This window comes from Lagopus muta, chromosome 1 (assembly GCF_023343835.1).
Source record: "Lagopus muta isolate bLagMut1 chromosome 1, bLagMut1 primary, whole genome shotgun sequence".
NCBI lineage: Eukaryota > Metazoa > Chordata > Aves > Galliformes > Phasianidae > Lagopus > Lagopus muta.
Window position 1 is genome coordinate 30,149,640 of NC_064433.1, and position 144,179 is coordinate 30,293,818.

The following is a 144,179-nucleotide window of genomic DNA, read 5'->3' on the forward strand; positions in this document are numbered from 1 at the left end:
AGAGGTTGGCATTTCATTCTATGCAGCCCTTGAGCCTTCTCTTCCAACTTCCACAACTTTCTCCAAGTAACTCTGCTAATACACACTGATTCATATTTCATTTTTTTTTACATGCATGGGCCTCGGTTTTATGAAGTATCTAACAAAGTTGAGTTCTTCAGTGACTGCGTGATATACTCTCAGACCCAAAGGTTTCACTCCTGACCCAATTTTGAACAGGCAAGCTTACGGATGAGTGCAGAGAAAGCTTTGTAAAATGTTTCCTCTGGATCCCATTAGGTTCCACTTCACCTTATTAGTTTTGAGACAGCTTTTGATCAGCTTACAATATGATACAGTCATGAGTATGACTTGTATGATACGGCCAGCTGCAGAATAAGTGAAGTAAGTAAATAAATAAATAAAAAGCACAGAGATTAATTCAGTGCTTTTCCAGTACTCCTTTTAATCATTCTGGAGGCTGTTAATGCAGGAGGTAACTGTGCTTATTTAAGGTAAAATCATGCAATCACTAAGGTTGGAAAGCATCACTAAGATCATCCAGTCCAACCCCAACCCACTACCACCATGCCCACTATCCACGACACTCAGTGCCATGTCTGCGCAGTTCTGGAACACCTCCAGCAACACTGACTCCACCACTTCCCTGGGCAGCCCATTGCAGTGCATTATCAATCTTTCTGAGAAGAAATTTTGTTAATACCAAACCTGAACCTCAGTTGGGGCAACTTAAGACTATTCCTTCTCTACTTAACACTGGTTTTGGTGGTGCTCCGCTGCCAGATAACCTCATCTGGGTTCCTTTTTCCCATCAAAGGTTGGACCTGAGGATATTTTCGACCTGGGCTATTCTCTGATTCTCTGACGCCCAAACACCGACAGCCGAGCAAGGCGGTGCCTTCCCGTGCCCGGGATGTCGCACGCTGACAGGTGTCAGCCAGGCACTGACTGCGGGAGCGCAGCGGTGACACACAACGCCTTCCCGCAGCGGAGCGGCTCCGGGCGCCGGGCACGGAAAGGCCGATCCCGCCCAGCGCCTCCGGGAAGGTGCCGAGCCGCCCCCGCCGCCCCGCCCCGCCCCGCAGCCGGGGCCGCGCCGCCGCCTGGATCCGCGCGGGGCGCCCGGGGCAGGAGGGGAGCGCTCGGGGCGGCGGAGGGAGAGGGAACGGCGCGATGCAGGCGGAAAACCCCGACGTGCTGCTGGACCTGGAAGAGGAGGAGGAGGAGGAGGGGGACGAAGAGGTGGACGAAGAGGATGGGGAGAGCGGTGAGTACGGGGCTCTCCCCGGGGCGCGATAAGGGAAAAGTTACGGGGCGGGGGTGGGAGCCTCGGGGAGCGTTCCTCGTGCCGCTGCCGCTACGGCCATCCCCCGTGGCGAGGAGGGGGGGCGGGAAGTCCGTGCCGCTCCGTCTCTACGCACGGCATCGGCACGCGGCGGCCGGCAGGGCGCTGACGGTGAACCTGTCGGCTTCTCTCCCGCGGGGGGAGGGCGCGGCAGCGGAGCTTTCTGGATGCAGAAGCGCTGCCCGCGCACGGTGCCCCTCTCCTTCTGGCAGCGGGAGGAATGCCGCTCTCGCTGCCGCCCCCGGAGCTCGGCATCCCCCGAGCCCGCTGTGGAAGCGGCTCCTGAGCAGCGCGGCTCCGCTGCAGCGTCAGCGACGGGGTGAAAAAGGGGATAATGACGGGGGCCAAGTGGCAAAGCGAGGAAAGACGGTCATTTCGCTGAGGGATGCAGGCAATAAAATGACCGCAGAGTTTTACACTCAAAGGCCGGGTGTTAGTCTGGCCCTGACAGCAGCAGCCCGGCACAATTACTTCTGTAATTGCTATGGGAATGAATTTTATTAGAGCAGTTGCAGCAAACAGCCCCCAAAGGGCAGGATCTCAGCAGTTCAGACCGGCGGGGTCTGTTTGTTTCGTGCTGACTGACCTCACTTCAGAAGCTGTTCTCAGCCGCAGTACCCGATGTATTCTGGAGTGTTTTCTTTCTGCTGGTTGAAATAGGTCCAGCAGACAAGGAATGCGGGCAAATGTCAGATGAGCACACAGATGATAGATTTGTATATAGGCATTTTATCACATAAGAAGGGTTCCTTCATGCTGGTCTTCAAACTGCTGTGGTTACTTTTTTTCTGACAAGTGCCCAATTTTGATGATGTTTGACTACTGAACTGAGTTTCTGCATTTGTACTCTACTGATGCCAACTCTCTGATGCTTGTGCTGCCTTCACGTACTGATCCTCAGCAATGGCCAATTTGCCAATTCAGTCAGCTCGGGCCAACAGTGCACAGAGCTGGAGCCTCACCCAGGGTCTCTGGAAATCAGAGCACGTCTGTTCAGCACTGTTTGCCTCTGCTCCAGATGCTGTGGGAGGAGTATCTGTTGCTATATAATAACAGTCCAAAGGCAGATGAAGTTTTCCATGTGAAGTGCAGCAGAGGGATTGTTTGACTCCATTCCTCTAGAAAGGGTGGATCAGCACCACAGCGCATGAATCAACGCGTGCCTTTTCCTTTCCATTCTTCACCCCAGAGAACAACAAAATTGTTTCCTACTCATGACTCAAGTGTGGGGTTAGTTCAGCTCCCAAAGCCAGCAAGTGTGAGCTGCTCACTCTGCTTGCAGGATGTGGCAGTTTGGAGCAATGCAATGTGTGGTAAAATTAAATAAAAATGGAGTGGGACGATTTCATCAGTTGCTATGCAAAGAAATTCCAGTGCACAGCTCAGTTGTTATTATTCCTTGCAAAATGTGTGGGTAACAGTCCCGAGGTTTTTACGTTAGAGGAGGGCTGGTTTATAAGTCTGAGAAGCTCGGTGATCACCCCTTGCTCTCCAGTTTTATGGTACTGTCTGCATCTTTACCAAGGAAGCCAGCCTTGTCTTAGTAAGGAGGCAGGACTTCTGAGTCTTTTCCAGTTCATTCTTCATCAGCCCGAAGCATGCATAGCTCATCAGGTGAGCATTACCAAATCCTGACACACCAGAGAGCACTCCGGCTGGTGCTGGCAGGCGGCTGGTTTGGGTTCTTTGTGCTGATGACAAGCAGAGCACTCCTGCCAGAGCAGATGTGGGCAGGAGCCCAGAGGAAGACCAGACCTCAAGAGCCTGAATTCACTGCAGAGCACTGTAACCATGCTGTCTGCACATATAGTGTTGGAACCCATTGTTCAGGTGGCTTTTATTTAGGGAAGGAAATCTCTTCCCAAAAGTGGGCTTTTTTGACAAGCTGAAAAGCTTTTTTTTTTTTTTTTCCCCAGTGCTTAAACTTTTTGTTTTGGAGGCAGACTGTTTTCAAGGGGAGTGTTACGTCAGTGACATCCATCTGCTTCTGAGATCTCCTCTTACTAGGCAGGAATGGTGGGAAGCACATGAAGCTGTGGTTGCCACAGAACTGAAGCTCCCCAAGCCCATTATTTTCTGCCTAGAAACTGCCAGTTTCATAAGCTGTAAAGTTTTTTCTTTCCCTGGTGCCAAAACTCATATAATGTCTAGATTAGTTTCTTTGTGTTCGAGGATTTATAGAATATCTGAGAGTGCTTTCCAGAAAAGCCATCTTTTGAGGACAATACCAAGGGTATTCACTCCATCCGACCATTCTGTGCCAAATACTTCCCTCTCTACTGGGTTACGTGAGCTCTTCCTTATTCTTTTTTTTTGTCTTGTTTTTGCTCACAAATAACTTCTAGCAGTTCCTTGAACCTTGTGTGTATGTCTTTTCCTGCATTTTGAAGCTGCTGCAATACTCAAGACCCGTTTTATAGCTGGCCAAGAAATGGCAGTTTTTGTCAAGCTTTTCCTTGTCACTCAGCCTAGATACCATGCTGATGAGAATTCCAGTTCTTTATGAAAAATATTTCATGCCAATGTTCAGCACAAATTTTTACCAACTACAATTGAAACGTACAGATTTGGCTGATCCAAGGAGCGCTATTTGTGGAATTACATCTTCCAATCATATGTGAGGAGGCATTCTTCTGCAGCCTGTTTCCTTCCAGATTTGTGCAACTGCTGTACAATAGAAATCCCATTCTAATGGGTGATGTTTAACACAAACAGTAAAGAGCAGACACAGCTACTTTTTACTCCATTGCTTCTGCTCACTGTTCTGTTCTCAGCTTTGTTCCTCACGGTATACTGAATTTTCCTTTGGGTTGTAAAGGGCTCTTAAAGGTCATTTAGTCCAACACCCCTGAAATGAACAGGAGCATCTACAGGTAGATCAGGTTGCTCAGAGCTTGGTCCAGCCTGATTCTGAATGCTTCCAGAGATGGGGCATCTACCACATCTTTGGATGACCTGTTCCAGTGTTTTATTACTATCACTGTAAAAAACTGCTTCCTTATATCCAATCTAAAATGCCCCTCTTTTAGTTTGAAATTATTTCCTCTCCTCCTATCATAACAGATCCTACTAAAAGTCTGTCCCCTTCTTTCTTATAGCCCCTCTTTATGTACTGAAAGGCTGCTATCAGGTATCCCCAGAGCCTTCTCTTCTTCCCCGGGCTGAACAGCCCCAGCTCTATCATCCTGTCCTCGTGGGAGAGCTGTTTCATCCTTTGAATCATTTTCTGTGGCCCTTCTATGGACCATGTTTCTCCTGTACTGAGAACTCCACATCTGGATGCAGTTTTCCAGGTGAGATCTCACCAGTGCAGAAAAGAGGGGCAGGATCACTTCTCTCACTATGCTGGCCACGCTATTTTTAATGCAGCCCAGGATACAGTTGGCTTTCTGGGCTGAGGGCACATTGCTGCTCATGTCCAGCTTGTCATCCACCTGTACCCCCAAGTCCTTTTTGGTAGGGTTGTGCTTTATCCTAACATCCCCCAGCTTGTATTGATAGTGGGTGTTACCATGACCGAGGTGCAAGACCTTGCATGTAATGAACGTCATGAGTTTCTCCTGGGCCCACTGCTCAAATCTGTCTAGCTTTCCCTGGATGGCATCCCATCCCTTGGGCTTTTCAACAGCACCGCACAGCTTGGTGTCATCCGCAAAATTTCTGAGGGTCACTCGATCCCATCATTGATGTAACTGATGAAGAAATTAAATAGCAGTGATTCCAGTACTGACCCCTTATGGACACCACTTGTTACTGATCATTTGGACATTGAGCCATAGACCACCACTCTCTGGGAATGACCCCACAGCCAGTTCCTCATCCATTGAACAATCCACTAATCAAATCCATATTGCCTGCTTAGACCCTCTAAATATTCCTACTCAGTAGTTTCATTAATTTGACTTGCTTCTCATGTCCATCTTGCAAATATTATTGATACTCCAAGATGAACATACTCCATACTGATCAATTACTTCAGTATTTCCCTTCCTTTTCTGAAAAGTGGTCAATTATATACTGAACTGTCCTAAAGGCATCAGAAAGTCTGAACAGTTGGATTTGTTGACGACGGCTTCATCGTGCAATTTATTGATTGTAATCCTCACACAGTGGGAAATTAAAAAATTTGTGTACTCAGGAGTATGTGCAATGATCAGATCTGATAACAACATGCAAAGGTTTTTAAGCAGATTTCTTTTAAAAAGAAACGGGCAGTATTCTCCTTTTCATTCTACTTACTGCTTTAAGTAGGGCTGCCCCTCCTTACCCTTTCACACTTGCCTTTCTGTCTCACTCCAATTTATAGGAGGGAGAGGAGGTTCTTTGAATATCTGTATACCCAGTGTGAGATTAAGAAACAATGGTTCAAATGTTGGTCCAACCAGTTTATTACAGAGATGGGGAAGGGGAGGACGGACACGATTATGAATTAGGGTAATGGGGAAGGGAAGGAGGGTGATAGAAAAGATAGGAAAGAAGAAGCAAGGAGCCTTTATAGGAAGCAAGAGAGAGTCACCACCAAGGATCCAATGAGGTTCGTAGTTAAGTCATTGATCTTCGGTAGTGGTGGGTCGTCAGGCAGAGTTGTTCTGACGGCAACGACGACCGTGACCATGGCGATGATGGCCCCTTTTCAATGGTTCCAAGGCTCAAACCCAAAGTGGTTGAGTCAGCTCTTCTTGGAGTGGCAGCTTCTGGCTTTGGGATCTCAGTGGAAACTCCTTTGTTCTTATCTTCCTGGCCTTGCCAGCAGATAAGAGGGAGCAGGGAGGCACCAACTTGTATCTTGCCTTCACAGGATACAATGGCATCATCCCCCAGCCTCCCATAACAAACTGGAGTTGTTCGATCACAGGCTAGATCTTCCACCAGTAAACTGTCCTGAGCACTATCTTCCGAAGGCAAACAGCTAAAATTGTCCACACAGTGATGTTGATTGCTACACGACAACACTCATCACTCATCTTCTAGACAAGCCAGTCTTATCACAAGAAATACCTCAGGAAGCAAGCTTTGAGCCAAAAAAAGACAAAGAAGGATTCTCACACTCTCTCTCACATTCTCTTCTCTGTTTTGTTACCAAACTAAGAGTTACTGGGGCATCTTTCAGTCTTCCACTCTCCTGAAGAAGGCTGTGGAAAAGGTATGTCTGATGAGCTGAGAATCTGGGATTTCTGTTCCCTGGTTCTGTGCTCTGCTTACGACACTACTTTGGTAGAAACGTAAAGATGAGCAATTCTGTGTGCACAAGTTTGATTTCACTTTTCCTTTCTTGTACATGTGCATCCAGCAGGTGAAGAACATGAGTAAGCATCCCCATGGGGTGTAGGCTTATAAACATTTGACCTCAGTTGCTGTGACTTAAGGTACTGAGGCAGCAAGAGGATCTTCATTGTGAACTGGGGCACGGTTCTACCATGAAGGAGAAACTGATCTGTAATACTGGCTACAATGTAAACTGCTTTCCATGCCTCCCTTTCCTCTCCCATCTATCTGGTACCCGGTGATTTACACGCATTTCATCCTCTCTTCATGCTTCAATTTTCTGCCTTCCACTCACCCCATTTTGCTGAATCCTGACTGTGTGGAAGGAACAGATGGGTCACCAAGATTTTGAGCTGTGCACTGTGGGTACCGCTCGCTTTTTAATTCTGATGTAATGATTTTTCTACAAAACTACTGAAAAAACACAGCAAGAGTATAAATATTTAACTACAATATAATTACTGTTTTGTAGCTATTTATAATTTATAAACTCTGGAGGAGATTAGAATATTTTGAGAAAAAGACAGGAAATTTGGAGTCTGATAAGATTAACAGATCACACAGATACTCTCTTCTTTAAGTTTTGCTACCATAACGGAATTCCCAGTTGTTCATTAGAAACTTCCTGTATGGTGACAGTAGTTTTGTGATATCCCATTTTTCATATCTGAGTAGAATACATGAGTGCAGCTTACAGATAAGTCTGCAGTCAGGAAGTAGGACAAACTTGCTGTCTGCCATTGAGCCAGCTTGGGCCATTTGCACAACTTGGATAGTAACAGTTATGCTTTCCTGCTTATTAAGTCATTAACTTTGCCAGATATGCATCACAGGTGATATTTTTTTTTATGTAACTTTTTTTTTATGTGTAACTTTTATTTACACAGCTGTTCATGAGCTTTTTAAAAGTAAAACCAACCTGAGCGTATTTATGCTAAACACATCAGATTTTTAACTTTAATTTTTTTCAAGCATTATCGTTTATGCAAAAAAAAAAAAAAATTAAACTTATTACAGCTTATTAAACTGATAAAATACAGTGTTTGTGCTGATAATACATAGGGCTTGTGTTACATGGTACAGGATTGTGCCTAGCAGTTCTGTAGTGCTACTGTTATTGGAAGCAATGCAATCCAATACTCATGAGGAATGTCCATGTGTCACAAGATTTGCAACTTGTGCAGTATATCAGATTCCAAGAAGAGATCTTGAGTTTCAGGAGACCAGAGACATGAAGGGGTGATCTGTCTGTGGTGTAACAGACGTCATGTCAGTCTATGGGTCGCACAGATAGGTGTTTTGAATGTGATTAAATATGGAATATGAAGTTGATCTGCTACCATATGCATGGAAATTTCAACACGATTTTTATCATGTAGATCATTTCATCTTAGTACTTTTTGGTACCTGTCACTTCCTGGGAAATGATGACTTGCATGCTGTGGGATTAAGGTCTGCTTTGCCACGAGGTGTGTGGTGAACCCCAGGAGGAACTAATGCTAGAAGTGATGTTTTCTGCCATGGTGGTAGGGAAAAAAAAAAACCACAAGGGTGATTTTGTCTGAGAAAAATTACCTGCTGTAAATTAAATAGTCTTGTAATGCTCTCCAGTTCACCCTCTACAGAGATATTTTCCTTTTTTTTTTTTCATTTTGTTTGTTTTCAGTTTGATATGATATGTTCTTGTCTAAACTAAAAATAAAAAATCAAATAAAAAAGCAGTAGCCTTGAGTTTAACTGTGAACGATCACGAAAAACAGTTGCTTTTTTATTTTATTATTATTTTTTTTTACAATAGGTGCCAGGTAGTGTGACAGAATATCCTCTGCTTGTCATGAGAATAGCTTTGAAAAAGGTGTTGCAGGCATGAAACATGTAGAGCCCCTGTAGGTGTGCATGTAACAAGTGTTCAACAGAGTGTAAATATCAACGTGGAGAGGCAGAAAAGAATGGGGCCATAGGTTTGGACTATCTGTAGTTTTTATATTCAGAAAACAAGGGTAGGAATGGAAATATGATGCAAGTGCTGAGCTCTGTATCCTACTGAATAGAAAAAAAACGTCTTTCTACTGCTGATCCGCCATATGGTTCTAGTGCATGCCTCTGGCATAGTCCTCCCTAGAAATTTTAAGTGTCACTCTACAGAATTTATGTTATTTAATTGTGATTTGATTTATATTTTTAATTTAAAAAAAAAAAAACACACACACTGCAATTCATGGGTCTGATATCACTCATGACTTTTTATTGGATTTCTGATTCAAATTCAGGCTTTGCTGTGAATGTGGGTAGAGCAGTTTTGCCATTGGATGGAGTATGTTTCCATCCACTGAACAAGCTAAGATCAAAGCCCACAAGCGCATGGTTAACATTTTGTGTTAGAATTTGGGGTTGGTTAGTCTGGAAGTTGAAATTAAAACCTTAGGATGTAACTTTATAAACATGTCAAGCCAGCATACACTGGGTTGGCTACCAAAAGAAGTTTCCTTCCCAGGCACCTCAAAGTAACAGCTTCAGTGTTTGTGACCTTTTGGCCTTCTTCCTTGGGGTACATTATTGGCAGCACAGAGGAAACAGGAGACTGCAGAGAGCTATACAGCACCCTTTAACTTCCTATTGCTCACCTATGCTGTCTACGAGATTTCTCACCTACAGTGACTGTTGGTTTATCAGGGATGAACTGCTGAGTGGCAAAGGGCAGGAAAAGGAGAAGACTTCCTTCTTCCACTAGCATCAAGCAGCCTAGTACATATTCTTCCATTGCATAGTGCAATCCAATGGGGGTTTAGTCCCTTTTACTTATTAATAGAATCATAAAGGTTGGAAAGACAACTAAGATCATCTAGTCCAACCATCAGCCCATCCCCACTGTGCCCACTAACCATGTCCTTCAGAGCAGTATCTCTGTGTTTCTTGAACACCTCCAGTGACAGTGATTCTACCACTTCCCTGGGCAGCATGACCACAATTTTTGAGAGGAAATTTTTCCTAATATCCAATCTTCATAACGTGTTTTGTCAGAGCAGCTTCCTCTTCACAAGCCTTCCAGTTCTAAGCCGTATCAAAATAGATGGAACATTTCCTATGCAGTGATTGACCTGTTGAAGATCATAATATTACTTAATACAAAATAGCCAGTTAGTCTTGTTAGCTTTGTCAGTGAAAATAGCCATACTAATAAATTGTATGCTGTGTTTGTAAAATGATAAGATTCAGACCAGTACAGGCGCTGCTCACAGAAACAATCAGGAAGACCATAGGATTTTGGAAAGATACACATTTAAACATCTTTAATTAATACAAAATTCAGACTGGAAAATTAACAAAGACATATTAAAACACAGAGCGTCTGGACTTTAAGCAGTGCAGTTACAAGTCTGCTGGAGCATAAACATCTTTCTTTAATTGATTTCATGCCTCATGTGGTAGAAATTGCAGCTTAGTTGCAAATTGTTGGATAGAAGCTAAATAAGACTCAACCCTTCAATTCAGTATTTACATTAAATAACTTCCAGCTAAGCCACTAATCATCAGTATTCTTTAGACGTAGCCAAAAATCAACATTTTGTGGTAGCTTCTACCAATTTTGCTTTTCTTTTAAAGTTATTATTCCTTCCAGATTTTTCTTGTTGGATTCCCCTCCCTGATCCCCTTAATCTGGTCAGTCAGGTCCTTCAGCATTTTTTCAATGTGGTTTCTCATAGGTCATTACATATTTGCATAGGAGAGTGTTCCCTGTAGTCAAAATGAACTGCTATGCCAGTGCTCTTCTGCAACAAACAGCCACCACCTCTGTTCTGTCCAGGTGCAGAGCTGCTGCTGCAGCAGTTACATGACTGAGAAGTGCAGTGTCCTGTGGGCTCGTAGCTTGCGTGAATCTTTAGCAGAAGTGGAGAAACTGCCCTGCCCACAGAGAAGCTGGGGTGTATTGTGTCAATGGACTCCACTAAGCACCAAATACCAGGATTTGTATCAGTGGTAAGAATACTGGAGCACAGCCAGGTTCTTGGCTGAAAGAGTTTGATAAAATAAGGAGTATCAAAGAGATAGAAAAATAGTAGCTCTGACTAAGGAGGTGGAAGTAAAGACACAGCATTCACTGAGACCTGGGTACAGACTGACCAAAAAAAAGGAGAGGAGAGGAGAGGAGAGGAGAGGAGAGGAGAGGAGAGGAGAGGAGAGGAGAGGAGAGGAGAGGAAAAACAGTGTATTAATAAGAGTAAAACTACCAATGCAAGTGTTCACATATGTATATGATAAGCAATGGCATAAAGATTGTTCCAGGTCAGTTCATCAGAAAAGAAGCTACAGCATGGGGCTAAGGTTACATAACTGTGAATTATAACAATTCATCTGCGGCATTTTCATGCATTTTTTTAATATATACTAAAATTAATAATGTGTCTGTAGGTAATTTATCCATCAGTGAAAATACTATGTTTATACAATTAATTATTTGAAAAAAAAAAAAAAAGAAGAAGAAGAAAAACCACTGCTGCAGGTTTAGCACTGCAGTTAGAGATAATAACATTTAACAAAATAAGGATGAGATGATGATCCAGAGGGCTCTATTGTTTCCAGAGAGTTGTGTTAATTTGCATGTAATATTACTAAATTTATTTGATCTCTCTATCTGTATGTTTTTTTCTTAAACTGTCTAATGGAGTTTTTGTAGGCATTAATGAACAAAGGTCAGGTCAAACAACACACACTTTACCCTTGTGAGCTGCCCCTTTGATGAGAGTGAGAATAGCATCATTTCTGTAAATGCTGTTCTTAGTGGAGAATGCAGAACTAGTCCCTAATGAAGGAGATATCCTTATTAAATATTTCATCATTTCAGCATATACTGATCCATTCTAGGGAAAATAATTAAATTCATCCAGTTATCTGTTATAAAAGACAAGTAGGAATTTACACAAAGGACAAGTTTAAGAACTGATGTCCACATTTAAGACTAAGAGCAAAGCAAAGATTGGATTACTTAAACATGCAGTGTATTTAAAAATAAAAGCAACATCAGTATGATTGGAAGAAGGAGTAAAGAAGTTTTAATATATAAGCTTCAATGGCAGCATGGTCCAGCTAAATGAAGCTCTGTTAGACCATTCCCTCACAGAAGTAGAAAGTTTTGGATAGAAGATGGTTATTAAGCATGCAGCAGCTGGTTAGAAATAAAATCAGAACTCAACTGCTGAAACTACAAAGTATTTCCTGATTAGGAACCCAAAGTATGCAATTTCTTTCTAAGCTCCATTTCCACCACTGGGAATGCTTACATGAGTCTATGCACCTACACATGCAAAGCTCAAAAATTCACATAGGTTCAGACTTTAAACTTACTATTTTCACAGGCAAAGTCACTAGAAGTATCTTTTGGGGACCCCCATAGTGTGTAACAGCTGACTGTAAGAAAAATTTTTAAACTAACGTTCTGAGAAACTCATTATAGAAATTCAATTATATCTCTTTTGAGGCATGTAAATTTGAGAGCGAGAGGTGTGATTTTATAAACACTCCTCAAACTTCAGATTTCACATTAAGCAACTCATTGGTCCACAGGCACTGAACTCTAACCAAACAGCCATTTGCAATTACAATTTGGTTAATCATCTCTGTTCCTCCTGAGGAGGTCCCACAGCTGCCTGGAGGCTTAGCATTCCTGATGAGCACCACGGGATCATCTCTTCTGCTAAAAACAGCTGCATTTGTAGCTTGAAGCTTCTCCTGTAAAACATGCTGAAGGCGGACATACGCTGCTTTTCCATGTAATTGTGCTGTTGCTTTGATAGTAAGCTTGAGATTGATCTCGGCAAGCCTGTTGTATGGCAAAAGAGGCTTGTCTTTTTTATGTTTCCTGCCTAAGGACAGCTGGTTTGGCCGCTCTGGGATAAAAGAATAAGAAAGGATTCACGTTATTTTAGGCAATGAAGAAAAGGCCTTCAGCTGAAGAAGGCATGCTGGCAGAAACGCTGGTGCATTTGTGGAATAATGTACTTCAGCTCTGGAGCAGATGAAAAACAGTTTATCTTATGTTGTCCAGAGAGTTAAATATATGGTTACTGCTGAAGTATCAAATCACAGTCCTTCAGCAAATCGGCATTCAGAAATATGCAGGTTTCTTAGGCCAGGTCCCGGGCACGCATGTGGTCTAGAGAGGGAAGGTAGCATGCTCACATTAAAATGGTGAATGGATTTCACTTCTTGTTTTTATCCTTTGTACTTCTTAAAACTGATATATTTTATGTTTGCCTATTCAATCCTATCAGGAGCAACTGAAGGAATTGATGGATCTGGGACTGTTTAGACTGGGGAAAAGGAGGCTGAGGGGAAACCTTATTGCTCACTTCCAATGCCTGAAAGGTGCTTACAGCAAGAGCAGGGTTGGTCTCTTCTCACTGGTGACAGGTGACAGAATGAGGGGAAATGGCCTTAAGTTGCGCCAGGGTAAGTTTAGGTTGGATATCAGGAAACACTTCTTTACAGAAAGGGTTGTTAAGCACTGGAATAGGCTCCCCAGGGAGGTGGTTGAGTCACCATCCCTGGATGTGTTTAAAAAACATTTGGATGTGGTGCTCAGGGACATGATTTAGCAGAGGGTTATTACAGTTAGGGTAGTATGGTTTGGTTGTGGTTGGACTTGATGATCGTTAAGGTCTTTTCCTACTTGAGCAATTCTATGATTCTGTGATTCTATGATTGTTTTGGTTTGAGTACCAATATTTTTGTTTAACATAGCTGAGTTAAATTAGATCTCACTACAGCCAATCTGAAATTTCTCAGGGAAAGAAAACACATGTGACCACTGATATGGTGTTCTATGGTGTTTGGAGCCAAGCAATGCTACTGACAGCTGCTACATTGCCAAAATTTAACTTGCTTGGTCCATGGAAGGAATCCTGATTTTTACAGGGTTACCTGCAGTTCGCTTACAAAGCAGCAAGAAGTTCTGGAGCAGTGGGCTGCTGCTATGCCTGCATGTCCGCCTGTGTAGCCGGTTACACAGCATGAGAAAAACACTTTTGAATTTAATGGCACTGTCAACATCCATAAAGTTATTTAAGTATGTAAATGCTGCAGTCTCAGCCCCCACTGCTGTTCAGAGTGGTGGGGGTTTGGTTTTGTTTTCAGTTTTTCCACAGCTATTCATGATGGAAGGATAAATATTTGTCTAAACAATGGTACTCCATGTTTTAGTTGTGGTTGGTGGATCTGGGGGGACTCATTTCCTCTGAATGGAGGAGAATTTAATTAAATGTTTTAGAGATAGATGTTTATCCTTCAAGAAGGACAGAATGTGTCCATCAGAGGTGTTTCCATATCTGTCACTGGGCGTCACAGAACAAACCCAGTGACCCTTCTGCTCAATTAGATTTTCTTGAGCAACTTCCTGCATACAGAAATAACTCCAGATAAATCCTTTTTCCTTTCAGGAAGTCTCACAGTTCCCTTTCATCCCCTTCACTATTTTTTTCACCTTTATCTGATGGCAGCTTAGCATCAGTGATTCTCTTGGCCTTTGGAGTGCCAAGCTTGACTCCACAAGAGCAGCTCCAGCAAAAGAGAAATGTCACTCAGCCATAGGTCAGAAGTGACAGGAGATGCTCCCAGCATCCAGCCTGCGAAGTGCCAGCCTGCACCAAACAGGCAGGAGGGCTAATTTGTTGGATCCTAATTTGCTGTCAGTTTCTAGAGATCTCCTTCTTGATATCAGACTGCAATTCATTAAATTCCTCTAACAGGGAAGTTTATTCTCCTTCAGCCAGAATTTGAAGTTGACACAAGAGATAGGAGATGCAATACTCTGGCTTGTGTTGTAGGGGTCAGGCTGAATGACTTCCTGCTGCCTCGCTGCCTGCTTGTCTATGAGCTGCATTCATGCACTTCAAAAAGTTCATTTATATTTCTCTCCACACAAAAAGTACAATCTTCTGTAAAACCACTGTGGTTTCTTCTTAAAACAAAACTCAGTGTAGGCACTATAGAGGGTTTATGACCAACCTCTTCACAGACCACCACACTCACTTGAAGCCTGCTGGTACACTGCAGTACATAGCCAACCTAAGTGTAAATGAAAGGTAGCTCTGTAGGAGGATGCTTTGTTTTTGCTTTTTTTTTTTTTCATCCTCTAACCTCCACAGTTCTAAATAAGTGGATTAGAGTCTCTGTAGAAATGCATTTGTTAAGAAAGGCATGGCTGGATCTCTCAGCACTGGTTGTAGGTTCATGAAAGTCTCTAATGCCATATGAAAAGAGCAAGTCTATGGTTCCCAGACCACACGTTTTGTAGACACTGAAGTAAAATGCCTTTCCATGCATTGCAAAGCAAAGGTTTCATCCCTTCCTTGCCCCTCATTTTTTTTTAAGATTTTGTGAAATTACACAGTGGTAAAGGTGAGCTAGTAGGAAAATGAAAGAATTTCTCTTTGGCTTTATACTCCTTGTTAGTTTTACTTCTTGGCTTTATTACAGCTGAATGGCATGTAGGATTCAAAGGCACTTGTTTTTCATCATTGTCATTAGTGCAAAATGCGACTTCTTTTTGCTTCCTCCTGAGATAAGTTATCAAAATACATACTTTCCATGTTTTTATGCTACCTGCCAATCTAAAGGAAATTTGTGCTTTTAAATTCATCTGCTTTCTTTCCTGATGAGTACTAAAATTGAATTTAATCACTTTATGATGGCTGGTCTTCTGGGAAGGTGCAACAATTGTTAGAAAAAGTATACAAAAGGCATTTTACATCACATAATATCACGTGCTTACTTTGTTTGGTCTAAAGCTGCCTCCACAGTTCCAGCTCTGAAAGACCTTTTCATGATGGCCCATGCTGAAATCTGATATATAACACTACCCAGGAAATGATCATACTATATGTATTTATTATACCTGTAAAATCTCTACAGATCCCTGAAGGGAAGTTGTAGTGAGGTGGGAGTCAGCCTCTTCTCCCATGTAACTAGAGATAGGACTAGAGGGAATGACCTCAAGTTGCACCAGGAGAGATTCAGGTTGGACATTAGGAAATATTACTTCTCCAGGAGAAAAGTTGGAACGGGCTGCTCAGGGAGGTAGTGGAGTCACTGTGCCTGGAGGTGTTCAAGAAATATTTAGATGTTGTACTGAGAGACATTGTTTAGTGGGAAATACTGGTGACAGGTGAATGGTTGGAGTGGATGACTTTAGAGGTCTGTTCCAACCTTGGTGATTCTATGATTCTTAAAAGGTGTATATACTCCATACATGAATAACATCATTGCACATCAAGCCCTCAAAAAGTGCTTGCCAAGCATTGGGAAGCACTGCTGATCTTTTTCCTTGAGGATCTATGGCATCTGCTTCAGAGGGTGTAGCAGTAGGTAATATATGTGAGAACATTGCTGTGCCACCTGGGGAGGAATTAAAAGTTACTTGCCCTCACTCTCCCCATTGCCAACAAGCGTAAGAAGCAGTTGCAGGTTTAACAGGTACAGAGGGAAATACACGAGTTTAAAAAGCCACAAGATCATTTAAGATAAAAAGATACTGCTTCTCTCTGATCATGTCCTCTGGGAGTTTGACTACCTCAGCATCCATATTTTACACTTTGGCACACAGCATGGCTGTTTTGATGCAGAGACCCTCTGGCCAGTCTTGAGGACAGGAGACTGGGCTAGATGGACCTTTATGTCGATCAGTAAGTACCTTCTTGTGTTCCTTTGTACTCTTGATATCTTTTGGTTGCACATACTTATTGTTTCTTAAAAAGCACTGGCCTTGAGCAAAGCTGGTGGACAGCCTTATAGCCAAAATGCAGTACAAGAATATGAATAGTCTCAGGCTAAGACCTGCAGCTGAACAACCACCGGCAAGTGGAATACATAAGAAGGGAATCTTTTTATGTAGAGAACACTGATCAGGTTCACAAACAGTCCCAATGAGGGCTAATGATGTTACGAGCCTTTTAAGGTTATGCCACCATCAGGTATCCTTCCTGTTAATGCCCCCTTTCTCAGAAAGTAATTTATAAACCTCTATGTCTTGGAAGCTGCAGCTGTTCAGCACAGAGCTGTCAGCACTCACCTGGCTGTAGCTGGTGGGCATCATGCACAGAATTGTCAGCAGAATCCAAATTTTGTACTGATAGTGATTGCAATAAGCTTAAACACACACTGTTTTGTTTTTCCATTATGGCACTGAATTCACATTAATTACATTATTCTGAACTGACTTTTAAAACTCAATAAATTTGATATATGAGTCGCTAAGGAAAAGTGTCCATAGTTGTTATGATTACTCTTCTAACAGTACACTTTGAAATTACTCATCAGCAGTTGCAGAGTGCTCCTACACGAGGACCACTAATCAAATTGACTGATTAGGTGAAATTCTAGTCACTCAGCAGTTTCCTCATGCCAATTTGCAATAATAATTTTTCCATCACTTCTGCTCAAGGAATCTCTCAACTGCTTCAGATATAATTTCATTTCTAAACTGACTGTATAATTAAATAATACAGTATAGCCAGCAGTAATCTTTCCTCAAATTTAAATGTAAATGTTACCAGTTACCAACAGGAGCCATGGAATAATTGGCTGTGGCTAATTATGTATTATGTCTAAAAAATGTTAACATTATGGTTGCAAACTCAAGCACTTACAAGTTGGGCAACGTCAGAATGAACGTTGCCCAGGCAACTTCCATTTTCCATCCATTTGCTTGCATGCATGTTACACTTTTTAATTGCACAATCATGCTGTTCTTTTTTTCCTCTTAAGTCCACTGCCTCATTCAGTAAAGCAGTAATAAGCAAAGATTTCTTTTTATCTTCCTCATTAGGAGCATGCCTCTGAGCCTTATTTAATTCACATTATTCCGGCCTTACATAGCATACATTTTTATTCATCTCTTCCTCTGTGTTTCTATGACGCTCTGTCTGTGTCTGAGCACTATTTTGAAAAGGGGTGTGTGTGAGTGTCAGGTTGCCTAACTTCCCATTTAGGCAGGGCTGGAGTTTAGCAATCCAGACTCCTGTGATAAGAATGCAGGCAACTTAAGTGATAAGAATTGAGGAATGCTATGCATTGTTTAACTGGATTTATGAAGGAGGTACTGGACTGGAATGCTTGTACCATCAGCAGGCCTCTCTAAAACACATCTGTGGAGGTCCAAAGAAAAGAATTCATTCTCAAGCAGGCATTTCTGTACAACCTAATAGCATCATCATTCTGTGTCTATGGCTGCTGAGCATACAAAGTTGTTTGATGGCTGTGTATGCTTTTTCAGACGAAGCTGTTAATCATTTGTTAAATCACTGATTTTTATGAAGCAGCATTTCTCAGGGTTACTATTCCAAGTATTCCTGCTCCATACCTCCAGTGTACTTAGGCACAAATGCTCAGCTCTGCTGTAAAGGTGCTTGGTAAAGGTGCTGGGGCGTTGTAGCAGCCTGGCCAGTTAGCTTGAACATTTTGCTGGGTAAAGCTAGACAAACTTTGGCTCCAGTAGCTTGCTCAGCATGCTGAAGCCAGGGCATAGAATGCACTCAGATTCTTTGTCAATCTGATAATCTTTCTGCCTTCCTACAGTCTGTAAACCCCTTTCAACTTTTGCAAAAATTATCTGATGATTTCAACAGACTAGTCTTCCTCCTTGACCAAACCTGGACTCATCCTCATTGCAGCCCCATCTTGCATACTAAAGAGAGGTATGGTCTTAAAGAAAAAAGAATAATTCAGAATTTAGAGCAAAACAAAAAAAAAAGAAAAAAAATCCTTTGCTTTAAAATTTAAATTTAAAATCCACCTACTGTGATAGATCAAGTGGTAGAATGTACCTTTTACTTAGTAAGAAACAGACATGAAATGGGAAGCCTGGTTTTTCCCAAATCCTGTTTTAGGCACTTACATCCATTTTTTAATACCAAAGCCAATATTCATTTCAGCAGGTATATAGTTTAGTGCACACTTTGTTTTCTAATTTGTGTTAAATGACTTTTTCCTTATCTGTCAGATAATTACTGTTTACTCACAATATTCATTAAGATATGTTTTGTTGACAAGGCGAGTTAATAAACCATGGGGAAAAGCAACACTGAAACATGTTTATTCATTGTCCTAAATATGCTGTGTACATAAAAAGAAGGTGCATCTGCAAAACATGTTACATTTGCATCTGCAAAACACATTGCATTTGAAGTAGCTTATTAAGCAAGAGAAATATTAACAGTGGCTAATTAAATCAAAAGATTAATTAATGAAATTGATTGATTGATTCTGCTCTCCGAGAGCCACGCGTTGTGTTTTGTATGTGATTAATGTAATAAGGCATAAAGCCTGCCATTGCATGTGGGCACTCTTGAATCTCTCACCAGGAATTTATCTGTAGCTTTAAATGCCAGCACCTACTGCAGATCTCTCCTAATACACTTTGCACTGTTTGAATTAGCAGATCTCACTGTCCACCAACTGGACTCCATTCACTTTTTCAGCCTTTAAGAGGTTTTTCCAAGTAAAGAAAAAATTCTCTCAGAACTTACAAATGCAACTGAAAACCAGAGATGTCTGTAAGGTGGTGCTGGTGCATTCGGTGACCCGGTGATCCCTTGTGTGCTGTGTTCCTAATGGAGCTGAGGTTGTCGTTTTTCTTAACCCTGGAGACTGGAAGAGTTTGCAGTTTTGACAGCTAGAGTCACAGCGTTCACACTGTTGTTAAGAAAATAAGGAAATAAAGTTTGTGTGTATGGGTGTCTTGGTATGGAACATGACATAGCAGGAATCCAGCATGAAATGAGCTTAGTTGACAGTCAACATGACAATAGCTTCCTACCCAATTCCCTATCTCATTAAAGCAGCTGCTAACTGGAAGAAAAAAAAATAAGAAGAATAATTTATTGCATCATTTTAACATACTTAAGTTAACAGAAGAAAGAAGTGGAGAAGAAAAGATGATCCAAGCCCATGTTCCAACCTGGGAGTAATTCCTGAAAAGATTATCACTCTGCAGCCATCTGACCATTACTTTATACTGTGACAGTGTTGGCTTGCTGTGTGACATCTACATCCAGTACACAGAGAACGTATAGCAAATGTTTAAAATTACAGCAGGCGAGATGTGTTAGCGCATTCTAAAAGCACAAAGAATTTCTTCATCTATACAGATAGATGAAAGCCAAAATAATTCTTACCGACAGACATTTCAGCTGAGAGTGAATGAATGGAAATTGCTCAGCCTCAGACAAAAGCATTTAGAATATTCTTACGAGCAACACTTGGGCACTGATTTACAGTCAGCTGCTGTCTGCTGTGCAGGCGACAGAGGAACGCGCAGCCCGCCGGGCTCTGCTGTGTGCTGCAGCACTGAGGACCAGGCGCCAGCGTTTGCATCTCAGTGGATTCCTCTGGACTCAAAGAATCGTAACTAAAGAGACTTCAGCCCAAGTGTCTGCTTTCTAAACTGAAGCTGGGGCCCATCCAGGTCTCGTGGAAATAATTAGGATTTTTTGTCACAGGTTTCGGGCAAGCGTTCCACTTTTGGTGGAATCCTTTTGTTCCTTTGAGCTCTGAACACACATGAGCTGCTTTAAAATTTGGTTACTGAGCCCCTAAATTTTCCAACTAGGTGCCTCCTAGATGTTTAGGCACTGCTATCAGCAAAATCATTTCCCCAGAGTCCAATTTCTGATTCTGTAAGTGCTTCCTAATTACACAGATTTTTGGTGAGATACCTCAGCTGTGTGCTAGCAGTTTCAGGAAGCAGGCTGTTCCATTTGCAATTCTCTTCCTATTAGCAAGTGAACATGCTCTCTGTTTAGGACTACTCGTGGAAGAGTATTTATTTTTGAAAGTTATACCACATGTTCCTAATGCTTTGTTTGCACAGCTGTAAGGGAAGATAACTTAATGGGAAGAATAGTCTCTCAAACAAGAAAGAGTTGTCTTCCAAGACAGCCATTTCACTTCCTTTGTAGCACAGCAGCGTGGGTGTGGGTTCATATTGGACATGCTTGTATGTCAGAAATTAAAATCAATGTTTTTCTTACTATGCAGCATAGAATAGATTTCACTTTGACAGTACCTGCAGATCTGCTCTGTGTGACTGCACAAAAATGTAATTTAGTGACAGCTTGAAAAGCCATTTTGGTGTTACTAATTGTCATGAGTTTTCCGTAGGCAACCATAGGAGGAGAGCAAGAATTTCACACTGAAGGCAGCTGTGTAGATCTCTTATCGTCTCTAAACAATAGATTATTAAGTACAGTTTGTAATAAAGATAATTCAGTTTTACTTTAAAAGCATACCTTTTTCTAAAGTGAAGAACATGAGTTCAGTAGCATGTTTTCTTCAAATAAGGCCTACAGATATGAAGTAAAACTGATTTCAGCGTATTCCAGTGAAATAACTGAAGTTTAAAGAATAGGTACTAATGACTGTAAGCCAAGAGTGGAATGAAGTGAAACCATTTATAATCTGTGATGACAGCTCTGCCCTTGTGCATGAGGAGGAAAGGCCGTGTCCCAGAGAACAGCCCATCTGCAGCAGTCACTTTAACCCAGGCACAGCTCTGACCATCAACAAGATCCTGGCAGTAAGGTCTCCTCCTGGCAAGGAGTATCATGCAAAGATCAGGTCTACATTTTGGTAACCTAAGAAATAATTTTGTTTATTATTTATGCTTACCCAGTTAAGCTGTGTGATGAAGGAAACGAGATTAGCTCTGGAGGACTTGATGATTGGGAGATTTTTTGTTTAAAATTGTCTAGGTGATTAAACTATATACGTAGGCTGCCATTAAGGATCAACACCATCAAAAATAGTTAATGTTTAAAACTGACTTCTAAACAAGTAGCTCAAAGCAGCTATTTGCCTTGATTAATTCTGCTTTAGAACTCGAGATCTCATTGTCCCTTTCTTTCTTTGATTCAAGGAAGAGGCATATTTCTGCTTTTTTCAACTCCTACAGTTTTTTAGATCTGAAAAAACTCCTATTCATTGAACTGAACATACAAAATAATATACAACATAAAGTACTTTGCACTAGGAAGAGAGATTATGGCTCTCAAAAAAGTCTAACAGTTGAACAGTTTCCTTCCAGAATAATTCCATTCATACAATGGTTTTACTTCTCATAAAGTTTCAGCAAGTATTGTATATGGCTTCAATATTTTACACTTAACTGCAAAAACAGTTTATGCAGGTTGTGATCAGTTCTGAGAGGCTTTTTTTTTAATAACTATTAGATTAATTTATGTGGGGAGAGAGATAAAATCTGATATAAAGAGGAGGGAAGGCAGGTTTTTGTCTTGTCTAAACAACACAAATCAGACCTTGTTTTGTCCATAGCCTAGGAGCTCATAGTCATGTCACAGAATGATACCTTCACTATCTGAGTAAATGTTAACATTTGGAAAAGCAAAATCTTTCTTCAGAGGGGAAAATCCTTGGTAGTGGTGTTAATTCTCCTCTTTCTGATCTTCCAGGGCATTTAAAACAGCATGGCATAAATTTGTCTCCCCCTTTCTTCCCTTTCTCCCCTCAAAATCTAGGGCAGAACGTTCTACTTCAATATCACCATTTTATAATGTCAGGACCAAGAGACAGCTGGATGTTCTCCTTAAGAAAGCTGACAACTACATCAGGTCCCCTGAAGGGTGGTGGCTTGACTTAAGTCCCCATTTGGGAGTCAGGTACTTTTCTGGTTCTTTAGACTCAACCACCTGCTTGCCTCTCATTATTTCCACAATTCTGTTACAGACAGTGGCTGCCATTTCCTTGCATGGTATTGTCTTGGATACATCAGTACCCATTTTTTTTAGATAATTCTCTCCAAAACATTAGTTTTATTCAAGGCAGAAATAGTTTCTTCTTCCTAGAGAAATAAGGTGAAAGTAATTTGGCTTGATTAGAGAGAGGGACTTTTCATGTAATGTATGTAATGTATGAATGTAGTTTTCATTCACTTCAGAGCTCAGTTCATATCCAGTCATACTTCATCTTCATACCCTTCATACTTTCCCATAGCTTCTGAGACAGAATCTGTGAGGTGGGGTTTCCTGCTGGCTGCCTCTCAGATTCCTACCTGTGATAGGACCGCAAAAGCACTTTTCTGCTAACACAACTACAGGGTGCTGAGATGAAGCATCACCACAGTGTGCCTCAGCTCCTGAGGAGCTGCACTGCGCAGCTCTAGCAATCTGACATCGCTCCCTGGCTTTGCAGGTGTGGTTGCTTATGAGGCACCATATTCAGTGCCAAGGCTAAGATCTTGTATTTTGCAACATTGCACAGGTTTGTTAAAGGAAGTGAAGCAACAAGTGCTATGACTTTGGTGCTGTAAAATCACTCTGGCTTCTTTTAACAGCCCTCTCCTATTAGTTTGGCTTATATAGGTGATTTGCAAGCCTAAAAGCTGTTGTTGCCCCTTTCCCACCTTGGATTATTTTCATTAAAGAAGTAATCTATGATAGCCAATTTTAATTTTATTTTTTTTTTTGACAGTTTGGCAGCTTTAGGCATGTTTGTTAATGTCTTTGCTTACAAAGCTAAGCCCAGCAGTCTTATCAAACACCAGCTTATCCAATATCATTGCAGTTTTCTTGTCATTGTTGTGCTTCGGGATTTTTTGTTTTTGTTTTTCTGACAGTATCTTTCTTTTCCCTCTGGATATTGCTTTTTCCCCATTTTCATGCCTCTTAATTTATAATTCTGTAAAACTTTCATCCTCATTGCCTGCACCTTGGGTTGCTCCTATTACTTGACTATTCAGACTCTAAGGAAAGGTTTAATTCTTCTTTAGTTCAAAGAGAGAGCAGCTTCCATGCCTATCAGTATGGCATAGACTCTTACCTCTGCCAGAGCAATGGGTAGAAATTGCTAGTAGTAATGCTTGTAAAAGCTTTTGAAATTAAATCATTAAACAGGAAGGTCACTGAACTTCCTGAACAATTCACAGTCAAAAAAAATCAATTAACTAATTAATGAGACTTTTTACTTTGCCTCTCAAAGAATTTTAGGATCTTTATTCAATCCAGTCACAAATGTTAGCCAACTGTGGTTTACTTGACTACGTGAAAGTATTTCATAAGCAACTGCACTTGATGTGCTTTGACCCAAACATTAACAGAGGTGACAGTGCTTCTGAAGAAGGAAAAGATCAGCAGAAATACTATTTTAATATAAAACCTCAGAGTTGTCTTTGTTGACCATGACTATGAAAACACCATGGGGTCTGGAAAGGACCTAAAAAGCTGATCCAGGCCATCCTCCTAAGATGCATGCCAGATTCAACTCGGCTTAGATTGTTCCAGCATATTTAATTAATCTGTGATGAAGAATCTCTGATGTTGTAGACCTCACATGACCTCAGCAGCCTCCCCAGGCAGTCTGTTCTTCTGTTCTCACAGCTAGAAAGTCCCAGACTTTCTTGGTGGTTCCCCATCCCCCCCCCCATGTCGTCTTCAAACTGGTTTATAAGAGGAAAGGTAGAAGAAATAAATGAAGTTATTTGGGAGGTAGAACAGAAGCACTTTGTATGGACGCAGCTCTTTCTGGCAAAGCTGAGGTTCTGCAGGTACCACTTCAGTCTGAGAGACTGGAATCATCTCTTCCAGCCAAAAGCACAAGTGTCTAAATTGACATCGCTGACACAACAGAACACCATCAGAACATATCTGACATAAGCACACAGTCATGTAGTGTCAAGGTGCTGCATTCTTTGATCCACACAGACATTAACCTGCGTTTAATCTGGGAAAAGTTCTGGGTTAATGTCCCAGAGGAAGTGAGAGTGGCAGGTTCCTTTTGCTGGACTCCCTTTACTGTACCAATGGCCTAGGAATTTACTGGATGATGTTTCAAGTAAATGTGTGTTCATATGGTAAATATTGGTAAAATGATGAAGCGTGCATGATATTACTGGCCACAGATAATGAGGCAGAAGTAAATTGTATTCATGTATAAATTTCTCAAAAGGATATTCCTGGCCAGGCCCAGATCCATCAGGATTTTGGAAGTCTGGAGTTATTCTTCCTACTGTGAATGCTATATTTCCTTCTTCTTTTCACCTCTGGCTGAAGGGATTCTTAGACAGTGCTTTTGAAGGATGTGTGGTTATACACCATATAGATGTCAGAAATAGGGCTTTTCAATGCACAGTTCTTGTCACTGTAGTTCAGTGGCTGCCATAAATCTTCATATCTGGATATACCAGTGTCCGCATCTGTTTGCCTTGTGTAATAACACTGGGTTTCAGAACACATGCCTGCATCTCAGAACAGCATGCTCATCTTGCTCTTTCACCATGCCCATTATATATGAGAAGAAGCATCCCCTCTTCTGTGGGTTCTGAAGCACTTTGTATCTGCATATCTTCACATCAGAAAGCCAATACCAAAGGAAAATAGGGTGATGCCCTTTACACCAACATCAAGGGTACATATTTGTCTTTCTCACATTAGAAAGAGTTGAACTCATTAAGTCATGGTAATGTGCATTTACAGCAATTTTACAGCTGAAATACACCCATGTTTTCTGAGTTCTCATGTTGCAGCCTCAGCATGTCCACTAGTCCACATTTTCCTGTTCGCTTTTTAGAAGCTGACAAACATTTATAAAGATGTTAACGCTTTTAAGAGCTCCCAGTCTTTGAATATTCACCTGGACCTGCCTTGAGGTTATGATTCAGAGGTTTCTGAAGCTATATTGATGGAAAAAAAAGTCATGGGTCTCTACCTTAGGGTATACATTAGTGCCACAACAGAGATCTGGAAACTGACAGTGCAACATCTGGAACAATATTTCTACCAAACCGTAGGAAACTGTGTTTAAACCACATTTAGCCACTTAAAAACCATAAGAGTTCTGTTGACTTGTAGAGCTCAATAATGACAACAATCTCTCAGTGCTCTATTTTTAAGTGTTTTGACATATCTTCAGGTGGTTTAAGTAAGCATGAATGAAAAAAAGCTTTCTAAAAGTTCTAGAGAATTTGGATACATGTCAATGAAGTTTTTAAAAAAAATTCAGACAGATCAGTTTTGTTGGTCCTAGCATTGTATCCAATGAGCATTCAATCCTTCTAAAGATAGTGTAGATTTGATTTTTTTTAGAGTATTTTTTATTTATGTTTTAGAGTTTTGGACTGTTCTTGATAAGTGGAGGTTTTACTTTCCAGGTATTACTATCATCATGGTACCATTTACATATATGATATCAATGTAAGGCAGTCTTCGCTAAAATGCTTCATTATATTAAGGCAGAAAGCAGCCTTCTCTACCAGTGCTTTCTTTTATCTTCAGCTTCAGGATGTTAGCTGAGTTCTTCCTAAGACACCCCCAAAATACTCAAACTAAAACAAAAATATTGTAGACCTCCTTGTAATTTATTTCTGAGAGCTTTTTCAGGATGAATTTGTGGGTTATTCACTGGATTATCCAGTGGTCAGCTTCCCCAGTGTGCTTGATAACGGTATCACAAAGTAGCATACTTCACAGGATCATTTCTAAATTTTGCTGTATTTTCAAGACAAGATAGTTTGCACATGTTTTTTTCTTCTAACAGTTGTTACTGGGGAAACAGGTGAGAACTCATCAGGACATCAGTACACAGCGAACCCACAGGTGTGATATTAGTTTATGTGAAAATCATTCCTGTTATGTAGTGATGCTGTAACATTCACTCTCTGTATCATATTCATTTCAGGATTTCAGAAAAATAGTCTGGTGCTGTTAATTGAGATTGCCTAAGTACAACAATCACCTAAGTACAACGATCATGAGCTGTGGTTATTTCTTCAGGTGGAGCCAGTTCTGATTCCTTTAGTCATGTAAAGATACTCCTAACTATAGCAAGACCATAGACAAAAGCTTTCTGAAGAACTAAATAACATATGTGTAACACATATGTATAACCAATGAGTATAAAGAGTTGTAATTATGAAATAAACCAAAGAGTTTGGCTAACCAGGTTATAATAACAAAAAGAGAATAGACAGAATACTTACCTGCGCCCTGGGCTCACTGCAAAACTCCAGAGGAGGGAGCTTCAGAAGAGACCCTTTCCCACTCATAGCCAGCTCTTAAATGACTCTAGGAGAGGTGCAGCCAGGCTCCACCCCTTCCAGAAGCACAGGTGAATTGCCTTCACCTGTGCTCCCATGGTTGACTCATTGCTCGCCTCAGGTGATCAATCAGAGGTTCAGGCTGTGATTCAGCATTTCCCATGTTAATAAAGTAGGCTTTGCATCACTGTTGCTTGGTTGGTAGGATCTCCAAGCGTTAACATGTCATCCTAGTGAAATCCGTTTTGTTCTCTTGCCACCTGTTGGTTACTACTGAAGTGTGAGAGACAAACATTCTTCTGAGAAACAACCAAGTGCATGGCTCATCCAGAAACCATTAATTTAAAAAAAAATGAAGAGGAAAAAAATAATAATACACAAAATGCTAAAGTATTTTATCTTTTTGTTTGTTTGTTTTATTTTCAGTCTTGGAATTGAACCAAGTGATTATTCCCACTTATGGAACCGTGCCAGATCAGCAAAACCTTCATGCTCCAGAATGGGTGGGTACTTCTTTACTTTAACTATGGCTACCAATAGTTTTTTCTTGTGTAGATCTTCAACAACGGATTCCAACAGAATGGCAGCCACTGCATTTGCAGCACAGCCACTTCCTTTGTCTGACTATGCTATATCTCTGCTTCCCTAAAGATACCTGAAGTCTTTGGCTCAGGTGTAAGGATGCAAGTTGACACAGTCACTGAACACAACTAAAAGTGACAAGTCACTAGATCAGTTACAAATATATATTCACTATAAACCGATAGACACACATGCACTTCATTTCTGTATGTGGTTTTGTGTCTGCGTGTACAGGATTTTTGTGTGCTTGTACAAGGATAAATACATGAATACACCCTACATATAAACATACATACTCTATAAATTCAGACACGCCCAGGTATTAGTTGGCCAATGTGAGTTCAGGGCTTTTCTCAGAGAAAGCTGGGAAGCAGCAGAGACTGAGGTGTCAAAAAAGGAAAAAGAACTGGAGGTCTCTATTCCCTGTATCCAGGGAATTTCCCCAACAAACCTAATGTTTTTTACAGCTATCAGGCTTTTGGCCCTAGCTGAAGATTTCCTGCATCAGATCCCATTTATCTTTAAGGTCTGGCCAGCTGACCCTAACAAGCCCTGCCACTGGTGTGCCATGGCACATGCTTTGCCAACCTGATGCCCATGTGGCATGCTGATGAGTCCAATTTCATTTTTTACCCTAGTGCGATACTAGTACAGTTTGCAGTTGCACAGGGGTATCGATATAAGCCTGGACTCAAAAAGCTATAAAATCATATAGCTATTATAAAGCTATTGGAGTTACTCCAAACAAAACAAACAAAGTCTGCTCTGCGTTTCATTACTGTAACGGCAGAAGTCATTGTCATTGGATTTAAGTGTCCATAGGTTGTTGTATCTATTCAGGCTACCTTTACAAGTGGATCAGTGTTAAAGAAGGACGAAGATTAAAAAAACAGGTTAAACATTGCCAAGAATTGCTTTCTGGACTAATTAATTTTGAGCACCTAAGTCATGGTTTTCACATATGGGAATACATTCAAGAAATTGCTGCAATGGTGGCATAAAGTAATGACATCTAGAGCTGGTTCTCAATCAGCCCTGTCCAAGATATTGACATGTCAACTATTGCCTATTTACAAGTAACTGAAACAATCTGTGCCTTTCTCTCATCATCATCAACTAAATAGTGTTCAAGGAATGACAGCCTGCTACTGCTGCTACCAGCTATCCGAGTAGCTTGCAGAGGAAGACTGTCATATGGGTGTGGAGAAACAGGTCCTGCTGATGTCTCTGTATATGAGGAAATATTTTGTTTTCTTCATATATCTAAAACAGCATACAATACAAGGGTCATGGTGGTTTTTCTCCTGTATCTGATGTAGGAAACAAATACCAAATCCACTAGGAATGAAGTATCCTTCTGTGAGCTAACCCTGCCTCTGAGCACTCTTACAGGGTCTTCTTCATTTGATGCTGCTCCAGGCTCTGTTAATCTTTCTCTGAAGGAGAAAATGGAATCAAGACTTTCCATTTCCTAACTGAGGGCCCTGACTAGGATGTTATAAAAATCCATCTGAGGATTTCTTTGTGGTTCAGTGATTATTTTTTTTTATGTCTTTATATGAAATGAGCTAGCATCAGAACAATGCCATGTACCTTGTGGTTAGAAAATTCTTCATGAGCAGTCGAAGTAGAATTTATTTTTATTTCTACTAAAAATCAACTGCCCAAATCAATTTTATTTTTAGTTCCTCATGTGGACCAGCACTTGTCGTTTCTGTTCAGTTTTAGCAGAATCTTTTTCACACTGCTCATTCCATGTTAGAACCTCCAGGGTAGTTTCAGTGACCAAAACAGTTGGATAAAATTCAGTTCCACCAAGCCCGCCCATGAGGTAGATGTGTGCTGCTTCATACAGGTGTAGCTAGAAAGGGAAACTAAATAGGAAACCTAGCCTTGAACTAGTGTATAGAAGGAAGTGCTCTACCGATTGTCTAAACTTGCATTATGCTTTCTAGCTGGGTTTACTTTGTGAAATTGATCCAGCAAGGTTGTATACGTGGCAGAAAATTGCAGGAAAAGTATTGGAGGTCTTATGTAGAGAAACTGAATGTGGTCCCAGGTAATTGGATTTTACCCTGATTGTACTATAGAGCTTTTGTGCAAGAGATTGTGTACATCCAGCTTTTTGTCTATTTGCAGAGTGTCAAAGAGGAGTGCCTGTGGTTTGTTTGCATTAGCACAGCGTGGTCATATACAGGCCTGAGGGTATTGCTCTCCAAAGAGAGAGCCTTTGCCAAGCACTCTAGAAAACCCAGTGCCTTACACTGGAATTCCAGATTCGGGAGCCAGGCAGCAGTTTTGACTAAGATTCCTCAGTGATCCATGCAATCACTGTTAAATTGGGATTATACTGTTGCTTTCTCTCCAGAGAGATCTTGTGAAAATTGATTTCTTAACACTTGCATGAGTAGAATAATGAGATTATAGAAGGAGAATACCACGGAAGTAGAAGGAAATCTCCATTTTAGGTTTTCAGACTACTTAGATGAAGTATAACAAAAAAGGCATTGAATAAAGAAGACAGCAAAGAGTGTAATAGAATGTGGCTTTGCAGCCAAACCATGTGTCATACACAGTATATAAGGAAGACAGAGTTTCACAGACAGCCTTCATCTAAACTCTTCCCAGCTCTCAGTTGCTTTGCTTTGCAGCCTTAGCTGCTCCAAAGATGGATAGCTTAAATTTGGATTTGATAGTAAACACAGTTCTGAGATTCTGCATGTGCAGAGGGAGTTCTTTGCCATTAACTGCTTTCCAGCTGTGTTAATGCTATTCCTCACACATGATTTCTGCAGCAGAAAGGCTTCAGCGAATTCTGATCAAGTGCTGGATGTTCCTGCATCCAGAAAAGGAGAGGTGCTGAAAAATGTGTTTTCAGGGGACTACTGTCTTTGCCTTCATTAGAAGTGAGGGCACATGGTATGTCTGTAGGAGGAGCTGGGGTTCTTCCTGCAGCCAGCAACTGTATGTGGGCTCAGGCAGAAAGTCCAGTGGGTGTCTCATCAGAAGTTAGCTCTGGAGGTGAGGCTTCCCAGTTTCTTTGCATGTTAAGGTACTGAGAATAACATCTTCTGATTCAGAACTTGCTAACAATCTCATTGTTACTAAAAACAGAACTGAAACAGTCCTTTGTTGTTATTAGCAAATATGAGTCATGAGAGAGAATGCTGAATGCACAGCAGTTATTGCCCTATGGAGGCACATACCAACATTACTTTCTCCTGGCGTGCAAATGAACTTACAACCTGCAGAAGGAAATGCTTACATTGGTCTTGGTGTCAGAGCAGAGGTCTCTAGTGGTCACTCAGAATAGAAATTAATTAAACATCATATTATGTAGCTGTGATAATAATTAAGACTTCACATTTCTGTAACATTTTCACCAGAGGAGCTCAAAGCACTGTACAAATAATGGTGTTTCACGACATCCAGGTCATATTACGCATTTCCTTTTTAAATATTTGATTGGAAGAGAAGTATCCTTAGGTCTGCGGAGAGAGAAAGGCAGCACCATGACATTTCCACCAAGGCCAAACCCACTACTACCATGCAGGTTGTGGTACCCTGCCAGGTGGGTTGTGTGCTGGAGGGCTCTCGGTTGGGGCTGGATTACACTGGTCATGCTCTGCTCACCTGTCCCAGCACTGGTTTACCTCCTGCTGTTCTGCAAGAACCTGTTTGGAGATTCTCTGAAAACTATGTGATATTGCAGACAAGTGGTTTAACCCTCCAGTAATGATTAGTTTGCCACTACTGACAATCATACCAAAAGCTCCTGTGGGCTAAATAAAGGACTTCTTTTATCCTTCCAATTAGTTACGCCTTTCCTGCAGAAACTCTTTTTTTTAAAAAAAAAAAAAGAAACAATTTACAATACTGTGCTTGTTCAGGATGTAGTAAGTAATAAAAAATATCTGCAGTTCCCATTCCTCGTATTTTTTCAGTATCTAAAGGGGAGCTAGAGGAAAGAAGGGGATGGACTTTTTAACAGGGTCTGTGATGACAGAACAAGGGGAAATGGCTTCAAGCTTAAAGAGAGTAGATATAGGTTGGATATAAGGAAAAAGTCTTCTACAGGTGAGGCACTGGAACAGGTTGCTTAGTTATGTGGTTGAAGCCCAGTCCCTGGAGAGTTTGAGGGCAAGGCTGGATCAGGCTCTGGGCAACCTGATCTAGCTGTGCATGTCCCTGTTCATTGCAGGGGAGTTGGACTAGATGGCCTTCAGAGGCCCCTTCCAGCTCTAAGGATTCTATGATTTTTCTTCACTCCTGTCACTGTTGCTGCTGAGGAGAGTTCAGGTCTCCTTTATCGCCTGCTGCAGCATCACACGTAGCTATGGCTACAGGATCAGGCTCAGGAGTCAGGCACAGCAGCTCCCTTGGGCACAGCCATCCTGGTTACATGTGAGGAATCCTGAGAATCTCAGGGGCTTAGGGCCAGTTTCACCACTGGGGTTTGGTCACTCAGTCTGGGGCACCAAGCTGCTGGGAGCCAGGGGCAAAGAGCTCTGTGCTGGGTACACGTGTGGAAGGGCTGGCTGGGCTGGGCCTGGGCCTTCATGGCTCTTGCACATCTGTCAGCACGGTGCCTCACAGCCCTGAGTCCCACTGTGCTGCCTGGGAGCACCAAGGCACCACGGCTGTGAAACAGCACTTTTGATGTATGCAGTGTCTGCACTATACATATTTCTGAGCTTTTTGTTGCTGCAGACCACCACCAAACTTATCCCTTGGAGCCATTATCCACTGATCCATATTCTGATGTGACCTGAAGCACAGAGATGCACTTCTTTCACTTTGCTGGCCTCACTGCCTCTTGGCTGGCTCCCACAGAGGTGCCCAAAGTGTTTCAGATTCCTCCTGCTAATAAAGCAGAGAGTGGCTCCCCATCTCTCTGGTGGCAATGATTGTACAGCACTCTGCGAAGTACTAAATATAATCACTACTTTACAGCTAAAGGTTTTTTTTGTGTATTTATTAATGTTGTTAATCAGTATTAACTTGCTATCCGCTTGAGTATCATTATAATGTTAAGGTGCACAGCCAGTTGTCTCCCTTAGTACTTAAAATGATTAGACTGAGGCTAAGAAAATTAGAAAGTGCTGTAAATAGACCCCATGTTTGCTTCTTCCAGAACAGAAGTATCAATGGACCTGTTCATTATTTTCAGTGATAATGTGCTGCTGATACTTAAGCAAAATTATGGATTGGAATTTCAGTCTCCATTAACTTGTGTGTGTGTGTGTGCACAAAGTTGTTTGCATTTGCCTGATAATAACATTTGCAATATTGTCAAATAATATTACATATTAAAAAAAAAAATAACCCACTGTCTCCAAGGAATTATTAACTTCAGTGTATACACATCTTTTTGGTTTCCAGCCCTGTTTCTCCCCCAGCAATCACGTTGAATAATATATGATTTTTCATTACAAACTATCCAGTAGGGATTATAAGACATACCACATGTCTGAGTTAATATAACTGTCAGAACTTTAACCATTGCATTCCCTTTCGTGTTTTACTTCTTACTTTTTATTGCACAACATCAAATGTTATGTTACAATTGACTTGTGTGGGTCTTAATCTTATCTCTTAATCATTCAGGCTTAACGAGTCAATTCTTTATTACTTTGTTGTTATATAAAACATTTATTGATAGATCAATAGGACAATGGAAATTACGTCAAAGAAGTTAGCTTCATGGGTATGAACTCTTGTCTGTCCAGGTTCGTGCAATCCAGTGTTGATTAATCTTTCATCTATATTCAATAATATATACCTATAGTTTGATATGTGTAGAAAAGTATGTTTGTAGTAACGTGCATAAACTTATGTCCACAAAAACATGTATGTAAGCAAATTCATGGGTCAGGATACTGATTACTGGCAATTCTCTGCAGCTGGTTATTGCCATTCTAGTTAAGCCAGTTATTGCTGAGTTACACACTGGCTGTAAATGCGTGACTGTGACTAGGTTTAAAGGTAAAATACTCAGTGAAGTTACACAATCACAAATTAGGAAAAACTTGATCCTACACTTGCTGTTTGCTATTTTGTTCTTTTCTATCCTGTGCACAGGTCATATAGGAAGAATAACTTAAAAATGTAACAAAAGACTTGAAATCTCTTAATACTTCTATGCTTTGAAGTGCTTAAATTTTACAGCTACTCTTTCTCTTTAGACAAAAGTTACAAGGCTGCTGTTTCTAAAATTTAATCGGACCTCTTCCTCTTTTGAATATCCTTCTGGTTTAGATACTGGTAACACTTCCCCTTGTTATTCACTGTCATGAGTCTGGGCTCTGTATTTCCAGCATTGCAACACAGGGCAATTTCAGCCAGGAACAGAGCCTGCTGGGTTCCCAGCAGAGCACAGGGGCTGCAGGGGATGTGCTGGGGTCCAGCGGGCCTTGGCCCTTAATGCCTTTTTACCTTGTGATTTTTTTACTTCAGTTCATACCACATTCAGACACAGTGGTGCCTGGGCTCCATGTGCACCCAGTGCAGCACATAGGTTTCTCTCAGGCTCATCACTGTCCAGCCCCATTTGCAGCCCTGAAGCTAGTGAGAAGCATCAGCACTGCAGCCAAGCAAGTTAGCAGCTCAGTGTGTAACAAGGGCATCAGGACACCATGCTTTTCCTGACTGCGTCTCTCCTGAGCACAGCATGTGGTGCTCATGCTCAGAATACAAAAAGTGGCAGATAACTCCAGATGGGAGACATACAGAAGTGTCCACCTGGGAACTACATGTCTTAAGCTCTCACTGCAGAGAGATCTAGAGTGTGAAGATCATGAAGTCCAGCCATCCACCTATCACCAACACTGCCCAATAAGTCATGTTCAAAACTACTACATCTACCCTTACCTTAAACACCTCCAGGGACTGTGAACACCACCATTTCTCCATGTGGCCTGTTCCAATGCCTAACCACTCTTTCTTCTTGGTTGTATTTTAAATGAGACTCAAAATGGTAGCAGCAGGCTAAATGTTACACCTTTGCAGGTCCTTAGTTGGAAGAAGTCTCACAAGAATCAAGCCTATTTGCTCAATGGGACTACTCCAACTCCAGTTCTCATGAATATAAATCTGCACCTGTGACTGGCTTTGGGCAGCAGAAATGCTCAGTGCTGTTGTGGTCCATCGATGCCATCTGAAAGTTTAAACCATTTCTCCTCAACCATTACAGTGTGCATCTGTCTGTTGATTTGGTGGCTGTGTATGGATGTTTCCTGAGTGCCAGGCTAGGCTGTGAAACCAGTACGTGACATATCTGTATGTAGTCACAAACCTCTTAGCAGATGTAGGATTCAAAGTGAACTGTTCTAACCAAAATCTGCTCAAACTGATGGAGCAAATAAGTTAACAGAACGTCTTTGTATATACAACAAAAAGTACGGAATCTAAACTCTGCTCAGTTCATTTAAAATACATAGTTTTTGTCTAAATTATGGAGAGATGCATTTTGGTCAACTGTTTTGGCTGAGCCGATAAACAGTAACAAACTAGTCTGCAGAGAGAGGTCTAGAATAAAACTCATAGGAAAATGTTATTTGTTAAAACTGCTGTGTTGTTGCTAAAATGCCATCTGCCCCTTGGAACTGGGGTGCTCCTGACGGACTATTGCCATTCTTGTTGATTTTACCAGCATCAAAAAGAAAACAATTCCAGCTGCAGGTGGGGAGTCTCTGAGATCACAACCACATTTCACTGGTTTTTATCTATTTACCAAGCATCCCAGAGTTCCCAAAACTGTATTCTGGGTGGCTGATATGCCTGGCACCCCTCATGCAGTTTGGTCTTCATTGACAGGGAGATTTCAGAGAGATTAAATGTGGGAATCTTTTCAGTGAACCCAAAGGCACAGTATGTTCTTGAAATTATTTTGGGGCATTTTGCTGGTCTGAACCTACCCAAGGCCACCCTGCATGTCCAGCCCTCTGGAAGGGCTTCTCAGCAGTTCTGCATGGAAGTCTTGCTGGCTTTTGAGCTTTTGCCATCTCTTATGCAATGCTGAGACCTCTTTCAGACATTTGATATCCACTAACATTAGTGGCTCTACCCATATTAATATTATGTATGTATCTGGCCAAGTATCTTGGAGTTTGCTACTCACTGCATAACATGACAATACTGATAACATTACAATTATATATTAACTGAGAGGAGGGGTTGTAATGTGTGATAGTGCCCACAGAGTACTCAGACTAGAAGACCATTACTACAAAAACATTCTTGAACATTCAGGTTACGCCGTCATCAATGTGTCTGTATTGTTACACACACAAAATAACACATGAAGATGTTATTAGTGGATATGACAATCTTTTCTACTTTTCTCTGGGGACTAGATAATGGCTTATGGATATATTAATCCTTTTGATTTGTGCATATATTTTAACATGATGGATGTGTGGTATTCAACAGTGTGTTCTGCTTGCTGAGATTTTGTTAATAAAAAGGGAAAAATAAATTCACATAGGATATGTCCATTTTGAGAGCACATCTGCAGCCTGACCATGTTCTTTATTCTCTGGGCAATTATTGTTTTGAATGTTAGCATGCATTAAGTGACTGGTTTTTGTTGTTGTTTTTTTAATTGCAGAGATGTGTAAACTTCCAGCAGGTACAGGGACAGATGGGAACACACTAATTCTGAGACTCCCATCAGGAGACAACATATCTTATAGACAGAATATTGTATCATGACAGCATGCAAACTACTTGACAGATGCGTTATTTAGATGTAGTGCTACAGCCCAGTGCTCCTCCCATTGCCAAAAGCTAATATACCATTTTAAAGAAGAAAATTAGGTTAAAGTTGTGCTGTCTTTATATCATGAAGAGATCCGTCAAACTCATCAGGATGATTCTTTTTTTATCCAATTTACTCAGTGCTCATTGTGATTCACTTTGGACTTCTTACTATATGTGTCTAATACACAATAATGAATAATGAATTTCTCTTTTCACTGAAATACTGTGTAGCAGGAAGTAAGTAAGGAAGGGATTAGTAAAATTCTTCAAATTACCCTAACCTATCTGCCTTACAGGCTGATTTTGATAATAAGCCTGATTCCTTGTTCTTCAGCGATGGGCAGCGAAGAATTGACTTTGTTTTGGTATATGAAGATGAAACAAAAATGACTCATAAGAGGAGTAATCATAAAAAACAAAAGGTAAGTTATTTTTTTTATAAATCTGAACATCTTTTGGGTGCTAGAGCAGTGAACATAAAGGACAGTGCCCATAACAATTGCATTGCCCTGTTGTGGGAGTACTCCTGTGAGACAAGCTCATAAACCAAGCACTGTGTCCATCAGCATGTGCTGGGGGACCTCAGAGCATGCTCCTTGGAGGGAACCCTTCAGGAGGTTTGAGCAGAAAAATACTGGAATCAGGATCCCAGTTAGAGATAGACACCAAGATCTTCAGACTAGGGCAGTTTTCTTTTTCTATATCTATGGTGCTTGAATTAGGCCTCCAGTGGACTTTGGTATTAAAATCAGGATAAGCAAGGAAGAACCAGCTGACTGAGTGCTCCAAATGACAGTTAAATACATAGCTGCTGACATTTTGTCCAGTGAAGTACCTGAGTTGTTTATGGGGAATACCTGTCACTTTGCCATCTGAGTTTCTCCAAGTACCACTTTTTCCCATGATGCTTCAGCAGTTTGACCCTCTTTAAAGACCCTTCAAAAAATCTTACTCAAGCAGATAATTGCTAGATGCTTCCTAGCAAATGTTAACTTAATATTTTTAATGTTATTTTTTAATTATTTTCACAAGTCTGTCAGAGAATTTTATTCATTATCGCATCTGAGGCCATAAAAATGGCTTCAGATGCAACAAGAGCTTTTTAAACTGCAAACTGCCTGAGAAATATGCACCCACTGAATGGTAGTTCCCTTGGAATTTGCACTCTCCCACCCACCACTGTCTTTGATTTAGCAGTTCTCCATGTTCCTTCTGGTAGAGGCAGGCAGGGACAGAAACACCAATGGGACAGGGACAGAAACTTGTTGATATTCCTTACATGGTGTTGTCACTGGCACTGTCAGGGCAGCTGTAAGAAATGTTGTTAGTAGAGCTCAAGAGAGTCCTGCAGTGGGTGGATGTTGAATTACACATGTTCACAAGATAAGCGGTAAAAATGAATTGAAAGAGCAACAAAATTAGCAACAAAGTCTGCCCCCTTGGAAACAACTATTTTTATCAATTAGCATTTTAAATTTGTTTGTAATTACCCAGATGTATGCAAAAACATGAGTGTATTTTCCAAATAGTGAACAGTGGAAAAATATTTTTAGTGCTGCATGAATGTTAGAACAGTAGACAGATGTAAGCTGTGAAAAATTAGACCTGAAGATTATGAGCAAATGCACTAGGTTCATGCAGAAAGAGGTTGCTTTCAAAGGTCTAGGGCATGTTCTGTGGTGGGCTGCCACAGTGGTTAGGAGCTGGAGCACTTGTCTTGTGAGAAGAGGCTGAAGGAGCTGTGCTTGGAGAAGAGAGGATTTCAGGAGGATCTAACAGCAGCACACTGGTATCTGCAGAGCTATCCAGGAAAACAGAGTCAATTCTGTACAGTGGTGATAGGAGAGATAGGAGAAGGACAAAAGGCATCAGCATAGACTGAAGCAAGAGAGGTACACAGTGATTAAAGATGAGCTATGAAGATGGTGGAACAGGCTGTGCAGTCCCCTTCCTTTGAGCTTTTCAAGACCTGACCACACGCTCCTAAGCAATGTGGTCTGAGCTTAGAATCGGCCCTGCTTAGAGCAGGAGGTTGGGCTGGTGACTTCCTGAGGTCACTTCCAGCCTGAATTTCTGTGTGATCCTCTGATCCTAAGGTACAGCCAGCACATAACCAGGGCAGCTCTCTATTTTCATCATGTCCTTCAGTATCATGACTCTTCATTTTTATTTACGTTTTGGTGAAACCAAAGACTATTTTCAGTTACCTAACAAGTCTGCCATTGTGAGTCTGTGAGATTGCAAGGGATGGTGAAGATTGTCAGAAGATGAACGCAGAGTTGATAGCAATTGTTGCAGCTGGGATAGACATAAACAGTGAGAACCTGAAGCCAGAGGGCTACTGAGGAAGGCATGGGCAGGAATTTTGATACTGGAAAAACATATTGTGTTGAAAGCAATAAAAAGCATAGAAAATTGGGATGAAGACGTGGCAATCATAGAGGATTTCCTAGAAAAATAGATACAAGTATGATGACACCAAGCTGGAGAACTAATGAAGGAATCCAAAGCTATAATGGAACAGATAAAATGTTACACAAACTCAGGTACATGAGGACACTTAAAGGAAAGAGGAAGTAAAGAAAGGATTTTGTTTGTTAACCCTATAAAGATGGAAATGAATCACCTAGTCATGACTAAATGCTTGTAATACAGATCGGAAGTACTGACTCCCTCTCACCCTCCAGCACTTCACACATAGGTGTAATTAGTTTAGAAAGCATTTCAATTATCCATTGTTGAAGAAAACTTAAATAGGTAGAGATTTCCTAAATTCTCAGCATGGTCAGCTCCAAGCATGCAACTACCTTGAAAATACAGAGGTGCTTACTTTCTCTTGAAACCTGTTGCTGTGCAAGTGGAGGAAGCTGTATCCCCATGAGAGAATAAACATTCTGTCCTATGGCAGTTCTGAGGAAGTTGTGGAGATGATATTGCTCAAGATATATACAGGTTTCATCCATGTAGGCATAAAAGCAATTTGATAGCTTGTGTCCGCTGACAATATCATTTGCTTGCTTGTTTTTTGGGGTGAGTGTTATTGTGCTTCCCTCCTGCTCATGTGCCCTAAAGGAGGCAAAACTGAACTACTGAAATCATGTCCTCATAGAAGCTTCTAACATAATTTACAGATTCAAAGGTTAGCAGATAAGATTCATATGTGCAACTCAGTTTGAACTCCAAATCCTTTTAAATTATTTTACAATTACTTCTGCAAGTACAACAAAAGCAAACTATCAGGAATAGATTCCAGAAACTCTGCCTAGCAAGCAACTGAGATTCCAGCCCAAAGCATGTTTTTTAAACCTCACAATTTTATGTACTGTATTTGTCAAGATAGGTTGCCATCAGAAGAGAAATTAAATATCAACATCTCTTCCAGAATGCTCCTAAATATCACTTTTATCTGTCAGGATCCCGAAGTAACTAATTGTGAAAGTTAAAAGGTCAATGCCAGACAGACAAACTCAAAATAAATTGGTGTGGAATGTCATTCTAGTCCATCTGCTTTCCCCTAGCAGAAATAAACTGAAAAGCTGTCAGTGACTTAAGTAGGAATGTAGACAATGTGGGCAAGGCTGGATAAGTTTGTCTTCTTAGGCAAACAACGAGCAGTTCCCACATCTAGATTTGTTTGGATTAGATAGCCAGAAACAAAAAGCATGAATAACTTTCAGCAAACCAATTGCACTTCTCCCTGTTGTCTGGAGAGTGTCACACCCGTGGAGACAGAACAGTGTTTGGGGTTACACAAAGAGCAGTAGCTGGGTGCTGTTTTGTGCTGTAGTTTGACACAGTGAAAGATGGCAGACTGTATACACCTGTGGTGTGCCCAGCCAGCCTACCCAGGAAGTTTGATAGCAAAGGTGAAAAAGACCTTTGAACACTGATACTGTTATGGGAAACTTTGCTCAAAAAAAAAAATTCAAGAAAAACATGAGGTGTCATTGTTCTATCACTGCAGTGGAAGGAAGTGCTCCCTACAATTCACAAAACAGAAAACCCTGTTAGTGGTCTATTACCAATTTCCAGACTCTCTCTTGTTAGTCTCCTCAGCTTGGCAAGACAGTGGTCAGACACTGAAAGCACCATGGTGAGAAAGCAGCTCCCAAGAGCTAACCCTTATACGTGCCTGTAATTGCTGATAAGCATTTACACTATGCTTTCCCTTTCTTAAAATTATGTCTGATTATATATCCCGTATTGTCTCAGACTGTTGTCTTGCCATTCAGTCATGAAAATCCATGTCAGTTTTACATTGGCAGCATTACCATAGTTATGTTCTTGTTACAACTTAATCTTGCAAGTAGCTGAGCAAAATACCAAATAGCAAAATGAGGTTGGAATAGTCTCCACAATCCAGCCAAATAAGACATTATATCTTTACACTGCGTTCCCCAGTCAGTGCAAAACCACTGTAGAGTCCTTTGGGTAAAAGTCTAGTTTCTCCATAGATAATCACACACATAATTCAATCATTTATATAAAATAGCAAAGCCCCTAATTAGCAGAAGTTCCCAGGGGCTTTACTTCCCGCTGCTTGCATTAATGCATTATTAGAAATCTTAATATTGTCAACATTTCTCTAAGATTTTGAGGGCAAAATTAATTTGAGGAACTCCTCACCATAATCAATTATTAAAGCAATCTGAATGGTAAGATAAATAATAATTGAAAAAAAAAAAAGCATTAGATTTATACAAATGTAAATCACTCAGCATCTGTCTTTGTTTAAGAAGACGTGAAACAGGTATATGGCCCTATGCCTTCTTTATTAGCAAAAACGAAGCAGAACTCAAGTTGAAATGTTTTCATGATTCAGTATTATTCACCTTAAAAAGAACAATGTGAATAAGGAGGATACAAAGAGGTAGAATTAAATGAATAATTTTCAGCATGGTGGAAGAGTTAATAATAGAATGACAAATAACTCCTGTGTGGTACATATTTCAGTGATCAGGCAAAAGGACTGAGAGGAAATAATTATGTAGTTAGCTCAGAAGCCAAGATGACATGAACCTTTAGCTTTGAGGAAGAATGCAGAACACTATTACCCATGAAATGTTGACAAATGCAAAGAAAGATTGCTGTGAGGAAAAGCCTCATTCACATTTAATTGAGCACTCAGTTCAAGAAAAAGACTTAGATTTCATGGGAAGCATACATGGTAAGGTACAGTTACATTGACACTATTTTATATATTTACATATGTGTAATAAACTATATGCAGTGTATATATACAATCTTACATACATAGGAAAAAAGCATAAAGATCATTATAACGTCATTAGTAAAGAAGTGAATTTAACTGGACATGAAGAAATACTTCTGTGAAAAGTGCAGATTGAAAGATTTGGATCTCGCTGTTCCTAATCCATACAGGAAAGAACAAAATGCAGAAAAATCTAAAACACGAAGAAAATATCTTTTTATAAAATATAGTATTAGTAGTGTTAGCCATTATGACCATTGCTACAGGTAGATGCTGCAGTTGAGAACTAACAAGATATAAATTATTAATTTCAAGAATTGCTAGAATTTTGGAATGTTTTTTCTCCTTCAAAGATTTTCAACAGTCTTTAAACATTAAACAATAGAATGAAATTTATATGGAGATACAACTGACCCATTCCTGTGGAACTCCTGAAGACTTTTGCCCTTTTGCTGAAGTGTCTCAGATTTGTGCCCTGGATTAGATGGGTCTTCATCCTGGTCTTGAAGACCAGTTTCCACATACCTATCAAAGTTTCAAAGACTGTCTAATTGCTTACTTATTGACTGTGGCCCTTTGCAACAAGACTGAATTTAAGCACAGATCTTAAGGCCACTATTGTGGTTGTAGAGAACCAGGCTATAGAAGCCATTGGACCATTGTGTCTTAAAGAAAATCAAAGCTGCTGTACTGGGAGCATAGAATCCCTTAAGCACAGAGCATATAAGCAACTAAAAAAAAATTGTCCAATGGCATGAAGATATTTATGGAGCAAAAGAATAATATATAGAAGCTACAGTGAGGACTGCACTGCATACCTAGCGTTGCCCAATTCAGGAATAAAGCAATGAGTGCCATTTTGTAAATGTATCACCTTCTGCTGAAGCCCTCACAGAGGCCTCGCACCTCTCACAGCTGTCTGCAGCTTACCCACCCTGTTACCCACACTGGTACTTTGATATGCAGTGTGTAGGCCAAGGAGAGCTGGCCACGCTCAACTCTGTAAACAAGTAGTTTGCTAAGGAACTGTCTGGTTGGTGTAGATAGTCTTCAAAGTGGAATGCTATACATGAATTTTCAGATTTTTTTCTAAATCTTATTAAGTTCTATACTTTTTATCCTGGTGGTAGAGAAGCTGTATTGTTTGGGGTTTTTTTGAGGGAGGGGAGTTGTGTTTGTGAATAATCAAATTCATTTCAGATTTGAAATATCAGCCAGATATATTTCAGATTGTTTGTAACTGCCAGCCAAGTGCAGCTTCTGTGAGCTGAAATTAAAAGGATCTACATATTTCAACCTTACTGAGGGAAACTTGTCATATCCTTCTGGGGACATTGAATGCTCATAAGAAAGCACCACTGATTCCGCAAGTGTTACAGCTATCAGTTTCTTCCTTTAGAGCTGCTTATCTATGGACTACAATGTAGAGGGATCCTACAGTTTGAACCACTCTGTGAGCACATATGATTACTGTGGAAGAAGAGTAAGAAGAGATATAATGAGAAGGAAAGTGGTTATTGATTTTCATGGAAAATCCTTGAGAGAAAAAATATTGTTTAGAAGGCAGATTAATGGGAGAAGGGAGACTGCCCTCAGTAGGTCACTTAATGCCTAAAGGCAGAGGAGGTCACAAGTTTCAGTGGTAATTGCTGTTAACAGTCAAAATTTGGGGCAAGTTTTTACCTCTGTAATGTTCTATAGACTAAGAGAGTGAATTCCAATTGCATTGGAGTGCAGTATTGCTCATCAGACAAAAAAACCCTGATCTAGATTAATAGGGAAAGCTGTACCTCTGTACCTACGACCACAGTAGATGCCAAGTGGGTTGTGGAGATAGTGACCCAACAAGTCTTCATTTTGGGATGCAATTCTGTTATCTTGTGCATACACTTTTGGAACAGATGCTTTACAACTTCAATGCCTTTTAACAGAGGAAGAGACAAGTATATGAATCAAACCTGATAAACAACGGCTTGCAACTTGAAGCAACACGATCGGTGAGTGCTCTTTCTTTTGTGTGCATTCTGTGCCTGAGAACACAAGCTGCCCCTATGTGGATAAGGAACTGAATATATAAACTGACCTTTACATTTTTCTCCTCTTCTTGGCTTCCAGGTTTTGGATGAAAAAACTGTTTTTGTGAAAGTGCATGCACCTTGGGAAGTGCTATGCACATATGCTGAGGTCATGCACATCAAATTGCCTCTGCAGCCCAACGACCTGAAAACTCGGGAGTCAGCTTTCAACTGGTTTACTAGACTCTTCAGCGTGGATGAAAATATTATCAAACCTGAGCAAGAGTTTTTCACTGCTCCTTTTAAAAGGGAACATTTATCCAACTTTTATATTCAAGACAAAGACGCATTTTTCAACCCAGCAACAAGAAGCCGAATCGTAAGTCCGTGGAGTATTTATAGCCTTTAGTCTTAAAAGGCAAAAAACATTTTAATCAAAACAGTGTTATCGCCCTCAAGAAAGCATCCTGAAAAACTGGAAAATATTTGGGATGCAACAGTTCTGTGTCATTTATGAAAGAAACTGGGGAATCTCAAAGGACAACATGCAGAAATCTGTCTCATTTCTGTTACAGTAGAATTTAAGAGAGGGGTTGAATGGTTCCTATGCCCTGTGTGATTAAATGGCTGCATTGCTTACCCTTTCATAATCTGTATGTTGAAACACGTACAGCCACTTATGATTACTTTCAGGTTGCAAGAGACACAAAATATTTTGTAAATTTCAGGTTCATTTTATCCTATCCCGTGTGAAATATGCGACCAAACAGAATGTAAAGAAGTTTGGCATTAACAAGTTACTGGACACTGGAATCTACAAAGCAGCATTTCCCCTTCATGACGTAAGTCCAGAACTTGCAGTAACAGTGTATTTAGAAATAAAAGTCTGCAGATCAAGAGTGTGTAGATCAAGATAGTAGAAGATACAAGCCTTACTCACTGGTGTTTTTATCCACATGGTAGAATATGACAGAGTCCAGCTTAAGAGGATTATCTCCAAAAGGCTGTTTGTTAAAAATGTAGCTCCATGACTGAAACATGATATATTTTATGTAGGGTATGTTAATCTTGTATTCTCTGGGAGATACAGGTCAGTAAAGTGCCTGGCTAACAGAGGAACCTGGGAACATGAGAGTGATGGTTCCCACCTAACGCACTCTATCATCATTTCTAAATAAGTTTTCACGTTTTTGTACTACTTCATTTTCCAGTATAAAAATCCATACCAAATGTCAACATTTTAATCAAGATGTAGAACACAAATCTTATCTGTGAGCAAAGACAAATATATGATTGTATCTACACCCACACACCTCCTCCCCCATCAGAACCACTCTTCTGTGCCTGAGGTGTATTCTGCTGAGAAGAAAATGAGAAAATGGGAGGTCAGGAGTGGTAACTACGTGAGATGTTTGTACTCTGCTGAAAATATTCATGAGGTCTCTGAGGATTTAAAGAAAATTTTTAAGTCATAATCAAGACAAATCACGTTTCTTGGAAGTAACTCAAAGCTTTACAGGATAGAATTAATATCATTCGTGAGTATCTATTTTTAAGGTTGTCTTTTAAATCTTTAAAAAGATTTAAAACCTGCCTTGCAGTCTAATTCTGTCATGGCATGGGGAATTTGGGCTCAGTATGCCTAATAATTAATGACTGTCTTTTTATACAATCAAAATTATATATCAGAGCTACTCTGAAAATCAGAAGTCGCCTATTGATTTCTACAAAAGTGATTTTTCTTGCTGTATTACAGATATAGAACAGAAAATTCCATCAAATAAAACAGGTTTTACTGAAATAGGTTTTCAAATAACTTGGTAAAAAACATAAGGATTACCTCCTAGTCAACTGTCTTTTAAATATAAATACAAAACAGAGACTAAACTTCCTGGATTCATCCCTTGAACTTTCTGATCTTCATTCCAGAACAATATTGCTTTAGAATAAAGCATGTTACCATGTGAAAGCTACTTAAAATCCATATTAAAGCAGTCCTGTTCTAAAATTGTAATAGATCCTTTTTTGATTTGTTTTACGAAGTGCCAGTACAGTGACACGGGCTGAGAATTTAAGTTCATGGGGAGGGTCTGTTGCTTTCAGTTCACATGTGTAAAGTGCTTGCTTTAGTATTCAGAGTCTTTCTGACAACTTTCCAGCATGAATCCTGATGCAATCTCAGAGCTACTTCCCAGGTGTTTCCCTGGATTGCAGTGCAAAAAGGCTATTCCAGTGTCTGGGATCATGCCGCAAGGTCTGTGGATATGAGAGTTGACCCATGCATTAATGGTTACATTAATTATCTTCTTCCCACACTTTCTTTTTTGCAGTCTAGTTTTGGGCACCTGTCAACTGATCCTGACTGCCCAAGTGAACGTTATCTTCTCTACAGAGAATGGGCTCACCCTAAAAACATTTTGAAACTGCAACCCCTGGATTTCATCAGGTTGGTGGATGTGAATGAGCAGCATGGAGCTGTGTCAGGGGAGGATCAGGCTGGGTGTAGGAGAAGATTCTTCATCAGAAGGGTGATCAGGCACTGGAACAGGCTCCCTGGAACGGCGGTCACGGCCCTAAGCTGCCAGACTTCAAGAAGCACTTGGACAGCGGTCTCAGACATGGGGTTTGGATTTTGGGTCCTGTCAGAAGCTGGGAGTTGAACTCGAGGATCCTTATTGGTCCTTTCCAACTCAGAACATTTATTCAGTGATTCTGTATTGCGACTATGGCTGGACTAATGCTGAAGTAACTAGGAATTTATGTAAATAGGAATTTATAAAACATGTCTGGGTTTTGAGATGTCAAGACGCAGGCAGGTACATAAACCTCTATCAGCTTATGCATGGGGGCACACTGATGAATCAATTCATGACAAACATCCACTTAAAATTTTTCTTTGTTAGGTATAATCTGTCTTTTTTCATTTTCTTTCCCTTCAAGTTCTCATATGCAAGCATAAAAGAGGTGACAGAAATACATAGAAATACCTAACCATAATACTTCTGCAATCCCAGAGTTTAAACTAGAGGAATCTGACAATGAAAGCTGTCATATTTGAAACAGAAATTTGAATTTACTTGCATTTAATTAAATAAAAAAATACATTTCTCTCCGCAGGAAATACTACGGAGAGAAAATTGGAATCTATTTTGCATGGCTGGGCTTTTATACTAATATGCTGATCGTGGCTGCAGTTGTAGGAGTTGGCTGCTTTCTGTATGGATTCTTCATGAAGGATAACTGCACATGGAGGTATCTAATCGGGTCTATTTTAATATTACATGCATTTTTAATCAGTCCTCTACTGAACACAGTTTGCAAGACATAGCATTGTAGGAGGCAAAATGAAGGAGCACGATTTATGAATTTGAAAGAAACAGTAGAAAATATAAGATAGATAAGTAATAGATGTTCCTGTGCCATTAGAGCACTAGACATGTGAGTCTGTTACCGCCGTATTTTCTTCATACATTGCACTAAGTCACCACACGTTGCGTAGAAATAAAAAGAACAGTAATCAGGAGTCAGTATAAATTTCTGTAACATCATTTTCAGAGTGTTAATCTTTAAAGGATGTATCAAAAGGCCCTGATAAAAGCCTGAACTTGCTTTCTTCTATTTTGAGAGAAGAAAACAGGAAAAGCAAGAGCACATGGGGCTTCAGCTGCCCAGGATACACTGGGAAGAGAAGCATAGCGATGACACATATTATCTCATCAGAACATGGTGAGATTGAACCATGACACAAGGACCAAGGAAAGAACACCTGGGTGCCAAATCACTTACAAGACATCACACTGTACAGCTCCAGTCAGGAAGGGAGTTTATCCTTATAAATCATGCTGAAAGTCTCTTCCAGAACTCCACTCCAGTGGCCACTTTATACTCATTTAGTCATATTATCATTTAGTTAAATTATAATAAGCCTCTACCGTGTCAGACTAAAGAAGCCAGACTCTTGCCACCCCTTAGAACACCAGTCTCCAATCTGAGCCTCTTTGGAAGAACACAGGGACCAGTTAGCCATTTCGGTTCTGCTCCTTGCTCTGGCAGGCAGCGTTCCTACTCCTCCCCTTGGCCTTGCCATGATAGCCTTCCTGAGTGTGCAAGTGTGTATTTGTGTATTTCCTACTGATGGACCTGAGCTCTTTGAAGAGATTTTATTTTTACTGTCACTAGTTTTGAGAAATGCTGCTACACATAAAGGATGGAAAAAGTATTTTCTGTCTAGGTCATCCAGTTTAGATATGAGGGCTAAAAAATGGCAATGGGAATGTTTTGAGGGAGGGGGGGAGATTCTCAAAAGAAGGCCACTGGTGAATTATTTCTCATATCCCTGACATAATTGCACTGTCTTTGTGCACAGAAGGACTAAAGAATTTAGTGTTGGTGAGTGACTGACTAGTTTTGTTTTTAGCCGAGAAGTATGTGATCCCAACATAGGAGGTAATATCATAATGTGCCCTCAGTGTGATAAAGTATGTACCTACTGGAACCTCACCATCACTTGTGAATCATCCAAGGTAATTACATTTACAGCTTGTAGACATGCTATTAACCCTTAGTTGCACTTTCCCTAGTACTGCATATAAAACAATGTTGTTCTCCATTAATGTCCTGCATAATTACTGGAGCTGTGCAAATAATTGTGCCTTTTGATACAGCAACTGAGCTATGAGAAGTTAACAATTTAAAAATGTTCCATTCTGATCTAAAATGAAAACAAAAAGACTTTTTAGTTTTACATAGCCCCCAATGTCTGAAAGATTTTTTGATTGAAAATGGAACATTGTGGTTTCATTTTGGGATAGTCCTTTCCTTTTTTGGTAAACAAAGCAAAACAAAACAAACATTCAATTACTAAAGACTTGATTGAGTAACTCTGAGTCAATTTTGCCTAGGAAAAGTTTAGAGCATATTTTGGCATTTCTAAATACTCTCCCCTGTCTCCCCAAAGAAATTAGCTGAACCTGTGCCTTGAATTTGACAAGAGCTGTCAGGAAGTTATGGGTACATGAGGAGGCCAATATCAGCCATGACAGGTGCTGTGAATAGTGTCCTGTTAAGCATGGCATGGCATGGCCACACTCCTGCACTCAGTGCACATCCAGAAGAATCTATCTTTCTTTCTCCATTAACTTTTGCCACTAGGCTAGGGTTAGACTTTTGTCATTCCCTTCCATAGATTCAGCCACTCCAAAGTTACAGGTTTTTAGCTATTCATTAAAAGTGTTTTGCCCTACTTTAATGGATATTTTTGCTTCAGTGCACTTAACATAACAGGCAAAAGAAAGAAGACAGGAAAAAGAATATTATGAAAAGAAAAGGCAAATACCACAGAGGTATCTCATCAGAATGCATGTTACTAACTACCTTGATTTGTTGTCATCTTACTTATGAGAAGCAGAGATGTTCATTGCCTTTTTGTGACTGTATTAAAAATAAGCACTGCTTTTCCTCTTCCAGTGCAACAGATGGAAGGAAGTTTAACAGCACACCACACTATTATCCTCTTGCTGCATATTTCATTTACACTTTTAATGCCAAGCTTTGCAGTTAATTTCCTTAGTTTACCAGAGGATGTTGTACATTGACAGAAGTTGAGAAAACTCTAGCAGTGAAGATTGTTTATTAAACTACGCAAAAGCTAGAAATCAGCCTGTCCAGTGAGCAGCTTCAGTTCTGTTTCAGTGCAGAAGAAATTACTGTTTGATTGTGTTTCAAGGCCTTTTTTCTGTTCCTTTTTTTCCAGAAACTCTGTATATTTGATAGCTTTGGAACACTGGTGTTTGCAGTGTTTATGGGAATTTGGGGTAAGTCAATTTCTATGGCTGTGGTTTGTCATGTGATTTTGGCCAAGCATACAGCATTGGCCAAAAAAGTGGATAAATTTACAACTGCTTCATTTTCTAGCACTCGGCAATTCACCACTAGGTAGTTCAGTAAAAGATACATAAATTCATGATAGATCTTTTTAGCAGCATAGAATCATAGAGTAGTTTGGATTGGAAAGGACCTTAAAGATCATCTAGTTCCAATCCTCTTGCCATGGGCAAGGACATGTTCCACTAGATCAGGTTGTCCAAAGCCCCATCCAACCTGGCAGATACTACAGTTGACAGATGTCTGTTCCTCCGTTTTTCCCCTTACTGCACTGTTAAGGATAGATGGGCAGGTAGGTAGAAAGAGCTTATTGTGTAAGAGAACGAAAAGTTGTAGAACTTAAATGTTGGTCTTCTGTACCTGTGTTTGTTTTAACTTGGAGAAAAGTCTGAAAGAAGTGAGGAGAGCTGCCTTGTGTTCTTCCAGCAGGAGCCACATGCTTAATTCCATCCAGCAAAAGACCTGTTTTTTCCCCAAAATCCTTGCAGCTGCCTGTGCCTATTAACAACCATGTGACTGTGGAAAGCAATTGAAAAATAGCCATTTATTGTATTTCCCAGTCTTTTTTTCCTCCTGTCTTCATTTAAGAAAGAGTTTTTTGTAAAAATGTAGTAGTTACAAGCAGTAGAGATATTTTTTATCAGAGAAAATATATCTGAAACCAGGATTATTTCTTGTGGGTGAAACCACTTAGCTGCAATGGATTAGGCATGGTTTATTTTCACAGAAACGGTTTTATTTGTTCATATTAGCAACTCTCTTAACTGCCTTTTATTGCACTGCCTTATCCAGAAATTGTCAAAATAATTTACAGTTGAGGTATAAAGGGTACTGCAGAGAAAATAACTCATTTGACACTTACAGTTCATATGTAGGCTGACAAGAATGCATAAATTGTTTTCTTTGTAAAACACACTGTATACTTATTTTCCTAATAAGACTAAAGTGCTTTAGAATAACTACTTCTTTAAAGAATTGTAAAATGAACAGTCATTTCAAAAAGAGTATTTCCTTCAAAACACTTGCTAAATTCAAAATGCCAGCAGGAAATAAAAATAAAAATAAAAGAATTAGAAGTTTGATACTAATGTAATCTTCCACCATTTGAATAGCTAATTTAGTAATTTGCTTTTTAATTAAAAATTCTGCTTCCTGTTTTGAGGAAGGTTCCAGGAGTAATAATTACAAAGTTAAGCTGCGTGGTTGTAATGATGGCCACAAGATCTATTAGTCTTCTCATTGTAAGTCCACTACAGAAAGAGGTGAATTGTATTACAGCAATTTGGACAAAATTGTACTGAATCCAAATGACCCAGGGTCCTGGTACAATTCCAGCTGTAATTTCTGTCTTGCCCTGGTACTTTGGTAGACCTCCTGATCCAAAATAATCAAAAGACTATTCGATTTTTAGATACCTTATCATATCATCATCATCAATATACTTTTTAATAGATCTTTTATTTTTTTTAACTATTCCATTCAAAGATCTCAAAGCACCATAAAACATCCGGGAAGTTGGCCTCAAGAATTAACCCCCTGCACATTAGTGCTCTGGATGAGGGCTTTTGCCAGGTCTCCCCTAGTGGCATGAGCAGGTTGGCAAAGCTCCTGAGAAAGGAGCAGCTTCCACTTCTCTTGCTGCCATCGCTGGAGACTCTCTCTGAGCAAGATCAGCAAACACATTCTCCAAAATGCTGGTATAAAATAAAGAGGGGGGCGAAGGAGGGGGAGAAGGTAAAATATTGCAGCAACTCCTTCCCAGTTCAGAAAGAGCAACTCGGCTGCTGGATTACTAGTAGAAGTTTTCTTTGTCCTGGGGCTGTGAAAGCTGCCCTGTGCTATGAGCCCTGCTTTTGCTGTTCGTATAGAGGGCAGCACAGACATGGGCCCTGCACTCCTGGCCTCCCCAGAGCAGCTGGATTTGCAGCTGGAGCTAATCAGGCTTGCCTACAGTTTCCCTTATTTGGGCTGGGGCCACAGCAAGCAGTTAGAGGCTTGTGCAAGGCTGATCTCTTTGCTCTGCAGGCAGAGGCAGATGTGATTCCCTGGCCCACTGCTTGGAGTGGCCTTAGTGCTTGTGAGCACGAGGTAGCAGAGAAACCCCTCTGAAAGAGGCCCTTGAGCAATCAGAGAGGAGGATTTCTAGGGGTTTTGCCTGCATGCAGATGCCAAGGTCATCTCGCAGCCCAGCCCATGTAGTTTATTCATTTATAAATGCTTCAGCATGAAGTTTATTGACCACACCTGAATTTGGAAATAACCTTTAATGCTTGGACTTACAACTGCATGCCGTCAGTGCTTCATCATTCAGGATGAGGTGCCAAACTAATTAAAAAAAAAAAAAAACAACTTTTGGGGGGTTAATTACTCCCAGACAATGGGAGTTACAAGAGAAGCACAGTGAAGGCACACACTCACTCCTCCTGGAGGCAGTGCTGCACAGCCACTCATTGAATCTGAGGACACATGGCCACCAACGATACAGCATCCCCTGCACTCACACCCATGTCCTGAGCTCCTGCAGCCTTCCCAGCTGAGTCTGTCATTGCCTGTGCTGTCAGACATACCTGCATCACACCTCAGGTCAAGATCATGAGCTTGGTTGGACTGGTGTCTTTCAAACACCATGTAGGCATCTATGTGCTGGCTTCCCTTAATGTTCTCAGCTGCAGGAGTAGTCCAGGGAAACTGCTGACTCGGCCCAGAGGGTCTCAAAGCTCCTTGCCATGCAAAAAGATCTGCAGCCGCTTCAGATTTGTGCCAGCAGAGGAGGAAAGGAAGCTGTGGTTAAGCAGTTTTGCCTGAGCTAGCATCATCAGTTCACATAGTCTGCAAACTGATCATTTGTCCACACAAAAACTGCAGATTGAACGAACACAAGCTTTTCCCTGTGGCAATTTTTGCTTACTGAGGTTTTCTTTGTGATAAATCCTGTACTCTCCAACATTTTGTCTTCATCTATCTATACAACTTGCTGTCTTATGTATCAAATGGTAAACTTTTTCAAAAGCAGTCCATAGTATGAAATCCAAAGTGATTATATTCCAGCCTTGGGCAGAAAACAGATAAATGTATGTGTATTCTTTAGGATGAGCTTATGACACCACTTACCCCAGGTTTCTCTTACTAAAGTACCTAAATGTCCAAAGCTGTAATTCCATAAAGAAGTATATCAGTTATCTTCTTCCTCATGGGCACTTGATACCATCATACTAGCTATTAAGGGTTTTGCTCCATGCCTGTGGAAAGTTGTATGGAAATATGAGCCATGTGGTACGTATGAGCCCAGCAGTTCAATGTCCAACTGTTGCTTCTTCTGTTTGTCTTCTGGACAGTTACATTGTTTTTGGAGTTTTGGAAGAGAAGGCAGGCTGAGCTGGAGTATGAATGGGACACAGTGGAGTACTTAGAGCAAGAAGAACAAATTCGCCCAGAATATGAAGCTCAGTGCACTCATGTAGTAGTGAATGAAATCACACAGGTAAGGACTATTTTGGTAACTGGTCAGAGCTACTGCAATAGACATGTTATGGGAGCACTGTGAAAATGATGAATCTGGAATGGAGCAGAATAAATTGGCAGTGCTTCAAGGAGAGCTGATAAGCTGGCCTGAATAGTGAGTTTATAAATTCCAGATGTGTAGGAGGGAAGTTCTACTAACCATAGGCATCTCTTAGTTGCATGTTGGAGGAGCTATGAAACTCCTGTGTCATTAATGAACAGAAATAGACATTGTACCTAGCTTAGGAGAGAAACTAAGTCTGCCTTATTAAATCCCCCAATAAACAATCCTGTGCTGCTGCCAGAGGCCAAGATCACAGAGCATTTGCTATCTTTGCCTAAAAATATGTCAGGAAAAAAAGAAAAAAAAAAGAAAAGGTGAAACAGAGGGAAGGATGTTGCATTATGTATAATGGCAAGGCATTTTTTCTATCCTGTTTGAAATGTATAAATAGGTATTGTTGCCAAGTGAATGTAGATGCAGTTACGATTAATAACAGCAAACTCATAGGGACAAGGATAATCCTCATTTTAATGAAATAGGATTCATATTTATGAGGATCTTAGTTTAGATTTCTACTCATTATATATTTTGAGTAGCTTCTGCTTTTGCAGATCACTTTAGCTCATCTTCAGCTTTTATTATTCTCTGCCAATATATTGCTCTAGCATTTATCGGATTATTTGCATTGCTTTCACATTGCATCCACATTATACTAGAGCTTATTAGAGGACACTTGAAATGATTCCAAATTAACTGGTTTGAAAGGCAGTGATCTTGGATACTATGATCAGCCAAGAACGATGGGTCCATTCAGAAAGACTATGCACCCTATTGTAGCTAAAGACAATAAGAGCTGAGGACATGCAGCCTCTGTGGAAGTCATTTTTGTCTTAGAATAGGCAGTAAAAAGAGGCAACTGTAATCAGGTAAGTCTTCTGAAATCATGAATAAATGTGAGTTTCCAGGATAAAAAAGCAAGACATTTGGTGTCCTGTCACAAAGGGCTAACTGATGTGTACAAAAATGTATGAAGAAAAGATTGGATGTATCTTTGATCTGTTTCTGAATCTTTTGCAGCAAGAAGAACATGTGCCATACACTGCCTGTGGGAAGTGCGTGCGTATAACTTTATGTACAAGTGCAGTCCTCTTCTGGGTAAAGTTCTCCTTTTATTCTTTCACCTCATCAATTTACTTCTTCACTAAGTGTCTAAAGATAGATTTTCCTAACCTGATCAAAAGATATCAAGAGAAGAAGTTCAGTTAAATTTCCATCCGATGCGTAAAACAAGGCCATGAAGTATGGATCCACATGGACAAGGTCACTGTAGCCAGCAGATAACTCATTAGCATGCAGTCAGGAGACAATACGCATTGAAGCATCCCACAGCTGTAGCTTTGTGAATGTCATTCACTGTTTTTTCCCTCATTATTTAAAGATAAATGTCCTTGCTTTTGTGAAGAGAGCAGGGAAGAGAGTTGTGGGGCTTTTTTTATGTGTTGTCCTCCCTGCCAATGTCTGCCCTACTCATTCCAGCTGTTTGGTTCAATATAATATCTCACAGCTCTGGACTTCTTTCAGGTTTTTTGTTTCACTTAGAAGAGCAAAGCTGAGCACTCTTTGATCTTCTAGAGCTGCCGCTTTAATTAAAACTTAACCTTGAAAGAAATCCAGCCACCCATGAAACTGTATCACATGGTAAGCATGCCTAGAGAGGTTGCCTTGAAAAGCTCGGTGTTTCAGCCTGCTGTATGTTCTCCTCACATGTAGCATGAGCAGCAGCTCCAAAAGAACTCAAGAACTCATCCTAGATAATAGGAGACAAGACAACACTGAGACAGAACAGTGGCTGGCAGTCCAGGAGCACCTCTTAACAGCCGAAACACAACAAAAAGAAGACTGGCTTGCTGCTGGATTTAAGTAGGCATCAGGTTGAAGGATTCAGGTTGAAATCAAAGAGATTTGATCTAGTTTTGCCATTGTGTTACTGTACTCTCAAATTCTGTGCTAGGAGTGTGGAGGGAGAAGAATTTATGACATTTTGCCGAGATAGTAAACAAAAAATGCACAGCTCTGAGGATCTGAGTCTGAATAATAGCTAGAGAACTAGCAAGAAAGCAGAAAGAGAAGAGATGGAAAGTAATGTGAGGTGCCTGGAGCATGAGTACAGCTCCTGCAGATCACATGAGATGGCTTAAAATGTGTCTGTAATACCATCATGTGAAAGAGAAGTGACAGCCCTCTCCAGGGTCAGCATGGACCTGCTAAGCATATTTGCCACCCCGCTAGTTACCCAGTGTCCTCCTGGAACCATCACAAGCCTTCAGGCGTGAGATTTGATTACACATCTCATTATGTTATCTCACATGGCAACAAGGCTTGTTATTAGTCATAAAACAGACCATCTCTTTTTGTTCCTGCAGATTCACTGTGCTACATGAAAAATGCTTCTTTAATGGACTCTAGATTTATTGCCTTCTATCCCATCTGCGCGTCCTCTTGTACTCATGGGATGGAATAAAAGGCACACAACCAGTTTCTTTTTGCCTATTGTAAAATGAATTTCAAACTTTCTTCCCAAAACCAGTAGTTCAACTGGATTTAATTAATATATTATATATTAATATATTTCCTCCATTCTCCTGGCAGATTCTTTTGATTATTGCTTCAGTTATTGGAATCATTGTCTACAGACTCTCTGTTTTCCTGGTGTTTTCTGCCACATTGCCACGGCACATTAATGGCACACAAGCAATCCGCAAGTACCTGACTCCACAGACAGCCACCTCAGTAACAGCTTCAATCATCAGCTTTATCATCATTATGGTTCTGAACATCGTTTATGAAAAAGTAGCGATCCTCATTACCGACTTTGGTATGTCTTCACTGTGCCTCAGATTGAAACTTTGGCTACAACAACAAGCAAAAATAGCATTTGTATTTATAATCAGAACTCCAGTAAATGAATATCTATACCATGCTTTTCAGAATTTTCCCACCGAATCATATGATACCATCTAGAATTTTTCAAATACAGATTTTCTGACTATGAGAGGAATGTGATATTCAGCTCTTTGCCTGGAAACTCCTTGTGTAGCCAGCATCAAAGATGAATTGTTTACAATTTTGTGCTTGTAAAATAGGCAAAGCAAAGAAAATTACTATAATAACCAAGCTTTATGAAAACAGATCAGTAATGCATAACACATTCAATTACATTAGCTTTTGTTTATGGGGAGAATAGCTATTTTCTTGTAAATAAATGAAATAGGGTCACTGTTCCAAAGCTAGATGCCATTCCCTTGTTATTAAATAGATAAACAGTCACAAATATTATTATTCTTTATATCCAGACCATCAGCTATAAAGTAGCTATTTACTTTAGATGTGTGAAGTAGTGTTGTGTTTTAATATAGTTTCATTTAATACTGTTTCATAAGTTGAAAGCATTACATTTGCATCTTTCCTGAGTGTGCTAGATTTGGGAGATTTTTTTTCCAAGTTATTAGATTTTTTGCTTGCTCTTTATTGTCAGAAGACAAATTCTTTCCTTTTTACTACCCATACAGATTTAGAATTAGCATAGCAGCTACCATATACATAGGGATTATGTACAATCTAATTTATAATGCTCTCAGTCACATTAAGGAGCACAAGTAATATGCATAGTTTTCCAGCTGAGGCTCCAAAGCAGCTTTTAGGTACTTGCTGGTTGGCCTTTTCCTTACTTTTTTTTCTATAATTGCAGAGCTTCCAAGGACACAAACCGAATACGAAAACAGTTTGACCACAAAGATGTTCTTGTTCCAGTTTGTCAACTACTATTCTTCATGCTTCTACATAGCTTTCTTTAAGGGTAAATTTGTAGGTTACCCTGGAAATCCAGTGTATTGGCTAGGAAAGTATCGCAATGAAGAGGTAAGAATATATCATAGTACTTGCTTTTAAAATGCAAGAGCCGTTAGTCCAGGTATTCTGCTGCATTTGGGATTGTACAACATGCTGGTATATAGTTGGGGTTCCGAATGTGACTGCCTCCCAAGCTGCTTGCCTCCTCGTTAATCCATTGCGCAAACGAATATGACACAAGACTAGCTGAGCTTAGAAATGTTTTTTATGTACCCAGAAAAGCTCATTTTCCCATGGTCCAATACTCAGGAAGGGGAGTAGACGTAGGAACATTCTGCTCTGCTTTGCACTGGTGCGTCCTCAACTTAAGCACTGTATGCAGTTTGCATTACCACAGTATAAGGACCAAACTGTTATAGAGAGTCCAGAGGAGGACTGCGAAGATGGTGAAGGTTCTAGAATGCAAGGGGTATGAGGAACAACTCACGTCCCTGGGTTTGCTCAGCCCAGAGCAGAGGAGCTGAGGTGAGGCCTGATGGCGGCTGCAGCTCCTCAGAGGGGCAGCGCTGAGCTCTGCTCTGTGTGACAGCGACAGCGCCCAAGGGAACGGCGTGGGGCTGTGCCAGGGGAGGGCAGCTGGGGTTGGGGAAAGGGTCTGCATCAGAGGGTGGTGGGCATGGAACGGGCTGCCTAGGGCGGTGGGAATGACACTGAGCTGCTGGAGTTCAAGGAGTGTTTGGACAGTGGTCTCATAGATAGGGTTTGAATTTTGGGCAGTCCTGTGTGGAGACAGGAGTTGGACTCAAGGATCCTTCTGGGTCCCTTCCAACTAAGGATATTCAGTGGTTCTATGAACATGAGTAGATGCCTTCCTCTTCTGCTGGGTGATCCTCACCTGATGACAGTATAGTCATCAGGTGCATGATTGCAGACTGCAAGACTTCACCTGGTGTTTTGTGCTTTCAGTAGTGTCCTGTAAACCTATCATATGTGACTATATTTGACCTGGAGTTGACTTTTGCATAAATTAGTATAAATGTTTGCCTAAATAGTCTTCTGTAGCTTAAAGAGGTGCTGTTATAATAAATCAGAAATTCATTCTTTTAAATGCTTCATTCCTGCTTGAAAGTTTTCTCAACTTCAAAAATCTTTCATGTCTCTCCCAACCTGTAGTGTGATCCAGGTGGATGTCTCCTTGAACTCACAACTCAGCTTGCCATCATAGTAGGAGGTAAAGCAATATGGAATAACATTCAAGAAGTGCTTCTTCCGTAAGTTCAGACTACTAAGTAACTTGCCCTTTTGCATTTGAAAGATGCTATTTTGCTTGAATCGTTCAGGAGTTTGGTCACTAAATTTGATTGGAGCAAATTGCATTCTAAAAGAACATGGCTAGTCTTTTGGAGCTTTTGGGGACTTTTTAGATAGTTTGGTTAGTTTTGCTTTGGTAGTTTTGAGCTTCTGTCTCTGTCATTTTAAACTGATTGATAACTGCGTACACTACTTGGAATAGGAAACTCCGACTTTGCTTATGCCCTCCTGAATGCCATAAACATCAGTCCACAACATATTCCATTTGGCTGTGGTTCTTCCAAGCCCACAAATTGTGCAGCAAAGCAGTTTCAAAGCATGTCACAAATACTGTGTAGCTAGTGTGCTCTGCTGGGTTACTGGTTCTCCAGACCCAAATGCTGCCAGTTGCAGGATGGGACTGTAGACCCATCCCTCTTTTCAGCATCTTTTAGCTGGTTAAAGTGTCCCTAGAGTGAGCATGCCTGCAGATGTCAGTTACAGCCATAAACAATTGATTCCTACCATTTGTATATCGGTAACACATTCACCTAACCAGAATTTTGAATTCACTTTCATAGATGACAAGTAACTTTTAGGTCCTGAAATGCTGAGTATCATTTCTGGATGTGATTTTTAATTGACCTCTCATTCTTCATTTCTGCAAGTAAAAGAGAAGTGTTTTATTTTCTTTCTCTGTTGATTGACATTCCTCCACCTTCCTTTTCTGAATATAGGCCTTTGACCACTGAAAATGTCTGCAACTGATTCATCAGTTTACTTAAATTTGTGTGCAACTCTTTTAGACACAAATTACAGCTGCACCTCAATCCTTGTAGCAGCTAATCCAGGCACAAGAAAGTGATCAGGAGTAGTTGGCATGGATTCACTCAGGGGAAAGTCTTTCTTGACCAACTACTCTATGATGGAATAACTGGCTTGGTAGATGAGGGGAGAGCTATGCTGTCTGCCTTGGTTTCAGTAAGGTCATTGACAGTGCTCCCCAGATGACCTCTACAAACTGTTGATGGGCTGGATGAGTAGACAGTAAGGTGGATCAGCTGTGTTCAGAGAGTAGTTCAGCTGAAGCACAAAGTGTAGTTAGAGGCCAGTAATTAGCAGTGTACCTTAAGGATCAATACTAGATCCAATCCTATTTAACATCTTCATTAATGATCTGGATGAAGAGGGAGAGTGCACCCTCAGAAAATCTGCAGAAAATTGGGAGAAATGGCAGATATACCAGAGGGTTGTGCTGCCATCCAGAGAGATTTTCTCAGGCTGGAGAAATAGTCTGACAGGAGCCTCGTAAAGTTCAGTGAGGGAAAATGCAAAGCCTTTCATATGGGGAGGAACAACCATAGGCACCAGGACGTTTTAGGAGATCATCTTTTCAGAAAAGGACCAGGAAGTACTGGTGGATAGCAAGTAGAATATGAGCAAGGAGCGTGCCCTTGCAGCTAAGAAGGCTAATGGTATTCTTCACTGCATTAAATGAACTATTGCCAGCAGGTCAAGAGAGATGATCCTTCCACTCTAACACGTATGCTGCGTCAACAGTGCTGAGTTCCCTAGTGCAAAACTGCTGGAGAGGGCCTAACAAAAGGCTACCAAAATTATTAAAAGACTGAAGCATCTCTCCTGTGAGGAGAGACTAAAAGGTCTAGATTCATTAAAGATCAGGAGAGATTTTACCAATGTCCATAATTACCTGAAGGATTGCAGAGGTTTTGGAGTCACACTCTCGTCAGTGATGCCCAGTGCCAGGACAAGGGGTTCCCTCTAAACACCAGGAAGCACTTCTGTGCTGTGCAGATGATAGAACATTTGGCACAGACTTTATAGAGTGGTTGTAGAGTTCCTTCTTAGAGATCTTCAGAAACTGCCTGGACACGGTCTCAGGTAACCTATTCTGATTCTGCCCAGAGATCCCTGCCAACCTTAACCATTCTGTGATTCTGTGATCAGAAGGGATTAATCTGTCTGTCCAGAGGCCTACTTTTGTCTTAATTTTCTGTTATCTTGAAATGTCATTGACCTGTACAGTATAAGTGTAAAGCACTGCAATTCTGATTGATTTCCTTTTTACAATCCTGTTTGTTGTTCTAAATAACTGCATTCAGGATAAGATAAAATTATACTCATGTTTGAAGGAAGTTTTCAGTAGTTTGGGGATAACTAAAGCCCAATGTGTTATAACAGCAAGAGACTGTTTGTTTTGGGTACGTTTTGTTTGTTTACTTGCATTTACTGAACTTTGTAGGCTATTTTACCAATTGTAGTGGTCTTTTTCTCTCTGACTGACAGTTGGGTTAAGAATCTAATTGGAAGATACTGTGCAGATGCTAGATCAGAAAAGATTGTTCCACGCTGGGAACAGGACTATCATCTGCAGCCCATTGGAAAACTTGGATTGTTTTATGAGTATCTTGAGATGGGTAAGTAGCCATTTAGTTCCAATTTCTTGTCTGTGCTGGATACTGTGTGGGTGTGCTCTAAGGAAAATTTTCATACAAGTAATATTTAGTATGTTTAGAAACAGGAGGTATATTAAACTTTTAAAAATCCAGTACAAGTTTTGATGAGCCGTTATAGCTTTGTGAGCTCTTATTAAGCAGCTTACTTCAGTTAAGACCTCACTTAAGACCTCACTTCAGTTTCTAGCTAAAAAACAGAGTGAGCAGTTGTGGGTGTGCTGCTGCTTCATTATCCTATGGTCCAAGAAGCATACCCAGAAGTCACTGGGTCTGCAGTCACTTATATGTTGCTTGTTTCCTGGTCACTGACAGAATCCTGGCTTGTTTGCCACCATCTGTTCTGCAACAGAATTGCAGCATACTTGTCGCAGCACCCAGGCACCCATTACATCATTGTTAGCTCAGGCTTTGCAACACAGCACTGAGACAGATAGTCATTAGATTTCCAAGTCTACGTGGAGAAGAATGAGAAATAAGAGAATGTTTAAATTCCGTAACAGTTCCTTGTGATGTGTTGTGAGTTTTAACATTGTCCCGTCCCCTCCACCTAGAAGGTATTTCCAGTAGTGTTATGCTTATATATTCTCACACACATAAGATTCTCTGGGAACTCTGCTACTCTTCCTTGCCCCTCATTCTCTCAATTTGAGTATACAAAATCTATGCTTATCCCCATTTAAAGAACGCATCAAGGCATGTGACCTCTCCCTTTGCCAGTTATACAGTTTGGCTTTGTCACCCTGTTTGTGGCATCATTCCCCTTGGCTCCTCTTCTGGCTCTTATCAACAACATGTTGGAAATCAGGCTGGATGCGTGGAAGCTGACAACCCAGTTCAGGCGCATGGTTCCGCAGAAGGCACAAGACATCGGTGCGTGGCAGCCCATCATGCAAGGCATAGCCATTCTGGCTGTGGTGACCAATGTAAGTAGTGTGCCAGCCACTACGAAAGGTAAAATGCCTTCACTGCAAGCGTTGCATCTAAATGTGGAATGCTGTGTGTATCAGTGTTTGTCATGCCAGAGTGGCTACATGAGGCACACAGATGATCCAAATTAATTACAAGTTTCAGTCCCTTGTGACATTAGCCCCTGTGAAGCAGGCTTTGAGTTATTTTTCAGATGGTTTGGAAATATGGCTACAGTCTAAAATATTAAGTCTAAGTAAAAGAAATTGTAGTTGGACAGTTACTACTGCTTTCATTAAAAGTTATACATATAAAGACATATCTTTTCTGAGATAGTAGCACACAATAAAGAGATATTTTTGAGAGTCTATAATTAAATGTATTAATTTTGAGAAAAAAAAATATGTTAGAGTTCAGCTAAGGCTTAATTGATTGTTGTTTCCAACTTACAATTCTTCTGGTCATACCTGAGTTTAGCTTTGAGCAGTTTTGCAGTTAAAGCAGTAATTCAGCTTCTTTCTGTATTTAAAAATACAGTACATGCTCAACATTATAGTACTTATCTCTTGAGATAAGAATGAATTCCTAAGAATATGCAAATGAATCCATTTTTCACTTGCAGTTAAAACCAATTCTGAAAATGATTTATTTAACATATTTAGAAAACTTTATCCTTTCCTCATGAATATACTCTTTAACAATGAAATTTATATGTTTCAAATTTCTGTATTGCTATGTCACCAAAATCTTGTACAGGCTGCACAGTGGGAAGAAAAATATTCCAAGTAATCCATTGGACTTTATCATTCTGAGTTGTTTGATTTATTCTTAAGCAGTAACTCATATGTATTCTGTTTCTAAGTTTCTACTGTTGCCTTTTCTCAAAGGAGCAGTGACCACAGCTTCCCTGTGCAGTAGCAGTAGCTGTCTGTAGGGATTCATTCTGACATTATCTGAGATGGCCACTTCCTCCAGGACCTCCTTGCAGTGCCTTGTTGCACTCATTGGGAGTTTCTGGAGAAACCTGTAAAGTCTGAAGTTCACCTCAGCCTAAGCTGTCATAGGAGTCTCTGCCCATTTTGAGGATGGTGGAATTTGGGTAAGAGGAGAGAGATGGAAATGAGCACTCTAATATATATACTACTGGGGACTTATTTCAATGAACAGAGCAATTCACATTTAAACCAGGACATTAACTTACTTTCCTGTGTCTCAGGCACCTTTTACGGTCAGTAGGTGTTCAACCACCTGTGTGGGGTCTCCGCCCCTGGGATTGTACTGTTCAGAAATCATGAGACAGATACGTGTACCTCCCCTCTCCACACCCAGACAAGTTCCCCTGCATATTGCTCTCTTTTTTCCTCCACTTTTAAATGTCTTTGTTTTGCCCTGAAAGGAAGTGGATATTTTCAAGGAGTGGGAAAGATGAGCTCCCATGGCCTGACAGCCTATTGGGCTGCCACCTTCTCAGTAGTTTGTTTTCACGGTTACTGAAGTTGGGAGTTGTGACCATGCAGAAATACAAGTGTAGGATGGATTTTAATGATTAGGAATATTTTATATGACAACTTCAGCTACAAAAGAATCTAGGAGATAAATAGATAGACAACAAACTGGAGCATATGCTCCAGTGGTTTCACACAGATCTACTGAGGCACATCAAACATAAATGCAGCTGTTCCATAGCTGTGTGAAACATCCAAGGCCTACCAGCAAATGTGATGTTAAAATTTAAAATAAAAATGATGTGACTTTGGTAAAACATGTTCAAATTATTAGAAATGTTGAGTGACACCTGGGATACTGCTGGGATCTTTTGGTTTTACTGTTTGTGTAAAAAAATTGTTAATGACAGCTTTCCCAGCAAATTAGGGAGATTGTACAAACACCCAGATGTAGCATAGCTAGAGTAACATAGAGGCAAGATTACTGCTGCATTAATGTCCTCTTTTGAACTGTGCTGCTACAAAACCTGTAAAATATAAGACAAAGCTTCTGGTGTCCTAAAAGGAAGAAATAGGTAGATAGATTGATATATAATATGTATTAATTATGTATATTATATATATTATATTATAAATTATATACTTTTACATAAATTAAAAAATAATATATATATTATGTTATTGGGTAATCTGACAGTCCTTCCTCATAATCCACCTAGGACTTGTAATACAACTAACTGTGAAATAGAAGACTGAATATATATCTTAAGATTATTATAAGCATTGTTACAAGTACCTCAATCGAAGACCTTATGGTATTCAGTGCAGAGTTAAAGATGGTGACCTTATGGTGACTCAGATGTGCAGGCTTCTGTTAGGAGTGTGTACACGACCCTGCTTTAGCTCCTGCAGAAAAGTGACCCAACGGTAGTTTTAGGTGTCTGTCACTACCCATTCACAGCCCATCTGAGGCTACTGCAAGCTTTGTAGTGTTTCCATTCCAAATTCCTGATGTGCTCCATCCCTGAAGTGATATCTCTGAAAACTCAAGAGTCCTCAATGTGCACAAGTGCATTTACAGCTTGGTTTTGCTCCCTGTCCTCCTTGCCAAGCACTCAATCCCAGTGCTTATGTGACTGCTAACAGCAGGCATGTTTCTTTTCATAACCCTGTTTGGAGATCTTGTGTGTCAGATGCAGTTAATCTTAGTATGATTGTAGTGCCTTGGCCACTGACACCAGGCAGGCTGATAGCAAGGGGCACAACAGTAGAGGCCGTGCTCAGGAGTCTCTATTGCAGGTGTTGCAAGGTGTTCAGAGATCCATATTTCTTTCTAGTGAAGTGTGGTCTCTAAAGCCATGTAATAGAGATACTGAAAACAGTTTTCTTCCATTATCTTCAAGTTTGTTTCTCGTTTCACATCCAGGATCTGGATCTAGTGTAGGCCATTAATCTTGTCTTTGTCATCCCTTTGCCATCACTATTTTTCATTAGAACATAGAGACTGTTTCTTTTCTACGTGACTCCTACAGCTGATTTGATTTGGGTAGAGTATCTTCCTCTCCTTCCCACACTGGCTTTGTAACACCTACGAGTATCTTATCAGCAACTTTTGCCAAAATATGTCCATTTTGAGATTTGCCACTCAGGCACTGGACTTGCTACAGCATGATATCAAAGCATCTGTTGTGATTTAAAGACTGATTTTAGTTAGTTACAGTATAAATGGAAAACTGTGCATGGTATAGCTTGGGAAGTAGAGAGTGTGCTATTTGTTTGTAGTTCCCCAGTACAATACTCTAAAATGCAGCCCATAATTCAAAAGGAAGAAAAGCTTTTCCTTTGAGAGGATGCTGTAGGATTAGCTTTCGTTTTTCTGTCCTTGTAGCCCTCTGGAGCACATCTGGAGATCATTCAGGGAGGGGGAGGAGTGTGAGACGGGGCTCGGATTTATGATGATGAGAGACCTGAGGCCTTGCAAAAAAAGTCATAAAGAGCAAACGTTAAGTTGTATAAATACTGTATTCTAGCATCTTGCTGAATGATACATAGAAGCAGCACCAAACCAAATTGGTACAAAGGGAAAAGGATGTTTTTTGCCTTACTGTTCAGTTGCTTTTAGTTCTTTTATGGTCTGACTTGATGCAAACCTTATGGGCTAATAAGCAGTAAGAAATTATATTTAACTAAAACTTTCTGTGCTTATACTTCAGTTAAAAACAGTGTAATTTAAGTGTGAGGTCTTCTTACTGAAACTGCAGGGCACAGTAATACATATTTCTTGTCAGCCAAAAACACCTACACTGCATGTAAATATAAACAACACATAATTTTCACTTCATTCCTCACTGGCACGTATTGCTTAAAAACAGTTTTTAAAAGTTCATGCCACCTACATTTTATTTAAGCCAGAATACAGTGCAAAAAAAAATCTTTTCAAAGTGTTGATCCTTGAAACTTTTAAACTCTTTTAGTGATAGGATGCCTCTCTTTTCTTTCTCATCAGCCAAATTAACGTTCTCTCATTTGAACTAAATTGCAACAACATTCTGGAGAACGAGAGAAAGATTTTGAACCACAGCCTCAAACTTAAGTCCTGTTTCTGCAACTTTGTCTTATGGTGTAGCAGATCAGGGATGGGTCCAGCTGGGAACTTTCCCCACACAGGTTGTTACCATTCATGTCATCGGGTATTTTTGTCCACTGCCACAGGACTGAAGAGTTCTCCTCCAGCCATGGCATGCAAATAACCCCTAGTTCCTGGGCCCTGGGCACATGCCTGCCGTATTGAGTTGGCTGGGCAGCCTCGTGCTGGGCATGAAGCCGCAGTGGAAAGTCTTCCTCACAGGGAAGCCTTTTGAATTTGCAGTAGCAGAGGAGGATACTGGATTAAACATAGTAAACCTGTCCTCCGGAATAGGATGTTTTGGGAAGTTCATGCATTTAGGAAAGACTTCCTACGACAAACCCACAGATCCAATTTCCTGCTCAGTTTGTGACTAGCAGACTGAGTAGGACAGAGTGGAACAGGGCCTCTCCTGGGAGCTTGATAAAAACAAGTGGTCACGTCATATGTAAAGCAGCACTGTGCAGCTGCTACTAAAAAAGTGATCTTGGCATCAAGAGCAGTTTCCACATGTACTGACACTGAAACTCATGAGGCAACAACTGCCAGGACAAATTTGGACTGGCTGTCACCTCAGAAAGAGTGGGATGTTTCTAGGGTCAGAGCTGGATCAGCTATTTCTTTATTTAATTCTTTGTATGCAAACTTCAGGCTTCCTGGTGAAATTTAATTTTCTGTTGCTGAAGGACTCTGCTGTGGTTTCCATAAGTTTCACCAGGCAGATTTTCTTCAAGCATCTCATGTGTACCTCTGATAGCAAGTGTGTTTGCTGGAGGTTATCCTAGCATGGTGCGAGGTGAGTTTGGTTGCTGACCTCCCCACCATGTTGAGGAGGATAAAAGTGTATCGCAGCACAACTTTTTTGAGGCATCCAGCAGAGCCAGTATAATTTAAAAACTAGATGGACTGCACATTCCAGAAGGAGATTGTTTGTGCCTGTGAGTGCCTCACTCACAGAGGGAACCACTGACTGGAAAAGCACATACTTTCTGTTTTTAGCTTGTACTGTAAATTTTGAGATACTAAATATATGGCAAGGCTGTGCGTAGTAAGGCTTATTTCTTAAATGCTACCCTGCTTTTTTGTCCCCTCTTTCTAAAATGCAGGCCATGATAATTGCTTTTACATCTGACATGATTCCTCGTCTGGTTTATTACTGGTCCTTTTCAGTCCCTCCTTATGGGAGCCACAGCAGTTACACCATGAAGGGGTATATAAACAATACACTCTCTGTCTTCAATATATCAGACTTCAAGAATGCAAGCAAGCCATTTTCCCCCTGGTTTGGGAACCACACGACATGCAGGCAAGTGTCAAATAACCATCCTTTCCCAGTGACAAGGGTTAATATCACTGCTTTAATATCTAAATAATCCAGATCCATTAAAAATACGCAGTAAGAAATGTTAGAACATTGTGCAAGCAGCGTAGTTTGAATGGCAGAACTGAGTGAACTATCCACCTATAAGTAACACTTACTTCATTTTGTTTTCCTCATATGCTTTAAAAGTGACTTAAGAAGGTTTATCACTGCTGCAGTTGCATTCAGCAGTCTGTTCAGGCTGTGCTAAGCCAGGACACGGCTTGCTCCATCCTCTGGCCACAGAGCCGTACTGCACATTGCTGACACTGGCTGCTGACTCTCTGCATTGCCTTCAGGTACCGTGACTTCCGCTACCCTCCTGGGCACCAGCATCAGTATGAGCATAACATATACTACTGGCACGTCATCGCAGCCAAGCTGGCTTTCATCATTGTCATGGAGGTAAGCCTGTAGGGGTTTTCAGCATAAGTGATTTAGACTCCTCTTTCCTCCCTGCAGAAAATCCTTGGAAGACATTCTGTTCAGGCACAGCTGTCAGAGCTTTTAGTACGCACTGGTGCTGGCATGGGCTCAGGAGAGGTAAATTAAGTGTAGCACTGCTAGAAAAAGTCTCTGAAGTGATGGCATCCATTGAGGATTGCCCTAGTATTTGCAGTTTCTCTTCTCAAAAACTGTCAAGCGATTTCTAGTATCAGAAAAAGAAGGGACAGTAGCACCAAACATTTTTATATGTTTTTAGAGGTTTGTGCCCTGCTTAATGAATACATGCAATGCGGCACATGTGCACTGAGTGACCTGTGTAAAGTCAGTCACTGCAAGAGGTGAGTCTGTAGATGAGACTCTGGTTAAAAAGCAATTGCTCTCTCCCATGCAGCAACAGTGTGGGGTTAGGAAAGATGGGAGCCAGTCCAAGATCAAAGGAAAGGAATACCAAATATTCTTTCATTATAAAATGTACTTAGTGCCTGATCCAGGGACTACTGAAGTCACCAGAAATGTGCAGCTTGCTAGAGCACAGTTCCATAGCAGAGGAATGTCTGCAGCCCTGGAGGCATTTGGACAAACCTGAAACAATTTAGAAAGATCTGTAACCAATATTTCCACAGTCTGGGGGGAAAGGAAGCACTGAGCACCAGGGTTCCCCAGAGCAATCAGAAAATTCATTAGTAGCATCGGGATTAGAAAATCAGAAAGTTTTGTTTATCAGACAATTGTTCTATTCATCTCTGCTTTTTAGGATACTGTTCCAGCGTAGTAGATACTGGTACAAAACCACAGCCTTAAGAAATAGGGTGACATTTCAATATTTCTCAGAATAATAATAACATCCTGTTCAACCCAACTGACATTTCTTTTCATTTGCACCTTCCCCAGCATGTCATATACTTTGTGAAGTTTATTATTTCCTACATAATCCCGGATGTGTCACAAGAGACCAAGAGCAAGGTCAAACGAGAGAAGTACCTGACACAGAAAATCTTGCACGAGAACGACCTCAAAGTTGTGAAAAAAACCATAGGGAAAATCGCTGACAAAATTATTGAAGGAGTAGACAGCACTTTCCGGCCTAAAACTGAATAAGGATTTATTTTTTATGTGGAGGAACAGTTTTTAACCAGCTAGTGCCTGCCCAGGCATTACCAATAGTTAACCAAACGCTTTGGATGAATTTGCCTTACTAAACATGGTTTCTTGCAGCTGTCACCTGCTCTGTTGCCTGTTTCTCTTAGGCAAAAGCAACCACTGAGACTCAGTTTACAATTACCCATTTTTTAAACCAGCTTTATTAGGACACATTTTAACATGTGAAGGTAAAAATTATCGTTTTAAAACGATGCAGATTAACTCTGAAATATACAGAGCGCTTTCCTTTTTATTTAGGTATAAGCTAGTAGGAACTTGAGTAAAACTTTAATAACAAGAATTACTTGTTATAAGAACACCACCACTTTCTGTGAAGGAGCTTCAATTACTTGGTGATGCAAACCCCAGCTAAAAGAAGGAAAAGCCAAAACATGGAGGAAAGAGAAGGAAAATGCAACTCGCAAGCATGTTGTTAAGCTGTTGCAATTGACTGACTGAGCACTGTTCTATGCTTCGCTGACTTAGAAGTGCATACTGAGACTTAAATGGATAAAAAGATATTTCAATTAATCGTGGGCTTGGATCACAAGAAGCAGCGGGACTGTAAGCTGTTTGCCAGCCTCTGTGTAAACAGGAGAATTGAAATCAATGCATACAACTGACTTCACTGCACTTGGAGCAAGTGGAAAACTCAGTTATTTTCTCTTTTCCCACATCAGTGTACCTTCATTAGCTCACTTGGCCATTCTGTTCTGAATGAACACAGCCTTTAGGGTCTCCCAGCTGTAACAGGAATGAGTGTTAAAGTTCTTTTCATGAACTAAATAATTGTAGAGGGCTGTCGTTTGCCTATACCATAGGCATTCTCTTCCCTGATTTTAACACAGAAAGAATTTGCAGCTGGGCCTGTTCTGGTGCAACACTGTATGCCAAATTAAACGTGGACAAGACCATGAATCTATTGAAGCTGCAGATCAGAATAAACCATTTAATATGCATTTACTGTGTTACAAAACTTTAAATAATCAGGAAGATGTTACAAGTGTGGATGAACTTGCCAGAGCCATCAATCATCTTCACATTATGCCGCGGATCTGCTTGGCTGTTTTGGCCTCAGTTGCATCCTAGGAGTTCAGGAATTACAGGGTAAATGTGTATGTAGAGCTCCTACAGCAATGATGTTCCCAATTATTAATTTGCTTTCTTTTTTTAATGGCTCTTGTACACCAATCCCTATGAATTGTGAAAGCCAAAATCTTGAAAGAAAGGCAAAAATATCTCTGCAGTCTGTAAACCAGATGATCACTGCTGGGTTTGTAATTTTGTACTTATGTCATTCATATGCACAATACTTAGGCAGATAGTCGCATAGCTTTTTACATATTAAGAACGTTTGCGAAACAAAGTAGCATTGGTAAGTTGTATTTTATGCCATTAAGAATCAGAAGGAGTTAAACATCTGAATTTTGTAGAAAAACTTCAAAATACCTCAAGCCCATCCTTTGTAATGGCAGCATATGAACCAGAAGAGGCAGCACACGAAGGGAATTATTTCAGCAGATTGCACACAAGCTTCCACTAAGCACAGCTTTGCAAAATGATTGCATAGAAGAATATGGGAGAAAAGCTTGGTTCAAAAATCAAACAAAGGTTAAAAGATGAAAGACAGAAACCTGGAGGTTCCAGAGAAGACTTACATTTCTGACAACCAGGAACTGAAGTTTGCTTTATATACTGCCTGGGAAACCTGCTGCCAAACACTACCTGAAGATGACAAGATGCAGGACAGAAAAACAAGATCATAACCATAAACAACTACTGACCAGAGCCATGATAAAACTGGTGCTTCTTTCCACAGGAAATTGTACTCTTTGACATTTATTTTTGTGGCCAGTCAGAAGCACAACAAGTCTTTAAATTTACGAGGAATAAAATATAAATTTGGCAGATGGATAGACAAACATTCAGAAGTTTCTAAACAAGACAGGACTTCTTGTTGAAATATATCATCCCAATACTGATATGACCTTTTTCCAGAATATCAGAATGATTGAGGTTGGAAGGGACTTCTGGGTCCATCTGCCCCAGACCCTGCATAGCAGAGGCACCCAGGGCAGGGTGCCCAGGCCCACGTCCCTGCAGCTGCTGAAGGTCTCCAAGGAGGGGGACCTCACAGACTCTGGGCAGCCTGTGCCAGATCTCCATCACCCTCACAAATACAAAAAGATTTTTTCTTATGTTCAGATGGAATTTCTTGTGTTTCAGTTAGTGCTTGTTGCCTGGCTGTCACTGGGCGGTGTACCAAGCTTTTCTTTATAACAGAATTTTGTCCAGAAGACCATTTCATGGAATAGCTTTGATGAAGTATTCAGCTCCATGCAAACTCAGAGCTTCTGATTTTGGCTTCAAGTTGGTATTTCCCCATATATGAACTAGTATTTTCCTATCTGCAGCAGTGTTCGGCTGGGAAGTGCCATTTCCTTCTCCCCGTAGCGGATCACGGTGCCAAAGTGCCTTAAACACCCTCTCAAGTGCCGTGTTGGAGGGCTGGTGCTAGCAAATAGGTATCGTGTGACAAAGGCAAAAAATAAAAATCACGAAATGGGCCATCTCAGTTAATTGTTTGGTCTTAAGGAAACTTTGATTGCCCTCTTTGGCAAGTAAAGAGACAAGGAAACAAAGAAATTAAATGCCTTGCCTGAGGATACACTGTGAACAGTAGCAGAGCTTAAGACGGATTTTCAGGAGTGCCTGCTATTCTGATCCTTTTTTTCTTCCTGTGCCTCCCAATTGCCCCTTATAACAAGCGCTGCCTGAAGGAGAGATGGCCCTGAAGGACAGTATTAAAAAATAAATAAATAAATAAATGAAAACATGCTACACCAGCAAAGCCTATTTATCTATGACTTAGTCTCCTCTTGTAGTGACTCCTGACCACCTAAAATCATAGAATATCCTGAGTTGGAAGGGACTCATCGAGTCCATTGCCTGGCTCCACATAGGACCACCCAAAATTCAAACCCTACGTCTGAGAGTATGGTTCAAACACCTCTTGAACTCCGTCAGACTTGATGCCATGACCTGGGGAATGCTGGATGAATTTCTAGATTACCATTTTGTTCAGATCAGGAGTGTGCCTGAAACTAGTCTTCCTCTTGTCCCACCGCTTTCTGGGTGGTGGCTCACATATGGTCTCAGAGCTCATGAACTGGATTTTTATTGCCTTGAGCCAAAACAGGTGATAGATCTGAGGTATGCACATGATGGTATACTTGTCTCCGGCAGACATTTTAGTCCACAGCCCTAAAACCAGAGCTGGTCTGCAGAGAGCAGTGAGTACTGGTGGGCATCAGCTTCTCAGCACCAACATTTTCATCAGTTATTTGCTTCCCAAGTGCCATGCTACTTGCTAGTGTAGCCATAACATCTGATCTCAGAAAACACTGCATCAGGAATTGAGTTCAATTTGCCATATGCATGGTGCTTTTGACAGCACAAAGTGCCTAAACCTCTGAAGCTGTGCCATGTAAATAAGCCTCTACCTCCAACTGCTGAAACCTCCAACAAACCTCCAACAGTGAGCTCTGCAGAGGCACAGGAACAAAGTGCATGTGGGGTGGGGGCAACTGCCGACATGCTAGTGTTTTTTTCAGGACTAGGTCACTTAAATAATGTTTAAAGATCTGCTTGAAGGAAAAATTAATGTTGATTTTAAACTCTGGATCAGTCTTACTATTTTTACATTTTGTACAGGTCTGTTGAAGTCAGAATGAATTTGAGTCAGTCACCATTTCATTACCTAAAAGTAAGATATGAGCAACATAAATTGCAGGCTGTTGCCACTGTTTTACTCTGTGTATGTTGATAAAATTCAGAATGGAAGAATGTATTTTTTTGTATTTTTTTCTAAGAATGTTTGCTGTTAGATTCTGAACATTGCAATTTATATTTATTGTCATTAAATAAAGACTATTTTAAAATAATAACACAGTTGTTGTTGATTATCCTTGTTTGTTTTTGTACAAACGATACTGCTGCTGCCAAAGCCACATTTAAATTCTTAGAACATCATCACTGTCTAATTTCCATATTCTCCCTCTTTTTCAATCTTTTGTCATTAAACTGTTACTGCTGCTGTAATTTATCTCCTGTTTTTCCTGCATCCTCTAGATGGAAGTCATTCCTTTCAACCCCAAGTCGATGACAAGGACCATTATGTTCTCATACAAATAAACAGTTTAGGTCTTTATACCTTTTCACTCCTGTCATGATAAGCCCTGTGTTGTGCTTCAGAGTCATCATTTATTTCTTCATCTGTACCAAGTATGTGAGATGCTCCCACCTCCAGGCAGGCCAGATGCTGTGTTCCTTATGCAGCCCAGGCAGCAAGCAGTGGTATAGCACAGCACAGCCTCCAATGTGGCAGCTGCTTCATTTTGTCTGAAACAGAGGTGACCGGCAGAGTGCAACTAAACCAACTTCCAAATCTCACTCTCTGTGTCTTCTTGTCATCTGTCTAGATCGTCATCATGTCTCTTCTGCTTCTACTCCAGTTCTTCCTCCCTGTGATGCTGGCATCCGAGACATTCCTCTGCTCCTGCACCCCTGCATCGATCTGGTTTTAAGTCAGAGCAGAACCAAAAGCAGCTTCATCACTACTGATAACAAAGAGTTATTTTTCTACAGGCAGAAGGATATAATCACAGGCCAAATCTGTATGAGGACAGTGTGTTTTTAAATCCTTATTGACAGATACATTTAAAACTCTTCAAAGAACAAGCTCGAGAATTTTGCTGATAGCTACACAGATAGCCAAAGTAGCATATTACTTCTGATGTTGCCTGCTTAGTTTCAGTTGTTTCTGTCCCAAAATGTATGAACTGCTTTTATTTTGGATAAGTGTACATGCCAGATGAAAGTGCACTGTGCTCTGCCCCATCTGGTACACCCTGCCTGTTCACTATGCACATCACAGGAGAGTTCAGCAAAGGTACCAGCAAGGCAGGTTCACCATTTACACCAAGCCCCCCCCCCCCCCCCCCCCCCCTTTTTTTTTTCTGTTATATTTCCATTTTTTACTGTGCATCAATAACAGATTAAAAAAGCATCGAAAAGATACGGATGTAGTTAGTCCTCCACATGGCTTGGGGCGATATTTTTGACACAAGAAAATAATGTGTCTTAATAGGCTGGAAAAAGCAATGAATATTTTCCAGGAAAAGTGACAAATTCATTTCTGTTTACACCTGGAAGTGCATCAAAAGAAGAGCCTTTAGAAGTTTTTTTGGTTTTTGTTTTTGTTTTTTTTTTAGCACGTTTATTACATCCTCCGATACAGTTATCCTGTATAAGCAATGCTAATAACTGGGATTAAATTTACAGTTTATGTCAGCAACGATGCAAAGAAATTAAATCACTTCTCTTGCTTTTAGAGCATATTAATCAATTCTGTACTTACCCCAAGCAGCTCTAGCACTGTAACTACGTAGGGTTACAGAAGTGCACGTGCAAACACATATCTTCTGCCCTCTTTCCAAAACACACACACATGCACACACTGACGGCTGTTCTGCCAGCTATGAAGAACATAACTCATCACCTGCCTCGTTATGAAAGACATTTATTTCCAGTAACAACAAAGAAAGTCTTCCATCCAGCAGTATGAAGGTAGGCCATTCTCTATAAACATGTAAGATACACCAAATGCTAAAGGGGACTAAAAAGCACACAACACAGATCATCAGACCACAGAGAAAATCCCACCAAGTTCATTGTTTTAGCAAGCACCAAAAATGCACCTCTGGCATATGAAAAGAGAGCGGGGAGGGAAAAAGTCAAATTCTTAAGTTGTGCAAGAATAAGTAAATTACATCCAACTATGACAGCATTAACAACACAATATCAAGGATTTATATTTTTTTGATGCTCATGTAAGCCTCCCAAACCATTTCCCTGCTCCTGGGCAGACAACGCATGACAAGTGGATAAATAAGCTGTGCTCCCAGTCACACGCACCTGCCAGCTATCATCTTACCTTCCCGCTCTTGTGCGATCCCATTTGGACACGAGTAAGAAGTCTCCCCTTACAGCCGCATTGTGCTCATTCATGCAGTCATTCTCTAAACCAGTCTGGCAGCTCGGAGGGAGCAGAATTACACTTAAGCCCCTGTGACCAGGGCACTGCAGGATCCTCGCTTTTGGTCCGTTCCCTGCTGGAGTGGGAAGTGGTGACCGATCCCTCCCACCCAATGGGCAAGCCCCGGTGTCCACCTACAGCACCAAGGATCCATGGCTTATAGAGTTTGTCAGGTTGAGCTCACCAAGAAGTGAGCCAGGGGTTAAAGTTATTTGTCTCACGACAGATCTCCTCTTCGGGTTAGCTGGAACGAGCACGCTGTGCCTTTAAGAGTGCTCTGTATGACTGCAGGGCTAGGCTTGGCACCTGGTTTTGGCCTGCTGAATATCCCTATTCAGGGAGAGCTATTGTGCTTTGACTTTTTGCTTCACCTTAATCCAAATGAGTTTTCAAGTTCAGACAAGCCCTCTGGTTGTTCATAACTTTAACTACATAGGACTTCATACAGGCAGCTACAAACTGGCAGAATCGGGCCCTTCACTATTGTCTTAAGCATGGATTTGGAAAGAATACGGCACTGTTACTTTTGGGTTTGCCAAAGCAAACTGTGACCTGGCATCTGAAAAAAAGGAAGGAGACTGGGACGCGTGGCAACAACAGATGTCTGCCGTGCAGCTGGGACGTGGACAAAGTCAGAGGGAGGATCTGCAGGAGGTTGTGGTGGGAGGCTGAGGCTGCAGGGCAAGGGCAGCTCCTTCCCCAGACACAGAGACCCCATTTCAGCGCTGTCAAATGCTTCAAAGCAACAACTAAGAAATTTTTTCCATATCTGCTGTTAATTAGTAACTGCTTACTTACAACTAGGAAAGGCAAACACTGGTCTGCCTCTCCTGGAGCGCCATGCTTCAGGAGTAGCAACAGACTGACCTTCTGCAGCTCACGACATTTACCTATTGTATTCTCTTTAACAGGTACATATGCTAAAGCACATTGCATATTATAGCAGTGTTTTCACACCCTATTACAAATTAATAGTACAGAAGAAAAGGCCTGCATTTGTTAAAGCCTCGTGCTTCAACAAAAAATAAGTAAATAAATTAATAAATAAAATCTGATTTCTTGCCTTGTCAGTCTGTTCCCAATTTTTTTCCCCAGTGATCTATAAGGGAAAAAAAAACGTCACCACCCCCAAGAGGAGCCTTTATTACCCTGCAGCTGAAGTAATGACATCTTACTGACAGCACAGCAGAGCAAACAATGTCTTACTGAAAGCTCCAGTGCTGGATTTGGGCTGTCCTAAGGACTTGAGACCAAGTAAAATAAACAGGTTTTGCTACCGAATGAAAGACAATGGCTGTTCGACTTTATCAGTGGCCTTTAGCACTCCTAGACACAAAGAAGGCATGCACAGCTCACTGAGATATCATTTGCTAATTCTGTACTTCACCCAAGTAATTAGACCAGCTACAGATATCTTTGAGGACTGAACTGAGGTTTTTGCTTTTCATTATTGTGTAAGATTTTACTAAAATTACTAATGTAATTTTACTCATTTTACTAATGTATCTTTATTCTTTAGGTAGTGTCTCCCTCTAAAGTATCCTATCAGCATCCTGTAGGTAAAATGAGATTTTTGCAAAATCAGTTATCTTTTTTTTTTTTTTTTTTTGAGTCCATTGTATACATTTGATTTTGTCAGGTGTGTTCCGAAGTTGATGCAACTCACCAGTCCAGGCAAAAACTACCTCTATTTTCATACATTCAATCTTATTCTGGATCAGTGAGTCAAAATGCCTCATTACAGACCCAGCCAGCACCAGCAGCAGTACCAGGAGATGGTACATGCAGGCAGAAACTGGGGCTCATGAAGACCATTTCCACTCTTCAGGTATCCCTCTTCAGTGAAAGCTGAATTCTCAGGGAAATGTTAATAAATACTTACGTTGACTTTTTTTAAACAGAGAAATACCAGGACATTCCCAGTGGTTCTCTCCATTGTTCACACCCATAGTTCCTACACAGACATTAGAGGCTCTGCACAGCACTCTGCTAAGGGATCATTCCTCATCTAATGAGCAAGAGAGAAGCTACAGATTCAGACAGATAGAACCAAAGATAAACTTCAGCACGATGTGCAACAGGATCTCCAATTTCCATATTCTTCACCCAGGAAGGAGATACAAACATGCCTGATCTTTGAGGTGGATTGCTTTTCCTTTCTCCAGACTCAGGATTGCCTGATTTGTGCACATGATCTAATAAGCCAACTCTGATTTGTCTTGTTTCATTTAAATCAGAACCACCTACTGCATCAACTTCTAAATCTCTGAATGAGACAACCTGGCAAAAATTCCCAAACCTTTACTTTTTCTTTTTGCTTCTAGTTTTTACTTGGAATTGCAAAGAAAGAGGATCAACTATACTTATATTCTATAGTTAATGCTTACAGTAGCATCACAGCAGTGGTTCTTCACCACCCCACTCTGGTGGTGCCCCTCAAGTATGACATCCTGTAGACTTGTAAGAATACAGCACACCACATCTCAGTCCAACATGTGGCCCTGGTCAGCCTCAGACATAGACCTAGACACTCAGCATCCTGTATCTTGTTACCCTTTTCTGCTTTATCTTCCCTGTGATAGAAGTTTCACCTCATTTAAACAACCTATCTTTAAGTACAAACAGATTCATCTGGTCTATCTATAACGAAGAGGTATGAGTAGTTTATTTTCAATTCACAAAGTAGTGTCAAAGCTCAACAAGTACAACAATCCCACAAATTATGTGTCAGGCTTTACACTTATTCCTGTTGGGTGGTTTTAAGTGAGATTATTCCTTGAAAAGTCGTGGTACCACGTAGATAAACTTTCTTGAATGTCCAACACCAGAAACACCAGGAAAGTTGAAACCATGTAATCTGAAAAAGCAATTTATTTGCCAAGTATCTCCAGCATTCAGTTCACAGGTATCTTAAATTCAGGTTACCTCATTATTTATCTGCAAGCACACTTCTAATATGAGAATGGAAACATTACACTTGGTCAGTTTGTAAAACTGTTACAATTAAATCTAATCAATTATTTTCACCAGTTCTAACTGCAAGAGCCTGAAGTATTTCACTTCTATTCTCAATGCAGACAAGTAACTTTCCAAAGAGGAAATAGGGAAGATCAGAGAATCATAGAATCCTTAGAGTTGTAAGGGACCTTTAAAGGTCATCTAGTCCAGCTCCTCTGCAATGAACGGGGACACCGCAGCTAGATCAGGTTGCTCAGGGTGCTAGATCAGGTCCAGCCTGACCTTCAATGCCTCCAGGGATGGGACATCCACCACATCGCTGGACAACCAGTTCCAGAGCTTCGTTATCATTACCACAAAAAACCTTTTTTCTTCATATCCAACCTAAACCTCCCCTCTTTAAGTCTGACACCATTTCCCCTCGTCCTATCACCACAGACCCCGCCGAAGAGTCGGTCCCCTCCTGTCTCACAGCCCCTTCAGACACCGACAGTCCGCCCTCAGCTCTGCCCGCAGCCTTTTCGTCCCCGGGAGGAACGAGCAGCGGGGGCAGAGGGAGAGCCACAGGGCCGGGTTTCACCTAAATCAGCATGACAATCACATTGCTTTGCAGAACACTGTCCTTAACAGAGGTTGTCCTTAGCCTGATCCTTAATAAAGGGGATAATAGCTCGTGAGAACAACGGCCACAGGAGATATTTCTAGTCAGCTTTTGTTCTTGTACTTGGCCAGTTTGTGTGCTGCCTAAGGGTATAAATAGAGGGACTATAGAGGAGATTAGCAGACTTTCTTTCCAGCCGGACTCATGTGCCAAAGCGATGACTCTATTAGCATTGTTTCCCCTGAAAGGTTTGTTTCACTCCGGCTTTCAGAAACCAGCACAAAGGCACCAAGCCCTTCCCGAGGCCCCATTTTCTCCTCGGAAGAGGAGCAGATCTTAATACCAGGAGCGCACGCTTCCACCTGGGACAACCCAAACGCTCTCCATTTCCCCTCGGCGCCAGGAGCAAGGCTGCTCTGAGGGTTTTACACCTCCGCATCTCAGCACCGCAGAGCCGCTTTCTGACGGTAGCATTTAAGATTCAGTATCTGTAGATGAAGTTAGCGATGGCTTTGGCTTTTCATATGCCTCAAAGATAGAGCGCATAAAATGTCTCCTATGCACTGTCACCCCAACATCACGTGTTAGAGGACAGAGAAACCAAGGAGTCAAATGCTAGGCCTCACCTCCCTGAGCTTTAGAGCACGGACAGCAATGCATGAGAAAGTCACCTTGGGATCCCTTTCTAATTAACAAATAGGCACCATTCAGGTCTGATCCTTCTGATCCATTTTTGACTGACGTTGGTATGCAGTGAATCACCTGGGGGTAAACAAACACCTACTCTGTTGTCTGTAGGTGACCAAGCAAGGTTGCATTTCTGCTTCAGTTCTCTATCAGATAGGCAATTTACTAAGCCCCCGGCTTCTCAGTTTTCTTTCTCTCTTTCTTTCTTATTCTTCCTTCCTCCCTTCCTCCCTTCCCAGTACAAGAAAGACGGGGAGCTGTTGGAGACAGTCCAGAGGAGAGCCACAAAGATGATCAGGGGACTGGAGAGCCTCCCCTATGAAGACAGGCTGAGGGAGCTGGGCTTGTTCAGCCTGGAGAAAAGAAGGCTGTGAGGTGACCTCATTGCAGCCTTTCAGTACCTAAAGAGAGCCTACAGACAGGAGGGGAATCAACTCTTTGAAAGGGTAGATAACTGCAGGACAAGGGGAAATGGTTTGAAGTTGGGGAGGGGAGATTTAGGTTGGATGTCACTGGGAAAGAGCGGTGAGGTGCTGGAACAGGCTGCCCAGAGAGGCTGTGGATGCCCCGTCCCTGGAAGTGTTCAAGGCCAGATTGGATGGGACCCTGGGCAGCCTGGTCTAGTATTAAATGGGGAGGTTGGTGGCCGTTCATGTGGCGGGGGGTTGGAGATTCATGATCTTTCCTTCCTTCCTTCCTTCCTTCCTTCCTTCCTTCCTTCCTTCCTTCCTTCCTTCCTTCCTTCCTTCCTTCCTTCCTTCCTTCCTTCCTTCCTTCCTTCCTTCCTTCCTTCCTTCCTTCCTTCCTTCCTTCCTTCCTTCCTTCCTTCCTTCCTTCCTTCCTTCCTCCCTTCGTCTTTCACAAGCACTTTTCATGGATAGCGCTCACAGTAACACAAATGTCATCGAAACACTGGAGAGACACATAAGAAAATGAGAAAGTGACCACATCCATCACAGAAGGAGCTGCCAGATATAACTGTGCTGAACACTTCATAGGATCCACCAGAATGTTTGTACATGTGTCTAAATAAATTTAAACATCTTTCTGGACCAGCTCTAGGTGTCTATCATGGCAGAGGACTAAGATCTTTCAGTACACGACCACCAGCATTCCCAGAGACCAATCTGAAAAATCAATTGTTTTGATTGCATCCATCCATGTGGTGTGCAGAGCTTTTCTGGCATGCCATAATCAACTCTGTGATCCAGTCCAATATGCACAGTGCTAAATTTCAGCAACTAGAAACAACAATTTGAATTCCAACATAATCATTCATACCAGGTGCTTAATGGAACACCAGGATGAAGGCTGAGAGCCATCTAAACAGCTAAGTGTGAATTACTGCACCATAACTCAAAGTCATTGGTAACTTTTATTAATAATTTATAGAGCTGCATATTATTAATATATGCAGAAACAGCTGTCTCTCTCTCCAGTGGAATTTGCTTTTGTGAGCGATTTAGGGGAAGCCAAGGAGATTAAGAAGCAGAAACCCAGCAGAGCTTTCCTGAACAACGAAGAGGAGAACTGCAGAAGTAGGTCACAGAACCTTTCAGTAGGTGGATGGGTCCTTCCCTCATTAGTCTATTTTTAAATACATAGGACCCAATCCTTAGCTGGTATAAAGGAACTTGGTCCCCTTGACTCATATGCAGCCAGCCTGACATATTGACACACTTTGAAAATCTGACCCGTGCTTGTTTTAAGGGTAAAGAAATACCCTGACACGCACCAATTACAAGCCTGGGTGATATTTTGAGTGTGCAGTAACACAAAGCAGGACATGCAATACGCTGTGATAACAGTGAAATTTGAATATTCTTCAAGACAGGGGGCCAAAGTGCTGCTGTGTGAGTGCCATACTGCTGCATGATGAATGTATTACAGACATACAGCTGCCTCTACATATTTGTAAAGCCTTCTTATTCACTACCCTATGTGCTTTACTTACTGACTCGTTAGAGCTGCCCTCTAGGATTTCTTCCACTTGAGGACTGAATTTCTGATCTACTCTGGAAGATTAAAAAGCACTCATGGCTTTACAGAAATCAGTTCCTCTTATTTAAGCACATAATTAATTTCCCAGCATTTTTTTTTTCTTTCCAGTCTATTTACAGGCCTACTGTCTGCAGCAGAGTTTGTTTAATGTGCTAACATTTGTACATCAATTACTTCATGAGAAGACAACCTTCAGAAATGAATTATCTATCTCTTAGCTACCTTTAACATTGAGCAAAATAATAATAATAATAATAATAATAATAATTTCTAAGGCTGAATGAAAAATATTTTCTCTCTCCAGATTTAGGAGTCCAAGATGTTTGATACTGCACAACCAGGGAAACACAAGACCTTGGGAAGTTTCCCACAGTTAGATTTAAATGCCTGAGAAAAGCTGGAGGAAAACATTTTCACCTGAAACTCAGAGAAAGCAAAGTGATATCCTGATGTCAACGTATAATTATCTAAAATGATAACATAAAATGATTTCATTAGAGGAAATTTGAAGAGTTCTTCTCAGCCAATGTCCAGTAGTTGGATGCACTCTTGCTGAGTTTGAAGGTAGAAAGGTTTGGTTTGAATCAAGACCTTCAGCATCCCATTATGGGTAATGGACACTCACCCACTGCAAGAGGAAGAGGAGAGTCATCCTCTCTGATAGTCTTTTCCCTTCTCCTCCTCCTGTCTCCTCCCAGCTTGGAGCAGAAAGGCAACATTTTAGCCAGGAACATTAAAAATGTTAACTGACAAAGAGAGTTGATTTTAAGATTTTCATTTCCCTTTTAGGTGGTTTTTGGTGTTCATATCTGACAAGAATGTGGGTTTGGTTTTTATCCTTGCTGCTCTGGAGCTTTGAGGAAAACCTGAGGTTAGCGGGATTTTTATATCATCATAGGTGTGCTTTTGGATCTAATTCTTAAGTGTGTACCAAATGTGACTTAAATGTTCAAGATTGTAAATTGGAGAAAAGCACAATATGTAATGTTCTTGCCTTAAACACAGACAACACTTGAGTACTTACTTTGGATATTTACTTTGGATACTTATCTCACTTGCAAGGTCTGCAAAATTTTCTGATAGACATTTCATGTTTGCTAGTGGTGATTTTAGACTACAGATAAGAGCAGAAGGTGCTGCATGAGGCAAAGCACTAACTCACACTGCTTTGGATTTCTTCTCAAAGCTCCTTTCCTGATTGTAAAACCAGACAGTTTTAATCACTCTAGCACAACTGTGCAGTGCCTCAGGATACCCTGGGGTGAGCTGTGCTCCCGCTGCAGGAATGGCTGCCTGCTCCTGGCACCATGGGAGCCCTGCAGCACCACATGGCCTCTGAAGGCATCTTCCAGTCATCGAGGGTTTTCTAACCCCATGCTGTGCTGCCAGCAGAGCTGTCTGTTTCGGAAGTTTTTAAATTATCCCAGGTACTGCTGACTTGAAAGTTTTCAACAGTGCATATTCTTCTCAGAAAAAGAAAAAAAAAGCCAGTTCGTCAAAAAGGGAACTTTGAACAGAAATCTGTTGAGAGCAAAAGGAGGGAGACAAAGAAAAAAAGATTATTTTCCTTTGAGAAAGTGGAATTTCTGCTCTAGTCCAGAGAGACTGAAAGCCCCAGCCTCATAGAACATCATCCTTACCTGCAATAGCCATTACCTCCACATCTGTGCAACTCATCTGGCAGAAACAGCCTGGGGTTGAGTTCCCAACACACAGAATCCAAATTGGATCTGTTATTTCTACAGCTAGATAAGAAGGCGATGCTGCTACAATGGCCCCCCACAACATCAATCTCAATGCTGTGGTTTCCCCAGTCACCCCTGCATTCCTGTGTTGAAAGAACCATTGCAGCATTGCAAGATCTGTCTTTGTTCCACATTTTCTCATATATTAATATGTTGGTTGCAATTATCCTGGGGAAAACTGGCTATTTGCAAGAGCTCAATTTCAGTAGTAGCTTTTCAAGAATTTTTTGGTGGTACGGCTTAAAAATCATACCATCAATAGCATTTCTCATAAAATAGATGTCACCAGCCCACAAACACTTTCTGTGATGGCCATCTGGAAACACAAAGAGGTCACAGCCACCATGAGGTATCCTTGCAGAGCTGGCAGCACTAGGGCTGAGGTTGCTCTCCCCATGAAGGTAGCTTTGAGATGGTGGGTGGATGGAGGGTCTAAACCTATCCCTTTGGGTCTAACCACACCTGCCAGGAGATGTTTTTGAGGCTTCATTTTCAAGTTCCCCACAACATCCACAGTACCACTGGGATGCAGCGTATGGTCTGTGCAGTAACGAATGAGGAGAATTTAAAGGGACTTTTCTAGGCTTTGTGACTCACCCAGAACCAGGTGATGCTGTCGTCCTTCCAAAGTCAAACTTGTTCCCTCACACTTCTGTGATCTGGGTATGTCTCTCTTGGGCTAGTAAATGGTAATTTAATGGGTTGTTTCCCCCAATATCCCACTTGTGCTGGCTAAATGCAATACAGTTTACCTGTTTGATGGAGAGCATTTCCTCCTCATGTAATGTGAAGCTTATAAGTCCCATACCTCTGCTCTCCCCATAAAGGTGCAATATAGAGTTTCATTGTTCTTTCATAAGACAGGGCAAACAGGAACAAGGCAGAAGCTGGAGAGTTTTCTTCTATATTCATTTATTTATCTGTTGCACTCCTGATTTTTGGTTTCATGTTTGCTGCTGCTGTAATGAAGCCAAGATACACAGATATACGTCTCTTCATCTCTACAGCTCCATGTAAAGACAGCCTTAGTGAAGTTTAGCACTGCCTGTATGTTGAAGGGAAATCAGCTGGCAGCCAGCAGCAGAGTCCATTTCTAAATTGAAGTGTGCGCTGAAAATGGGCTGCAAAATAGTGCTGTTAGTGAGCATGTTAAAGAGGAGCAGTTATTAGCAGTCTTTCAGTTGAGTGCTAAAGTGTACTGAACAGAATAAGGATAAGAGCATTTCATAACCGAGGCAGTGCACATTACATTATAAATTTCAATGGCATGCTACACAGTTACATTAAATTATTTTCCCTATATTGTAACTTTTTAGTTGTCCTCTCTTTCCTTAAACAGGGCATTCTCCTATGCAAAATCATTAAAAGCCTATTAGCATGAAAAGGCAAACTTCAATGGATATTAATGGAATATGAATGCATACTGTTACACTTGTCTTCCTTCCTTTGCTTGGGCCAGGCTCATTTCCAGAGGTGGGCTGATAGTGCAGGTGTGGAGCCTGGCTGACCCTCCTTGCTCTTAGCAGTGTGGGTATCTTTGTAGCTTAACCTTTGCATCCATATGCTGAGGTGCTGATTATGAGTCTCCAGTTGTGAAAATCTCTTAAAATAGAATGATGGTGGTTCCTGCCTTCTTCCTTCAAGCTGACTTGAGACAATTTTTCACAGTCTAAAAGCCGATTATTTTTATTCTGGAAAAGAACAATATGGAAGACATCGATAGATATGTTAGAAAGGTGATTACTTTAGAATCATAGAATCCTTAAAGTTGGAAGGGACCTCTGAAGGCCACTTAGTCCAACTCCCCTGCAATGAATAGCAATATGTACAGCTAGATCAAGTTGCCCAGGGCCCTATCCAGCCTCACCTTGAAGGTCTCCAGGGACAGAGCATCAACCACATCACTGGGCAACCTGTTCCAGTTCTCACCACCTTCACTGTAAAACATTTTTTCCTTATATCCAATCTAAATCTACCCTCACTGAGCTTGAAACCATTTCCCCTTATTCTGTCACAACAGATCCTGTTAAAGAGTCTGTCCCCTTTTTTCCTATAGCTCCCCTTTAGATACTGAAAGGCTGCTCTCAGGTCACCTCGCAGCCTTCTCTTCTCCAGGCTGAACAGCCCCAGCTCTCTCAGCTTAGCCTCGTATGGGAGGTGTTCCATTCCATGAATCATTTTGTGGCCCTTCTCTGGACGTGCTTCAACAGCTCTATGTCTCTCCTGCACTGAGGACTCCAGATCTGGACTCATCTTTACTGTGTGTGCTATTTCACTGTTTTGTCCACGTACAATAGTCAGTTTTCATGTAAGCATCCCAAAATGCTCTCAACCTCCCATAAACTGGGATGTATGTGACTGCCTATGTTCCTCAGACGAACTCAAATGAGTGGGTTTGTACCTGCAGACCTCTGAGAAGATGAGGAGCAGAAGGCCATCCCATAAAACCACTCCAGCATCTACTTTGCAGCTGGTTTCTCTCTCCAGATCTCCTCCAACAGCTGTACAAGTAAAATGACATTAACTGGGTGAGAAACATGAGAAGAAAAAATAGAACAAAAAGATAGCAAAAAGTATGGTAAGGGGAATTTAAAACCCAGTGAGAGGAGCCGTGTTTGCAGAGCGCGTCCCATCCAGCTGCTTCCCTTTGAACTTGGGGTGTCCCAGTTTCTGCGGGGGCCTCGTATCTCTGAGGCCAGGGAAGCAGGCAGGGAATCGCTGCAGCCAAGACCCTTTGATATGAAAAGTGAAGGCTCTGCAGGAGGAGGGAAAGGTGTGCCTCACACACCTCCAGCCTGTTCTTTCTGGGGGGAGGTTGTTGATTTCTTGTTTGAAGTGATAAGCACTGAAAGCTCTGTGTCTGGGTTTCCATGCTACACACGTAAGCTAAAAATAATTTTACAGAGCTCATCAGAAGAAAGTAATACTGCATCAGCCAGGCAGTGCAGAGGCTACTCTGGTAGTTTTTCTTCCTTGATTGCTTACAAGTTTAAGTTTGCTTTGAAAACTAAATGGCACTTCAAAACACAGGAGATTTAAAAATAAAATTCCCATTAGCAGCTGTTATCAAGAATTATCAGGGCAAATCCCTTCATACAAAGACGAGAACAAACTTCTAATATTCAAAGGCTTTCAAAAAAAAAAAAAGGAAAAGCCCCACAGATTAGACTTCCCTCCCTCCAGCACACATGCTCATCTGCGGGGCTCAGTCCCCACCAGCAGGGGCTACAATATCTCACTATCATGCACAAAGTGACCAAACACCAACTGACCTGCAGTAACACATAGTGCCTGTGCATTGCCAACCTTCAGTAAATGCGTGATTAAATGTGTTTGCTGTGACTCACTTTCATTACCCGCAAGATGCTGTTCCTCACGCTGACCACTGGGTAGGAACACATGGTGCTCGGTTCAGGTGTTGCGTGCTGAGGGCTCTGCTTGTGCAGCTGGCTTCCTGCTGTGGCTGAGGCACGGTACCCAATCCTGGCCTTTCCCAGGGATGCCAATTTGCTCTCTCTGCTTGTGCCGTTGTCTTCCTTCTATATCAGTGAAGCTATGATCAAATCTCCTAGCCAAATAGAAGTGGCCTGCACAATACTAAAACACTGGCAAAGGAACTGTAGCCAGTGCCCCAGCCAGCTGGTACAGCCAACCTGCTCCAGGCTGCTGATACTCCTTTGGGACTAATACATATTCAAAAAAGAGAAATGGGACTTGTTTCAGTTGGGAAAGCTGCATCTCACATTGTCTTTATCACCTGCCTGCTTAGCAAAGCCATTGTTGAAATATATGAATGATATTTTTAATTACATCAAAGAGTGGAGGGGGGGGGAGGGAGGGTAGGAGGAGGAAGAAAGAAAAAGAACCTCAGCTGAGTGTCTTGTATCTAAAAGTGGAACCCAATTGTCTCTTGCTGCAGTGACAGTCAGTTGGCTCAGTTCACCATCCAAGCAGCTGACTGTTCTTGTTTTTTTGTCATGTTATGTTTCTGACCGCAGTGTGACCACATCAGCTCAGCAGAGCCCAAGGCAAATACCAGCAGTAGGAATGGCATGGTGCAAAGTGCTTCTTCATTCAGTGGAAGCAACAAACTGCTAGAACAGCCCAAGACATAATGTATTTTAGCCTGCTCATCTTTGTCTTTCAAGCTTTGAAGACTTCGGTGTTACATTAATCCCTAAATAATAAAAACAAAAATAAAATGCATGTGGTCTTCTTAGCCGTAGGAATGGCTTGTGCAGAGATGTAACTAAGGGTGGGGTTCAGAAGAGCAACAGGAAGACCCCTTTAAAAACATAGTCCACTCTGAAATGAAATTATTTGCACAAGTTTCTCTTCTAGACAGTGCATTGCTGGTTTTGAACTCAAGGTAGGAACTATTGCTCTATTGAAAAAGAAATTACTGGTTAGAGATCAAGGTGGCAACATGGCACCAGTGCTAGCACATACAGAGATGGGGCCATGCTCCTTCCCATCTGCCCATCCTCGCCCATTAGGTACCATGAGATCCCCTGCATTAAGCAGGAGTGGCATAATTAGTGTGTCACATTAAGTCTCTGTTGCTGTAAGCTGCTGTAAATGTGCTAGCAAACCCTTAGCAGCTCTTATAACCCGGTGAAAGTCTTGCTGCAAAGCACAATCTCTTCAAATGTCATTTGTTGTCTGGCCTCATTAGCATTTGGATATAATGCAGAAAAGCATCTCCCTTTCTTCTAGCTTGGAACATGTGAGTCTCCACTTTCTATGAGTACCCCTTTCATGAGTGGGAAATGTGAACAGTGGCTGCCTCACCTTCTCTATAGTACTGTACTGGTTTTCAGTCTTTGTCAGTTTTCAGTCTTCGGTCAACAGTTAAAAGAGACTCAAGCAGAGCCCAGCAGTGCAGCCAGCCAGAGAGGAGAGAGGAGACAGGTAGCAGGGCCTTAATTTGATTGCACTGCCATGGACCACTAGAGGCCCTTTAGCAGATCACAAAGGGTGTGTGGATGAGTCCTCCTAGACTATTTATTATTTTGTTTCCTTTTTTTTTTTTATGTCTCCTTTTTATTTGTCTCATTTCTAAGAGAAACATCTTCAGCCTTATCAATCTCCCTTGATAGGAGAGCTTTCTTCTGCTCTAGTCATGTTTGTCACCCTTCCCTGAACCTTTCTGAGTTCTCTTGTTATTACTTTGAACAAAGATGGATGGAACAGCATTTCCCCAGCCACACAATTTGCAGAAAAACAGGTCAAGGCTGGCCTGAACTCTCTGAGCTCTAGCGAGGTCAGTGAAGTCACCCCAGGAATGAATGTACTCCTCTTCAGTTTGGTTTCTAGCCAAATTCAGTTTCCTTGCTGTTGCTCAGGCTACAGAAAAAAACATGTTATTGACAACAGCAGCACATGCGACTGAAGTCTTCTGAAACATAATAGAAGTACAGAAGTACTGTTGCTACAGAAGTAACGCCTCCTATTTTATTATGTTGGCCCATGATGTCAGAGGAGGATGTTGGTGGTACAGCAGGAAAGGCTGAACCTTCCCACCAATATTCCATTCCATGCTGTTGCCGTGTGACAGATGGCAGCAGAGGGGCAGCCTGACACATTGGTGTCTGACATGGAAGCCTGTATGAAGCAAAGGTGTGTCATTGAATTCCTCCATGTGGAAAGAACTGCACCCACTGACATTTATCAACACTTGATGAATTTTGATGGAGACCACCCAGTGGATGTGCACACAGTGAGGCAGTGGATGGGGCATTTCAGCAGTGGTGACAGTGACAGTGGGGCACCTCTGCTGGTGCAGATTTTTTACAAGGGCGGCATGCAGGCACTTGTTCACTGCTGGCAAGAATGCACATCTAACGGTGGTGACTGTGTCGAAGAATAGTGTTTTGCTCTATCAAACAGTGTCATTGTGCTGTAAACGTGGAGCATTTTAGGGAATTAATGCCTAAAGCCATCTGTACAGAACTATGACACCTGAACAGAGAATTGATCTGGCCATCTTAAGCTCTTGTTCAGATAGTTGCTAAAATGAAGAGGCAAGAAACCCACTAGCAGTTAATTGTGGTCATTTTTTTTGTCACGTGGTGCTGTCAACAAGGTTTAGCTTTTTCTTATTTTCCATACAATGATATTTCTTTACTTTTATTTTTATTAAATCCTTCATTTTGATGCCTCAGTTAACACTGTAAATTAATAAGGCTCAGGATGTGCTGCTTCTCTCTTCCATTTAAAATTGTCTTGCTTTGGCATTATGCAGAGGAACAAATAGGAGACCTTGATTTTCTATGACAATCATTATTTTGTGCCTCCTCCACTCCATATAAACTCTCTTCATACATTTACTTTTTCATCTGCTTTCTGTATCAAGCAGCTGTATTCCCTCCATCTTTACACGGAAGTATTTCCATGTTTGTGTGGCAGGACTCTGCTTTGTCCAGCTGCTCAGTGGCAGAAAGGAACCCAATTACAATGCAACCAAAGTTCTGCTAAGTAGAACAATCAATTATCTCTTTATATGTTCTGGGGCCTCAGGGACTTTCAATCAGGGAGACAAATTTAGACCAGTATCTTGATGCCATACTTCCTACCATCCCGTAGTCCTTGCTGTGCTGGACTATGGACCTAGGGCAGCTGACAGTTCTCAGCTCCTGGGACTTTTGTCATCCATTGGCTTAAGGATACTGTGTAGAAAGAGTGAAAAGAAAGCAGTCAGACAAAGTGACCTGAGCCAAGATACATAACAGGGGAGCACTGGAATAACTCCTCATTGGTCTGTCTCACAGCTACACTTCATGCCCTGCACCAGCAAGACCTTCTTTAGGATAGATGTTTTTAACTTGGCAGTGACTGTAATTGCTTTTTGTCTTAGGGATACACAGTGCAGTGATTTGTATTCAGAAGACAACTGCAGAGTCAACATTAATAAAGAACTAACCAGCAAAAAGCAAAACAGTGATACATGTGGTAGTGCTGAGCTCAGAGAGATTCCCCCAATCCTGAATTTCTCCACCAAGGACGAAGCCAAAAAGCTGAGAGTGGCCCATTTTCATGGAGCAGGACCATAGTTTAGGAACCATTGCAGACAGCTTGCTCTCCAGCCCCAGCCCACTGCACCTTTACCTGCACCACCTGTACTGGAGTACCCTCATCTTCCTCACCTCGGAGCTGGGCTGGGCTTGCAGTCACCTCTCTGAGTGCTGCCCTCCTTCTCCACCATGGTAGAGTGCAGAGGGCTGTGCAGTCATGGCTGGCTCCCAGCTGGGTTGTGCTGACCTGTGCACCTCAGATCTCTGCAAGATTTGCAGTCACCTCCAGCAAAAGAGATATTCATGAATTCTCACTTTAAATCCTGTTCCATTTCAAAATGCTGTCCTCTTGAGGGCTCTTTTCTTCAGCATCTGCAAGCCTACTAGGTTTTTTTATCATATAGATAGGAGCATTTAGTAAAAAAAAATAAAAAAAATAAAAAAAGTAGGGACATTTCCTATTTTTGAAATACATCTAATAGAAATACATCTCTCTATCAAAATACATCTAATAGAAAGAGCTTTTCGGAGAAAAAGAACTGAAAAGATTCACTGCTTTCAAGGAACAGTTGAAATCTATCTTTCATTACAGCAAGACTTAGGGGTGGCTTTGATCTCTCAATATTATCGGACCAAAGCCAGTTAATATCTAGAGTAGCAGCATTAGGTTTTGTACAGAATTCTTTAAATGACTTCCAGGGCCGTTAGAGTCAATTGTAAAACACCACTGCGTTTACCTAACTAGAATTTCCCCAGCAGATCAGTCCACAAAAAGCTTTAGATGCTGCAATAGCGAATGTTGCAGTTTTGAACTTTCAGCACTTTTATCCAGCTACATCCCACTGACTTTGGGAACCTTAGCCAGGAGCATAACCTTGCTATGCTCCTCTGAAGTCCCGGGAGATCTCTGGAGAACGAGACAAGCTGACTGTCACATGGGATGAAGCCACGATCCTGGCAGCTGCTGAAATGCCCAACCCTGGATTGTGTTCCTGGGCTCCCAGTTGAACATATGAACTCGCATGCCTCTGGATGGGATCTAGGAAAACCACCAGAGGAGTTCTCTTACCTCACAGACACGAAAAGGCTGGAGATGAAAGTCCCTTCCCAGCCCCAAGAGGCTGCAGATGCCTTCTTGCTCTCCTTCCTTTCTAGGAGCAACAAGGACACATCTGGGGCTGTGGTAGTCTTGCTTCCACTTTCTTCCAGCCTAGGTAATTTTAACCTAGGCCTTCACGTGGCCAACTGCCTGTAACTGGGTGGTGTTCTTGGTTTCTCCAGATAAATTCTTAGTACTGCTTTCAGCTCTCTCTACAGCAGGAAAGTCCAGTGGCTGCAAATAAAGGACGCCCTGGGCTCCTTTAGACTTGATTGCTCCCACACACATAAATGGAGGCGTGCGTGAAGTCTGTTTTCATGAATAGTTGAAAAAATAGGTGAATAACTGTCATTTTTGAATGACTCAAGAAACAAGTTGATCTGCTATCTACATAGTACTCACCATGAAATATTGGCATTATGTGTTTGCCAAAATAAGTAAGTAGGTTTTTACCTGATAGTCTGAGAAATAAAGCTCACAGTGAGAAGATCATTTACATTTAAAAAATGTAAACATGTTGTTAAGCGATAATAGTGTACCATTCATGAGTCTACTGAGGTTTTGTGGAAAACTGAGTAGACAAAATAATATGAAGATCTCTACCGAAGGGAATGGAAAATCAGGTATTTTAAGCAAGGAATCAGTTAAAGGAAAATGAATTATCAACATAAAATATTGAATTATTAAATGGACAGGATACTAAATTAAGAAAAAATACAAATGAAAAAAGAAAACCCACACAAGAACACAGAGAACAGAAAAACTGTAGAAAAGAAGAGCCATCAAGGTCACCAACTAACAAAAGAAACTTCTGAGAGTTGTTCTCGTGCTTTTACGCACTGGAAACAAGCAAGTTTCTATGTACGTAGTGTGTTTTTTGTTCCCAGGGCTATATGAAATGTTTTTGCACAATATATTCTTTATTTTATAAAGCTCTCATAGAAACTACAAACATACACATTAAATATACAAATATTATAATAAGGTAACTCATTCCTTACCTTCATAGTGAAAATGATTTAGCTTTTAGTAATGAAGAAGAGAATCAAATTCAGGTCAATGAGAACATTTCTCTGATCAACCATCAATGACTTGAAATGGTCCATCAGCCATCCATGCCTAAGTAGCGTTGCCAAATGAATTGAATCCATACTAAAAAAAAATGTATAGAAAAAAATCATGGTCCACCAAATAAAATCTGGAATAGTGTAAATGAACACCAGGAAAACCTCACTGAGAGCATTCAAACACCTCAAGATATGCTCTTTATGACCAAATTAATAGAGTTTACAGTCCTACCAGTATTAAATACTCAAGTAAAAATTGAATCATAGGAGGAAAAAAATTCATGGGCAATTAAAAATCCCATAAGATTTTTACTTGTTAATGAAGATAATTCTGCATAGTAGTGACTGAAAGGTAATTGTGCTTAGCAATTGGCAGATGTCATTCCTACATGTAAAATCAGCTGTTAGTCTTAACCCATTTACTAAAAGTGAGAATGTAGCTGTATCATTAAACTCTGTTGTGCTCTGGGCTCATTGAATAAGGACTGGAGTTTGAGAAGCCAAAATGAGGAGATGAGATGGACGTGACTTAATTTCCTCTGTCAGTACTGTGGTTAAATCCTTCAGGTGAAATCCATTTTTCCTCTCGTGTGAGCAAAATACCCTTCCAGTATCTGTTACAGAGATAAATACAGGTGTCCTTCTCCTGAAGCAACCAAGTAAATACCTGAAATGCCACTAACTTTTCTTTAAAAAATAAAATCAAAACCAAAACCGCAAGATGCGAGTTCATCCCAAAGCTGGTCTGCAGGCTGTCAGATACTCAAAAGTCATTGTGGGAAGAGATGTATGAAGCCGTTTGGGGTTTTCATTGCCCCCACAGAAGGCATAAATCAGGTATCGGTTGCTGGAAGTTTAGAAGAGCTATTCCTGTGGGTGGGTTACTACATCATTTTGTTGAACCTTTCTTTGAAATGTGGTACTGGCCACTGTGCAAGAAACGGTAATGGGCCTGTCTGTCTAGTGGTCTGTTAAAATATGGCAATTCTTCTGTTCCTGTGGTACTTAACGGAGAAGAAACAACAATAATTCACCACTAATTGATTAGATAACTGTTGATTTTTGTATTTATGAGCTGTCACACACAGAGCTCCAAACTTTCAAATATGGCTATTATTCCAAATTAGTTGTGATTCCCTCTATAAAACCCTCCCAGAGATTAGAGGGTTTGTTAAGATAAAATAAATGGAGAGTGTGCACTGAATTAGTAGGCTTTATGCTGTTTCAGACTTCAGACAAGCTCATAGCTGCAAATAAATATCAAAGTACAAATTGAAAACATGGAGTATTACAAATGAATGTGTAATGAAAAACGGATTTTTGAAACAAGGAGCATAATGTATGCTACACAGATGGTGAAGGGCCTTGAGGGCGAGACGTATGAGGAGCGGCTGAGGTCCCTTTGTTGGTTCAGGCCAGAGCAGAGGAGGCTGAGGGGACGCCTGATGGTGGCTGCAGCTCCTCACAAGGGGAGCAAAGGGGCAGTGCTAATCTCCTCTCTCTGGTGACAGCAGATCCTGGGCCCAAGGGATGGCATGGAGCTGCATCAGGGAAGAGTCAGGTTGAGGGTTAGGAAAAGATTCTTCACCAGAAGGTGATGGGCATGGAACAGTCTGCCCAGGGCAGAGGTCACAGCCCCAAGCTGCCAGAGTTCAAGGAGCCTGTGGACAACACTTGCAGATGTATGGTCAGTTTTTTGAGTGGTCTTGTGCAGCTGGACTCAATGACCCTTATGGGTCCCTTCCAACCTGGGATATTCGATGATTTTATGACTCTGCGCCTTTTATGCACACTTGTCACACAAAGCTGCAAAAGATCTAATGCTTAAAACCCAAATATAGTACACATTGAATTTCAAATGCCAGAGATATATGGCCTAAAGATCTTTTTTGGCCAAGTTCTGACTTTTCCGCAAGCCAAATCAATGGACAAACACTGCCTGCTACTCCCCAGCACTGTGCTCACTAGAAGCAGGTTCAGCATACAGGATCAGTGATGCTCCCACCTCAGCCACAGCTCTCATCCCTCTAGCAGGGGAAGCATGTGGCCACTAACTTGATTCTTCAGCAGCACTTTCTTAATTATGTTTTGCTAATTATGCTATTGACCTTCCTCCGAGGAAGTTCCTCTCTTGAGAGAACAGAATTAACTCAATTAATTTAAAAATGAAAGGTGTTTCTTACTTCTTCTTTTTTCCTTTTTTTTTCCTTAGTGGAGCAGAAAGCAGTCTAAAAATGGCATAGAAAGGAAGGAAGGCTGCCTGAACTGCCTATACTCAGCCATTTCGGACTCATGGAAATTACTCTGTCTATGCTGAACTTAGGCCATTGGTTCACTTCCTCTAATCCACTGTGAACAGTATGTTGTTCTACTTTTATGACATAAAGAAAGAAAAAGAAGTGATTGATATAAACAACACACGGAACAAATCACTGAACAGGCATGTCCAACCTGCAGCCTGTGGGCCGCATGCAGCCCAGCACATCTCACAGTGTGGCCGCCCTCTGCCCCACGCACACCCATCACTCAGCAATGACCCAGCATCAGTGTGTTATTAACCCCACCTGGGCTGAAACTGGGGCACAAAGTGAGCACAGTGCAGTGCCAGCTCAAGTTATGGCAATTTAGTTTATGGATTTTGATACATTCACTAAACACAGTCCTGTGAACAGCAAAAAATATGCAGCCCTGCTTTCCATTTTGATACGGGAATTTGAGAACTAGTTTCAAGATTGCAAAAAAAAATCTCAAATTTTTTGGTTTATTTGTGACTCTTTCTAGTTGACATGAATACATGACCTGTAAATTTTCAAATGCCCAGAGTTACAATCATATATTCAACTGAAAAACTTTATCATGTCTCTCTACTGGACTTTCACAAGCCCTCTTTTATCAGAGAGAAATATCCCTCACTTCACAGTCAATCCTTATTCATGTCATCACTGTTGGCAGTGATTATTAATCACATTTGTGAACAACTGTTTTCAAAGATGAATCACAGGAAGAATAAAATTTCATCAAAAATCTCTGACAAACACCTTGAGAACTCAATGAGAATGGCAACCACTGCCATCGAACCACTGCCAACCTGATGCCTTAGTTTCACAGAAACAAGATCCAACATCCCTCTAGTTTTATGGTTTTGCTGCTCTCCTTTTTATGTTTTAATAAAAAATGTTAAAAAATAAAATGTTTTATTACTTATATATACATTAACTATACTAGTAGATTTATGAGGGCTGCTGCAAAAGTAGTACTTCCTTTATTTTATTTGTGCTGTTTTATTATGCTGGCCCACAATGTCAGAGGAGGATGTTGGTGGTCTGACAGTAGAGGCTGAACCTTCCCACTGGTATTCCATTATACTTTGTTGCTGTGTGACAGATGGCAGCAGAGGGGCAATCTGACTGAATGGTGCCTGACGTGCATATGAAGCAAAGATGTGCCACTGAATTCTTCCACATGGAAAAAAATTGCACACATTAACGTTCATCAACACTTGTGAATGTTTCTGGAGACCAACCAGTGGATGTGAGCACAGTGAGGCAGTGAGTGGTGCATATCAGCAGCGGTGACAGCAACATTAGGCCACCTCCACCGGTGTAGATTCTTACAAGCATGGCATAAAGGAGATTATTCATCACTAATAAAACTGCAGAACTAATGGTGGTGACTATGTTGAAGAATAGTGTTTTGTAACTGAGAACTGGCTCTGTCAAGTAGTGTTACTGTGCTTTTTGTATCTATTGTAGTTTGCACAGAAATGAATAGGAGGCATTACTTTCAGAACAACCTACATATATACGGCCACGACAATTTTTCTTTCCTCAGTGCAGCCCAGGTAAGTCAAAAGGTTGGGCACGTGCATGCCCCAGGAGGTCTGTAAAGAGTACGTTTTAGTGAGGAAACAGTGAAATCATGAGGAGGTAGGTCGCAAAACTGAGAGACTTGTGAAAGAAATAAAAAAAATCCTCAAACCTTTCCCAAACACACTGGAAGCCAACAGCTTGATAGATAATTGATATGGCCCAAGGGGCTTTCAGAAAGGGAGAAGCTAAGTGAGCTCTAAATACTGAAGAGCATTTCAGGGAGATTCCCATCGCATGGGCTCTCCTGGTGAGAAGAAAATGGAAGTAACTCAAATTTAGTAGAGAAAGATTTAGGACGGATCAATAAAATAAGCAGTAATTAATCAGCAGGACTGTATTGCATTTCCCCAGGGCTGTAAAAGACCCGCTAACTGCAGTGCACAACCTACCACTTAACAGGTATTCAGGGAATAAAAGGTGGCAAAGGTGATCCCAGCTTGGAGAGGAAAATTAGGAGAGGTTCAGAGATTAACAGATCCATGATGATTTGGGAACACTAACCTGGGAAATTTATGATGAAGCGTATCATTAAACACAGGATAAACGTGATACAAATGGAAGAAAATACAGTGGCTTCTGTGGAGAGGAAATCTTGCTTCATAAGTCTACTGAGCTCCTTTGAAAGAGTCAGTGTGATCACAAGTTGTGGTGTTAGTGCTACTGGATGCCTGTGTTTGCAAAAAGGTTTTGACAAGATCAAGAGGGTAGATAAATAAAGATCTCATAGAGAGTCAAGAAGAAAGAGTAGGAATAAATTATATATATATATATACTTTTTTTTTTTTTTTCTCCAAAAAGAGTGATTTCCAAGGGAGTCCCACCATCATCTACAAACAGTGTAGCAAAGCTTACTGATAATTGTCAAATAGTTTAGGACAATATAGACTAAAGCTGACTGCAGATTGTCACACAAACAGCTTTCAATCTAACACACAGAATTAATCACACCTAACCATGGACATCTTACAACATAGTTGTTAGAAATACTGAGACACCTGAAGCTCATTAGTAATTAGTGGAAACAGGCATTTCGGAGGCCTGATTCCTCTTACCTGTAAGAGACAGTTACATTAGAATTTAAGGAATCAACAACTCTAGAAATGTCTCTTTCTCTCCATTTTCACAGTGAAATGTGAATGAATGGCTGAGGCCATTCATCTACATTTAGCCTGATGGACCTGCGCTGAATGTGCAGGCAGTAAAATAGCAGACAAAATTCAATGTCAATAAACGTAAAGCAGTGAACATGGAGAGAAACAACCTTAACTGCATATATATAATTTAATAGATTTCAAATTGGCTATTACCACTCAGAAAAGAGAACTAGGAGTCACTGCTGATAATTCTATGTGGAAAGTTCTCAGTTCATTGTTACCAGTGCTCAAAAAGTTACTAGGAAAGGCTTGAAATCAAAACAGAAACTAAATGGTGGCACTGTGAAGATGGTGCATCCCTCCTGCTTCAATGTGAACAGTTCAGGCCCCATCATTTCAAAAATCATGGTAAAAATGGTACAGGTGTAGGACAAAGGGAAGAGCGCTGCCTAAAAGTTGGAACACCTTTTTAGTGTGAAAAAGTACAAGGAGGACTCATCATTACTGGGACCGATGCTCTTCAATATCTTCATCAGAGTCATAAAGATTGAGTGCACTCTCAGCAAGTTTGCAGACAACACCAAGTGGTGTGGTGTTATCAACCTGCCTGAGGGATGGGATGCCATCCAGAGAGACCTAGATAAGCTCAAGCACTGGGCCCAGGAGAACATCATGATGTTCAACAAAAGCAAGTGCAACGTCTTGCACCAGGGTCATAGCAACCCTGCCTATCAATACAAGCTGGGGAATGTAAGAATGGAGCACAGCCCTGCCAAAAAGGACCTGGGGGTAGAGGTGGATGGCAAGCTGGACTGAGCCAGCAATGTGCCCTCGCAGTCAACCGTATACCCTGGAATGCATCAAAAGAAATGTGGCCAGCATGGCCAGACGTGATCCTGCCCTTCTACTCTTCACTGCATCCAGATGTAGAGTGTTCAGTAGAGGAGAGACACAGATCTGTTGGAGCACATCCAGAAGAGGGCCACAGAAGTGATTCAAGGGTTGGAACATCTCTCCTACAAGGACAGGCTGAGAGAGCTGGTGCTGTTCAGCCTGGAGAAGACTGAACATCTGGTCTCCGGGGAGACCAGATGGAGGCCTTTCAGTTTCTAAAGGAGAGCTGTAAGAAAGAAGGGGACAGACTCCTTAGCATGGTCTGTTGTGATAGGAAAAGGGAAAATGGTTTCAAACTAAAAGAGAGAAGATTTAGACTGTATATAAGGAAGTTTTTTGTGGTAAGGGTAATGAAGCACTGGAACAGGTTGCCCAGAGAGGTGTCGTATCCCTGGAGATGTTCAAGGTCAGCTTAGATCAGGCTCTGAGCAACCTGGTCTAGCTGTAGATGTCCCTGTTCATTGCAGAGGGGTTGCACTCAATGACCTTTAAAGGTCCCTTCCAACCCAATCAATTCTGTGATTCTATGATTCACATAATGTCAATAAAATCATGTGCTGTGTGAAGAAAAACTGAGCATTGTTGTAATTCTACGGACATAAACGGGAGGAGGAAAAATTCAGTCTTGGAACTGATTTGCCACTGACATATTGACAACGCCATCAGTCTGAACCCAAAGCAGAGCAGACACTGAGACATTATATTCTTCTGCAGCAAGCTCCCATGTAGGGTGGGAAGATCAAAAGCAAGATCTACGAGGGCAATCTCAAGAGGAAACCATAGATGGAAGAGTGAACAAGCAGCAAAATGAAAGGACATCATACACCACACACTGCACAGCTGGAGAGTTCAGGGGACTGCTGAGAGGGGCTGCGAGGGCGAAAAATTCAGAGGAATAGAAAGCCAGGAGACACCCTCTGCATAGTGGAAGATAAGTCAAATAAACCTGTAGCTTCTTAAATCTTTTGTAATCCTCTAGCAGCATAGTGTCTAAGTAGAAAAATTGCATATTTGCTGCACTGACTGATATGAATCAGGGACAAGATGTTCCCTTTGTTCAGATAGATTATTCAGATTTGCCTATGTCTAGCAAAAGGACAGAAAATGATTTGCCAGGGCTTCCTTTAACAAGCAAAGTTTAAAAGGGTCCCAATAAGACACAGTGAAGCAGAACTATGGCGAAGGATAGGACATGCTGAAATCCAAGTGGATCTAGAAGATTGACTGGGGACCACAGCAAGGGACCTCAGTGGAGCCCTACAAAACCAATCCATATATCTTTATATTTGATATATAACGCACTTTATATAAATACATAATATTTTTTTAAAGTCTGCATACAGGTCTAAGCTGCTGTTTGAAGATTGATTCTTAAAAACTGCCAAAACTGCAAATCCACTAATGTGCCACAGAAATTGAGAATTAGCAGTTTCTGCCTTGGAGAACTTCCAAACACAGAGATAACGCTATGAAAAATGGCAGAAGAGAAATGAAAAAGAACTAGAAATCTTTCATGTCCTTCACAGTGGATATGCCACAGCTCCATGCAGGAAGGAGTGTGGATGTGTCTTCCCTTGTGTCCCCCCAGTCCTGCAGTACCACTGCTGGCACTGAAACCTTCAACACATTTTCAGGCAGCTGCCCAGCCCCTCCACGGGGACATGCAGCACAAAGCCACTGCATGTTGGGCTCTCCCTTCTTCAAAAGCTCATGCTGGATGATGTCAACCTTTGTGGCTAACATCTTATTTAATAAAATATTGGGGTCGTTTCCTTGTGCTTTAGGAAATAAGACCTTCAAGCACTTTGATGAAGTACTTTAGTTTCCTTAAATTCTTTTCAAGGTCTTAACTGAAATCTGAATCCTAAACTTAACGTTTCCTGTTCAATTATGCTCACATCTCCTGCAAGTCCTATAAAGTATGTGCACCAAGTTGGCCGATGAAGGAGCTTTTTTGATTTCTCCAGAGGTAGAAGTCCACCATCAGCTGTGCATGAAAAATGTATGAGTGTGATTTGGAGAGGAAAACGCCCTCATGAACAGCACTGGGGTAAAGCATGGGGCAAAGCATCAATATCTGTAATAGCTTCTTGCCAACCAAAACTAAACAAAGGGGAAATGACAAGGTTTGTATATCTCAAACAAGAAGTACATGCAATTTGGATAATGTAAACTGCAGTTAAATAGTGTATGTAAGAAATGTACATTATTTACATCTCATTAATGATTAATAAAATTAGTATCACAGATGAGGATGTACTACAAGCTGAGGTATAGAGATTTGGTTTATCCCTGAAACAAAATTTTTTTTAAAAGAAACCATTAAATTTTTAAATAATAAATATCTGTAGGGTATCTGTAGGGTTCTAAAACAGTATTTAATTGAAGACCTAATTTTCTAAAACACAGGAAAAAAAGACACCATAAAGTCTTTTATTTCAAGAATACACGTGGTGTATTCTATTAGTGTTCATTATAATGCAGAATTGTACCAAGGAGTAACAGTACGTCTTGCTGATGACATCTAGGAATTGTACCTGTACTGATAAATTCTGAAATGAGGTAGCATCATCCGAAATACAGAAACCTCATTTTAAAAATTTCGTTATCTGCTACATTTGTAATTTACTCTTTCACAAAATACATTGTTTTAAATCAAATTCTGCTTTTTTTTTTCCTTTTTTTTTTCTTTTTTTCTTTCTTTTCTTTCTTTCTTTTTTTTTTTTTTTTTCCTGTATGAGTTCCATGGAATAGATACAGAAAAAATACTCCTGGGGTCTCTTCCAATCCAAGCCATTCTATGATTCTTGCCCTGGGAACCTTGGAACTTTACTGTACCATGAAAAAAAAAATAACCCATCAACCAACTTTAGGTATGCTGGAAAATTGCTTGGGCCAGAAATTCAGTTTGCCCCGTGAAGACAATCTGCTGCATAACTGTTATAAGCAGGTTTAACATTTCTGTCACTCAGGCAGGTCTAAATGGACTCTTGGTTAGAAGAGTTGTGATCTTTGGCTATCTTTATACTTTGTTTAAATTTGAGATAAACACGAGTTCAGTATACGTAGCTGAAACTCTTCAAAAGTGTAGGCTGCTCACTAATGCCAACTTAAATCAGCTGAGGATCAAGTCAGAAATACTGTCCAGAGCACTCACCCAAGCCATGCACAGATTGACTGTCTGCATATTTTCAGCACGCTCTGTAAGAGATTGTGTTTAATAAAGTTGTAGGTGAATGCTGTTATTATCTCCTCTATGTTATCTGCACCAGCAAAACATGCTTTATGTTTTTCGCCTTTTAATTTTACACGATCCTGGCTATTAGCAAAGAAGTCCGGGCAGATAAAAGGTCTAGCACTGCAGTATGGTACTACATAACACTACAGCAAGCATTCTGGGTACTTAAAGCAAGGAGAGTGAACAATCTTCAGAATAGTAACACTGTGGCTGGATGAAGGGCCCACCAGTTTTAACAAGCATTTCCAGGCTGCTCCTTTTACTGGGTGTGAACATAGAAAAAGAACGGTCTGTTCATGTGGTGTGTGCTAGTGGCAGAGCTGATGGAGAACTAAAGGCTTGGGAGAGAAAACACCAACACTGATTTGCTTTACAAAATTCCTAAGAAAAAAAGATTAGACAAAGCATGACTTTTTTTTTAAATAAAAAAAAAAACAACTGAGAATTCAGAGGCTGCATCTGAGGCAGCTCCCCATCAGTTCCATCCATCCACAAAATACTCATACACGGATTTCTGCTGAAGTTCAAAACTGCAAAGATAGGTAATTAGTCATCAAATACAGCAGACACAAGGAAGCCCTCCTAGATCTTCCAAAGCCTAGACTAAAACCAACTTTCACCAAGTAAATAATGGATAAACCCAGGCTGGATGTGACTCTGGGCAGCCTGGTCTAGAGATTGGCCACCCTATCTGTGGCAGGGGGGTTGAAACTAGATGATCTGTGAGGTCCTTTTCAACCCACAGAATCACAGAATCACACAGAATCACAGAATCACCCGGGTTGGAAGGGACCCCAAGGATCATGTAGTTCCAACCCCCCTGCCTAGCAGGGCCACCAAACATACACATTCAGATCAGGTTGCCCAGGACCCCGTCCAACCTGGCCTTAAACACGTCCAAGGACGGGGCATCCACAACCTCCCTGGGCAGCCCGTTCCAGGGCCTAACCACTCTCCTAGTAAAGAACTTCCCCCTAACATCCAACCTAAATCTTCCCTCCTTCAACTTAAAACCATTTCCCCTAGTCCTGCTGTTGTCAGCCCTTTTGAAGAGTTTACTCCCCTCCTGGGTGTAGGTTCCCTTCAGGTATTGATAGGCTGCAATGAGGTCACCCCGCAGCCTTCTCTTCTCCAGGCTGAACAAGCCCAACTCCCTCAGCCTGTCCTCATAGGGGAGGTGCTCCAGCCCCCTGATCATCTTAGTCGCCCTCCTCTGGACCCTTTCCAAAATCTCTATGTCTTTCTTGTACTGAGGGCTCCACACCTGCACACAGTACTCCAGGTGGGGCCTCACAAGAGCCGAATAGAGAGGGACAATCACCTCCCTGTCCCTGCTGGCCACCCCTCTCCTGATGGAGCCCAGAATCCCATTTGCCTTTCGAGCTGCCAGAGCGCACTGCTGGCTCATGTTCAGTCTCTCGTCCATCAGGACAAGACCTCGTCCATCGTCCATCAGGACAAGACCAACCCAGGCCATTCTATGATTCTATGCTTTCCCTCTTAATCTTGATCACCATTACTGACAACTATATAGAAAACAAAAGACATTGTCCCATCCCAGCTATACGTAGAATCGTGTCTTTGTTTGGAGTTTGTTTCATAAGGACAACTCATGGCTCTGAACTGAATGACCAGGAGAGCCATCCCCAAAGTGGGGATGACCGCCACAGAGCAGTTGCCTTAATGTGAGATGCAGGGAGCCCTCTGAAAACATAAAATATAAAACTCAAAAGATGACAGTGAAGGCTGTTCCTGACATCTTTCTACTGCTCCTATTTTCAAATGCGGCATTAGAATCCCTCTGTTTGCAGCTGATGAAATATAGCTGTTGTAAATTGCTAGCTAACCACATTTAGCAAATGGAGATAATCAAATAAAAATGAAGTTCTACTTACCAAAAAAACAGTTTCCAAAACACAGACTTTGGCTGGGAGCTGTGTTTTGCTTTGGAGTCTGCCAGGAGATCTGTGGACTATTTTGTAAACAGTTCTCAGGCTGGTGTTTGTGGGAGAAACACATGGGAAGGGGATAAGAGACAGATGAACATATGAAATGCATCTCAAGAAAAGTTCATCGGGAAAGAAAAGCTTGAGAGCTGCTTTGATGGATATCTTTGAAAACTGCATAAGGTGGAAAGAGGGTGATAGGGAATTACTATGTGCGTTTCCATTGCTTCCATTTTTTCCATTGTTGCACAGGAGCTAGGGGACAGCTTAGACTCTGTGCTTAAAGCCAACAAAAGGAAGTATTTTTCCCACATTCTGCATAATTTATTTGCATAATTTATCATTACCGAAGTTATAAATGAACTCTTTAGGAAATTAGATGGGTGTGTACAACATGAGATTACCAAGACATTACCAGGATGGTTTAGGTGCAATCTGCCGGTCCTGGCAATCCAAAACCAAAATTGCTGAAGTGGTGTCCCTTGGCACCAGAGGATGTTCCTTCTAAAAGTGGTCTTCCATCACTACACAGCCTTCTTTCCTGTACTCAGACCACAGTGTTTCTTTCAGTCCAAGATATCCTATGGGCCAATGATATTGTGATAATAGTGAGACTACTTTCTTTCACTCAGATGTCACGATTTTTTTCTATCCCGGTCATTTTAGATTGATTTAGTTTTTTTAAGAAATACCTTTTGTTGCATATTTTTGTCTGAACAATGATTACTTTACCTGCCCTAGCTTTTGAGCTGTTAAATGTGAAGCCATACTGTGCAGCACTACCCATAACATGTTTGCCTGCTCTCTCCAGATGCAGCAGAGCTCCCTGTTGTTGAAGCCTGTTGCCAAGGCAGGCCACTGCCCAGAGACATGGCAGTTCAGGCTGCAGGATCAGTGCTGAGCATCACAAACGCTCTGCACTCAGACACTCCGTGCCCCCTGCACGGCTTCTCCATGGTCAGGCACTGTGCACCAAGTCACCCTTCCAGGAGGGTTTGGGACAGCAGGGAAGGATGCTTCTCTGGATGAGATCCATCCCTACTCGGGCTGGAGAGCTGCACCCACCTTTAAGAGCGTGGAGAGGAACACATCCATGAGCTCAGTGCTTCAACTTCCTACACAAGTCTGTCTCAAGCAAAGAAACATGTAAGCCTTAGGTTATTCATGAAGTTAATTACTTCTCTCATATTTGCTCAGGCAATTTTATCTTTTTGAATTATATGGAAATAAGAGTAATTAGCTTTTTGACTATTGTTCCTTTCATTTGTTTCAGCTGCTAATTTCCCATTCTTTTTATAGGGTAGCTAACAGTGGATATTTTGCTCAGGCTGCTTTTAAGAACTGGAATTCAAAGAATACAAAATCATATTGTCACTTAACATTTCTCCATGTCTCAGAAGGCTCTCCCCTCCACAGCCCTGTGACCCTACAGCTCTGCCCTTCTCATGGTGCCAGGTGAGGCAGTATTCTGAACACCAGAAAACTGAGCATTAGGGAGCACAGCCAGGCAGCACAGGGAGTGTAACAGAAAGCTGTCTTCAATGTGAAGGATAGTGGAAAAATCATTAACAAATGTCATGCCAACAAATATATTTAACTGCAAACTTCGGTTGTGTGCTATTCTTCTTGAGCCAGAAGGATGGGAAGGAAGATCATTGCAAGATGTTTAAATAAATTAACGCTGTCTTGAAATTAAAAGATCACTGCTGTGGAATCTGGTGCCATTGTCTTGGAACCCATGGGGATCTTGTACATAGGGAAAAGCTACTGTACATTTTTCCACAGTAAATCTGAATTTATTATGACAAGCGTATAAAGAATACTGTCACCCTGTTCTATTAGAAATGTCTGTAATTTCAGAAGGGCGGGACTGAGGATGATGATTGCTGTCTATACCTTCAAGCACCCTCCTCACACTGAACATATTTCTGCCTGTGGACAGTCTAAGCAGCAATGTGGCTTTTTGAAATGAAATCCAGACCCATAGAATGATTACTTTGGTGTTACTGATGCATTCCCTGCACCTTTTCCCCACTTGTCTCCTAAAACCTTGTGCTACAACCAGTTGGTGCTTCCCTTTTTGTCTCCTGAGGCTTCCTGTTTGCCCAGTGGTTTGTCATGGCCTCTTGCTGTACCTGGTGGGAATCCCTGGCCTTCTCTCATTTTAGTACTAAGCAAGATCTATGCTGCTTGCCTTGCAAGGAGAAGTCTACAAACTATAGAAGCATTTTTGCTAGAAAGCACAACATAGTCTTAATTTTATTATAAGGTTTGGTCTACCCTTATGTCAGGAGATAGTAACTTTCTTAGGGAGAACTTCTAGTTCCACTGAAGCCCTTAAGCATTATTTGTACCAGCAACTCTCTGGGAAACTCCATAAGGATATTTTTTTCTGTGTCACAGGGCACACCTACTGTGTACTGCTAAGTTGAGACTGGAGTTGTGACTTGTGCTATATGAGATTTCTGAATATATGAAGCCCATCATTTCTGTATTTTCTCCTTTGTTTTTAATGCAAAAGAATGGTACTACAGTATCTTGGACACCAATCCAATTATAGGCAATATTTAATTATCTCAGCACCACTTTTTAAAATGATGGAGGAGGTAGACTGATGGCTTATTTTTTGCACCTGGTATGAAAGTGTTTGTATCCTCTCATTTCAAGTAGTTTTTCATAATAAGAAGAAAACAGCTTTATATGTGTTTTAGGCAACAGCACCCAAGGGGTGCAATTACAACTTACTGTATTCAAGCAGAGAAGGTGTTGTACTCTGAGGAAAAACAACGATTTTAGAAATAAACATTGCTTTAATTTTATTTTTTTCCAGAGGGTACATACTCACTAAATAACATATGGCATTTTTCTGCATAGGTCACATCCATCCATTCACCCATCCATCCATAGAGTCATAAAATCATTAAGGTTGGAAAAGATCTCTAAGATCATCTAGTCCAACTCTCAAACCATCACACCATGCCCACTCATACAATCATTAAGGTTCGAGGAGATCTTCAAGATTCCCAAGTCCAACCCCAACCCATTCCCACCATGCCCTCTAACCATGTCCCCAAAGCCACAACCCCACAATTCTGGAACATCTCCAGGGATGGAAACACCACCACTTCCCTGGGCAGCTTGTTCTAATGTCAACAGCCTTCTCTGCCAATCTATCTATCAACCTATCTCTCCATCTATCTATTTATTTTGGAGATATGACCAGTGAAAATTAGACATGCCAAACCAAGGGAGGATTTAAAATATTAAGTGTTTAGGCATGCTTGCCTGTAGTAGATAACTTCTACCCAAACCAGCCGAGACTCAGTGCTGTACAGGGCAGGGAGGCACTGTACAGGGCACTGACAGCAGGCTCTTAGCTTGTAGCTGCAGCCCTACCTGAGCTCTGGGACCACTGAGCCTTCAGCCCACATTAACACTGATTAAATCACCAGGGTATGAAAATAAATAACACAGATGAGATGGCAAAGGAAAACTGGCTGAGGCATTAGCGCTGCTTGACAGTACTTCTGTACACCAGAAACTGCTGTAAACTTCTGATCACCACTTTCTGATCACCTCTCATCTTCAATAAAGCCATGCTGTGAGTAATAATGATAATAACAATAATAATAATAATAATAATAATAATAATTGTTTGGAGAAGAGAAGGCTCAGGGGAGACCTTATTGCTCTCTACAACTACCTGAAGAGAGGTTGCAGTGAGCTGGGGGTCGGCATCTTCTCTCATGTAACTAGTGATAGAACTAGAGGGAATGGCTTCAAGCTGAACCAGGGGAGATTCAGGCTGGACACTAGGAAGTACTGTTTTTCTGAAAGAGCGGTCAAGCACTGGAATGGGCTGCCCAGGACAATGGTGGAGTCACTGACCCTGGGGGTGTTCAAGGAACGTTTGGATTTCATGTTGAGGGATATGATTTAGTGAGAACTATTGGTGATAGGTGGGTGGTTGGACTGGATGATCTTGAACATCTTTTCCAACCTTGGTGTTTCTGTGATTCTGATTCTATTACACAGTCCCTTGCAGAGCAGGATCCAGGGCATCAGGGATCTGCAGGGCTTCTGTTTCCTCCTACAGATAGCATGCAATCATGAGACTTCTCATCCACCTTCCAATGGGATGAACAAAAGCTTTAAATCAGTCAATGTGAGCCATGAATAACTTGATTAGAATTAATGTCTTCAGCCCGTGCAGGTTAGATAAGGCTGAGCCCAAACAACTCAGTAATCAGGTCTCAGGATGGTGTTGCATGATGAATCATAGCCTTACTGATTTTAGATGGGACACTGACTTTACAATGACATGTTGTTGATACATTAATAGATATCTTATTTTACTGATACTTTTCTTCATGTTAAGAGTTGAAGAAAATGCTCAGGAGGAATGACCAACCATGTTGTTATTTCATAAAGGTGATGAGGGCCATAGGGTATGCTATGTGAGGAAGTGCACCGGGACCTCAGTATGGATCCACAGCTCCACACAGCTGTGAAGTGTTGTGAAGGCACAGAAATACACACATAGAAAGCAATATTAAAAGGTATCTAGTCAGTTAGATTGAACAGAACAAACTCAATTTCTATGGATTGCCAAGTAGAGAGCTCATGGGAGAAAAGACACAAAATACAAATACCTTCAAAGGATAATTCACACAACCAGAAAATGACAAAACAAAAAGTAGTGCTTTCAAACTAGGAACACAAAGTGCAGTGGAGTAATTGTTCCATAAACACAGTATGGTGGCAGTGAGGAAAGAGCCAGGAAGGAAAAAAAGAGGTGAGAAGGGACCACAGGCATAATTAATGTAGGTTTTGGAATATTAAGGGATTAGCAATAGGCACAGCAATATTCTTCCTCTCTGCACAAAAGAGGTCTGGGGTCGGCTGCACCTGCCCACCACGGCCCTCATCTCCTCATCTCCAGCAGTCCTCTCTGTGCATGAGTTGCTGTTTGGGAGGAACAAAGAGGTAAGATGAGGGCTGGCAGGAACTGTACAGACCCTGTGCACAGCTCCCACGCAAGCCTACATCCATTGAGCTGCTGGAGGGAAAGGCAGAGTCCGCAGTCTGACCAGGCATTTGATTTGCCCCAGGAAGACATCAGTCTAAGTCTTCTCAAAGTTGCCACCATGGCTGGAGGACCTCCAGAGCAATAAAGCAGCAGGAGCTGGGAGGAAGGCCTAGGCTGTGGATGCATGGCATGCCATATGTCTCATGGACAGCTTGCTGTCTCTCTCCTAACACCACAGATGTATCTCATGGCCCCAGGCAGCAAAGGCCTCCTACCGCTCTCAGAGCCCTGAGGCTGGGCAGGCACCCGGGGTGCTTCACATACTGAGGTTTTGCTACAGGTTTCTCTTCCATCTGTTCACAGCATCGGTTGCCCTTCCAGGAGGCTGCGATTGAGATTTTCCCTTTAACTTTGGTGCTCATCCTTTGTGAGCGCTAAAGGCTTTAAAATGTGCTACATAATAGTAGTTAGTTAACTGCATTAAAACGAGTTGCCCGCTGTTATTAACATCTCATTACACTTTTAGACTCATTCTAGCTCCTTTCCCTGCATAGGGAATTCCAGATAGGTAAAAATTAATCTGATTTGTAAAGAAAGAAGGAAGCACTGGGAAGAAATAAAGACAGAGAACTCAGTGCCTTCTGAGACAAAGTGTCCAAGTTCGTGGACAACAGTTAGAAACAGCCACATGCCCACAAGTGCAGAGATACCCTTTCTTCCACTGAAGTAATGTCTTAACTAAAGATAATTCATCTCAAAAATGCTTCTCAACTTAAAATATTTGCTTATGCTTATTGGAAAAGGGCCCTGGTCAAACAGTGACACAGCTGAAGCCTATCAGAAGTGGAACCCAGATTTGAGACTGCGCCTCTGAAACAGACATTAAAATTGGTCTTCTAGTTCAGGATTTTTTTAAAGTCATTCATTCCAAAACATACACGAGTTTAAAATATTGCCATGATTTAAAATATACACTTGTGTTTTGACTGAGTAAAGAAAATTATAGAAGATGGCAAATTACCATGCTCCAGCTCTTTTTCCAGAAAAGCTGTGCCTGATTAGTGCATAGTCTAATCAGGTAAACAGAGGGCACCAACTCTATAAATAATATTGGGTTTTATGTCCATAAAAATTAGCAGGATGAGATCTTTACTATCTCAGTTGTTTCCAGATTAATTGGAATACATAATGAAAGTAATTACACTCTGGTATTTTGTTGCATGTCTCAGTGTATCTTGGAAGGAGTCCAGTAAGCTGTCTGTCTATAACCGAGTTATGCAATGGTGATTTGTCATTGAAATTGCTCCTTATGAGCAATAAACAGGGAGCATTTGTACAAATAGTAAACGTCTCTTGATTTTTACAAAACTGATTTGCATTTCTGTGCCACCCATAGATATATCTAGGAATAAATTACTGACATTATTTGTGATTTAACCCTCCCAGAAAGCCCCTTTTGAAGATAGAAAGTGAACATTGCCCAGAAATTCAATATGTCTATATATACTACAGACGTGCATGTACAAACCATGCTGTATTCATGGAAATATATTTGTCTTGTAGGAAAATTCTCTTCTCTGCTAGGGAAACTAGTCATCCAGTCATCTATTTTTTTTTTTTTTCTTTTTTTTTCTTTTTCCCCAAGATATAGTGGCGTTGATAAAGGAGAATTGTGAGAAAGGCTGGTTTAAAATTACTGAGTGAAAGCAGGGCATGACCTGGTGCACAGAACAATGCTTCACAGCATTTTGGGTTTTTACACACTCCCTTTCACTCTGTTCATTTAAAAAAATGGTGCTGGATAACAGATGAAATTGGAGATAACATTTGGGGAATAAGAAGGCTCTTCAAATTTGAAGTCATTATGTCCAGTGGCTGTGAGTCTTGCAGCGGTGTCATGGAATTAGCTTCTTCTCATTGGGGCCCACCTTGGGTCCCACTACGATTCTCCCCACCTCACAATTGTTTTCACTCTGTTTGCTCAGCAGAGTTTTGGTCTGCTCCACCAGTGTGTTCCAGTGCTCCTGGACCTATATCAGCAGGGTCCCCAAGTGTGAGAGTGATAAAATAGCAGACTCAGCTATGGCAGGTAAAAGAATCACAGAATGATAGAGGTTGGAAAAGACCTCCAAGATTACCTGGTCCAACCATCTACCCACCACCAATATTTTCCCACTAAACCATGACCCTTAGTGCATCATCTAAATGTTTCTTGAACACTTCCAGGAACAGTGACTCCCTGGGCAGGTTCCCATTCCAGCATCTGACCACCCTTTCAGAGAAGAAATTTTTCCTAATATCCAGTGTGAATCTTCCCTGGTGCAACTTGAGGCCATTTCCTCTCTTTCTATCGCTACTCATGTGGGAGAAGATGCCAATCCCTACCTCACCACAGTCTCTTTTCAGACAGTTGTAGAGAGCAATAAGGTCTCCCTTGAGCCTCCTATTCTCCAGACTAAACAATTCCAGATCCCTCACCCAGACCTTTTAGCAGCTTCATTGCTCTTCTCTGAATGTGTTTCAGAGCTACAAGTGAAGAGGCTCAAAACTGAGCACAGTACTCAAGGTTCAGCCTTAACAGAGCTGAATACACAGAGATGACTGCTTCGCTGCTCCTAAAGGCAGCACTATTTCTGATACAAGCCAGGATGCCATTGGCGTTCTTGGCTACCTGGACATACTGCTGGCTCATGTTTAGCTGAGCATTGACCAATGCCTCCAGGTCCATTTCTTCCACACAGTCTTCCAGCCGCTCTGCCCCAAGCCTGTTACATTGCCTGGGGATGTTGTGACCGAAGTGGAAGACTCAGCACTTGATCTTGTTGAACTTCATCCCACTGGCCTTACCCCAGCAATCTAGCCTGTCCAGATCCCTCTGTTGTAGGGCCTTCCTACCCCCTGGCAGACTGACACTTCCTGCCAACTATAATTTTTATCTTGAATTTTTCTATGAGCAGTGCTCAGGTGACAGGACTAAAAGTCAAGAATGCACAAGAAGAGCTTGTTAAAATAGTTTCTGCAGGTAACATCAATGACCCTTTATCTGTTGCTTACAGATGAAAGAAAAAACAACACAAGTTTTTAAACTATGCTTTGTATTTAAAGCTAATATATTACACAAAAGAAATACTAACTCTTGTCAGTGAGCTGACAGATTGCTTCTGGTCATCATGGGCCTGATTTCCAAAAGTATTTAGTGCCTAATAAAACAGTTCATTCGCATGGAATTTTAGAGATGTTGCAGTAGGCCAGCTGCCATGTCTCCACTAAAATTGGTAGGAGTAGGATGCGAGGCACATCTGAAAAGCACTTGTCTGCAGCACTATGTTCAAAACTATCTCTACAAAGACATTCAGGTATTCATTAACTTTCATATTCAGCTGATGCTTTTTCTTGTCTATTTGGGATTCTACTTGTAAACAAGAAGAGAGAAATAAGAACCTTACTATGATCAAATTTTTGAGTTCCAACTTGATGAAACGTGCCTCAGGGTGTTGGCCCTTCTAGTTATGTCTTGCCCTGTCAATTTGGTATTATCACAACAATCTGGCTTCTTTTTTTATTTCACCACGACACCCACAGTCAAGGCATGAATGTGCTCAGAGTGCAAATCTGCTTTCTGCAATTCACTGGTGTAATCTTACCAGTTGTGAGAAAGTTCATTGGGTCATGCCTAGAAAGTGAAATGAAAAACAACCTACTTGTGTTGCTCTCCCCTGTCCGCTCCCAAAGACACACCAACTATTCTGATGATACCTCAGAACACAATAACCTCTTTCAAGCTGTATTTTCCAAATTTTATTGCCAGGTTTCCTAGCAGTAGGCTGTAATTGGAATCTGACTGTGAAATAAACAGGTACAAAATGATTGACAATTCCCAAAGATGTAAAAATACACACATTTTAACCCCATGCTGTTAAAATAATCCCGCACTGATTCTACCAATTATTGTCTTTACCTGAAGCTGAAGAACCACCTCCAATCATTGGGATCTTTGGTTATTTAAAGCAAATTCTACCATAATAATAAGCTTGCAAGATAAGTTAGAGTGTCATTTCACTTGATGTTTCTTTGAGCAAACTCAAAGAAACAGCATTGTACCACACCAACAAAATATTCCCTCTATTCTCTCTCCACAAATTATTTGACCGAAGAAATACATACCATTTTTTTTTCAAATGAGGACAGGACCAGTGTTAATGATCTTATAGTCTGTGTGGTTCACACCTAAATTAACATCATTAAAATGAAACAAATCTGTAAACACATTGATTCTACAACTGAAAATTATCAACTGCAAATAACATATGATGACCCCATCGTATGTTCAGTAAGAAAAATCACATCTGATTCAAAACTGCTCTTTCCAGAGATATGAGCAAACTGAAAGATTTCACTACGTGTATTGTGGAAATTGCACAGAAAATGCATTTCTACTTTTAGTTTTCTCATTATATACTTTCACATGTTTTCAGCACTGCTGTCTTCATACCAGCACCGTAGACTACCTGGTGACTCTTGGAAAGTTAGGGGCACAGGTGATTCACAGCTCAAAATTTGAGAAAAGCAATTATGAATCAAGTGGTCAAGGCTCTATGTTGTTAATGCTGCCAAACTCTTCCCAACACAAACCCTTCATTTCAGTCATAACTCTTCCAAAATATAACTGTCGAGACTGGAATTTTTCATGTCTGGTTTCCAACAGGGTGTCAGCATGGATTGTCCAGTTTTTTCCAATAATAAAGTCAGCAGAAAGTATATTATTTGCCAGTCATACTATTTACTACAAATTTACTATGGTTCTGTCAATAATTTCTGGCAGTACAACAACTTGAGGCAAGGAAGTAAAATTTTGCAGTGAATAGCCTTTTTTGTGATGGATAAGCCTTTTGTTGTGCATCTATGTGTGTGGAGGGGTATAATGTTCAAATGTAGCCAAGTTGTTAATAATTGAGAAAAATTCTGATTGCATATACTTAGTAGCAGTTGATCAACAGCATTTTCTGTTCATGCTAAGCCAACATTCTTCCTGTCCCCAGAATAAAGGAGGCTAAAACAAGGCTTTCCCTGCAATTGCTAGTCCCAGGTGCTCTGACTCCAGAGCTGGACACGAAACCAAGGCTGAGGCTGTGTGGATCTGACCCCTGGCTGCAACAGAGAAGCAGGGAGGAAGGCATTAACCTCCTTTTACTGGGGACACCCACAGGGCAGCACCCTTTTGATGAGCATTTCTCATCGCCCCACGGCAGGGACATGAGGCAGATCTGACACAGCTGGACGAGTTCTTTCTTCTTCACATAAAACAGAGGTGCTCTATTAGGCCGGAAAGAGTGCAAGCAGGCTGACTGAGGCAGCAGAATGGAAGAGGTCAAGCTCCAGAGGGCCAGCAACCCTGTGATTCCTCCCCAGGCTCCTCTGAGCAGCTCTGGTTCTTCCAGGATGTCCTTGAAGAGTTTCAACAAGCATCCCATTGTGAAGCTGGGCTGGAAAACTTGCAAGGAACTGGAAAGCAATTTCCACCCTAACTCTAGGTGGAATGCACGCACCACTCAAGAAAACAAACTGCAGTAAAATAAAAATTGATTTCATAGTTAAGACAGCTGAACGCTGCCCTGGAGGCCTGAAATCTGCCACTGACTGATAGAGCTGCTGTGTGAGGCAAGGTATTTAAAACTTCATTTGCTTCACTTTTGCTCTCTTCATTTGAATCAAGACCCTACCTTCGTCATGCAGGAGCACTGAGTCCTCACACATTATATCAGTGAGGACTGTGCCATGAACAAAAGACCGCACCAGAATCTGATGATAGTGTTGTTTTTTTTTTTCCTACTCAGTGTTCAAAATCTGTAGTTAGTCATTATTTATATTCCTCTGCTTCAGTTTATTATCTGAAAAAATTGGACTAATAATACTCTTCATTGCAGCAAAGTAGTATGACAGAAGTTCATTACTGCTTGTGAAACAGCTGGATACTCTAATGACGACCATAAAAGAAATGGTCATAAGGAAGCAAATAATTCTGAATTAAACCAACTTTGCACAATGTGAAATTAATAAGGCATTGGACACTCAATGAACACAATGATAAAATCAAATACTGGGCCCATTAATGTGCCATTTATATGAACTATGTTTCCATGCCAGGTGTCTGACTTTAAAGAATTTCAAGAGAATAGATCTATCAGCAAATACAAAAACAAAGTATATGTTCTCTTAATTAAAGACTGATTGCAATGCACAAATCCAAAGAAAGCAAAAATAGCACAAATTCTATCCAGAAAATACTAGAATTGTGTTTTACCGATTGACTTTCAAAGCTTTGCATCCTTTTAATATTTATTCTAGTAGATAATGTTAACACATGCAAATAATAATAATAATAATAATAATATATATTTTTAAAATGCATGATGGCTAAACTGATAATTAGAAACTTATGGCTTTAGATGCTAAAATGCTTTCCTAGGAGCATAATTCAGATCGCATAATTTTGCAGTATGTAGATGTAATACAAGCAACACTGAGACTTGACGTAGTATCTAAAATATATTCTTGAAACCCAGAAGAGACAAGAACAAGATCAGCCTCAAAAGTCCTACAGAAACAAGAGCTTTAATGTAAATAAATGCAAACAAAACTTGGGATGACAGCAGCGACACATTTTCCATTTTTTCCTGACTTCTTGCAGAGGTTGATGTGATTTAGCACTGAAATGAAATCCAATGACAAACAGTAGAAATCCCTCTTTGATGCTTCTTCACAAAGCAGCCTCCTTTCATAGCATCTTTTGCATGCACATAGGCAACTGAAAAAGTCAGGCTAACCTTTCACTTTATGCAGTCACTTTGTTTTCCCTAGCCTGGTGAATTAGAAGGGAGGGATACCAAGAGGGAGAACCAAGTGGACATGGGCAGCCCCTTTGGTCCCTCTGTGTGAGCCGTGGAGGGGTAGCCCAAGGTGCAGGTCCCATCTGAGTGACCAGCCTGCCCCACTGAATGCTTCCTAGCTCCTCTCCTCTGCCTCTCACCTGGCAAACCAACACTCTTGAAGCTCAAACCATGAACGGCTGGGTTACAGACATAAACCTGGAAGGATTTCATCCTCCTTGCCACCACAGCCTTCAACAGAAAGGAGGTTTCTGGCAGTTTCCCTTCCATCCTGTGTCCTTCGTAACCAGGAAGGTCCTGGGCATGACACAGCCCTGCTTGCCTGTGCTTCAAGAACATTAATGTGAAACGGATTTGGAGCCCACAAATTAATCCTGTGACTTACAATAAGATTTCATACTGTCTTGCCAGACATTTTTAAAATGTCCTTGTCATATGTTAGCATAAAATTAAAAATATGCTGTGTGCTCTGTAGACAATATTTATGCACTGTTCTGGGCTCTGGACAGTGACTTATGTGCATCACACACCCTGCTGCCACGTGCTCCTAGGCTGCACATGCAAGATAACCTGGTTATCACTAACGCCGTGGTATAGCTTGGACTTGCCAGTAAAGTTAAAAGCCATTTTAATCATGAGGAAAATTCAGATACTGTACTTCTGACTGTAACACAGCAAATGAGTACTAGCCATAATACTGCATTTTTCACTTACATTTTCTTCCCGGAATATCTGAAGAGCCTTTTGTATATTAAATCACCTATCATGGTTGATCTTAATGCATCAGTCATATATTTCTCTTCCTCTTTCAAATTACACTTACTGAAGAAATAGAAACGTACAGAACAAGGAACAAAACTATGTTCTCACTACAAAAAGAAATGTGCCCTCAATTTTGAAGTTGCATTGAACTGAAAATTTTGATTTATTAATCCAATGAAATATTTCTGGTTATTTTCAGATTAATCATGGGCAAGGAGCTCCCAATGAGACTATATTTATAAAGATTATTTAAACCTTATTTACTTAGCAAGTCACTGAGTAGACTGCATTGGTGCACTTCCTGAGGTCCCCAGAATGTGGGATCATCCTTGAAGTAGTGGTGGCCCAGTCCTGCAAGGTACTCATCAACTCCATCTTTCATTGCAATAGAAATGTTTTGCATCCCTTAGGAATAAACACACGAAAGAACCTGCTCTAAATTAGCTGAGAAAAAGCTTCATGCAAAATTTTGCATTTGTTTCTAATGAGGAAAGTTATTTCCAACAGAATAGTGCAGCAATGACAACAGAACATTTGACCCACTGCTTTCAGAATTTCTTTCCATTTCTGACAAATCTCCCATACAGAGACAGACCAGCTTGTACACTGCCCAGTTTTGCTTTGTTTCCTAAGTTTCGTATGCATTTCTTAATAGCACTTCCAGGTGTTCTGAGCACTTACAGAATCACTGTAAAGTACTTCATTCCAAGTATGCTACCCATGAACAACAAATGTAACCTTACGTTGGTAATGTAACCTCGGCATTCATTGAAAGATTTATCCGTGAGGCAGAGAATTGTCATCAATTCAAATCAAAAATCATCTGCTAACAAAGAGATCTGTGCAACCTACTCCAGGGAACCTGCTCTGTCAGAGGCTTGGGCTAGATGGTTCCCATGGGTCCCTTCCAACTCCCTTAGTTCTGTGATTCTGTTATAATGAAGACCTTAGTAGAATGCCGATCACTTTATAAAGGAAAAAAAGCATTGCACTACACACCAGTATTGCAAAGGCATTCCTGTTTTCTCATTCTTCTGGTTTCTTTCCACATTCCAGCTGAAAGGTGGTTTTTTTAGGAGTTTGTTCAAGCACCTCATCAGCAGGACTTACCTGAGCTTCAGACCCAGAGTGTGAGGGCCATCACTTCCTCTGCCCTATACCAAGGAAAATTGCAACAGCTGAGCTTGCTGAAATTGTGTTAATTGACACAGAATCCCTTTCAGCTTCTGGGTCTAACTACTGGCTGGATCAACCATGCTGAGTGAGCAGCACTTGAAGCAACTGTTGGTACTGATGCTACAGTGAAATTTTGCATTGGAGCAGGTAAGCCAAATAACTTTGTCAAAATGTTTTCCAGGTTCAGTGGAACTGGTCTTTGTTAAAGGTGACAAAGGAGAGAAGAGGGATGTATTTATCCCTTCTACAAACAAGACTTTTGAAATTCTTTTGATTGTTGGCATTGTTCAAAGCACATTTTTCAAATGAAAATTGATTTCTGTGCTTTGTAGATTTGTTTTTTTTAATCTAAATCTCCCTGAAGTTTGGCATATTGGACAGTTTGCATTTCAGCAGTCATATTCTGAACCACTAATAGCAGGCTTTGGTGCAGAACTTACACATTACATATAGTGCCTTTTGTGAACATACAGTTCATTTTGTGCTCTAACTAAACTAAGAGAGACATTGAAATTGTCCACTTTAAGAAAGTTATTAAGAAAAAAAATCCTGAGGTTGTTTAGTAACAACATTGAAAGCATGTATCTTGTTCCTTCTGCTTCTTTCTTAATATTTGCCTTACGATTCATATCAAATAAAAAATAGCAGCAAAGTACAAAACAAACAAAACAAAAATTACAAGATCGCTGATCCTTTGTTTGCTTGTCATTGATTCTTGTTTATTTCAACTCAGTAATCAGAGAATGTTATTGAATATGAGAGGATAAATTAAATGCTAAATCTGTCTCGATTGTATCAGACCCACTGCCTACTGTGCTGCCCTGCTGGTTCACACAAGGTGAAGAATACAACCTAGCTGTGGAGGAAAAAAACATCAGTTGACTCCTGCTGCACCCATTTGCACAGCCTGCACATCTATCATCTGCCAGGAGCAAAAGGTGGGTTGAGCTGCAACATTTCACAAGAAGAGTATGAAAAAATACACTACAGTCTAACCACAGTAACCACTGCAATTATCCAGCTCTGCATCAGCACTGGGGAAGTGGTCAACAAGTTCCTTCGTCTCATGAAGAGAGCAGTGAGCTCGCTGGCCAGTTGGAAGAACAGAGCCAGCTGTGCCAGCTGTATCTGTATGACTCCAGATGTCCCACAGCACCAGACCTATCTGAAGCACAGATGCGTGCTGCCCTCTGCTTCCAGGTAGCAAAGGCACAAATAAGAATGAGCTTGTTACTGGACTAAGAGCTCAACTGCCATCCCCTGAATGGAATATTGGAATATATGGAATAGGCCATTTCCCTTTGCAGTGACATCCTAGTTAGATAATTTCAGAACAATTTTGTTTGCTGGAGTATTACGTGTAGTACACACCCTTACTCAATCAGAAAACAGCTAATATCTTCACAGTGCTTATTATATCAGAGCAAAACATAACATGTGTCTGCTTGTTCTTGTCAGCCAATTTGAGAAAGCGGATCCCTTTGGCTGATGACATCACCTGGTTTCCAATGCTTTGCTGTGGACAACTCATGATCAGGTCCTAAACTTACCTGGAGTTGTGCACGTGGTTCTTTCTTTCTTGTGCATGTGTAGGCAGTGCAAGTATGTTCCACACTGAGGTAGGGCATTTACTGCTCCCAACAGCCAGTACACGAGCAAACTGCAGAGTAAGCTATAATAGTATCAGTGCCTGATATCTATTCACACTCTGCATGCCTGTGGTTACATGCATTGACTTGCAGCGTGAATCACATAATGATGGGTTGCATCTGTGATACCATATCATAAGCATGGCACAACAGGAATGGGAAGGGTAAAAATATAGACACATGTCCAGATGAGTTATACGGAGGCAATGATAATACGTGTGTCCACCAGAGCAGAGGAGTGGGTTACAGGAGGAGCTTTCATACAGCCCTAAAACTGACAAGGTTTTCCTTATAATGATAGAATCATCTTTTCCAACACGAGCAGTGAATTCAAAGCCAGGGCATCACTCAGCATAGACACACTAAAAGTCCTGAGTAAAGATAAGGGTCCCTACCAGCACTGGAGCAGTATGACCACATTTCTCCCAGCCCTTGCTTTTGGTCCTCATTGGTGTTCTCCTCAATCACCTCACAATGCCACAGTTCACGTTAATGAACTGTTTATCACTTAACAGGACAGAGCTACCAGGGGAGAAATGATACCTACCTTTGTTATATGTGGGGCTGTCTTCTGCTCAGCAGCCAAGTTTCCTGAGCTGGCCAGGATGTGGGGAGTTGCAGGTTTATCTTCGATGCATCAGGCAAGCAGAGCCACAAGGGCACAGCCACTGTGACAAAGGTCCTGTGTGGAGGTGCAGCACTGCACAGCAGGAGTATTTTACTGTGAAAATAGCAACATCTTCACACAGGAAAATGATTTTATGTCTGTAGAGGTACTTAATGGCCAAGATGTACCAGAAGAGAGAGCCTGGAAGGGTCTGCAGGAGCAATTGAAACTTGAGACCATGGAGAGTGAAGGGGAAAATAACGCAGCTTTCTCCACACCACACAGGTCTGGGGCAGGCTCAGCTTTGCTTCTTGTGAGAGAAGTGGAGGTAGGAAAAAAAGATAGATAGGAAAAGCAGGTAATCCAAGAAGTTCAGGAGTTAAATGGTTTTAAAATTCATTCTCCCACTCAGATGACAGCTTACATGTGGTACAGCTGTGCACTCACCTTGCCTCTGCTTTCAAACTCATGGGTCCTGCCTCTACGTTGCACAGCACATAAACCAGGAGCCACACTCTGCAAGGTGATTTAACTGTTGGTTAAGTAGATTCTGTATGTAAGGTGATGTGTTCCTAGTTGGGAAGGAAACAAAAACAAGCCATCCAAGCATGTATGTTGTTTACGAGACAGGTCTTGTACATTCTTTTGTGCTGTTATCTCCATATATTTGCCTTTTATGCTGTCTCCTGACAGCATTTGATGCATTCTTCCTCCTGTGCTTATTTTTAGTTGCCATAGGAACTTTCTTATTTCCTGTCAGCTGATGTCGGTGTTTAATACTATTAATTGTATAAAAGGGTGTTGAGTCTGGTACTCTTAGGAAGGCAGAACACACATTCCAGTTTACTCAATCTCTTTTTTCATTTATTTCTATCAATATTTAATTCAAAAAGCCAGATACTGTAATAACAGCTGTTAGCACATCAGTGGAATTCCGAGTAGATCCTCCCCAGCCATTCTTTCTTGTTTGGTCTTAGTCTCCCTCCCACTACCAGAAACACACTCATTTGAAATAGTATCTTCTGTCAGCTTAGTTGGTTGTTTCATTCTTCCTCAGTCCCCACACATCCCATCCTTTTCTGTCCATTTTTTTTTCCCCAAAAGAAAAATTAAAATCTGTTTTTAAAATGAATGGGAATGAACAGAAAAATTGCCAGCATTTAAAGAAATACTATCATCTGATAAAATACTGGGACCTAAGGAGGGTTTCTTCCTGGCAAAGTCTAATTTTTCTCCACTTAAATATAACTGGTGATTTTGCAAAATATATTTTTTTTCTACTAAACATGTTTTGTGACCAGAAAGCAACAAGGAGTGACCAGGATTGACTGAGAACTACAATAGCTTAATCCAGCACTTCCTTTATCCATGTCAACTTCAAAATCTCTGGACTTTCCCATGAGCTGATCATATATTTGGGGAAATTGATTGTATTATTGATCAATACATTTGAATTTGAACTAGCATTGTATGGAATGCAATGTACATTCAATCCATTTCTTCTCTGGAAAAAAAAAAAAAAGAGAGAGAGAAAAATAGTAGCATTTCAAACCCTTCTGTTCCTTTTTCCATTTCACATCAATATTTTTCAAAAGATGGAGGAAAACAGATAGCTCAGAATAAAGAAACCAACATATAAACTATCACTTATGATTTGAGAATCAGTGTGACTTAAATCACGCAACCCCAGGTTTTACCTAGAGTATCTTAAAGACAGCTTTGACAACTTCAGGGGCCTCTGGATTAGTCCCACTGAATGAAATAATGGGAGCATTAACGAGCATGCTGGAGTGCAGTGAGGATAATATTCCGCTTGGGAATGCTCCCAAAGCATATGGTGTGTGCTGCTGCTGAGACAAGCGCTGCTAAGTGTTTTAGAGGCTGTAACTCAGCAGGGCCCCAAAACTGAAGCAAACAGTTTTCAACCTGAACCATGAGGCCCCGCCACAGATGGCGACTCCTGCAGAAATCTTTGGTGCCCCGATTTTCCTCCATGAGGAGGATGCATCCCAGGCCAATGTGCTCTGCCATGATTGACACCAATCCTGTTTAGGCCCTCCTAGTTTAAGGCAACATATTTGTGCAATGGCACAATATGCTTTTATTACTATAGTGAATGTAAAATACATTGCATCCATCTTCTCATCCAAATAAGAGGAACTGAAGGTTTCAGGAACTGGATGCTTATTCTTTTGAACGGTTTGGGTTTTAAGAAGTAGATTTTTAAAAGTAATTTGTTTGGAAATGAAAATATTCATGCATATTAGGGGTTATATTTACAAGAGTTACTCATAGAGAAGATAACTATGCAGATTATTTCACTGTTGCATTGTTTGGGATCATGAAAAACTTTGAATACTGTTTTAAATATATATAGAAATAAAAATATGAAATAAATACACTGTCAGTCCAATCTATATGGAAATACTGGAGTTACATCTGTAAGTCAGCCAAGATAAGCTGAAAACATCTTCCAGTTCAGTGTCAGTAATATGCAGTGGCATTTGCTGTACCACATTAAGTTTTGAGGAAACTACAAAGATAATGAACACAGTGTCCAACTTTCCTGGCAAAACCATGGCAGAAGCTCAGATTGGCAAATCTGAAGTGAGTGTTTTGCTTCCATCCCCTTTTCATACATCTGATGGGAGAGAGCAGCGTGGCTGCAGGACCAGGGTGGCCATGCTTGTGGCAGTGGAGCTGGGTGGCTCTGCAGGGTGTGCTATGGGGTGGGATCTGGGGCTGGGGCTGTGCCCCACCAGGTCACCGCAGGACAGCAGAAGGAAGACAGGCTCACTGTGTGAAAGTGGCAGGAAAGAAGCAAGCAGGAGCCCAAGGCCAAAACACCACGAGAGGTCAAAGGCAGCAAAGACCAACACCACTTCTCTGAACAAAATTGGACTGTTCCTCTTCCTCTTCTTCGGGTCACTGCAGTGGCGATGGGAAAGCAGCAATCTGCTGCCTGCCTTGCACTGAGTCTGAGCATGCTTGCTTTATCCACTGAACAAATGCTGGCACAGCAGTGACTTTGTAAGATTCAACAAAGGATGAGACAAGTTATGAGAACCACCCCACTAAGACTGAGATTCTAATAACATCATGCGGACATCTCAGGACACTGTTGTACTTAGCAGAGCATGAGAATCAACATCATCCTCTCTAAGTTAAACAAATGAGGGAAGGTTATTCAGTGTCCATCTGGTTTTGTTCAAGAGATAGCAAATAACTGTTCTTCAGATAACCATATAGGGCTCTTGATTGCATCTAGCTGCCAGAAAACAGGATTTTTCCTAGCCTACTGCTGTCACTTTCCATGTCATCTGAGACCTAAGTGAGGCATTCCCACTTTTTATACCTCTTTCATTAAGACAGTATGATTGCTTTGTTTATGCAACACATATTCGTACAGCTCAGGGAATAAAAAATTAATAGGTACTATCCAGCAGAGGGAGCACAATAACATAAAAACCCTTCAGCTGTAAGGTGGAGAACTTTTCCTATTAAAATCCACAATATTTAGCAATCCGATTTTACTGATTCAACATACAGAGTAGAAAGACAGAATTTAAATTGAAAAATAAAAAATAAAAAGAGAGAGAGAATAGGAGGGAAGGATATCAAACAGAAGCAATAAAATAATTGCTTTCCTGGAATTTTCATTGATAATAACGTTGATATAATTTTCAGATGGAAGAACTAAGGTTTAATAAGAAAAAGATCACAGAAGTCTTCAGGAGACTAGTAACATTTCTTTTAAAATAATGCTGATTTTAATTTATAGAGAAGTGGCTGCTCCGGCTGAAAGATTCCAGTGCTGCTTTCAGTTTTACTGTGCACTTCCTCTCATTTTTAATGAAGTCATCTATCAGAAATAACTGATGTACTCATTCATTTGGTTTATGTGTAATTTTTAGAGTCCAATACAACAGAAATCTTACTAGATATGTTCTCTGTTCTGTAACTGTTACACTTTCTAATCCAACCATGCTGAAATAACTGTGAATTAAAAAAAGGAAACTAGAACTGAGCACCTATTTTATAAAAAATGGTCATATTGTGGAGAAAGAAGTATAGCATTTTAATAGGACTCACATGCATACAGTAATTAAAGGTACAACATAATAGTGCAAAAGTGTTGCCATCTTAAATGCAAACATTTCTCAGGGTGCATTTCATTAATATATTTATACCAGAAGATTTTTTAATTAGGACATCTAAATTCTAAGCTCTGCCACTGACTGTTATTTGACCTTTGGCAATTCACAGTCTTTCTAAGAGAGTTTCTGTTATCTTTGTAATGAAAATCATATTGATTTCACAGCTGGGTAGAGTGTAACAGCAGCTTTGCCTGCTGGTAGAAAGTACCGTTGAAATAAAAACATAATTTTAAAAGGAAAGAGAGAAGAAAGAACTGGATGTTCTGATCGAAATGCTAACTACAGACAACATGAGGTAGACTATATTTGCTTTAACTTTTACATGTTTTCTAAACAAAACGCCACACATGATGAAGACTAATTAGAATTGTGCTGTTAAGCAAACTGCTTTTTTTTTTTCCTACACAAACTGGCAGTAACATCAACAGCGAAACAAAATATCTTTACTGTTGAATATTGCAGATGCCAACATCCAGCAGGCTCTTAACTTTGTTGTATAATGTCCTAAAGAAATAAGGCTTATGCAAACACATCAACTCAATATTACCCCGGTGATTTTTCAACCTGTTGGACAATTTCAACCAAATTTAGAACAGCGGAGATGACAGCACAGGGGTAACACGGAGCTAGTGAAGACTTTTGACCATCAGATTCAGATGAGAGTGGATGAAATTTAATGGACATTCGCTACCTTTGCTAGCCTCACATCAGACTGATCATTCCCAAAATTACTCCAAAGGTAGACTGAAGGCAAGACATTGCTAGAAGTCAATCATCCCTGTTAAAGACACAGCATCTTTGCCTTGACAGGACAAGTTATCCCACATAAGTAAAGGCATCATCTTGGGAAAGGTGATTATTTCTTTTAGCATAACAAATGATTTCTTAAGCATACCAAAATTCAAACTGTTTAGCTTTTATATTTGTGTACTTCACAGCTCTTCTAAAATATTTTATTCTATTAGTCAAACATGTATTAATTTATATTTGCATAGTTCTACATTAGGCATGTCAGAAGGTCACAACGAACTTGCAAATGTGCTATAACATCCTTATAGAATTATGATGACTTCACTAAAATTATTAGAGTTGCATGCATTCAAAAATGTGCTATCGGAAGTTTTGTATTGTTTATCACTAAAGCATTCTCCCGATCCTTTTTAGATATGCAAATCCAAGAAAATAATGTTTACAAGGTTTTATTGCCATTTCTTCAATTAACAAATGCAAATACCTTTTGCTGGGCCAAGGCAATCCCTCATTATCTCATGACAATGAACAAAACGTCCAGCACAGGCAGTTCCCAACAGCCCCGATCGCTTTCATGTACATGCTGCTGGTGCCAGCACCTGCTGTGTGGTTAACAGGTATGAATAGCGACCAGGAGAATGAATTAACCCCAGGCACACACCACTGCACATGTGGGGAATTATCTGTGATTCAGCTTTTCACTCAATTCTGGAGGCAGCTGGACAGCCAGCACCTAACACCTGCCCTCACAGACGAATTCCTTCCCAGACATGCAGATAACTGGATGTACGAGAAGATATTTCATGTGAAATACCTGTGAGAAGAACCCTGTGTGAGAAGGATCTTAAGTATGGCATGAGCTAGCTGCAGGGATCTGGGGTTCAGAAGTTCCACTGTCCATCAGCAATCTATTTTGGACTAATGCAAAGTCCCTCCAACCTATAGGAGCCACGTGGAAAAGAAACCCCAAGTGAAAGAAGCTTTGAAATCCAGTGACTTTACGTTATTATCAAGACCCAAGTACTCAAGAGGTCAGAGGGCCTTGTGGCAAGAGGCCTAACAGACTGGAATCCAAACCACCTGTCCCATGTTTTTGTTTGTTTGTTTGTTTTTTGCTTTTTTTTTCTTCTGTAAAGATTGTATTTCAGGTGGACAGCAGAGAATTTAACAGCCTTCTGACTGCCCTGCACATTAAGCATGGCTAGAGTTGGCACTGCAGTGCCCCATCTTTGTGAACATAACGACTAAAGCGTTTCATTAAGGTGCTCCACAGCACACAGGCTTCGGGGTTTGCATGAGCACAGGGTAACAGCTGAGGTACAGCTGAGCCAAAACACAGCAAACCCCAATCCAGAGCTTTGGGCAAAGCCTATGCTGGCCTTTGAAATCTGTCATTCCAATATGCACATCTTCGGGAACTGCAGCTTTGCAAACACATCAGTGCTAATGCACATTAGATATACATGTTTAGTTTTAGATTTTAGTCATTTTAAACATTCACTCTAAGTTATTAGCCTCAGACTCAAGACTTGATTAAAATTTAAAGTCTTCAACTGTGGAGAATTAAGTCATTTAATCCAATTTTCTTTAAACTTGCTTCTTACTTTTGTCAGTCTCGTTAAGGTTCATGCAAATACGCCCCATGTGCAGACAGACCAAGATACCATGTAGTACATCACAGAATCCCAGAATCACAGAATGGCCAGGGTTGGAAGGGACCTCAAGGATCATGAGTCCCCAACCCCCCTGCCACATGCAGGGCCACCAACCTCTCCATTTAATATTAGACCAGGCTGCCCAGGGCCTCATCCATCCTGGTCTTGAACACCTCCAGGGACGGGGCATCCACAGCCTCTCTGGGCAGCCTGTTCCAGCACCTCACCACTCTCATAGTAGAGAACTTAACATCCCACTATACTGAAGCAGCACTTTCAAAACACAGCTCTATGCTGCCATTCAGTAATCTAGGAGAATCTGGGGATGTCCCTCAGCCTACGCATGTGCTGCTGGGTTCTTCCCAAATGCCTGCACTGTGCCAGGCGTGTGTGCAGGGCAGGGAATTCGCAGCCCCCCATGCACACGCTGTGTTGACACAACGGCTCTGCCTGTTCTGCCTCCGTGAGCAGGGTGGGTGAGGCATTTCTGCCAAGCCTCTGTCACGAGGAGAGATGGCGCAACTTCCTCTGAGATTTACAGCTGTCCTCATGCAGCCAGCACTGCAGCTCTGCTAAGGGCCTCTGCCAGCACAGCCACATTGGCACCACACAGCCCAAGCCCAGGTTCACAGCACCTGGCCTCAATCCCAAAATCCCAGGTCCTCGGTCTTGCCCTTCCCAGGGCTTGGCAGTAGCTCCATCAGGTGTCGTGAGGCTTTCCTCCCCTGCCCTGGCAGTAGCAGTGTGTTGTGGGCAGGGCATTCTTTCCCAGAAGCGATAGATATGGTATGTCCCAGCAGCACGAAGGAGCGGCGTACCCGAAACCAAACATCAGGCTGCATTTCTGAAGTCCAGCTGGCTCTGTTTCAACAGGTATAGAAACAGTCATCTGAAAATCTTTATTATTTAGGAATGCATTTTAAGCTGGTGTCAAGGTGTGTACTCAACTTTTCAAAAGTTTTGATAACCTGCTAGGCTATGCAATCAGTACTAAATTCCAGAGAAACATACATTTCTTTGGTTGTAAATGTTCTTCTTACCTTTTCTTGAATGTTTTTTTTTCTCCTGATTGCAAAAATTCACATGAGTCTGCTCTGTAAAATACAATTGTGAAAGAAAAATTACAATAAAATTCTTAGAAACAGATGAAGAGAAAGATTTTTTTACCCACAGACCATTAAGGATGCAACAAACTGAAATTCACTTATCTAGGTTAATGGCCATCATGAACCATCCGTTGCTATGAAACTGTTTAAAATCCATTGTGTCTATTCAATGTAAGGAAATGTACCTATAAAACCACTTTGAATATGTGCCTCATTGTCATTAGAGAACATGAATGCCCAGAGCTAGTTTTAAAAAATGCTACAAAAATCTGTCAGGATTCTTGCTTCTTAATTAACTACTTAATTTTGTGCTTCTCAATTAAAAAGTTGACTGTTTATTAAACTTGCCATTTTCAAGTGTTCTGCATACAAATGCGTGTTGTTAAGAGTTAAATCCACAATGAATTTAACTGTATCAACAAGTTGCTAAATGGTGCATATTCTCAGTATGCAGGGCCACAGTTCACCCTTTTTTATGGACATCTAGGAACTCTTCTCTTGCTAAACTCTCAGTATCTAAACATGTTCCAAGAAATCTGCAGGTCACAGATTGAAAAATATCAGTGGCAAGGTGCTATTGAGCTTGCCTTAAGCAATTGGTTTCACACAGTAGAAGCTGCATGATTTTGAGAAGTCAGAGCATCTTACTGATAAATTTAATGAACACAGCTCCCTATTACAGGAGCCACACTCCTTCTAAAAGCTGACCGGCCTTATTTATGGTTAACTTCAGACAACTATACTGTGCTGAAGTTTATGGGACATGCATGTCTGCAGAAGCATAGGTTTCCAAGTCCAACAGGTTGCAGCCCTCAGCTGGTAAAGTGATGTGCACTGTGTTTGGAAAAAGGGATTGCCTGGAACCTGGACAAACCATCAACTCTGACCTCTACACTGCAAAACCAACTAAGATGGAGGCTCAGATTTCCAGAGTCAAGTCAGAGAAAAACAAAGCTCTTTTCTTGCAACACTAATATGCCAGGCCCTATACCAGTTTGAAGACTATCACGTATACAGCCAATCTTGTCTGGACTGTTGCAGCACACCCACTGTATAGTCCAGATTTGGTGCCTTTGGACTTCCATCTGTCAGGCCAATAGAAGATGGAGCGAATGGGCAATATTTTTCTAGCAATGACGTCATCATAGCAGCGCAGAAACAGTGGGTCACCTCCACCAGTGCAGATTTTGACAAGCATAGCATGCAGGCTCTTGTATGCTGCCGGTGAAAACACATAGCTAATTGTCGTGACTGTATTGAGAAAGTGTTTTGTAGATTTGCTCAACCAAATAGTCTTATTGCGCTCTTTGTATCCATTGTGGTTTCCAAGGAAATAAATACAAGGCATTACTTTCGGAGCAACCTATGTACTTAGAACAATTGAGTCAAAATTCTGTGATATCCTGCAGTAAAAGTGCAGTAAAATGTGCCCCAGTCATATTACAGAAATGTAAGCAAACTGCGATCAAGTTATAATGCAAGATGCAAAAAATTAAGGTTGCAGCATTAAACAAATGGATTCAAAGCTCTGTGTCAGGAGTATCTGTTGGAGAACAGTTCTTTACAAGTCTGGTGCCAACCTCTGCAGCCCAAACATTTGATTCTGGATGATTCAGACACAAAGGCTGTAACAGGAATATCTCTGAAATGTCTAGATTTTATCTCTTTCATTTTTTTTTTTTAATGGATTTCACATGGTACATACAATTTTTTTGAGAACTAAAATGCTATTTTTAATACTTCCAGTTAAGTGAAATATTTGAAACAGAAGAAATGATAATATAAAATCTAAAACTATATTTAGTATTCTGAATACAATTAGGGCAATTTTATTCAATTGATTTCTGAAGTTCCCACATGAGTGATCTACAGTGATATCATTCAGTACAACAGTAACAGGTGCTGAAAAAGTAATTTTAAACAAATGAATTTTATCACATATGTTTTTCCTCTATTATGGCCAACTTTCCAAGTGCTTCTGCACAATTATCTAAATGAAGGTATATCAAAAAGTACTTTATTCCAAGATGTATTTCCATTTTTCATTACAAGATCACAGAACTAATAGCATTGTTTACTCTCTTTTCCACAGAAGGATTTTATCAGTGCTTGAAGATGATAAGAGCATAAGAAGAGTACAGGAAGCCTATATTTTAAACTACAGTTTTACTACTAGAATATACAGTAGAGCTAGGGAGAATCTTGTAAGCCACCTAATCCATCCTTTTTCCTGCAGGAAGCAGTTATTCAAGTATTCTGATCTTACAGATCTCCAATGGAGACAGAAACTCCAAAAGCTTGCCAAGCAATCTATTCCCTATCCTTGCCATTAAAGTTTTTAGAAATTTCTAAAATAAATCTTTCTGGCTGTAATTTAAGCCTATTACTTCTTGTTCTATCAAACACAGGCAAAAGAAATAGATTGTTCTCTTCCTCCTTGTAGCAACCTCTTGTGTTATAATGTCTTCGCTATCTCTTCTCTGTGTCAAACTAAACCAGCACAAATTTTTTTCCTTCATTCTTTTAGGTGATAGTTTCTACACTTGTCACTGTCCTCTGGACTGTCTCCAGCTGATTCACTTCCTTCTTACTGCATGGTTTTCTAATTCACTACAAAATTAAGATTTGCTTATCCCACATTTCATCTGATTACTTAAATAATGAAGCTGATTATCTCCCAGGAGAAGGATATCAAAGCTGTCATTCTAGCAGATACTAATTGTCCTGGTGGAAACAAAAGTTGTGAGTTAGATTAATTAAAACACAGTTCAGTGAATATCAATCTAAAGAAATTTGATTTCCTTTGGAATTGTGTCTTAAGACTTACTGATTTAACACCATGGGAAGCACACATTCTGAATCAGGTTTCTTTGGTCACAGTATTTATATGGATTTTTTGGTGTCCAATAAGAGAGAAAACCAACGCCTTTCCCTTGGTGGGGTTTACATGCCTAAGAGCATCTACACAAACACATTAAAATAAGAGCAGGGAAGCTTCCTGTGTAAGAGCCTCTGGATGACAGCTGGAGTAGACAGCTAAGGAGGAAGAGGAGGAGACAGAGGTTGGGCCAAGTCAGGTTGGTGTGGTTTTAACAGCAGGTTCAGTGTTGTGCTGTGATTTAATGGCTAGTTCTGCTGCAACTGAGAAAACAGCTCCCAGCATAAGCCCACCACGTCAGCTACTGTGCACAGTCTCTAGAAACTTAGCATTTGTGAGAGCTTTACTTGTGGTGCATGGTTGAAACTGGTCACATGCTATTTTGGGGGAGTGGCAGAGTAGGACACATACAGGTGCATGAACAGCATGATTTCACAACCCTTTACTTCTTTAAGAGAACAGACTAAACAGTTTCCTCCCTACTTGTGAGCTGTGTGAACAACACCTCTTTATATACTACTATATTGATTTTAGATCTCCTGCTTAATTAAAGCATATTAAAGGTCTAAGTGAAATGTGCAGGTGAAAACATGTGTGTGCTCTTTCTTTTTTTCTGTATTCCTTTATTTAACTGCTCTACTCTTTTCCCAGGAGAAAACATGCTTTTGAGAGCTGGATCCTGACATTCAACACATTGTCATTTATTTAGTTCTTACAGGGATTCAATAACAAAATTCCATCATACTCAGGTGGAGTCACTCAAGGACTACTTAGCATATTCATGACACAAGGCTGCTCTGTTCCTTAATTCCTAGAGGAGTACTGCTTGTGTCACTAGTGACGATACCAATTTCACTGCAAAGAGTTATGATGTGACTCTAAGATTTCAGTCATGAATAAATAAGAGGTTACTGGTATTTCCATTTGCCTAAAATTGAAAAACTTCTCTAGCAGACAACATTTTATACAATCACAATGAGTAGATGCATTCCTCTGGTATTCAGGTTAAGCTGAATACTGAAGATCTCAGGAACAATACTAGAAAAGTTCAGCAGCACCTGAGCCTTAAGAATCTGCCTCAATTTATTGAGGAAATGTCTTGTTTGCTTATAGTTACTCTGACAGCTTTGATATGAAGAGTGTTGACGTGGTCTTCTTCAAGCATCTGTCTTCACTATTATGTATCACCTCTTCAAAGAATTCTGCTTTTTTTAAGTGATCGTACAGAAACTTCATTCCTACCAACAACTCACAGAGTGCCTAACACGGTTTCCCCTTCCTTCTCTCACTGCTGAATTAGATACTAAAAGTACAGTACATACTTCCATCCCTGAAGGATAGAGGAAAGGAGACAAAATATCATGAAGAGATTCTTTATGGAGCAAGTGGTGTCTGATCTGACAAGTTGGCCGCTAACTGAAGACCTGAAACAAGGCTGCTAGGGCAGGCAACTGGAGCAGCTGTAAGGACATGAGTAAAGGAGAAAAGAGGAAATCAGCGTGATTTGGCTAGAGAAGATCAGAGATAAAGTCTGGGATGACACTGGTGGAAATGGACGTAAAGAGGACCAGAGCCTTCAGCTTCTAGGACAAGGATGTACTATGGAAAGAGAGAAAGAGAAAAAGAAAGAGAGAGAGAAAAAGAAAAGAGAAACACAGAGGAAGAGAGAGATTAGAGTCCATATGAATACCCTGGAAAAAAAAATAGGATTGGCTAATTGAGGAGGATGTGACTCAGAGAGTCACAGACAGCTATTAGAATACACTGGAAAAAGTTGGGACAGGTTAACGTACAGTTGGTGGAAAAGTGTATATAAATGGTGTCTCAGCCCCAAGAAGTCTTGTGCTGACATGTATTGTCAGCAAATACATGTCTCACCAAAACTGAAGCTCACCAGGTGAAGATAATATCCTGCTGTTATTATTTATCCCATTAGGTCCAGCTAGCAGGATTGTGGTGCAGCCTTAGACAGCACAGCAAGGAAAAGCTAGTTTGCTGTGAGAATTTCTCTCCTTTCAATAGCTCTTCTTCAGATGTGCAGTCAAAGATTCTGGAGTTAGAGGATCTTTTTCAGTAATAACTGTGATAATTTCTGTTTGACATCTTGATTTGATAATGAATGCACTATTGGTAGTCACAATTAAAATTGATTACAGCTCTCCTGCTTGAATTTTACTTCAGTTTCTATACACTGGCACTTGCAATGCCATTTTTTCCTCTATAATAGTTTTCCCCGTAACATTATTCACTTGGTGTAAGCAAGCTGCTGTCTTCATAAAATTAATTCCTTAAGGATATAGACAGGCAGTCAGCAAAGAAGATGCCTCTTCTCTTCCACGACATTTTTTTCTAGATTTCAAATTTATTTCTGGAAATGGAACTAATTCCTAATGTAGACAAAATTGTGGACAAAGAATCTCTGCAGTTTTGCTTAAATCATAGGAACAAATTGTTTTATCATTACCTGAAATAATCTTTAATATACTAAGCATATATAGTACAGCTCAAGAAAACATGGGACAAATCATCAATATTTGTGTTTTACTGAATGACACAGCATAAACAATATGGACTGTTTACTTATTACAGAACCAAACTTAAGGGCACTCTACAACATTTTTCAAATTGTAGTTGGCTAATGGCCAGGGAAGAGACTCATTGCAGGTGCAAAACCAGCTTATAGAATTCACACAGCGGAAAAAAAAATCCTTGCAAGTGTAAAAACTGTTTTAGGCTGTTATTCTGGGCACAATGCTGAGATACCACACATTTTTGTTATTTGGCATCAGCTCCTGGACATTCAAAGGCACTGCATAAGCTCACCAGTTGAGAGAACTACTGGCACTAGATTCCTTGCATCTCTGTGAACCTAAAATTTTGCCACAAGGCAAGGAATCCGAGCCTTATGATTTTGACACAGCTTTGAAATCTTATAGCTCACCCTTTAAGCATGAATGAGATTCCCACAACAGGACGTTCCCTCCCTGCCTCATCTGCGGGGGCGAATCATTCCTCAAGAACAACCACTCAGCCAGTGCTTTGGCAAAGGGAGCTGGAGCGTTTGGCATTAGCCAGGATACGCTCCCCCGCACACCCCAGTGGCACTGCAATTAGGAAACTCCCCTGGAATGCAGCCATTCCCCACCAGCTTGCTCAAGGAGCTTCCTGATCAGAGGTTTCTGTGAAATTCACTCCCACTTCTCTTCCCACACCGCTAAGGAAACCTCAGCAGCTCACGCAGGGCCACATCTTCCTTCAGGCAGAGGGCACCCAGGATTATGCAGAGGGATGTTGATCAAGGGAAGAAACAATTGGGGTTTTGAGGATTTCGGTCTTGGAGTAAGTGGGGGAAGCAGCATCCCTCTCATGACATGATACCTGAGACACCTTAAGAAGGAAATATAAGTTCTCATCCAGATGTCACGCTCCAGAGTTGATTAACAAAAAAACTACAGAATACAATTCCCTAAATTTCATGCTGTTGCTAATTTCTTCCTCTATTTACGCAAAGTAAACAATAGTCAGTAAAGGGTATCAGCTCATACTGCCTCTGCATATTCATGGCACTCTGTCAATCTGAAAATAAAGCCTTTAAGGATTACCCCATCTGTGATGAGAAGTGGTACTGGTGGTTGCTTATAAAGATCTACAAACTACCAGCCAATGCTCTGGGGCATCTATTCTTTCATCAGTTACCCCCAGCTGCCAACAGCCCATTAGGGAAGATGTGGAATTGGGCATTAAAAACTAACCCAATTGAGATGAAGGACAAGCACATAAAAAAGGCACAGTGTTTGGAAGAAATGACAGAGTATAAGCTACAGGTCTTAGAAGATCAGGATTGCTTCACCCTTTCCTATTAATGTTGATCCATCAGACTTAAATTTCCTCTCTCTATCTAAAGCACATTCACAGCATCAACCCAACTGTTAGATGTTTCTCTTTCTTCTTGAGAAGCATGGAGGTAGGAGGTCCAGAACAGTAAGATGTTTCTTCTTTCATTTACCAGCAAACAAGTTCACATCCTAGACAGAATTCAGCACGCATTATACAATTACGTTGAATCCAAATTTCTATCTGATACATGGCACGCTTCTTAGAACATTTAGAAGCACTGCATTCTGGAAAGCTTCAAAAAGTACCCAAACCCTATGGAACTAAAATAGTGTAGCCGGATCCTAGTTACAGGTACTCATATCAGACATGGAATGATTCAATGATTCAGACCTAAGTAACTGGAAGTATATCCAGTTTAATTGTTTTTTTTTTGTTGTTGTTTGTTTGTTTGCTTCTTTGTTTTAGAAACAGGCATTCAATACAATTTAAAAGTTCTGGAGCTATTTAGAAAGTAAGCCTTCTAAAGTGTAAATATGCTTTTTATTAAAGTCAGTTTTTCAGAAATAACACCAAAGGAATGTGTTGCATTTAAATGATGAAAGCACCAGAAGCTCATGTATGGAGTATGAAGAGTTCTTGTGTAGGAAGAGTTCATGCAGGCAGCTGAAAATGCTAAGGCAGTAATTTACAGCTATCTCCATGAGGCCCAGACTGCACTGGTCACAATTGCAACTGCAATGCAAACTGCAACACCAACCTTATTGCTTCAATTCACTCTGAAACAAATGAGCAAAAACATGTAGGGAATGTAATGGTAGAATCCATCTCATCCAGCTTGACATATCTAGATCAATGGAGTCGAGTCCAGAGAGTGATTCATCTGACTAAAAGTAGAGCCCTGCTTTAAAATTAGTTGACTCATTTTCTGGACAGTATAGATCCTCATTGACTATGACTCCAGGCCTATCAGCTGCCTTTACTCACTCTAAAACAGGAGAGAAATTCAATGGGTTTGACTGAAGGCTAGGGATATTCCAGGACATGATCAAGTAAACTAGTAGCAAATACAGACTGTCTTCCAGTTCCCATTGTACAGGAACTATTAATGAACCTACAGAGACATCACTAGGGCAGAAATTATAGGCAGACAGTGTGCTCAAAACAGGCATTAAGTAAAAAGAGAAGGAAAGTTGGAAAGAAAAGATTAGGGTTTTTTAAATCTACAGTAAGCATAGTGCTATTTTTTTTTTTTTTACAATTATGTTTTTACACTTGGCCTTTATGAATATTCACCACGAACCAACAATGTATTTTTATGCAGTCAAAGTCTTGGCACATGAGGAAGATCATCTGTTCAAACTTTTTCAGATTGTATCACAGGCTTTAAATTATAGCTTAAAAATCATGCAGATGTTGAATTTTCAAAGATATTTAAACAAAAATTATTTTTCTTAACTATGAGAAAAGAAACTCATTAGTTACATCTTCTTTTGTACAAGCATATTCTTGCAATCAGCATATGAGTGACGCTTTCACTACATGCACTGAAACTGTTATGGTTTTTTTAGATCATAGACACTCTTCCAAAGCAAAACTGAGCAGCCACAGATTTTTTCTTACCAAGCATAATATAATTTAATCCAAGTGTTGAAAGCTGATAAATATTTTCTTCTTTGCCCACTTGGAAAATCCCATTTTCCCCTTCCCAATATTTCTGATCAAATACAAGCTAGTGTGTGGATTTGTTAAAACATACTACTAAGGAAAGGGTTTATAATCTGTTGTCACAAAAACAGAACCTATTTTTAATCAAACTAATGATGCAATGCTAAATTTAAGACAAAATCCAAGTAATGCTTTCTAGATATCAAAGGTTAAAAATATGCTGGACATTTTTCTTTATGGTAAGGGCTGTAATTATCTGCTCCCTTATATTTATCCTGTTTTCTATAGCTGCGGAAACTGCTGCCACATTAGAGAACTGCATCTATTTTGCTAAACTGCCCATGATTACACTAGGATAAAGAAAAGTCATATAGACCATTCAAACATGTATCATCTACATGAAATTTTTAGTGGGAAATGAAATAGATGAATACTGTTTCTTATAAAATTCATTTGGTCACAATCATAAGGAGATAGCTGGCATTTTTTTTTCCAACCATTGTTTAGGATGTGCACACTTTTTAACAGCAAGTTAATTACAAGCTGACTGCTACATGCCAGCTTTTCACTTTATGCAATTTTTGTAATTTACAGCTCCATATACCTCGGTAGAACAATTTCTGTGCAGCAATATCACATTCTCAGATAGTTTTGCTAATACTGAAGTTAAGTAGAGTGTTAGGAACACAGGAATTAACACCAGTTAATTGATCTAATTCTAAATAGGTGTCACCTGCAGTCGTGCACACCAGCCATCAACAGACAATCATGTGTTAACTATTACATAGATAAGAAATCCACAAAAGAAAACAGCAATTTGCAGACAACAGGGCTACTCCAAACCATCTGCCACTTTCTACTATCTTCAAGCTCATCTGAAGGCAATAGAAAGAACTTCCCTCAAACTAATCCCGATTAACCATCCTCTTAGGTTGTTTTGTCTTCAGTTGAGAAACATGAACTCTTTGAACGTAGAGCCATGTTTTTCAAGTTCCATTATTATGAGCCAGATTCAAAAATAGATTCAGGCTGGTTTTATGGTTCTACATTGAAACACACAGTTTTCAAAATCGAATTTCAGCTTTCACCTTTTGGCACTGAAATGCGGAGGTGCCTCACTTTTGACAATCTCTCTGATGGCACAGAGATGCTAGCAGATCTGCAATAGCAAACAGTTTCCATCTGCTCTGTGACTTGTCCCTCTGATGGACAGATTTGAAGTGATCTCGAGAGGTCATCCAATCCAATTTCTCATTCAAAGCGCCTCCAACTAAAACAAGTTGCACAGCTAGGTTTTGCATAATTCCAAGGATGTAGGCTCCGCACCTACTGAAAACCTGTACCACCATGTCACTGTCTTCATGGTGAAAATATATTTCCTGCAGAATTTCCGGTGTTGCAGCTTGTCTCCATTGACTCTCTTCCTAATACCGTACATCTCCTAGAAAAGTCTGGATCTCTTCTCTATAACCCCCCAACACCTCTCCTCATATACCTGTGCTCCAGCCTGTGTGACCTTGGTGATGTTGTGCAGCATTCACGCAAGGATGTCAACATCTTCTCTGTGCTGGGTAGACAAAACCATTTATCCTGAAGTTGTTTCACAAGTACCAAATATAAGGGAGTCATTACTTCTGCCAACCTGCTGTTATCCATCTTGCTAGCACTGCGCAGGGTATGCTTCACCTTGATTACTCCAACTGCTGACTTGTGTTCATTGTGTCCACAAGGTCCTTTTCTGCTCAAGTCAGTTAATCTCCAGCTTGTGCAGCTGCAAGGGGTTATTCCACGCCCAACATGAGAATTTTGCCTTTGCTAAGCTTGGTGAGGCTTCTGGAAACCCATTCCTCTAGCTTGTCTTCATCGCTACAAACAACAGCCATACCCTCCAGCACATCAAATGCTCCACTACAAGATGGTATCATCCATATATTTGCTGACAGTGTACTCTCTTCTGTAATCCAGATCATTAACAGTGAAGGCATCAAACAGTATTAGCCTAGAATCAGTTCCTGAGGGGGACTGCCACTAGCAACCAACTGTCAGCTGGAATTTTTACTGCTGATCACAACCACTTAGCCTGGCAGTTCAGAGAGTTTTCCATCCAACTTATCATTCCCTTCTCCTGTCCATATCTTATCATTTTAGCTATTAGAATACTATCAAAGTCCACAGGAAAAGCTTTGCTACAGTCAAACAATATTCATAATCTTCCCTTGATTACCTTACCTTGGAAATCAATCAGGTTGATCAGGAACAGTCTGCCTTTTTGCAAATCCATGCTGCCTGTATCTAATCATGTTCTTGGCCTTCACAAGCTCAGAAATGGTTATCAGGAGGAAATCTTCCAGGAGATTGAGGTTAAACTGCTTAGACTACAGTTTCTTGGATTTTCTCACTCAACTGTCTTGAAGATGAGCATGACGTTGGCCTTTTCTGCCTATCAGGGGCCACCTCAGTCACTGTAACTGCCAAAGTCTGCTACCAAAGGTTAGCAGACTCACAGCAGCATGGGCTAGCTTCTTTAGCACCCTTGGATGCATCCCATTTATTCACATGACTTGTTTAGGTCCAGTTGATTTAATTGCTCACCCCTTCTCTGCTGCAGTTATGGCTTCAATCCCACAGATTCTACTATTAGCCTCAGAATTATGGTTAATTCTTACCAGTGAAACAAAATGAAACAGTAGGCAGAAAAGGCATTGAACATCCTATCCATCTCAATACCTTTTGCTTCTGAGTCCCTTGGCAGAGTATTTGGCCCAAGTTTTCCTTAGGCTTACTTTTTGCTACCACTTAAGCCCTTTCTGTTGCCTTTCACATCCTCTGCTATTGCAACACCAGCTGAGTTTTGGCTTTCCTAATTCCCACCTTGCAGACTTGGGAAGCATCTGTATATTCTATACAGGTAGTCTTCGTTCTGCTTCTTCCTTCTATATAGTCCTCCTTTGTGTTTGAAGTCATTCAAATGTCATGTTCGTTCATATCAGCCTTGTACCACATTTCTTAAACTTTCTATGATTTGGAATGATCACTTCTGTGTTCTGAGGAGACTGCTCTTAAAGATCAATTAGTTGTCCCATGACTTCTTGACTCCTTACCAAGTAGATCTCTGAAAAAGCTGAAATTTGCTCCTGAGAATTCCAGGCTTCCAATTACACCGTTTGCTGTGCTTGTTTCTGTGAGAATTTTAAACTATACAACACAGCCAAAGCTTCCGTCAGTCTTCACATCCCCAGTTTGTTTACAAGTAAAACGTCCAGCAGAGCACTTCCCATAGATGGCTCACCAATCATTCCTGTCAATGAACTGTCATTGGATTTTTTTGCACTTAACCCATGCTTCAAGGAGAAATGTGATATAGAGCCATAAAGGTTGGAAAAGACCTCCAACATCATCACGTGCAACTGTCAACCCATCACCACTGTGCCCACTAAACCACATCTCTCAGTGCCACGTAAGTGTCTTTGGTTATCCTTTGTTTGCAACAAGATTCTGGGTGAGACAGATCTTATGTTCAGGTTCAAAATCTGTGACTGAAAGGCAGAAACTTGTAGCACCTGCCACATCAGGCCCTGCTATTATCTTCATCACCTTTGATAAAGTTAGGAACAGAAAGGGAGACTAAGGAGAACTTCTCAGGTTGTTGGTGCTAGCTATGGACATGAGCAGAACAGTCCTATGTTGAATCTTACCCACTCATCAGTGTTCAAGGAACATGCAGTACTCCAAGGCTGAACAGTACCAGCTTGAGAAAGGCAGCATGTTTGAAATCTCTCCATGCAGGAAATTATCAGGTGAAACAGTGCTGGAGGTGACATCCTTCTGCCCTATTTCACTTTCCAATGATTTTCTTCATAATCTCACGTGCTCAAGAAGTCTTGTTATACTGAGGGTTAAAGGAACTCCTTCACAGTATGACTTTTTCGAAGAAAGGATTCAAATGGGTTCAGTGACTAAGGCTTTTGCCAGTGCACAGCTCCTGCTTATTTACTGTGGCCACAGACTTCTGAATTCAACGATGTCTTCACTAGCTTCTGAAAAGCTTCTCATCTCTTTTTGTTCTAAAATAATGATGGGTTGAGCATTTATCAGGAATGTATCACTTTCTAAGGCAGTTAAGGCTCTGTGTTTGCAAAGGAGAGAAGAGCCAGTCTTTCTAAGTCATGCTGAGTGAAAAGTCATCTTTAGAGAAGACTTGCAGAGGCACATGCACATCTTATGTCTAATAAAAAGAAAGCAACTTACTTCTTGTCACTGCAGCAAGACTCTCCATCTCATCAATGCCTTTGAGAGTAATCAGTCTGGGGCACTGCCAACATCACTGACTATAAGAATGGGAAAATATTATCTGATCCTGAGAAGCAGGGCATGCAAATATACTAAAAGGTTAATACAGATGTGTTTTATCACTTAAAATAAAACCTGGCTTCTCTCTGGTGAAGGCCGTAACCTCTATAAGCAGGAAAACAACTCTTCCTCCTGAGGAATCATATTTTAAATGAAAGAACATAAACACTAATCAGGACAGCACTCAAGGTTATAAATCTCAAGTAAAATAGTTACCTGCTGCCAGCAGTACCAAGTGCCCTAGCTTTAAAAACCTCCAAGATCCTCTTTTGTGCAGGATGCTTTCACTAGGTTAAGCTGCACATCTCACTTGAGTACTGCAGTTCCTATTCCAGGGCAATTATTCTGTCCTTCTAACGAGGTAGGTTTGACATTTAATTTGAAACTGCAGATTATGCTGCTGACTGACTGACTACTAGAAAGCTTTTTCAAGTATTACAGCCAAGCTCCAGGAATATTTGGGGCAGGATACTATGCTTAAAGTTCTTCACCTACAAGTTAGATACTATGCAGTCCTGATGTTCACTTTTTCATCAAGACTCAGGTTTTCCTTTTTCTTTAAGACTAGAAATCTCATTTCTTTGGAAGCTGGGTTGCTCTTCAAGTGCAGAAGGGAACCTTTGTTCTCTTCATCAATAAATATCATACTGTGAATGTTAAAGGATACCAAATTTGGGCTCTGCAGAAGTGGGAATACAGTCTGTATGGGTCATCCCTACTCACATCAGGCTGATGAGAAGGGCCATATAACAGTTCCGAGTTTTCTCTTAACAGCTGTTAGCCAATTTACGTCCAGTTGCAATAACTTACTTAAAACTTCATTTTATGGCTAACCTTGACTGTAAGTTAAAACCAACAAATAAATAGAAACTTACTGTGGTAGCATTCAGATTCCCCCATTAATAGGTCGTATTTTAATCAGAATTCTATGTCCAGCAGATAACAAACTGTCTCCAGGAGAATCTGTTTGTATTTTTATGGCACTTTTCTTCAATTTATCTCTCTGCAGAAATTCATACACGAATGATCTCATAACGTTAATAGAGGTTTCATAGCTATAAAGCTAATACACATTTTCGTATTATAGGAAGGTTCACTAAGATAGGAAAATATGTGTGAAAATGGAGTTTGGTATTGGTTAAACGATCATGTTGAATATATCAGTGTCTTTACATTTAATAATTAGCTGTTTCTGATGGCTTTTTTCCTAGCATATAGAGACTAAGAACATATTTGGAAAAAAGGCAACTAAACTAAAGTGATTCACAGCATTTTAATGAAATAAAAATCTTGTGTGTGAAGCATCAATGATATTTAAGAGAAAAAAACCAAAACCATGATGTTGCCTTCCCAGTTCAGTCACAACAATTCTGAAGCACCTGACACCTTTAATTTCACATGGAGTGTTGGATTGGGAGCTGTTTCAAGAGAAAATTGAAGTTATGTGAAAGAGAAATCCTTTTATAAGACTAAGTTATTTATACAGTGTTTTTCCAATGTGTGAGAAGTACAACAGCTGGGCTGGAAGAGTATGGACCTTGTAGCTAAAATCTGAATTAACTGTGTTTAAAAACAGAGAAGAGCAAGTTAGTCTGTCTCTTTAATTCCCAACTTTCCATAGGCTCTGCTCTAGCTCATATAAATAATTGTGATTTCTTATTGTGACAAAAAGGTTACAGAAGAAGAATATGAATGTAGATAACTTGGAGAACTCTGAACCTATCCCAAGGCCTAATCTGCATGACATCTCTTCTAACTAAATATGCTGAGGCATTTGACTCTTCATTTTGGAGCTTCCCAAGGCTTCCAAGCTGTTCAAGGCTATACCTGTGCTGGAACTGTAACACATTATGAGCTGTTCCTCTGAAGCCAGGGCCCCTGCTGCTGAAGTAAAAGAGTGGAGGTGGTGAGGCTGATGTTGCCGCATCATCCTGGGCTCCAGCCCAAGCCTCTTCCATCATCAGAATAGTGATACCTGCACCGTGAGGTGTTAAAGGAGCTTCCTCTCTACTTGTTTTCTAAAACACAGTCCAGGTTTGGTATGACTGATAGAAAAAAGGGAATCTTCCTAATTGAAAACAAATAGTTCAAGTCAATACTTTCTTTTCATTAACATAACTGTACTGTATATACCATTAAATTCTAATTTGGGAATCATTTAATTCTTCCTTCTGTATTTATGGAGAGTTCGTGAATCCAGAATGATGTGCTGCAGCTCCAGTACGAAAAAGCGTTGCAGGAAGGAGGAATAGAAAGCAGAAGCTGGAAAGAAGGATAAAACAATCAAGACTTAGCAGAAATTAAAATCTGCATGAAGATGTGTGGGAAGCACAGCCAGCAATATCCCATATTTGCACTCCCTTAGGCAAGGAATTTATTTCATAAGTGTATATGTATATATACACAATATAAACATATGTATAAAGAACTTAAACATAAATGTTGTACTGTTCAAAAGGTTCTATCCATTCTTCCACAATTCTTCCATTCATGAAGAATTGTGATACTTACTTCCAATTCCCAGTCCTTAAAATAAGCAACAAATATAGTTCTTCATGGATATTCAGGCTCCATTTCCTCCCAGTGTCAAGGACAACAGACTCCAAATTTTAGGTCTTGGGATGCAGTACAATGTTATGCAGCATAAAGGCCCCAAAGCACACAACATAAGGAAAATATAAGGTGTCGACAAGCAAAAATGCTTTTTTTCTAACTAATTTCTGTATTATCTGCTTCCATTCCACCAAGGACATGTTGCATGCATAATGAAAGTAGTCTTCTATTACTGCTTCCTTGTAAATACCACAAAATGACAGTTGTACCCCACCTGCTCTGAGAAAAGAAATAGAAGCACAGTTGACTATTCAGCCAGGTGCACTCCTTTCAAAATATCTGTGGCAACGCAGCCACAAACTAGAGGACATATTTATCAGAAGACCCACCAACTCTCTTCATCATCCTTGTAAGCAGGAACAGGGAAGTAGTATCAGTACCTAACTGCCTTGATTTCAGGCTCCGTGCACTTCTTAATTGGCATGAACAAGAGGAACAGTTCTTGGTCCTGATATCCTACCTGAATGATGAAGATACTGGAGACTCTGAAGACTCAACATGGGAAGAAAGAGCCTTGCCTTCCCCAAGCTGATTACTTCCCCCTTCTCTTGAACAGAATCTTCTTAGGTACACCTTTGAAAGGTAACTTTTACATCCTGTACATTTTCAGCTGAATTAATAATCATCTGGGTTACAGTATGGCTGCAAGAATGCCAGTGGCAGGAAGAAGGAAGAGGATGAGGGTGAATTATTTTCTCCTTTTCTGAAGCACCAGTAATTTAACCTGTAATTCAACAAATTGTTGAAAAATTCACTATTACCTAACATCTAGCAGTGGCGCCACAACTTCACATATGAAGAAGTGAGTTTGAGTATTTAGAGTGTAACTATAAAAAGCTATTATTGCTGTTCAGAAATCATGTTGTCAGACTGCTACCAATCCACGAGCAGCTAACTTGGCAAGTCAACTACTGTTTTATATTAGTGATGCCATCAAGCAAATTATTTACCCTCATCAAGGATTTGCCTAAGATTGTAGCTGTTCCTAAAACTAAGGCACACCACAAGAACCATGTTGGTTAAGAAAATATATGAATACTGTATTCAAACACATTCATGACGAAGAAGTGAGCCCATGAAAATTGACACCTAACTTATACTATATTTCAGACTTCCAGGAAATTTAAGAAGCTTTTACCTCAATACTTGTCCAATAAAATAGCTTGTAGTTGTCTATTACATTTTTTTTCCCCAGCCCAAAGGTTTACAGGACCCTGAGGTGCATGGATATTTTGCCCCCAATTAGTTTTATGGACTGGGGTATGAATAGTCGTAATATATAATTTGGCAGGCAGTTCAACAGTAACTTCCCGTAGTAGCCAGTCTGTGGTAATGACATGTCATTTCTGTACATTGTGTAAATTGCTGGCTCTGACTTTATACTTCAATAAAATCTGTTTGCATAGCTCATACTTCTCCTCTCATTGCTATTAGGCAGGCAGAAATTCAAACAACAAAACATCAACTGTTTGTGTCTGTAAGTTAAATAACCAACACAAAGAATATTTTCGAAATTCATATGAGAACGAGCAAACCACTGCGAAATTATACAGAAATTGTGGTGTACTTTAAGAAGTGACTGATGTGCAAAGGAAGAACACAAGTATCAGATGCTTGACATTCTCCCATCTCCTCTCCACACCCTCTTATTTCTTGTGTAGGTGATGCACCACTGAACAGGAGGAAAGTGCTTCGGACAGCTAAATCCTGGGATAAAAAAAAACTATAAAGGTATGTATATCCAAACTGTGTGTAACATATTCAGACAAAAGACTGCATTTTTGTAATAACAATCTACTCCTTTCTTCCATTTCCACAAAAAAAAAAAAAAAAAAAAAAAAGCAGAGAAGTCCTTTTTTAGAGCTCAGAATACATGTGAAGTATTTCAAGATAGCAAACCCATAGCAAAAATTGACAACAATGCTGCAGATCTCAACTTGTGAGTTTCTTTGCAAGTTTCATTACTATCTTTGAGAAGTGAATTGGCAGCAGCTTTGTTCAATTAACTCTGACATAAAGTTGATGAACTTTTACCAGTACTAACTATTTATCATATACTTTTATCATCCATAAGACATCACACACAATACCAAGCCTCCAGTCCTGAGAGATGAACCAACATTTTCTAAGCACCACCACTCCAGTTCCAACAGACTGACTTGTAGACACAAATCTCTTTAAGAAATTTGAGTTCAGGTCCTGGAGAAAGCTACAGGAGCTGCAACTTAGAAAGCTCCTGTTCTCTTACTGATAGGTGAAGGGCAGCAGCAGAAAGAACAGCGCACTCCATGAGGCTGGCACAGGGCTGCATTTGATAGTTAACACTGTAAATGTGCCACCCCAGATAGCTGGCGTGCAGTACTCTTCTGCTGCCACACCCAGGCACGCGCACCTGCCTACTTACTACTTCCCTTCCAACTGCCCAACTTCCAATAGCTTCATTTGCATTTATAAAGCAATGGGGTTTGAGTTTATGACATTTATTCCTACCTCACACTTAAGATGAGCACACTTTACCAACAAATTAACTCACAATTAGTTTTGCAGTTGGCGGGTTTGCTTTTCTTTTTAAGAGGTCAACAAACAGTGGGCAGTACTCTGATGATG

At 40.8% G+C, this 144,179-nt stretch overlaps 1 protein-coding gene and 1 long non-coding RNA gene across 4 annotated transcripts; both read left to right on the plus strand.

The window, feature by feature from the left end:
• Positions 1-1,094: 1,094 nt before the first annotated feature.
• Positions 1,095-72,093, plus strand: ANO6 (anoctamin 6). Of its 3 annotated transcripts, none has more exons than XM_048955420.1 (20): positions 1,095-1,267; positions 27,072-27,148; positions 36,284-36,409; positions 43,131-43,196; positions 43,315-43,593; positions 43,943-44,056; positions 45,545-45,660; positions 46,332-46,466; positions 47,632-47,737; positions 48,967-49,027; positions 52,433-52,578; positions 53,680-53,757; positions 55,252-55,477; positions 56,351-56,520; positions 57,625-57,722; positions 60,049-60,179; positions 60,936-61,141; positions 66,302-66,501; positions 66,855-66,960; positions 67,894-72,093. In XM_048955420.1, exons 1-20 carry the CDS (start codon positions 1,174-1,176, stop codon positions 68,098-68,100), a joined length of 2,742 nt encoding a protein of 913 aa, XP_048811377.1. In that variant the 5' UTR covers positions 1,095-1,173; the 3' UTR covers positions 68,101-72,093. The 3 variants fall into 3 exon arrangements, with proteins under 3 accessions (XP_048811377.1, XP_048811379.1, XP_048811385.1); XM_048955422.1 differs by having other exon boundaries at positions 1,156-1,267; positions 36,322-36,409; XM_048955428.1 differs by lacking the exons at positions 1,095-1,267; positions 27,072-27,148 and having other exon boundaries at positions 36,318-36,409; positions 43,101-43,196; positions 67,894-72,092.
• A 33,262-nt stretch (positions 72,094-105,355) lies between these two features.
• LOC125694649 (uncharacterized) lies at positions 105,356-117,435 on the plus strand. The gene is made up of 3 exons (XR_007377654.1): positions 105,356-116,452; positions 117,105-117,243; positions 117,327-117,435. It is a non-coding gene; the product is annotated as an uncharacterized LOC125694649 (long non-coding RNA).
• The last annotated feature ends 26,744 nt before the right edge of the window (positions 117,436-144,179 follow it).

Coding starts and splice junctions, on each gene's coding strand:
- ANO6 (XM_048955420.1), top strand. CDS start 1,174: ATGCAGGCGGAAAACCCCGACGTGCTGCTGGACCTGGAAGAGGAGGAG. Junction 44,057..45,544: donor CAGCATTTCCCCTTCATGAC/GTAAGTCCAGAA, acceptor TCTTTTTTGCAG/TCTAGTTTTGGGCACCTGTC. Junction 57,723..60,048: donor ATTCAAGAAGTGCTTCTTCC/GTAAGTTCAGAC, acceptor TCTGACTGACAG/TTGGGTTAAGAATCTAATTG.